The following is a 128,217-nucleotide window of genomic DNA, read 5'->3' on the forward strand; positions in this document are numbered from 1 at the left end:
AACCCGCATTGCAGAGTAGGCCCCAAATGGCTCTGTCTTGGATGGGGACCCTGGGCATCTCCTCAGCAGTAAGAATCCCAGGGAGGTTGCGGGACTTTCCCAACACCACGTGGCTGGCTGCTGGCCCAGCTTGTATTTCTGAGTTGGGGACCGTGTTCCCCACCACTCCTAAGGAAAGCAAGACCCAGCATCTGTAGCTATTGAGGCAAGAGCTTTCGAGGTTCATGACACAAAAAAGGAAAAAGGAAGACAAGGACATGAGAGTTATTCCCAAGGCCTAGACGCATGCCTCATGGGCTAGGCCCCTCTGGTTAACCTGTGTTTCACCATCCCAGCTACTCCACCATCCCAACCCTCCTTCCCCCAGCGTACACACACACACACACACACACACACACATACCCCAAAGGTGCTTGGGCACAGCCCCTGGGGAGATTGGGCAGGCCTGGCAGCAGGCTGACAGTGGAGGCCTGTGCGCATTCTTCTCCAGCTCCAAGCTCCTAGGGCCGAGGTGGGGAGGGAGGAAGTAGCACAGAAAGCACCTTCTTTAAGCTGCTGTGATTCTTAGCTGAAACTTCTCTCCCAGTCCCCAGAGGACACTCCCTGCTCAGTCCCAAACAATGCTATCAGGTTCCTATTAAGTTGCCATCTGTTTCCCCTTTTCCAGGACAATGCAGCCCAGGAGCTGATACTGGGGTTTTTACAGGTGCAGACAAAAGGGAGCATGTTTCCTTCGGCCTCTCTGTTGTGGCCTACTGCTGTGACTCAGTTCCCAGGCTTAGGGCGGTTATGTGAGCTGGGGGCCTGAGCCCTTTGCCTGCCTCTGCTGAGCATCCACTGAGGACTAGAGGTTCCTAATCCCTTGTTCCACCATCCATTGAGAATAAACTTCCCTGAAGCTCCATGGGAAGGGTCCACTGAGTCCCAGTACTGCAGAGGGCCTCCCAGCCCTCCCGTGCCCTACCGCTGTGGTCATCCGACTAGAGAGAGGTGACATTTCATGTTGTTTAAGCCCCCCAGATAAATCCAGTGTATGCAGTAGGGAACAGATAAATAAATCAGGGTACATCATCTTTATGGAATACTATGAAATACATGAATGTATGGTATTTTTATGAGATACCATGTAGGCAAAAAATAAAAAAAGAACTTCAGGAACTAGAGTTGGCCATGTCTAAGGACATGGGCGTTTCCTGCCCTTCAGCCCTTGCCCTCCCAAGTAGGAGAAATCTTCTCCCCCATGTGCAGAAGGCAGATGCAAGAGTGTTTATAGCTGCATTGATTGAAATAGCCAAAAAAGGAGAAGGAGGAATGGCTACCCAAATGCATAACAATAGACTGTATTGTTAATTATAGCATGAGGGAAATGAACTTGCCCAGGCTACTGGTTTCAGTTTGAATGAATCTGACAAAATGTTGAGTACGAATATCAGGAGGCAGAAAATACATGCAGACCACTGATATAAAATTTAGAAATATGCAAAGACTATTCAGTGGTTATAGATGTAAACCTTCAGTGGTCATAAAAAAAAACACCATATTCAAGGTAGTGGTTACCTCAGGTGGAGGGGAATTTGCTATCTTTTTTAAGTTGAGTGGTAAGTTCAAGAGTGCTCACTTTATTTTCCTTAGACCTTTCTGAAGTATTTCATCATCACTTGAATAAGCATGAGATACTGTGCACAGACCTACAAAGACACTAAAATGGTAAATAAAACATACAAACAAAAATGCACATATGATCCTGTTTTCCTGTAGGAACTATATAAGTGGATATGATTACTAAATATAGAGGGAGAAAAAACTTTGGAAGAATGTAAGCCAAGCTTGTGTTAATAGTGTGTCAATAGTGGATACTCTGGGAGAGGAGATTATGAGGTACAGGAGCAGTTTTATTTCTTACTACATATATTTCTACATTATTACCATCTATTACAAACACTTTGTGTCACTTTTGTAATTAAACTATAAACAGTTGGTGAACCACTCCACACAACACATGGGTAACCTTCTAATCCGTTATTTCAACTAATGTTTATTCAGGAACACACTATGTTCTAGGGATAACATGATGTTAAAAAAAAAAATGAATAAAGCTTCAGTTCTCAGGAGCTTATACCCTGATGGAAGAGGTAGACATTAATCAAAAAAATAATCACATGATTAAATGTAAAATGGCACAATGTGCTAAGTGCTAGACAGGCGGTGCATAGGATTTGCCTGTTCAGGGGGTCCAACAGGCCATCTCTGCAGAAGGAGGCTTAAGCTGTGTGGTCCTTGATAAAGAGCAGGAGTTAACTGGGAGAAGCATGAAGGACATTCTAGCAAAAGGAACAGTGTATGCAAAGACCCTGTGGCAGGTGGGAGGCCAGTGGAGTAAGCTAGTGTACGTTACTGGTGGTACCCTGTACCAAGATAGGAAATTCTGAAAGAAGAGCAAGTTTGCCTGGAGTGGTGACAGGAAGGTTTTTGATGCATGAACCTCTGAAAAAATGCCACATGATTCAAAATGCTCCTAACTACCCAGAGAATCAGCAAAGCAAGACAATTACTAGACAATTAAGAATAGTTGCTAGTACTTACGGAGCACTTAGACTGAGCCACGCACTGTTCTAAACACTGGCACATATGGAAAACATGGGAGGGTAGAAGTCTGAGTCATGTGCTCTCTGGATATTTAAAGCCAAAGCAACCTTTAATTATTGTAATAGAAAAAATATATATAAGTGTATTTTTTTTCCTACAAAATATTTGGAGTTCGCTGAACAGGCAAAAGAGCTGTGCATTCCTGCAGAAGCTGAGGTCACATCTGCATCCAACCATTGTTATGCCAGGGTGGCTGTCAGTGCGTGGACACTTCCTCAGTGCTTGCTGTAGTGAGCAGAGATCAAAATAAGGGGAGAGTTTTCTACTTGGTGCACGCATATGACTTCTAGTTCCCTGACAGAAAAACGTTAGAGTGAATAATTTGAGTTGTAAGCCAACTATTACTAAGGATCAATCGTAATCTTCCCTCCTGAGAAGTTTAAGAAACAACCCCTCCAAAAACAAAGGAAGAGAATAGAAACAAAACTTGGCCAAGATTGGCAAAAGGAATCACAAATGTCATCATAAATGCTCACCTTGCTTTTAGACTAGCACCTTTCCAAGGTGAGGACATATAGTCACGAACTGACCCATCTACAAATTGGCAAGGATGATGCCCATCAACCGACATAGAACCATAAATGATTTTTTAAAAAACATTTTACTAACACGTAACGTGCACCTTTAAAAATAAGCTGGAAGTGGGCACATCACGTAATTGTACATTTCAGAATGCTGTCGAAGCCGATGCTCCAACAAAAAGTCTGGTTTTAATTACCACGTAGATTACAAATAGAGATGGATTGTCTCATGGCAAGAAACCCTGCTTCCTATGCCAACCCTTAAATCATTAAAGCCGGCTCAGCATAAAGCCGACAAGTCAATCAGACCGAAACCAACGTGCCCGGGCTGGTCGGGCCGCCCTGCAGAGCGTAGCTGTGCTTCGTCAGCTGTTCCCTTCGCTAATGGGCCTCCATTCCCACTTTATATTTATATCCCAGCTGCTTCCAAAGGCCACGGCTGTGCCGACCAGACAGCAAAAATAGAAAGAAGACAGGCAAAAACCAACCATCGGCATTCATAACCAATCTTTTTAAAATACAAAGCAGGAATTTTGGTCTCTTCAGCTTTATAAAAGAACTTTCATAAGACACAAATGGAGGCTGTGGATTCTCTGACTGCCTGGTACGAATGTCTTGTGGCAGAATCTTTCTCCAAATGCGAATCATTCTGAAAGGCTTTCTAAATGTGTCGGTGGTATCTATTCTGCAGGATCACACATGAGAAAAACGGGGACAGCTCTTGGATTACATATAGCATAAATATAAACAATGCTATTGCTCAAATATACAGCTTGGAAAGCTGAGTTGGAGCACTGGAAAGAGAATTGGCCTAAGAGGGAAGACCTGAGTTGGAGTCCTAGCTGGAATGTGCAAGGTCCACCTCCCCTACTTGTTCTTGAATGGGCAGGTCAGCTTCTTCCTTTGGTCACTGTGTCATTAGTGAAATGAGCCTGTGCTGTGCGTGCCTGCCCCAGGGTGTAGACACAAGGATGCATTTCTTTTTTAGGGTAGGCAACTGTGTGCTGAATTTCAACTATTCCATTCAGTGCTTCCATATTTGTTTGTTCTCATTTTTTTTTAATCCAACCAATTCTAAGCAACCTCAGAACACATTGTTTCAAGCACATTTTAACATAAATGTATTTGGAATCTTAAGCAGGAAGGTGGGTCATTTCTATATGGGGGGAAGCCTATGCCATGTAGACCATGACTGGAAATCCCCTGTTCAGCAAAGTGAGACTCAAAGATTAAGAACAAGGGCCTCTTGACTCATGGCTCCCTGACCATTACAGAGCCTCCCCATTCACAGGAAGACAAGAGCCTGCTTGGGAGGTCCCTAATGGGAGGAGGGGAACAACAAAATGGGAAAGTTGGAACTGCCATTAACTTGATGAAGTCATCCAACTCAGCAGCTGGGTGGGGCCTTATAACTGGAGCCTGACTGTTTAGATATGAGACTGAGGAAGGTGGATGGGTTCCCTCAGGTCACCGGTTAATGATTCAATGGGAACTCGAATGCAATCATATCGGACTTTGTCCACAGATGCAGTCCAGAGCAGTTAAGTGGTGGGTACCGTTTTCTAAATATCTCAGGTAAGAGTCATGATTTTTAAATGGTAATTTCCTTTGCTGTGAATTAAGACCTATCACCACATCCCCGTGCACGTGTACTGTAAGATTCAAGGTTACTAGAGAAAAGGCTGGTACCAACTGCTATTCTGTTGTGGGATCATTCATTTCATCTGAGAACAGAATAGAGAAAAAGATCAGAGAGAACCAAATGGAAGTAAAATTTCATTACCATCTTTCCACCTAGGGTAGTCTCCTTACCAGGGAGGCACTTCATAGAGCTGGTGCAGGTGGCATACCTTATAAAGGCAACCTACGTGGAAAGATGGTCGGTTGTCTACAAACTGGATAGAGAGCCACAAAGACCCAGAAGGACATCACACTGGGCATCTGCTCTGGAAAACAGTATGGAGATTCCTCAGAAAACTCGGAATGAAACCACCATTTGACCAGCTATCCCAGTTGCGTATTACAGCAACACAGTAACATCAGTGTTTATAGTAGCTCAATTCACAATAGCCAAACTATGGAAACAACCTAGATGCCCTTCAACAGATAAATGGATAAGAAAGTGTGGTATATACACACAATGGAATATTACTCAGCCTTAAAGAAGACTGAAAGTATGGCATTTGCCTGTAAATAGATGGAGCTGGAGAATATCATGCTAAGTGAAATAAGTCAATCCCCTCCCAAAAAACCAAAGGCTGAATGATTTCTCTGATATGCAGATGTTAATTCACAATAAGGGGAGGGTGACTAGGGAAGAATAGATGTACTTTGGATTGGCTGGAAGGAGTATAGAGTGGGAAGGGGGTAGCGGGAGGAAAAATAGCAGAATGAGTTGGACATTATTACCCTATGTGCATATATGATTACATGAGCATTGTGATTCCACATCATGAACCACCAAAAGAATAAGTTATGCTCCATGTCTCTAGGATGTGTCAAAATGCATTTTACTGTCATGTATAAGTAATTAGGACAAATAAAAATAAAGAAAACTAAAGAGAAAGAAGCTATAGTTTTCAAGTGTTAATCACATGATCAGCAAAGGCCCTGCTAGTCTCCTCCTCTCCACTCATGGGTTAGGCCAGCTATGTGGTTTGGAAAGTGCATCTTTATGCCAGGTCTCGCCAAGGGACCTTTACTGAGAGCTTGTCCGGTGTGAGCCGGGCCTAGAGCAAACTACTGACTGCTGGACAGAAGGCATGTTTGCAACCGGCACCACCAAGGGTTTCCTGCAGGCACTCAGAACACCCTGCCCCTCCTGCCTCCTGTGAGCCACACATGCCCCCTCTGTCCCCACCGGAAGGATCCGCTTTAGCAGTCCACACCTGGCATTGTAAGTCAAGCCATGGCTGGCTCACGAAGCATAATTTGAGTTCTCTGCTAAGAAGAAAGTCATCATGCTGCAGGACGGTAATCATAAGTCATCTCCACGAGAGTCCCCACAGGAGGAGGTGAGTTTGGGCTGAACCATTTTCTCCCATTAACCTGGATTCTCTCATGACAGGCAGCCTCCAGCTTGAGATTGCTGGTGAAGATGAGTTGGATGATCTGTTCAGCAACAGTTGTTTTTCTGGTCTTCCTGGGGCATGCCCACCCTCTTAGGACCTTGTTCTCACCTAAAGAGCTTCCCCTGGCTGCTGTTCCCCTCTGCCATCCCTACTCATTTTATCTCTGCTTTTACAGAAAGATACTCAGACAAGTGCTTTAAAGATTCCTATAAATAGCCTAATCATACTATCAACAAACATGCTGTTTAAAAAAAAAAAAAAAAACCTCTTAGAAGTAATAGTCCATTTGCCTAGTAATTAGTTAACACCCAAGCCGCCTTCAAAGGCCAGCCCAGATTGGGATCTCTGTTAGCTGTGCAAGCCCTGGAACAACAGGAAACACAGGGAGCTGCTGCTCTGCAGATAGGCGTGTTAATGCAGAGTCTAGCTGCCCTGGGGTGACCAGGACTCCTCACCAGTGACCACGCAGGCTCTGAGGAGGCCCAAGAGGGAACTTGCAACCTAGGTGTACTGATTGGATTCCCTGTCCACAGAATAAATAATTCTGCACCAACATTCCCTACACACACACACACACACACACACGCACGCACGCAAGACATTGTTTCCTTGTTAATTCACTGTCTGGCTCCACAATCAAACCTGTGAACAATTCCTCACTGTGTTCAGTCAAGAGGATTTTGGAATTAAATACTCAAAACACAGATGGACAAGCCAAAAATATCCACTGGGCTCAGAGGAGTCATCTCCTACCCCATTAAGAACAAAAATGACGGTTTTTCCAGAAAACTTGTCAGACTGTTGGAATTCCAATTTTTCTCTTGTTGTCACATTAAAAAAAAAAAATCTTCCTTAAATGTCAGTGCTGGCTTCCACATGTAGTGTCCCAGTGGCCCGAATATGACAGGGAGTACAGCTGCAACTAGGCCGGTCACAAAGCTTGAAATCCGTTTTCAGGCTCACCACACTAGATTTTCTAGGTCTTTTGACACTGTTTCCTTTCATCTCTTTTAATCATGCCCTAAATTCTTCAAGCACCATGGGGCTAGCCAAAATATGGGTATCTATTCAAAAATTGTAATTTTCCACTGATATGAAGAAATGCTCTGCGAATTTAAACTCACCAGCCCCCTCTACTTTTCTCTCCCACTCATAGCTCAAGAAAACAGACCTGAATACTAACACCTCTCCCTAAAATAAAGAAGAAATAGATGTGCAGGAGACTTAAGATCAAACTGTCTTTGGGTAGCCATTCTTCAGGGTCATTTTTGATGCAAGACCACCCCAGAGAGAGGCCATTCCTGTACTTTAGTAAGATATCTCTTGGAACAAATCCAAGATGGGCCTGATTCACACAGATTTCAGTCTAAAGGAAGGCAGAATGCCAAAGAAGCTCTGTAATATAGAGGCAGAGAGGGAGATGCATTTGTTTTTCTGGAAAACAATCAGACCATATGTTATCAAGAGCTGTAATAATGTTAATATCGTTTGATTCTGTAATTCCCCTTCTAGGAAGCTATTCTAAGCAAATAAGAGAAGCACTTGTAGACAGAGATATTTGTTAGTTGCAAATTTGTAAAAGCTAGAAAAAAGTAGCATACATTTCAAGGAAAATAATAATAAATTGGAATGTATCCACACTCTGGGAGAATGGTAAAATAAATTCTGGCACCTATTCCTTCAAAACGGGTTTCAAATAACACCTACTAATGTAAAATTGCTTGTTTATGCTCAATTTTAAAGTGAGGATATAATATTTCATATATAGTATGTTTCTAAATTTAATAAGGAAATATTTGTAGAAAATGTCCTTTATATGATAATACAAATGTGAATAATGAGATAACTAGGTTGTTTCTTTTTGTTTTTATCTTTATGTATTTTTCAAATTTTTTAAAATTGAGAATTTACATATTTAATAAGAATAAAACATTGAGTATTTTAGATAAACTAGCCTAAATGCAGCACCTCATCTCCCTCCTTTATTCTACATGAAAATATCAAAATTAGTCCAAATAATTTCAAAGGTTATTGGTGGGAACTTAAAAAGACTTAGACCATGCTGTAGCTTCTGCAATTGGTTTTATAACAGATGGCAGAATTTCAAAGTAGACAAAACATGAAATAAAATTGTACATATCCATGAGATATATTTCTATTTTGAAGACAGAATCCTAATTGTGCAAACATATAGACATGCATGCACACCCCAACATTTTACCAATACCTTTTGTTAATTCAAGTTTTAACAGGCCTTCAAATGAAATATTCTTAAAGCTATTTTGACAATGATGTCCCCATTTTCTGGGACCCCAAAGCATATTCACTTGTTTGCACTATATATATTTATTATTTTTTAGTTATACATGGACATAATATCTTTATTTTGTTTAGTCATTTTTATGTGGTGCTGAGGATTGAACCCAGTGCCTCACATGTGCCAGGCAAGCGCTCTGCCACTGAGCCACAACCCCAGCCCTGTACTGTATTTGTGAACAAGAATACATTCATAAATAAAATAGACACAATTTGTTCATTTTCTCTTGCTCTCATTAGAATATAAGTACCAATGAATACTAAAACACCTCTTACAGACCACAAGCAGTTCTATTAAAGAGCCCAGTGGGGTCCCAGAATGTATCAGTTGTCAGGAGACTTCTGTAAAGAATGAGGAACACCTATCCCTGGGAATCGCCCTCCAGACAGATGGGACAGCATATACAAATGTCCTGGAGCAGAAAGGCATTTGTGTTGTTTTAGGAACTGCCAGGAATCCAGTGTAGCTGGGGAAGAGTAACTGGGATATGCAAATGACACTGGGTAGGACTGGAAATGAGGTTGGCAGGAGTCCACACAGTACACGATAATTTCTGCAGGCCGTGGTAAGGAGTTGGATTTGCTGTCATGGGAAGTTAATGAAGGGGTTTCTTTCTATTCAATCAGCTGTTTTAAAAACTGTTATTCTTAACTAATTATAGACTCCTATGAAATCACAAAATTAGTACATAGATTTCTATCACATAGATTTCCATCAGTCCTTCACTTACTCCCCCCAGAGGTCACACCTTATGTAAGTGTAGTACAATATCAACAGCAGGAGACTACCCTCAGTATTACGCGGTTAACTAGCTACAGACATAACTTAGATTTGACCTGTTCTCACATGCATTCGCACATCTCCACCTGTGAGTGGTTTTACCCCAGGTGAGGACAATGATGAAAGATTTTAAATGAGTAATAGAATGGGGTTTATGTTTCCGTCGCCAGCTGCTGAGAAGAGAACAGATTGGCCAGGAGACCAGTTAGAAGGCTGCTAGTGCCATGCAGAGAGAGGTAGTCATGGTTCAAGGAAGAAGAGTGAGAGAACAATGGAGATCAGCTGTTACCAGAAGAAAAGAGAGAAAGAGAATCAAGGGAAGCAGATAAGTGAGAGAAAAAAAATATATATATAAAGTAAAAATTTAAAAAATTAAAAATAAAAGAATACAAAACAAAGTCAAAATATACTAATCAAACATCCTAGTCCCCAGAATACTGATCCATAAAAAATAACTGGCTTCAAAAATACTACACATGAGAGAGGAGAAAAACAAATATGAATATGTGTAAGTTCCATGAACCATTCAGGTCACAAACAGAGAAAAGAAGAACTAAAAATTAATTAATTAATTAAGAATTTTTTTAAAATCTCAATAAAAAGTTGAAGAATTTCTTCCATTGTAGTTCAAAAGATTCTCAGCTTCCCTTCTCAGCAGTGTTAGGTGGGGTTGATGGAGTGTGAGGGGAAATCCTGCAGGGGGAGCTCCTGGAGGCGGGGTTTAGGCTTAGGTATGCTCCGGGTTCTTGATTGAATGGTGATTGGTCTGGAAACTTTAAATCTTCACACCTCCAGGGCCCAGCAGTTGCCTGTCTGCTCAGGAAGACTGCACCCCAGGAATCTCACCTGGGTTCCAATTCTTAGTCCCCTTCATCACCTGAAGACCCCATATAATCTCCAAACTTAATCACATGGGTCCTTTCCCTTTTCAAATTCCTAGCCAGGGGCGTCTCTCCCAGTCGGTTCTGCAAGCAGCCAGATTGGAGAGGGAGTGGGGGAGCCAGGTGGGTTTCCATGACCATTATTTTTCTGTGTAAACCCTTCTCCATGTTTGATTCTCCTGGTCACTTAGGCACACCATATGTCATGTCATGTAGGTTTGCCAGGTCTGTGTTTTGGGCCAAACTCGGGCTTGCTGGCAATCAGCTCCCTCAGCTGCTGGTACCTGCAGTGCGGCTGCAAAATGGTTCCTTCCTCCATTCTCCCTGGCAGCCAGGAGAGATGTGGCTTCTTTCCTGCACAAGAATGTTGTGCAGCGTACTTTTCAGTTTAGTTGAGCAGTGTCTTTGATCTCTGATCTCTCCGCACCCAGATAGGCCTCAGGCTGCCTAAAAATGGGAGTTTCTTTCATTCCCTCATCCCTCCACTTTGCTCATGGAGGGATGGCTCTGGCTGGTGCCTCTGACAGTAGAACGAGGGATTTCTTCTTATTTTATCATATCCAACCTCCTGAGTCCCTGATCTGCTTTGAATGTCCAGTATTAAATCCCAGCAAAGCGCCCCATTTTTTCACCCCCCTTGCTGAGAAGCTGCCTGTATGCTCTCTTGGTTTCCTGCCATGGAGCGGCCAGGAATGTAATCTTCTTGAAAGAAGAAGGTCACCTTCTTCTGCCATCTTGAAACTCCAACAGTAGTGATTCCAACCAGTGTGGAGATAGGTGAAATTGTTTGGGAGGTTAAAGAAGTGCAGCCTATAAAATTTGGGATAAATTGCATATGGGAGGTAAAAGAAAGGGAGAAATTAAAATGCTCTCAGGTTTCTGGCCTGGAGAGCCTGAGGGGTGGTGACAGGAAGACGGTGCTTGGTCCTGGAGGTTCGGTGAGAGACTGCAAACGTGCAAATTTGGGATGCACGTGGGAAGACTCCAGGTAGAAAACATGCATTTGAGAATCAACAGCATAAAGACTTTATATGAAGCTATTAAAAAGCCTTCGCTGACATCACCACCAAGGGAGTGAGTGCAAAGAGGGAAGACAGCCCTGGGCAGAGCAGCTCCACTCCATGAACAGCACAGGCTCGTTCTACTCCACCATCTACAGCCCTTTCACTGGTACTAACACCTCCTCAGAGAGGCCACAAACCAGAGAGCAGCAGAGATTCTACCTCCAAATCCTTCTGGTACTCCTGATGACGTTCAGCGTGGCTGTGCACACCTCAGGAATGCTTCATGAATTCAGTTCAGTAACGTTGACTAATCAGCACCTATCGCACTGGAAAGGACAAAGAGGAACGTGGGTTAATTGGTTCCAGAGTCGCTCTCAACTTCCATCTGTATTAAAATAATGGTATGAATGAAGTCAGAGTAGAATTTTCCTCTCCACTGATGCTGACTTGGCCGTACAAAAAAAGAGGCTAATTTGAAATAAAGTGTTCGTGTTTTCTTCTGTGCTGGCCCCAGCCACCTTTAACAATATTTTTAGGTATTAATTTCCTATAGTTATCATATGCCAAAATAACAGTTGTTTATGGAATTACTTTTAAGAGTTTTTGGAAACTGTTAAATACACGCTGCTGTGGCTACACCACAATTCCTAAATGATAATGGAAGGACAGCTTAATTAGTTGAATATTTCAATTACTATAGAAACAATTTCTAGTATATTGGGTTTCAAATATCATCATGGTGAAAACCCATCAAATACACCAAAAATAAGAAAAAAAACATATATTTTTTATTCCATAGAATGTCCTTTAACTCTTCCACCTAATACGATGAGCTTTGAGCCCAGCTGAATGCTTAGATTAAAACTGACCAGAAAAAAGGAACAAGGGTGTTCTGAAAGGCTCTGTGCTTTGAATCTGCAAACCTTTTGTGGGATGGCCTGGAAACTAATCACTCTTGAGAAAACTCAGGATTTCCTCCCTTTTAAAAATACTAGTAATTGGATCTCCTCCTCCTCCTCCTCCTCCTCCTCCTCCTCCTCCTCCTCCTCCTCCTCCTCCTCCTCCTCCCCCTTCTCCTTCCCCTTCTCCTTCTCTTTCTTCTGCTTCTTCTTTTTTCTTAACTTGAAAATCCATACCTTCATTCCTTCCTTTATTCAGTGACTATTTATTGGGTCCTACTGTGCGCCAGGTATTATTCTAAAGATAAAATAGACAAAAATTTGGCTTTCCCCCATCCTAGTGGGGTACTCGGAAAGCAAACAACATACATCTCACAAAGCAATTCAGGAATGAGATCTGAACACAGAAGAGATAAAGTTTCAATGATGCTGAAAACCAGACTCAAAGAATACAGCACATTTTGTGGGAGCCAGTATTCAAACCAGTTTGGTTAGTGTTGTGGACTGTCTGTGTGTGCCTCACCCCAAAAATTCTTATGGCAAAGCCCAAACTCCCAATGTGGCTGTATTTGGAGGTGAAGCCTCCAAGAAAGTAATCATAGTTCAATGAGGTCCTAAAGGTTGGGGCCCTGATTCAGTAGGATTTGTCTCTTGTAAGAAACGCCAGCCCCTCTCTCACTCTCTTTGCCACATAAGGACACAGCTGTCAGCAAGCTGGGAAGAAAGCCCTCCCCAGAAACCAACCAAGAGAGCCCTCCCCAGAAACCATTCTCTTGAATGTCCAGCCTCCAGAACCATGAGAAAATAAATTTCTGTTGTATAAGCCATCCTTTCTGGGGGTATTTTTTAATGAGCAGACTAATACAATTGGTAAAACATAAAGATGGGACCATTACTTGCCACAATGTTCCTTCATAACCACTCTCTTTATTTATGACTTTATTTGATAGGTAATATCACAGCAACCAAGCCTCATGGGGGTAGGTCAGGGATCAGCATGGTATTTACATCTTAAGCTCTTCATTCTGTTTTATTTATATTAATTTGTCCTCTGCCTGTCTCCAAACAGGCTTGGAGTGTCCCTACCATAAAACTCACAAACTGAAATAATGATGCCATAGAATAAAAGGTGAAACCAAAAACCAGAAAAAAGAGGAAATCTATTCCAAATGTTAGAAAAACTAACATAATGATTGGTATTGAGTCTTCTGGTAGCCAGAGCAAACTTTACAGAAAAGCAAAATAAAACAAAACAAAAAAAAATCAGATTAACAATCCCAGGAGCAATTGGGGGGCTCGGGTGCCATGGTGTAGAATCTGTTCGGGGACATCAAAGACAATGCTGATGGCCAATAACTGAGAATTTTTCATCCCTAAATCCCACCCCATGAAAAATAATGTCTTCATGATTATTTCCCACTTGATTTAGCTTTTGTTCATTGGAAGACCTGAATAAACCCTCCTTCCTATTGATTTTCACAAACAAATGAATGAATGGACTTCAGAGCTACCCAGCTTAGAACTCAAGAATATTACTTTTTCAGGTGCTCCTGGGAAGCAGGCCTAAGAAAATTGCAGAAGGCACCACACAAAAACATTGCACAAAGATTGCCCCTGTGACAATCTCCAGGATCCGTGGTGCATTTGGAAACCCAGGTACTATCTCCACACTCTTATTCTACAAGGGGTTCACAACCTGTCCTTCTCTCAACCAGCTGTGCAGCACCAAGTCACAATGTGTGGGTCTCACAGGAATGAAGTGCGGGCAAGAAATGTGCCCTGTGGACCCTGTCCAGGAGTGCAGGCTGGCTCTGACCCTCACTTCATCCTCACTTCCAGGCCACTTATCATTCATTCATTCTCTCTACACACATCACACATACATACTCACACTCATAAGAACATGCACATCTCTCTTTTGTCTTGAAAGAAGACAGGACCTCTCTGAATATTCTCCACATCATCACCCAGTGCCAAACAGTCAGTGTGCCAGTCAGCTCATCATCACTGTGAGCAGATTACCTGACAAAAACAACTTCAGGGAGAAAAAAGGTTATTTGGGCTCAAGGTTTCAGTGGTTAATTCTACTGTGGGGCAACTCCACTGCTCTGAGCCTGAGGGCAGAAGGGTGAAGTAGAGGAAAGCTGCTAAATTCATGGCAGCCAGGAAGCAGATAAAGAGAAAGCAAGGAGACAGGGACAATAATATAATATAATCCCCCAGGGCACAGCCCCCAATGACTTCCTTCTCCCAGCCCACCCAATCTGCCTACAGTTACCATCCAGTAGTCCATTCAAATTAGTAATCCATCAGATGGATTAATCCACTCATAATCTAATCATTTTACTTATGGACATTGCTACATTGGATACCATAATTACAACACATGAACTTTTCAGGGGATATTTCATATCCAAATCATAATAGTCACCTTGCACTTGACTGCAGGGAACACCCTGGAAAATCAGACTGAATTTTTTCAACAAGTGTCAGGCAGTACCCTGGGGGCAGGTTGAGCTTCTGCAGGAGGGAGCTCATCTGCCAAGTGTGGTGTTTATTTTATTGTTGGTCCTCTGAACTCTGGAATTGGGGGGAGATGCTGAACATGCTCTGTGATGCAAAATGGGCCGTGGTGATGCCCGGGGCTGGCTCTCCTGGGTGGTCCTAGTGTTACGCATCCTGGTCCACAGCTCTGTGTGGTATAACCAGGCTTGTTCCATCATGGCCCCAGCCCAAACTTTCTGCTCAACTTCTCTCAATCCAGTTTCCCTGGCGCAATTGTGCTGGAAGTTTCCACCTGATGTTTGTGTTCACTCTTCACCTGTATCCCCCAGGTCCATGCCCTAAGACAGGCCACTTGCCTTTGGCTTCTTATTGACTTTGGCCACTAAGGAGGTTCTGGAGGCTAGAGGCTGCAAAGGTAGGAAATTATGCCTCAGATTCCCTGGAGCCTGCTGGATCATGTCAGGCTGGCCACCTCCAAAGACTATGGCTCCGTCACCATCCCTTCCAGGATCCCACCCTTGCCCTCTTCCCTTACCCACCAGGCCTGAAAGCTACCATAGTGCCTCTTGGTTTCTTGCCCCTTGTCCTATGCTATTTCTTTTGGCTCCCCTATACCCTACTCACACCTTTAAAAATAGTCCCTTTATTAAATCACCTCACATTACTCAACTTGAACATGCTTTATTTCCTGAAGAAACATTGACCCATATGCTCCAGAGAACAACCTCAGCTTCTCGAGGTGGCCACATCTGGATTCTTCACAGCCTATTGCTGCCAGCTGATTACGTGGAACTGGACAGTTCATCCCTTTCCAACTGGTTCTCAATTGGTAAAATGTGGATAACAACAATAGTGCCCACTTCTGAACGTTGCTTCGAGGATTAACAGGTCAATCTGAGAGGCTTGGCACCACCTGGGATGCACAGGAAGTGCTCGATAAACAGCAGTCACCGAGAAGCAGCTGCCCTCCAGCTGCATCCAGCTCCTTGTCCCCATTGCTGTTCACCATCAAGCCAACGCCGATGATCAGGTAGTCACCACTTGGCCAGTGCTCCCTCCTGCCTAGGAACATTTCTACAGCGGCTCTGTCAACTTCTGCGACGGTGGGGTTGAGGTCACACTACCTCAGACTACACTTAAGATGAACAAGTTTGAGGAAACATCAGAAACAGAAAGGTCTCCCCTGAAGCAGGTCATAAGGCCCTCACTGAGAGGAGCCCTCCCTACACCCAAAGGAAAGGAATATCATTATCTCTATTGACAAAGAGAAGAATCAGAGCACGTGGCGGGCAGGGGGGCTCGCCAAGTTTCCCAGTTTACTACCATTAGATGATTCTCTTTGCCTATTATCTCTCTCCACATCTTATTAAAACTATTAAAAACACTCAGCATTAACTGTTTTTTTCAGGGCTTCATTCTCACATGTCAGAGCTCCTGTGTTGTGTAACTTAGATTAAGTAAAGGTATTTTCTTCTTTAGTTAACATGATGTTCGTTGTAGAAGCCCGAGACTCAAACCCATGACGGGAGGAAAGACCATCTCCTCCCTGCTGGCCTCCTGGTGGATCAGTCCAACACAAGAACAGCTTCCCACTCCTCACAAAGTCAGCATCATCCCAGGAGAGGGAGGTCCAGAGTTCTCAGTCCTGGATCTCCATAGGTTCCCGCTTGGCCTTCTGTCCTTCATGCTCTTCCTTTCTGCACCAGCTGGTCCACTCCCATGGCTTCCCTACTACTCATATCATCATGAGTCTAAATCCTTGTTCCTGGGGCTGGTCCACAGATCCACCCAGGCTTTTCCACTTTGGTGTCCCACAGACACCCCAGATTCATCATGTCAAACTGAGCTCACTACTCCCCACCTCTTACGGTTTGGCCATGTGGTATCCCCCAAAAGCTCATCATTAGGTTATGGGAGCTGTAATATAATCAGCGAATTAGTCCATTTAATACGCGTTGATGATTTGAAAGTACTAGTGTACTGAGGGAAGATTTTTGGCAGGTAGGGTGTGGCTGGTGACAGGGGTATGACTTTGAGGTTTTACGTTGTCCCTGTCACCTGTCTCTGCTTCCTGGATGCCGCAAGCTGGGCAGCTATCCTCTGTCACGCCCTTGCTCCATGATGCTCCGCTCACCTCAGGCCAGAGTGGTGGTCAGCCAACGTGGACTGAGACCTCTGAAACCCTGAGCCAAAATAAACTTTTCCTCCTCTAAATTGTACTTGTCAGGAATATTGGTCACAGTGACAAAATGCTGACTGACACCCCACCCCTTCCTTCCACCTCTTCTCCCCTTGTTATTATACCTCACTTCCTCAAACCCCCGAGCCAACAATCTGGGACATCACCCTTGACTGATTCCTCTCTCTCCTCACATCCTATCTGTTCATCCTATCCTTCAAGTCCTAAAGAGTTAAACTTCCAAAGATCTTTTGAATCAGTCCTTTGATTTCACCACTGACCCAAAGCTCCCTCATCTGGTGAACTTCAAACACCTTCTCATTGGCCCCTCTTCCTAAACCTTTCTCTACTGGACCACCAGAGCAAGCTTTGTGAGTTCATATCTGATGGTGTCACCAACTTCTGGACACAGAGCCAGATGCTCTACATGTGTTAAATCATTGAAGTATCCCAACAATTTCATAAAATGGATCCTATGGCCATCTCCCTGGAAGCCCAGAGCAGTTAGGTGTCTTGTTTCAAGGAGACACAACTAACAGGGAACAGCTCAACCCAGAGAGTGCCTCCCAGGCTCTGGTAGGGGCCTTTGCCTCCTGTCTTATTTGCCTCTCTGTTTCTGCTTCAACACACTCTCACCTTAATCTTCCTCTTCATTGTCACCATCCCTGTAATTAAACAGGCTTAAAACCCTTTGGGGCTCCCACTGTCTACCCTGCAGAAAAGAGCCCTAACTCCTGGGTGTGACAACCATCCTCAGGAGAACGGGTCTTCAGCTTTGCCCACCTGTTGGCAGTTATTCCAACAGGCTGCATTCTTTCTGCCTCTTCATGAGGAATCCCCTATTCCATGCCCTTGTCTGGCCCTCACGCCTATTTTGAATCTGGTGTCTCAGAGCTTCAACTCTTTCCTAGAGATTGGACACATGCCCTCTAAAGCCCTCCCCAGGCCTCTGTGGGCCTCAGGGTGTTCACCACTCGTTACCACTACCCTAAAATGTCTGTCTTCAAAGGGGAAGGGCCACAGAGCTATTCGTTTTCAGATCTCTGGCCTGTGCCTGCCACATACTTGGTCTTTCAAAGCATGGGAAGTAAATGCATGAAATGAGTGGAAGGAACTGTGAAGAGCAAACACGAGAAGCAACTGACACAGCTGCGGACACTGATTTGATGAAACGTCCACACTGTCTACACTAAGTTGTTGTTGTTGTTGCTTTAACCACAGAAAGGTTTCTAGCTTTTATAACTGCACAGCATCTTTAGTTACCACACTTTCTGAGTGTACATTTAAGTTGGACCAGGCATGTGCATCATATCGGATTAGACAAATAATGCCACTATATTGGATCGGTATTCTTTTTAAAATAAATATCATCAAATAACTCTTTTTCAAAGTTAAACTTTGTCCAATCAAATACAAATGCCACCCAGCCCTAGAACTGCTTTTATGGTTATGTATGTAAATCTGATCTTTCTGCAGGTTTCAAAAGTCTAGTGGGGAAATTTGTGTGAGAGAGAAGATTGAACTGAAATGGAAACTCAAAACAGAATGTGTGTGGACAGATATGCCTCCTTGTTATAACCAGAACCCAATAAAAGTTCACCTCCCCTATTGTTCAGGAACTTCCTCTGAGGAAGGGTGTGTGCTATGGAGACCAATCACATATTAATCAGTTATTTCCTCTTGAACCAGACAAAAGGAGGCAAAATGCACCACAATTACAATGACAAAATAGTTTCCCTTCACATGGTTGAAAGAATTTGCTAAAGTTCATAGTAAAATCACCAGGTAGATAGTACACTTTGAAAAGAGAGTCTGCCTTCAATTTTATCAAGAAAAAAAAAAGGGGGTGGGGGGAGTTATACTAAAACTACCCAACTTTGTCAACAAAGCCACCTCCCAATATCTGCACACTCAGCTTTGGCAATCAGTCATACCAGAGATGCCTGAGAAAATAACAGTCAGGAAGCCGACATATATTGGAGGGATATTCACTTGTGAAACAAAATTCAAACATGTTTCATCTACTGTAGTTACAAAAGCAAGAAATTAACATATTTTCTGAGATTTTTCCAACAAGGGCTAAAATACTTAGTCCTAAATATTCAGTTTACCAGAAAAGTTCAAGCTCCAAGAATTCACTGCTGAGAAATCTGATGGTTCAAAGCCTTCCAGAGTGTTTCTCAGCAGACAACCCATCAACTACAAAATGAGGAAGGTGCAACTCAGTGAAAGTCCTTTCTTGAATAATTCATCCAATGAATCCAGGCAGAAAAGAATTAAAATAGTTGGGGAGAGGCATATTCAAATGAGTGAGAGATAAGGAGGAAAAGTCATTTGGAGCTATAAGCACTGCCATTTTGTGTGAGATTGGTCCATCAAGTATCCAAGGGTTTGCACTGTGAATCTTTGTGACATTTTTCTCTATCCCCTGGGACCAGCCCAGTGCAAAACCACTTTATAGCAGAAAAGGGTATATAAGTGTCCTTTAACACTGAAGTCTTTTACCAGAACCACCATGGCCAATTGTTGAAAATAGTCCATGGCATAGCTGTAGGAATGTTTAAGGAGTCTAAACTCAGATTATCACCCTAGATCCAGAAGCATATTTCAGCTAAATACGAAACAAACAAACCTAACAAGTAAAAAATGCCCCCAAAATGGCAGGGCTGTTACTGGAAACTTGAGACAATTTCAAGCACGGATGTTTGTGTGTCCAACTCTGTGTGGCATATGTAATGAGCACATCTTTGGATAGATGGTCTACAAAGACAGAGGGCAACATTTCCAACCATCCTGAGGGAGAGTTCATTTCTCCTCCCCATAAATATGAGCTGACCTTATGGCTTGCTTCTGCCCATGACTGCAGAAGTAGCCCTATGTGATTAGTACATGTGGAGATTTTTTTTTTTTAAACAGGTTCTCGCTAAACTGCCCAGGGTGACCTTGAATTTACCATCCTCTTGCCTTAGCCTCCTGAGTAGCTGGGATTTCAGGTGTGCACCACTGAGGAAGTTTTTAACTTTTTATTTTTCCTCTGAAGATGTGATCATCTTTGTGTATGAAGTAAACTAACACTAGATTAACAGGAAAAAAACCCAAACATAACAAATTTTATTCTGTGCCATGGAAGCCACACATACAATATGAGACTCAAAAGTGGGCTAGATAGTTGCAGTTGTAGCATTTTAAGCTACTGAAAGAAATAGGGATGTGCACCTGCTGGGAGGTGGGGGTGGGAAGAAGCTATGGGAGCTGAATGGAAGCTTGCAAGGTGCACAAAGGGTGTCTCCCAGGTAACAGTCATCAAAGGACCATCATCTCTGCCTGGACAAGGTGTGAGACCCCAATTTCTTCTTCCTGTGAAAATATCATTCCTGGGCAGATAGGAAGACATCAAAGAGAAAAGTGTTAGCCTGCGTCTGTATTTAACATGGACAGATGTAAATTTCTTTTCACAAACAAAAAGCTTTTCAGAGGCATTCCTACATCTGCAGAGGACTGCAGTTTCTTTGAATAACCAATTCAAAATATGCCAAAGAAATATATTTGTGGTGGGATATTTTGATCTCCCTCTCAAGAAAGTCCTGTATTTGCCCTCTTAGAAGACAGCCACCATGTGAAGAAGGTTGGGCTAAACTACTGAAGGATGAGAGACCCTGGGGAGAACAGGGACAAGAGAGACACTTCCCAGGGGAAACCCAGAACCCCAGACCATGGCCATTACTGAGGCCCCAACCTGTGAGTGAGGCCATTTTGGATCCTCCAGCCCCCAATAGCTTCTCCAATGGACATCACAAGAGAGACAGTCAGATGCCTGTACTAATAAGCTGTGGGGCCCTACCTGCATCCCTGACCCACAGGATCTGAAAAAAATAAAACAGTGGTGGTTTTAAGCCCACTTAAGCTTTGGGCTAGTGTGTCTCACAAGAATAGATGATTCATCTGTAAACTGCATGCTTCACCTCACCGGTGAGGAGTTGTGAAAATGGGGGATTCTGCAGAGAAAGTGTGTAATGCTATGCCAGTACCTGCGAGGAACTGCAATTATTGTATTCAAACGGAGGCTGGATGACCAGCCAGAGAGGCTAAAAACGGAGGCTGTCCTTGCAGGTGGACAATGTTCCTCACATCCCCTGGGGCAGTTTTCTAGCCACATACTCAGGAGTTGCTGAACATTTGAGCACACTTCCTGGTCCTCCTTGCTCCTGCTCTGAGCTCATTCTCAGAATAGAAAACAGTGTCTTTGGTGGGGAAGTCCCACCTCCTTCTATGGAGGTCCCTCCTGCAGGACTGTGCTGTAGGAGCAGCTCCAGAGAGTTTGTTGTTGCCCTGCTTGGGATGGAACCCAGGGCTCACAGCTGCTAGGGAAATGCTCTGCCTCTGAGCTCTGCCCCAGCCTATCCTGGACAGTGCTTAGTACAGTCTTCCAGAGTGACTCCCCTGCCATCTGTGAGGGACAAAGCTCCTAATTTGACCTCATGGCTAAATTGGAGCAGTAGGCATTTTAAAGGGATATGAATGGGCCACACAGAGACCAGGAGGGAAGATGGCAGCAGAGGACACAGGGTGCTCCTAATAGCAGTGACTGACTGGAGCAGAATGGAGGCTCCAAGTTCCCTCCAGGGAAGACACACAGGACGACTGCTCTGCACACCGATCAGGATTCTTTTATGGCGTCTGTGGAGGGTGCTGGGTTTCTGTGGAAAGTAATGAGTCCTTATACTAAAACTCCATTGTTTTGCAGTTACTATCTGGTTAATTTTATGTGTCAACTTGCCTGGGACGCAGGATGCCCAGGTATCTGGTTAAACAATATTTCTGGGTGTGTCTCCTTAGTGTGGGTGAGCATCATCAAACCATTGAGGGACTGAATAAAACAAAAAGAAGGAGGTGCCAGTCACGGTGGCCCACACCTGTAGTCCCAGGCCTTAGGGAGGCTAAGGTGAGAGGATCAATTGAACCCAAGAGTTCAAGATCAGCCTAAGCAACAACAGAGATGCTGTCTGGAAAAACCAAAAAATCGAGATGTCTTCTTCTTTATCCTCTCTCTCCCCACCCCCAACACTGAAGCTGATCTTGCATGGCCCTTGGACTGAGGTCTACATCATTGGTACTCCTGGTTCTCAGGCCTCCCTACCATGTGAACCATTCCTTATAAGAAATCTCATTATAAGTAATCTCACTATATATACTTACATATATATATATATATATATATATATATATATATACACATATACATACATACATATATATGCTATATATCCTATATCTACTTACATCTGTTTCTCTGGAGAACCTAATTTATAGTTACCCTTTCTCCTTCCTCTCCTCAATCCAAGCAGTTGGGAGGGGCACTGCAGACACCCCATCTCCTAAATAACCACCACCCACTCCAAATCAATGTGCAATCTACAGGAAACCAAGATGTATGCCCTGCAAATGAGCTTCCAGGCAAATGCTCTTAGAGCTGGCTGCCCCAGATCACTTCCTACACTGGAAATTCTGCAGCTGCCACAAAAGACACACTGAGTTTCTTTTGAACTTTGTTATTCTTTTTTCTTATTGGTCCCCTGCGTCACACTAAATTCCCGCCCAGGGTCCAATGGCTCATTCATAGTAGCCCATTCCTTTTCTCTCCTAACCTCTTCAGCATGCTAAGGACTCTGCCCTTTAGGGATTCAGGAACTGATTCCTATCCAGCCCAAGATCTTCCATATTCCATCTCTTTTTCATCACTAGGACAGTCACAGTGATGCAACAGCCACTGTGTTGGTGACCACAGCACACTGCCCCCCCACTCTCATGTGAGAGCTTTTTTGTCCATGGTCCCTCCCAGCTGCACCCCTCCCCCCCACACTCCCACTCCAGGTCCTTTGAGATGTGCTCCAAACATCTGTCACATCCCAGTGCACTCCGTGTGTTATGTAATTGGAAAACTTTATAAATAGCATTTAGTGAGCACAGGCAAGTCTGAGCAGGTCTTTGCCTAAGAGGATTTAGTTATAAAATACCTAAAGGACTTCTTTATCATGTAAATTCAACCTTTGTCATGTAAATCCCATTATATGGTCCCTGAGAGTGGAATGAGAGCAATACTAACTTACTTACTATTTAATATGCTCCCTTTTCACCATTGACCCCTGGGATGTAAGGATTTCTGGACCAAAAAAAAAAAAAAAAAAGCTTTTACTTTATTTCTGACATTCCAAAGCACCTTTGCACCCTAGGAGGACTAGATGCTGACTTGAGAATGACAATACAAATATGAAAACATCCTAAACCAGAATAGATTTAAAAAGACAAGGAGTTCTCTGTGCAGTCCTACTAAGATCCCTATTCTGTCTTTTGTTTTGTTTTCATCCATTATAAATTTGATTACAGATGGTAACCAACTTCTTTATAAGGCAGTATGCAAATTTTTCTATTATTCTTAAATGGAACAGATCAGAACAAAGAAATGCTAATATCTGAATTTGTGAATTACTGTCAATCCGATAAAACAGGAAGTGTGACTACAAGACTTAGACACTATTATTTATGAAGTAGGATCTTTTCTCTATTATAAAAAATATTATTGAGTGCCTATTCAACCAGCAGCATAATTGCTACACAAATATTGTCATGAATAATAATTTTAGTGGTGACAATTATATTTAGGAAGAGCTGCTCCCAGTGTACACAGGACTTTATATCATCTAATTTGCCCAACAATCCTGTTTAGCAGATGAAAGCAGAATCTCTGAGTCTTCCCCTTGGGGTCACAAAGCATTAAGTCACACAGGATCTGAAGTGATTTCTTTTGACCCCAACTTCCATGTTCTCCTACAGTTGCATTGAAAGGAGAGAAGATGAAATACCCTCAGTTTACAAAACACTTTGTAGAGTTCGTCATTTAAGTCACATACATTTCCCATCTTTGGCTTGCAAGCAATTATGCAATCCATTAAAGTGATCACTGTTGGAAAGGAGTTATTCACAATTTCCTTTCTTCACTTCTTAGTTCAAATGTGTTTCAGAATCCTCCCCCGCCCCATGATCTCCAGCTTGCAGCCGTGAGGTAATGACTCCTCTACATCGTGTTTGCTTGTAGGGGACCTGCTCTGCGTGACATTTCTAGCTACCTACCCCACTCACTTGAACTTGAACTCTGTTGATTCGCAGCAAGATGTAAAGGGATAAGCTCTTCCCCAAGGATTACTTCCTACTCCTCAGAGTTGTTGAGGTTACTGGGGCAGACCACCCCCCCACCCACCTCGAACCATTATTCTCTAAGGTATTAATATGGCGAGTAAATGGCAAATTTACCATGTGAATTGTTTTCACTCTGTCGCGGGTCAGCACTACAGAGGTAGTGGACCAAGGTGGCCTCGGTAACGCACGACCAGATGGAACGCAGGTTAGAAAGGGGGAGGCGACCCTGAATGCCGACACTTGTCCTGTTCGGGCGGGGAGTCCTCCGTGTCGCCGCAGGCTCGCCACTCACCTACCTGTGGCTTCACCGGCGACCGAGACTCTCAGCCCCTCCTACCTTTCCTCTAACGTTAACGCTGGCATCACCGCTCACCTTTTAACACACAGGAGAAAAGAAAGTCACCCACAAGCGGAAAATCAGCGAGGAGACCTAAGAGCGGAGTCCCGAAATGGGGTCCGCGGAGAGGACGGGGCTCGGCGACAGCTCGGCGGGACGGCCAGCCCGCGCAGGGAGCACCCGGTCAGAACCCGGTCTCTAATCCCCCGCCAGGTCTTTCCGCGCTGGCCGGGAGGGCGTGGGGTCCGGCCGGGGTGCTGAGGAGTGAAAGGATGGAGTTCCCGTGACTTTGCCTGTGGCGCAAAGCGGCGGCTGTGCTGGGAAAATGCGGAGAAGCGGCTTCCGGCTCAGGGAAGGCGGATTCGGGGAAATTAAAAATGCGAAGCCGAAGGCAGTGGGCGCTGAGTCGTCAGGAACCCGACTACAGCGGGCCCGGAGACCACGCCAGAGACCCGGGACCCGGGCGGCGACGAGAACGCGGCCCGCGAGCCCAGCGCGCCGCCCCGCACCTGCAGGCGGACGCTGGCACCTGACGCCCCTTCCCTTCCCGAAGGAACACAGCCACTGAAGCCCGGGGACACCAGACTGGCCGAAGTGCCCCTGGGCGGAGGCAGCCGCCGCAGACGCTCTGCGATGCCCTCGGTTCCCTCGGGTCTGGAATCCGCGCCACCTCCACCGCGCTCGGGTCACTGCCGCCCCGCCGCGGTCCCCACCTGTGGCCGACAAGCCCCTCGCTCGACTGCGGAAGCCACGTCCCCTAACAGCCAAGAACGGGCTGAGCCGAGGCCGCCTGAGGTCCAGCCAGGCCTACCTGGGGCCTTTGGGGAAGGGGCGCTCTCCCGGAAGGCTTCCAGGAGGACCGCAGCACAAATAACGGAACTAAGACCCCCGCTTGTCCAAATTGAGCATTTAATTTCGGCCTCCTTTGTCCTTTCCATAATGATCCTTTTCTGACGATTCACGTGTAACTCCCCCTCTGCTATCTCATTAAGCGACACCGCTTTGGCTGTGACCCTCCTCGTCCCTAGAACAACCTGTGAGGACTCCTGAAGGACACAGCTAGGTCCAAAGCTATCGCATCTCGCACAGGTGACCTTTCTTTCAGGCTTGTCTTTCCAGCCCCTCCACCTGCCCCCAGAACTGCATACCGTCCAGACTCCTCACTGCCGCCTGAACCCAGCAGGTAGCTTGAAGACCTCAGAGAAGTTGGTGGCTGCCTGGCGTTCGCTACCCCTCCTGCTGCAAACCCAGTCGGCTCGGCTATTTTGCAGCTCACAGAATCTCCCTCCCCACCAAAACCCAAAAAGAGAATAAACATTTAAGAGTTCCAGTTTCATTTTAATGCTTTTCTATTCTTTTCTTGCTCTCCCGGCATCACGCTGCACAAAATCTTACCGGAGGCCTTTGCGGGGTCTGGCTTGTGTGCAAGTGTCCTGTTAGGCTGGTCCCTTCTTCTGTTCTCCCTCTCCACTGCAGTAGGATCTGCTCAGTGGATCATGTCAGCTCCTGCTCCCCTCCCACCCAGGACAGGAAAGGACACATGCTGATTTTCCTTAGCAGTGGAGGCAGACTGTGGTCTTCCAAAAGGATTTTGACTCTGGAAAACCATTTAAGAAAAAAATGTGAAACTTTCTTTTAAAAGTTAATCCTGGAATTTCCTTCCTCCATCTGCTCTCCTGCAGGTGCAAGTATGACTCCAAGAAGCCCTCTAATCCTTGGGTTGCTTTCTTCTTCAACAAAGCCTTTTCTCTGAGGGGTCTCAGCTAGAGCCTGGTAGGCATCATTTCTGTGAGATGATCTCCAGTCAAATGTGCGCCAAACTGGAGACGGCTAGCTTGAAGAGTTACCTGTTTTATATAGATAAGCCTTTGATATCTTCAATCTATGGAAGGCACAGCTAGGCTCCTCAGGGTTATAAATTTTCTTAGAGTGACATCATGTGGTGAGGTAAGGACCACCCCACTTGTCTTTCAAGAGCCCATGTATTTTGAAGAAGACGAAAGAGGTGGGAGGTGGAAAGGGAGATGTCAAAAGGATGAACCCAAGTCAGAATTATGCATTTCTTTCTGGCTGTACCTTTCATGTAGTTCAGAAGCCCCTGAGAAGGCTTATCCCAGCCGCCTGGGAGCCTGTGACAAGTTGGGGAGGCTCTGCCGTTCTCAGGGAGGAGCCACTCACACAAGAAGAAAGGGCACCAGATCACTAGGGCTTTCACTGCTGGCCCTTGAGAAACCAATCAGATGTTCCATTACAGATCGAATGCTTGTAAAGTTCAAGACAAATATGCATTTACAAAGGGTTGTCTGATCTCTAAGGTGCTATGTACACCGGGTTCTTAATTACTCTCTTGGACTAAAGACAGAAAGCAACCTTTTCCAAAGTGCAGCCTAGGAATCAGTAGATGTTAGGTGATTCCAAGGGTTCCATGGTCAAACAGATACAGATTAATCTTGGGATTTAGAAAACATTAAGGAAGTTCCATGAGGGCCCCCTATGGTGTTAGAATGCTCGCACTCCTTAACTGTATCAAAGTCAATATCCTGCCTGATATTGCAGTATAGCTTTGCAAGATGGTACCACTGCAAGAAACTGGGTAAAGGGTAAATGGAATGACTGTTATTATTACTTAAATTATATATAATGCACATGTATGTATTTTATATATAGTATTTTATTCATATGTGAATCTAATTATCTTAAAACTTTAAAAATTTTATTTTTTTAAATTAAAAAGTTTAAATTTAAAAGTTTTATTTATTTTTTAAAATTAAACAATTTACAGTATTTCTTTGTGTGTGTGTGTGTGTGTGTGTGTGTGTGTTTTGGGGGGGGATACCAAGGGTTGAACCTAGGGGTGCTTACCAATGAGTCACTTCCCCAGCCCTTTTTTTTTTTTTTTGAGACAGGATCTTGCTAAATTCCTTCAGCTTCACTAAGTTGCTAAGGCTGGCTTTGAACTTATGATCCTCCTGCCTTAGATCCCCAAGTCTCTGGGATACAGGCATGTGCCACCACATCCAGTTTCCAGTAGCATTTTTTAAAGAAGCTAATAAACTGTGCAGATTTTTAATTTCCAAGAGGGAGAATGTTACAGTAGTTGGAGCCAGCCTCCAGGGTAATGCAGATGGTCTTTTCCTCCTACTCGTATAGGCAACTCTCCACTGAATCAGGAATAACCAGTGTGACTAAGAGAAAACAGCGGCATCTGACCCCTGAGGACAGGTGAAAAAGATACTAAGGCAGCCATGTGGGCCTCTTGAAGACATATGATGCTGTGGGCTAGTATTTCAACTGGAGTTTTCACCTAGATCATACATGTAATTCGTCTATGACTTTTTCTTTTCATATTGTCCTGTCTTGGTCCCAACATTGTATTAGCCTTATAAACTTGGCTGGGCATCCTCCCCTTTCTTTTATACTCCAAAATGCTTTCAAATAAGATAACTGCTCTTGAAAGTTTTATAAGACCCTCTCTGTAAAATCATCTGACCTGATATCTCTTTTGAAGGGCTAAGGAATATGCCAGACTATACTGATTAATACTTGAATTTCTGTCATGGTTATTGATTTAATTTAATTAATTTTTTTATTATATATGACAGTGAAAGCATTACAATTCTTATTACACATATAGAGCACATTTTTTCATATATAAAAGTATATTCACACCAATTCGTGTCTTCATACGTGTACTTTGGATAATAATGTCCATCACATTCCACCATCATTTCTAATTCCATGCCCCCTCCCTTCCCTTCCTACCCCTCTGCCCTATCTAGAGTTTGTCTATTCCTCCCACGTTCCCCCTCCCTACCCCACTATGAATCAGCCTCCTTATATCATTCAGCATTTGTTTTTTGGGGATTGGCTAACTTTACTTGGCATTATCTTCTCTAATTCCATCCATTTACCTGCAAATGCCATGATTTTATTCTTTTTTATTGCTGAGTAATATTTCATCGTGTTTATATGCCACATTTTTTAATCCATTCATCTATTGAAAAGCATCTAGATTGGTTCCACAGTTTAGCTATTGTGAATTGTGCTGCTAAAAACATTGCTGTGGCTGTGTCCCTGTAGTATGCTGTTTTTAAGTCCTTTGGGTATAGACCAAGGAGAGGAATAGCTGGGTCAAATGGTGGCTCCATTCCCAATTTTCCAAGAAATCTTCATACTGCTTTCCATATTGGCTGCACCAATTAAAATAAAGTTGATCACACAGTGAAGATAGTAAGAAACCATGAACAGAAAATACAAGAATTATGGTTATTGATTTTATTAGAATTTCTTTGAAGTTTTGGATCAGTTTTGAAGTTCATTTTTTATGAAAAAATAAATACATTTTATCAAAGTTTAAAATGTTTACGGGTGGTTTTAAAAATCCCTACTTCATAATCAGGTGTTGTGGCTCCTAGTCATAATCCCAGTGACTTGGGTACTGGGGAGATGAGGCAAGTAACTTAGTGACAGCCTGTCCCAAAATAAAAAATAAAGAGGGCTGGGGGTTCAGTGATTCAGTACTTTCCTAGCATGCCCAAGGCCCTGGGTTCAATCCCTGTATTACAAAGAAAATAAAACAAAACAAAACCCCATCAAATCTACAGTTATTCTACAGTTATTCTCTTTTTTGTTGCTGTTGTTCCAAATAATTTTCATGTGTGAATGTCTCTATTCTCTTATTATTTTCATATCTTAGCCCCAAACCCCTCCTATTCTTTTTTTAAATTACTTTCTTCTGCTTTTTTTTAAAGTCTTATTCTTTTGGTAACTTCTTGAGTTGAATGCTTTATTTACTATTTTTCAATATTCCTTCTTCAAAACACACATTTAAGCCTATAAAAGGCATTTCTAAGCAATGTTTTTGCTGTGCCCTACAAACTTTGATATATAATACATTTATTATCATTCTGTTCTTAAATATACTGTAATTCCTATTGTGATATCTGTTAAAATCAATCCATAAATTATTCAGGAGTCCATTTTAGAATTTCCAAAGGTGTATGAATATTATTTGATTAGTACTTAATGTGCTTTGCTATTTTTTTTTCATTGTTGATTATTGAATTCGTATCTCATTTCAATGTGGCCAGAGAACGAATATGGTGTTTGTTATATTTGGTTTTTTGGCCTTTGATTTTTCAGATTTTTTCTTTTTCTTTACACAGTTCTTTTTTTTATTTAGACAGGCTCTCATAAAGTTGCCCAGGTTGACCTTAAATTTGTGATCACCCTGCCTGAGAAGTTGGGATGACAAGCATAGGCCACCATACACAGCTTTTCAGAGTTCCATCAATTTTTAAGTTTTTTTTTAATATTTAGTTTTTAGTTGTACACAATAGTTTAATTTTGTTTATTTTATGTGGTGCTGAGGATCGAACCCAGGGCCTCAAATGTGCTAGGCAAGCACTCTACCACTGAGCCACAATCCCAGCCTGAGGTTTTTTTTTAAATAATTGACATCATCTGTTAATTTTATTTCTTATCTTTATATACTTTTTTTAAAAAATCAGTATCTCGTTGAGTGTCTCCCCAGATGATTATAGGATTATCTATTTTCCCTACGTAATTTTTGTCTTCTAGATTTTAAGGCTATTTTTTGGTACATAGAAGTTCATTTGTGATAAATGTTCTTACCATTAAGTTCTTTCTTTACTGATTTAATGTTTTTTCTATAAATTGTAAAATTTTATTTTGTCTGAAATAGATGTTACTATTCTAGCTTTTTAGGATTATTATTTAATAATTATTTGCAAGGTAGGAATTCTTCTAACCCTTTAGCTTCAATTTATCTTGATGGTTTCATTTTTTATGTATCTTCTGTAAGAAGACTGTGTCTCCCCAAATTCACAAGCTGTAAATTCATCAGTGCTGTGATGGTATTAGGAGGTGGGGCCCTTTGGAAGGTGATCAGGTCATGAAGGTATAATTTCTGTCCTTAAAAATGAGGCCCCCAAAATATGCCTTAGTCCCATGAGGACCCAGCCAGAAGGCTTTATCTAGAAATCAGCAAGTGGTCCTCACACAATCTTCTGGTGTCTTGCCTTGGACTTTGCATCCTTGAAAACCATAAAAAATAGATATGCATTGTTCATAAGCTTCCAGTACTTTGTTATACTAAGCTGAATGCACTAGAACATTATGTCAAGATTTTTATTCTTTAAATTTTGATCATACAGTCTCTCCTTTTTTTCAAAGTTCAATTTATTCTATTTTAAAAATTTGAATTCCTTGTTAATTGAAAATAACTTCTTCCTCTTGGTTTTGACCTTCCACTTACCTTCATTTATCTTTGCTGCTTTTTCTCTCCCTTTCCTATAGTCTATTGACTTTCTATCTCGACCCTTTTTGTTTTAGAAGCTATTTAATAGGGTTTGTATTTTTCAACTGTTTCACCTTTAGTTATTTCATATACAGATCAAATGCTTTTCTAAATACCTAGAATGCTCTATAATTTTATTTTTGTCCTGAATGACAACAACAGGGCCGTTAACACACTTTTACTGGGCATTCACGTGTCCTCCATCGTTTATTGTTATCTAGAGCTTGTTTTGCTCTTGAAGCAAACCAGAAATGGAGATTTCTTTTTACAGCCAACAGTTTATAAACATTAGTTTTACATTCTATCACTTTCTGTGCTTCCCCTTTTTGCCTCCCTTTAGGCTCTGTTTTCATTCCAGCGAAGTATATTCTTTCACCCTTGCTTTAGTGAGGGTCTTTGTTTGGGGCTCGATTTGTAACATTGCATTTTCGATCAATTTGTGGTCCATGAAATAATTTACTTTCTTTTTGAACCAGACTCTACTTTAACAGTTGACCTTTTTTTAATGGCCAGTCTTTGCTGTGGGTTTCAGGTGAGGGGGATGAATTAAAAGGTTAACTGATGAAGTCACATTGGGTAGAAATCAGAATTGACTGCCAAGTTCCTGATCCTCAAAGGGAAGGACCAAAGCAGTGTAAAGGAAATTTGCCTGAAAGGGGATTTTTTTTTTTAAGCTATGTGCATATGCAAATTTCAGAAAGTATTTGGCCCTTTTAAGCTTTCTTAATATTTTTTTTTTTGGTTCAACTCACAGCCATATTGGGGTGATAATGCTTTTGTGTGCTGACCCCTGGTGGATTCAGCAAGTGCCTATTTATGACCATTTTTAGCGGTGGGATAGATCTTATTCCAGGAGTCACAGACTCAAATGCCTCCAGAGGCCAGGCAGGTTCTTTCAATGCATCAGGTAACCCTCGACATGATAACAAGTCATGATCTCAAGTATGGCAGCACTGGAGAACACGGGCTCTGACAAAACCATTAAAAAAAAAAAAAAAAAGCAAGCAAGAAAGAAAAATGTTGGTCAAACACACACTTACACATAGGTGAAATGAAGAGTCAGAGCCTCATTGAACCAATCAGTTTGACTCAAATTACCTTATTTAAGCTATACACAGAAAGATTAGGCTCTGACAAGGTCACACTCATAGCTTGGTTTGTAAATTAAGAAAGAGTGCTCTTCCCATGATCTGTTCTTACTTTCCAAAAATGGAACAAAAACTCATCAGTGGATCGTGGGCTATTTTAATAAAATAATTAGACATTTACCAATTATACCCAATGGGGGAAAATATTTTTTAACATCAATTCATGTATTATTTCTGCATCTTAAGTAAAAACAAAAATTTGTGCTATTTATTTTTTAAATGCTTTTTTTAGTTGCAAGTGGACACAATAACTTTATTTTTTTACTTATTTTTATGGAGTGCTGAGGATCGAACCCAGTGCCTCGCACATGCTAGGCAAGCACTCTACCTACTAAACTGAACCACAACCCTAGCCCCCATTTATGTTTTTTTTTTTTTTTATTATTTGGGATTTTGTATAGCAAAATTATCTACTTTAAAAGGAACTTTTATATTAAAATTTTTCTTGGCTTTTTCATGTAGTCAAAGTTGAAATATTTAAAACCAGAAACAAATCCAGATATTCTATATTTTTAGTTGACAAGCATAATTAAATAAAAGTGGATCACATAGAAAAAGCAAGAGCAGTGGTATTCTGAAATCAATCAAATCCTTTATTTTGTTCAGTTCTCAAAAAAATCTGAATTATATTGTTAATTAATTTTAATTGTAATTTTTGAAAGACATTTATCTTCCCTTTCCCAATTTACCCCCCAGGTTTAAACTTACCTATCCAGTTCTTTTCCCAAAACCTGTCTGATGTCTTACATCAATACTTCAGTGGGTTCTTATTATCTACCATGTTAAATCTCAAATTTTCCCAACCGGTCTCCACTATCATTCTCCATATTTTAAACACCACCATATTTCTGGTCTGCACTGTACTACTGAAGAAAATCTGTCTGCTCTTCTCTCATGTGAAGCATTGCCTGCTCCTGACCTTTGGCCTTCCCCTTGATCCATAAGCATAAGGAAGTGAGGTAAGCATCTCATCCAACCTTCAGTCCTGTGAAAATGGGGTTCTCAGATCTGTTTTCCCCTCATTCACCACCAAACTTCATTATGTGGTCCCAATCACAACTATTCAAGTTCCTGACAAAGATTTATGGTAGCACAGCATAAGAAACTTGAGGAATCCTTTTTTCCCTTTCTTTCTTCGCCTTCTCTTTTTTCTTTTCCTTCCTTCCTTTCTTTCCTTCTTCTTCTCCCTGCCCCCAAATGGTACTGGGGATTGAACCACTGAGCTATATCCCCAGTCCCTGGGTTTTGAGATCCTCCTGCCTCAGACTCTGAAGTAGCTGGGATTACAGGCATGTGCCACCATGCTGAAATCAGGAATCTTTTTTTTTTTTTAAATATATACGTGCATGTGTGCATATATATACACATATATATGCACATCATATATTTTTGATGACTTGAAATAATTAAGAGGAATTACAAAATTTCAAATACAGTAAAGAAATTCTTATATAGTTCAATGATTCAAAAGTATTTCCATTTTAAAAAAAAACATGAACATACAAACTTTCACCTGTACCAATGCCAGCTACCACTACATTTACATACAAATTTTAACTGATTTCTAAGACAGTGTTTTTAAATTTTAGTGTGAAATAGAAAACTGTGTGTCTACTGTTAATTGAAAATTACCAGGCCCACCCTATAGAGATTCTTATTCAGTAGTATGGGGAGAAGTCCAGACATTATGTTTTATTTTATCAAGTATCTTAGGCTGATTTCTGTGCTATAAGAAAATAGCTGAAGCTGAGTAATTATTTAAATAAAGAGGTTTATTTAGCTCACAGTTTTGGAAGCTGAAAGATGGGCAGCCCCATCTATTACCTCTGGAAAGGACCCCATTGACTGAATCATAACATGGTGAAGGCTTCAGAAAGGGACCAGCTGTTTGCAGCAGACCAAGTCAATGGGTGGACTTGCTCTCTTAAGAGCTACACTAATGTCATCGGAGGGTGATGCCCCAATGACATGATTACCTCCCAGTAGGCCATACCTAGGGACCAACTTTCCAGCACATGCACCACTGGGGGAAATATTAACCCATATCCAAACCACAGCAGCAAGCATCATAGTCAATTCCAAGAAAAGCAATTCAGGGATGACCCTTTGATAAACAGTACTGTGAAGAATAATTTTTCTCCAAATAATGTACCCCCTTTCCTAGTCCATTATTAATGATGTGCTTATTCCATAACTAAAATTATGAAAATATAAATACAAAAATCTTGAATCTTACCAAAAGAAAAAAAAATTCTGAGACAGGGTCTGACATGTTGTCCAGGCTCATGGGCTCAAGTGCCTCAGCCTCCCAAGTAGTTGGTACTACAGGTACATGACACCATGCCCAGCTTGAATCTTACCAATTTTTTAATTTTTAAAATATGTTTTCAGTTTTAGTTTATTTTAATTTTAGGTGTCAATTACAATTCTCTAAATAGGTTTTCATTACAGTAGACTTGTCACAGCAGGCTGAGCAAAGCTGATCTCTGGAAAAGTGGAAAGAGGTTGGAAGTCATGAATCACTGGGACTCTACTGTACTGCTTTGAGCCTAACTGACTCTGAGTGAGGCCACTATAAACATGGTTTCTTTATGCTATTGGAATGAAAGAGTTTGGAGATAGTGTTTGCAAAACACAGGTGAGCTATTGGAAAGTATGACACGTAGGGCTGTAAGATTGTACAAACCTAAGCCATCTTAAGCCCACTGCCTTCATTTTACATATTAGGCAAACAAAGCAAAACTCTAGGAACCCCAAGTTCTCTCTGTGTATGTACATGTGTGCACACATGAGGATCAAACCCAAGGTCTCATGCATGACCAAGCGTTCCACCACTGAGTTACATCTCCAGCCCCTTAAGTTTTATTCTGAAACAGGGTCTTGCTAAATAGCTCAGACTGGCCTGGAATATGCTATCCTCCTGATTCAGGTCCTGTTGAGGTTTGGATATGAGTTGTTCCCCAAATCTGTTAGTATAGTCATGTTGGAGGTGAAATGATTGGATTTCGAGAGCTGTAACCTACTGGTCCATCCTAGTTTGAATGGGCTAAATGGGTAGTAACCCCAGACAGGTGGGGTGTGGCTGCAGGAGTCAGCTCACTGGGGGTGTGCCCTGGAAGGATGCATCTTCCCTGTGGCCTCCTCCTTTTGGCCTCTGAACCACCATGAGGTGAGCCCATTCCTTCATCTCAAATTTCTGCCATGATGTTCAGTCTCATCTTGAGCCTAGAGCTGTGATATCAATGGACCATGGTCTAAACATCTGAAACTGGGAGCCAAAATGAACTTTTCCTCCTCCTAAGTTGTTCATGCGAGTTATTTTGGTCTCAGTGAGGAAAGCTGACTAACAAAGGTCCCAAGTAGCTGGGATTATAGGTGTGCACTTGTTGAAACCTAAGATCTTATTGAGTCCTATTTATCAACACAAGCCTATGCTTAATGCTTGAAACATAAGTATTAAATAAATAAGTCAGATTTGTTGTATGAATAGTAAAAACTAAGTACCAGATTTTCTAACTCCCGGATCCAATATCAGACACGGAATAACACAACCTGACCCCCGCATGACCCTTAAACTTCCTGCGGGTAAGTGGGGATAATATTATATTTTAGTTGTTACAACTGGACACTGTTTTCCTGTCTTTACCAACACTGACTCTCAATTTCTGTAATTGTTTCCATTTTATGGTCATTGCGATCCTAATTGTTCCTTTTGATTAATGACATTGAGAAATGTTTCTCATGTTTATTGGGGAATCATCTTTCTTCCTTTAATTTGGACTGTAACTCCTACTGTATTCTAGCTCCCAAGGTTGCTGTCAAGATGTACATGTCATTCTGATTTTTTTTATATGAAATTCCTGCTCTGTCTGGATACTTGTAGGCCCTTTTCTTAGTTCCTTGCAGGGTGTAGCTGGAAGAGGTGGGTCACTGGGGGTGTGCCCTGGACTACCCTGAACTGGAGCATTCATGATGATGAACTTTGTGTTGGATCTGTTTTGAGCACTTACCAGATCCAATCTGTGTGAAAATTCATGTCATTTAGTAATGACTTTTTTGAATTATTTCCTTGATAATAACCTTCCTCCCACCTCTGCTCCCTTTCTCCCATCCTGGAATTCCCTTTATGTACATATACAATCTCCCAAAGCAGTCCTCCATCCTCTTTCTCCCCACTTTCCAGCAAATTTCTCAACTTTCTAAGAACTCTTCTTTATTCTTGAAATATCCTTTCTGTAGAGCATCCTGTTCTTGCTTCATTTATATCTTGGTCTTAGTCCTCTGAAGATACTGACAGTTGTTTTGAAATTTCCTTCTCTTCTCTGTGTACTTTCCAAGTAACTTCTCCTTGTCTTGGTTTCTCATATGAAAGTTATCAGGATCAAAATGGAGTCACTTGTGTCAACCCTAACAAAATCAATAAATAAAGCCAGAGGTTATGAAAAAAGGGCTCTCATGCATGATTGCTTGGTATCAGTAACTATTACAAAAGACTCTGCGTGCGTGCGCGCACACACACACACATGCACACACATGCACACACAAATACTTCCACAAAGACATCTGCCCAACAACTATCTGTTTAATCTTGGATGGATGCCACCCTTATTGTTAACCCTTGCAGCCAAGGAATATTGTTTCAAAATATTTTATGTAATCCTCATCTTTCCTTTACAGACTTCCCTTACCTAAACCTCCTTCAATATGTACAAAGTGTACTGTGTTATATGTATTCCCATTCTAATGCTGTGCTGTTTCCAGAGAAGATTAGTTGACCTTTAGAGATGTCCTCTTTGTGTTATTTAGGTTAATGCTCAGATGCTTTCCTCTTTGTTAAGATATCTAACCAAGGAGCAGATTCCATTCTGGAAGCTCTGTTGGGAAGAGGACAATAAGCTTCATTTTAATGTGTTGACTTCCATTTATCTCCCTTTTCAGCAGAATATCTCACCCTCAACTTGTTTTGAACCCAGTTTTATTCTCTCCAAGAAAGTCCATAACTCTAGTTCAGTTTGGGGGGTGAGAAGGAGCCAAGTGAAAGGCTGTGTGGGTCTATGAAGGGGTTGTTGAAGTTCTCTCTTCTCAAAATGACTGGCAACCAATCTTCTCTGGTCTTCAACTTCACCTTTTTATCCCCCTTTAAAAAAATCTATTTATTCCAATTTGTTACACATAACAGCAGAATGCATTTCAATTTATAGTACACATAGAGAGCACATGTTTTCAATTCTCTGGTTGTACACAAAGTAGAGTCACACCATTCATGTCTTCATGTATGTACTTAGGGTAATGATGTCCATCTCATTCCACCATCTTTCCTCCCCCCTACCCCCTCTCTTCCTCTCCCTCCCCTTTGCCCTATCCAAAGTTTCTCCATTCCTCCCATGCTCCCCCCTCGTCCACTTTCATCAGTACCCGACACACTGATGGGTTCTGAGGTCCCATGTGTGGCTGCTGCTTATCTTTCTCCACTGCCAGCCGAGAAGCTGAATCTAGGAACTGCTTTGCCAATAGCAGCTTTGGCTACTGGTTTCTCCCACCATCTCTGTCCTTGAGGGTTACTTCAAAAGCACTCAAGCAAAAATTCCTTTATTTTTATTTTTGTAGGATTTTGTCATGTGTCTAATCAGACAACTTTAAAAACAACGGTCTCCATTTAATCTTTCAGATGAACTTCAGCTACACATGTGTCTGCAATCCTATTCACCTCGACCAAAGCCCAGAATCTTGGTTTTATCCATCTCTTCCACTTTTGCTTACTTATAATAATGAATAATACTGTCTTGATTTGCTTTGTGGCTTTTTTTTTTTTTTGGAGGCTTGGATTGAATGCTTAATTTTCTTCAGCATATAGTTATAACCAATTCCACAGTTTTCTAAGAAATTTCCATTGTCATTCAATGCTAAAGAGGTAGTGGTTTCGATTTTGATTTCTTTTCTGACAGGAGTTAGTTTTTCTTTTTGTTTTGTTTTGTTTTAGAAGAGCAGTCTATAAGTTTCCTAATGGAACTAGTTTTTATTATCTTTTTATCTATTAATGTATACCTTGTTTCATTTCCCAACAAGAGAAAGTAGGCCTATGAGAACTTTATTAAAATGTTTATTTTTTATATTATTCCACTTTTATTATGAAAATTTACCACCTGTCAACTTTCTAGATAACCTGATGGAAATCATTTAGACTTCACTGTAAAATTTAAGTAACATAGCACAATGTTTTTAAAAACATTGATATGCTTTTCTCTTCTGCCTTTCCACAAGAATCCAAGGTGTTCATCTGCCATCAAAGAGATGTTGGAAAATGAGACCGATTAAGATTCCTTTGTAGAAAAGAAACATAATGATGAACAAAGAGCTTTCAGTTTCTGACATTTAAATGGCATTTTACAGTAGGACAATAGGCGAATAAGCTTGAAAGTCAATTGGAAACAAAGAAATGCCTCAATTCCTTTGCTTCTACTCAGTATAGCAAGCGCTGGGCTTGAATCAAAAGGATGTAGAATTCCTGCCAGAATCCTAGTAAAGAATCTTGTCTGCCATAAGGGTTCAGCCAGAAAGGCTGGAATCCAGAGAGGCAGAGGATATCCAGCAGAGGAGCACAGGAAAAGTTTGTCCCTTTTGGTCCTGTGGAGGTGATTGGAAGAGCAAGACAAAGAGGCGGGAAATAGGAGTAAGAAGTCAAATGGGTGTCTGTTTCTCTGGGAGACTTGACCTGGTGAGGCAAACTTGTGTTAAACTGATGGCAGCGAAGCCTCTACTTAGCTGGGATCTGAAGGTGCCTGAAGGCAGCCCTATTCTAACAAGGAAGGCCCCGGTGCAACCAACATGGTGGGCAGTAAGTGTAGTCACATACCACTAAATTTGTGGCCCCATCTTTGTGCAAACCTAAGAGGTAGGAATGTTAGACTCACAAGCTGCAATAGGTTAGGGCGTGGACTACATGAGTGGCAACAGAAGGAAGCTGTGGCTGGGGCTCTGCAGGTTGAGCACCTTCAGTAAGAATGCAGGGGAGGCAGACTGAGCCCTGATAGAGCCTAGAAAAATGATCTCTGAATTTATCCCTTCCAGAGGCCAGATGCAGACACCAGCAGGATGCCAGAGTAGACTGGACCATGGTCGTTCAGCAGATTCCAGCCATTTTACACCCAAGGACCAACTTGAGATCAACACATTCCTTTTAGTCCCAAATGACCCAAGACCCTGTGGACCTCATTACCATGTTCCAGCTGTCATGCTGGTCAGAACAAGGGAGGTGGAACGAAACCCCCGGATGGCACAGTCATGTCCCATAAGCTAAGTCTAGAGACTGTATAAGTTATTGTTTTAAATCAAATTGGCATAAAACTAACCAGAGAAAAAATTTAAAAATTTCCCACAACTCAGCAGATAGGGGTTTTACATGAGTTCAGAATTAAAAACAGAACTTCTCACTTAGGAATCTTGTTAAAGATTCTGATTCAGTAGTTCTGGGATGAAGCGCAAGTTTCCTTGCTCATTATCACTGTGATATTTTGTCTTTCACTTGCTCACATTTGTAAAATTCAAATTTGGATTCAAATTTGTCTCTGGATGGAGAACTTCAGTCATACTTTTTAGAAAGTTATATGGCTGGTCTGAAGACATCTTTTTTTTGTCTTTGGCCATGACCCATAGTTTGTCTGGTATAGAATTCTTAGAAAACATTTTTTTCTTCCTCAGAATTTTGCCATCATTGCTCTATGTTGCACTTGGCATTTGGTATTGCAAATGATAATTCTGATGTCAGTCCAATTCCCTCTCCTTTGTAGGAAGACTGTGCATTGTGCTTCTTAGTTTGCAAAACACTCATTCTATCCCAAGAAATCAAATGCATGATTTTCAATTTGTTTTAACTTTTTCAATAATCTTGCCAAACATTTGTGAGGCATTGTGAGTTGGAGTTCATGTCAGTCTTAAATTTGGGGAAGTTTTGTTTGTTGCTTGTCTTTCCTGGCACTGCTATTTCATAACTGTGGGGTCTCTGATTTATTTGTTGTGCTTCATCTTTTCTTTTATGAATTCTCTTTTATAGTTGTTTGGCTCTGCACTCTGGAAGAGTTCTTTACCCTTCAAATCTTTATTTTCATTTTGTGGAATGGTCTTCCCATTCAATGTGTCTAGTGAGTAAAGATTTTTTTTGACAAAAACTTTTTCATATTTTGTAGTTACAGCTCTCTCCTGACAATATCAGTTTATTGTTACAATACTCCCCAAATCAGAGTGGAGACACACATTTAAATATTATTAAATTATCTTCTGCTTTGTATGTTAATTCTGTCTTCCTGGGCCATTAACTGTATGTACTTTGGCACCATATTTTGAAGAGGCTGATCCTGCTCAGTCCATCCTTTCCTGTTTGGATAGCTTAATTTTATTGCTGTAGATGTGGGCTCCATCACTGTTCATGTTGGCGTGACTGCAGGCAGCCCCAGCTTATGTATTATTCCAGGCCAGAAAATATGTTGGAGCAGTTTAATCTTTTGTAATTTAGAAATGAGTTGTCCTGAGTTTAGGAAGCTGGTGGACTTATTCTTTACTCATGTTGGCCTGAGGTAAATTACTTGCTAAGTGAGCTTTCCTCTGCATAATAATAATGGCAAATATCAGTACCATTCCAGTTGATGTCTTGGCATCAGGTTTGCAGTTGGTATCCATCTTTAGTTTTTAGTAGTAAGAGAGCATTTTCTATCCACATTAGCTGAAATTCCTGGGTATGAAATGAAGAGAGGAATGGAAATCGAGATGGCATGTTCTTAGAATGCACTTATGGTCCCAGATGCCTGATAATTTATGATTGGGGGTAGGAGGGGTTTAAGCTTCTACCTTCAGCATAAAAACCCACTTCATGCACATGATCATAGGTTACAAAGAGGATTACTTTGTTCTCTTTCTAGGTAATAATCTTTTCCTATTAAAGGCCACTTATAACAAATTGTTCCACCTGTGAATGAGTTGGAAAAAAGTCTCCTAGAATTTGGAACTATAACAAAATATAACAAGATGATGTTCACTATGAAGAAAAGGTGGGGTTTTAAAAAAATATTCTTTAGTTGTCAATGGACCTTTATTTTATTTATTTAAATGTGGCGCTGAGAATCAAACCCAGTACCTCACACATGCTAGGCAAGTGTTCTACCACTGAGCCACAACCCCAGCCCCTGTAGAAAAGGTTTTTAATGTTCAGGAAAAACCTTCATCTAAACCTTCATTTTTCATGGGAAAGTAGAAAGGGTGTGTTGAAAATAAGATTTTCAAGTTATAGCCCTGACACTACTTGACTTCAAGACTTATTATAAAATTATAATAATCAAGACAGCATACTATGGATAAAGAATAGACAAATACATCAACAGGACACAATAACCCAGAAATACACTCATACAAATACGCTCCATCTTTGACAAAGGAACAAAGAACAGTTCAATGGAAAGGGGGTGATCTTTTTAAGAAATGGTGTTTGAACTGGACTAACCACATGCAAAAAACAAGAAAGAAACAGAACCTAGTAGAGAGACCTTGCATCTTTCATAAAAATTAGCTCAAATGGATTATATGTGTAAGTTTAAAATGAAAAACTATAAAGCTTTTAGAAAATCATTTGGAAAAAAAAAACTATGTGGCTTTGAGTTGGGCAATGAGTTTTTAGATTCAAAACCAAAACCATGATTCATGAGGGAAATAAAAGTTGGACTTCACTCTAATTTAAAACTTCTGCTCTGTAAAATACACTGTCAAAAGAATGAAAAAATAAGCCACAGTTTGCGAGGAAATATTTGCAGATCATGTATCTTACAAACAGAACTTATATCCACAATATATGAAGCAATCTTAAAACTCAACAATAATAACCCAGTTTTTAAGTGGGCGAAGTATCTGAGCAGATAACTTACCAAAGACAACATACAGATGGCAAATAAGCACATCGCTTATAATAATATTTTATTATTATATAATAATAATATAATAATAATTATATCGCTCAATATCATATGCCAATAGGGAACTGCAGATTAAAAATGAGAGACCATTACATGCCTATAGAATGGATCAACCCACAGAACTGATAAGAAATGCTGACTAAGACATGGGGCAAGGAGAAAACTCATTCATTGTTGGTGGGAAGCCACTTGGGAAGACAGTGTGATAATTTCTTATGAAGTTGAAAACTTTTGCCCACATGAAACCTGCATACTAGTATTTATAGCAGCTTTATTCATAATGAAGCAAGTAAGATGACTTAACTGGTAAGTGGATAAACAAGCTGGTATATATCCATACACTGGGATACAGCACTATTCAGTGATGAAAAAGGACCAAGCTATGAAGCACAAAAAGACATGGAGGAGCTTAAAATGCACCTTGCTAAGTAAACAAAGCTAGACTGAGAGGCTGCAAGCTTTATGGATCTAACAATATGACTTTTGGAAAAGGCAAAACTATGGAAACCATAAACAGTAAAAAGACCAGTGGTTATTGGAAGGAAAGAGGAAAAGTATAAAAAGATGGAACACAGGGGACTTTCATATTCTGTATAACACCACAAAATACATGATATTATGCATTTGTCAAAACCCATCACAGGAGCAAGAAGGGACATATGGGAACTAAATGTAATCATGCTAACTTATCTGTAAACCTAAAACTGCTCTTAAAAATTAAGCATATTAATTAAAATTTTTGGAAAAATAAGTAATAATTAAAAGTTTTGATGGATTTATTGGTTCTTTCCTCAACAGCACCTGTACTTCCCACATTGCTGTGTACTTATATGATTTGGAAATGCAAATTACATCCCTTGTGTCAACCTTAACAAAATATTAATAAATAAAACTGGGAGGTTACTATGAAAGAAGGGTTCTTAGACCTCACTGCCTGATAATAACTATTACCAAAGACTGCAACCAAAAAATTCCATTGCAATCTTGTACAAGTACTTCACAGGGACAGACATCTGCCTAGCAACCATTGAACCTCAGTGATGGCCTGGACATTTCAACGAATTTCTAAATCTTATGACTTCTTGCCCTCATTTGCACCAGATCTCCAATAGTGGACCTGCTCAATCTTACTAATCTTCACACAGAATGCTGAGTTGCATGTACCTCTGTCCCCTTTACTTGCTATAAAAACCCTAACTTCTCTCTTTAGGTGGAAGGAACACTTGTTGGTTTTCTAACTTGACCAATGCCTCCCAATTTGTGAATCTATTCTATGTCCGAATAAAACTGCCTTTGCTTTTATTATAATCTTGTGTTTTGTGTTCCCAGGTGGTGTATTTTCTAAGATGATCTTGTATGTAGTGAATCCTGATAGCTACTAGCTACAACTTAATTCTACACCAATTCTTCAAATTATCTTTGGTATTTCAAACACAAGATAATTGTCAAATATATTATCATCATCATGAAAATAAATTAAGATATAATAAAATTACCACTGTTGATCATAACTTTACATTAGTTAGGCAGTCTTCTTCAAATGAACTGTACAACCATATCAAAGGGTTGATATAATTCGGGTACAATATTCTGTGCTATAAAGTAGCAAGAGGAAAGAAAATGGTCAATGTTAGAAAAAAACAAAAAAATTTACATGCTGATCTCAAAATGTCATCTCTTGATCTTGCACTAACCAGCTCTTATTACATTAGTATGCAGAGATTATTAAATTCTTCAGGCATCTACCCATAAAGAAAATAAATCTTAACCTAATTCTGATTTTGAAAAAAAATAAAATGTTTGCTTGGTATAGTAGGCTGAATGGTGGCTCCCCCAAGATGTCTATATGCCCATCTCCAGACACATAATATGGCAAAAAGGATTTGGCAGATGTGATTAAGTTAAAATTGAGAGCAGGGAGATTATCCTGGGTAGTCCAGGTAGGCCTGAGATAATCACAGAGTTCTTTAAAAGGGACATAGGAGGGATCAGAGAAGTAGCAGGAGACAGATTTGAAGATGCTACCCTGCTGCAGCAAGAGGCCATAAATTGAGGTGTGTGTGGACAGCCTCTTGAAGCTGGTGAAGGTAAAGACATGGATTCTGCTCTAGTGCCCACAAGAGGAGCCAACCTTGGCTTTACACCACTGAGACTGACTTTGTATTCCTAACTTCTAGAACTGTAATGGAATAAATGTAAGCTGCTAAATTTGTGATTTATTATAGCAACAATAGGAAACATTATAAACTCAGGTAAAGACATTCCATTAAACTATAGCTTCTATTCTGGGACAGATTCCAAAAATAATAATAAAATTTTTAAAAGCAACAAAATGGCTTGAGGAGTCAGGGAGCTGAAAATATGCCCGGTCAATCCAGGGACTCCAGGAAACTGAATGTCTATTTGGGAAGCAGATATCTAGGGGATTTGAATTCTACATCAGGAAATAACTCAGATCTAACCATAAGAATTTGACTTAGAATAGCTGGATTACCATTAATCAAGAAAAATGCATACGTGACTATTTGTAGGTCAGAATTTGATGTGTGTGGGGGTTAATAGGGTCTCCTTGTGTTGCACAGACTGGCCTCAAACTTGCAGTCTTCCTGCCTCAGTCTCAAATAAGTGGGATCACAGGCATGGACCATTATGGTTGGCCCTGTAGGTTCAAATTTTTAAAAGAAAATGCTATTTAGTGAATGGATGGAAATTGGCTAAGGAGTCAGGTTTTGTGGACTGGAACCAGGAGGTTGCATTTGGCAATTTTGCCCTTCAGAATGTGGGCATGTCCCAAGTTCTTTTCTATATGGTAAGACTCTGTCTTAAGTCTGTTCCAGCTGCTATAACAAAATGCCACAAACTGGGTGGCTTATAAACAATAGAAATTTATGTTTATAAGAGGTTGGGGCAAGCAAGATCAAGGCACAGGCAGATTTGGGGTCCAAAGAGGGCTTTGCTTGCTATTTCATGGATGGCACCTACATGCTCGGTCCTCACAGGGTGGAAAGAGCTGCCCAGCCCTGGAAGGAAGCTGTTTGGAAAAGTTAAAGCCAGATATATGTGTGGGAATGGGCAAAACAGGAACCTCCTCAGAGGTCCAGTTTTCTAATTAATGCAATAGGGTTAACCGTACTCCTGCTATTCCATCTTAGCTGAAACTGGAAGTGCCTCTTTTTACCTATCTTACACTTCTTTCCCAGATTTCACATCATACTTCTGTGATTTCCTCATTTTGTTCACTAAATCTACAAAACAACTCCTTTTTATTTGCCACATACTGCCTAAAACTCTTTTCCCCCCAGATTTTTTGCATCTCTCTCTCTCCAAATCTGGATCCTAGTTCCAATGTTCTCTGAGAGGTCTTTTTTAACCCCTGATGCAATTTTGATCTGCAATTCCTATTACTCAATTTTATTTTCTTCATTGCACTAATCACTCCAAAACCTCACCAGTTTATACATTTCTTTACTAGTTTATTCTCTGTTTCTCTCTCCGAACTGCATGTTTCATGACAAGCTCTTTGCTTCTCTATTTTACTTCCCTATCCCATTTCTTAGATCAATGCCTGACACAATATTCAATAAATATTAATTCATATGAAGAAATGCTGGAAGACATATCCCTAAATTCTGTTTTCTAGCTCTGTAATAACTGATGCTTATAATTGTGTAAAACCCACATAAGGCCCTAAAGTTAACAAATGACAACTAGTAATATCCCAAGCTAGTTTAGGTATTCATACAGGTGGTGGAAGATCTATTACAGGAGCCCGGGAAAGCAGTATTATTGCTTTGGGTTGGAGGTTGGTAGACAATCTCCATTTTCCTTCTAAATTCTCTTCTGCTTTTGTGAATGCTACTGATGATCTCTACATTGCTAAATATTGCATTTAATCCTCAGTTATCCTTATATTCAACTTACTAGTAGCTTTCAATATGGTTGATCACTTCCTTCTTTATAAACATGTTATTTAGTTTCTATGCTATAATGCCACATTATTTTAGCTTATCCTCCTTCACTGGCCCTATGCTTTTTAGTATCTCTTACTGGATGATCTTCCCAATTTCCTATCAGTGAGGTGCCTCAGGGTCCCCTGTCTTTTTTCTTTACTCTCAACTACTATATCAGCCTGGGTCTAATCAAGAGACAGATTAAAGCATTACTATAGTCTTTAAAATAGGAAATTATTAAGCTATTATGGGAGAATAACCATAAAAATGGCAAGAAGTCCACTGGCTATCCTAGAACTGAGACAGAGTACTCAAAAAAGAACAAACTTGGAAGGGGGTTCAGACATTAGTGAAGAAGGTATGGCTATAGTTCACTGGATGGAGGAGATCTGCTGGATACTCATCATAGGCCAGCAGGAACACTCCTCTAGGAAGCAGGTAAGCCAAGGCTGATGAGTACGTGTGTAGGAGATGGGCTGCCACTGTGTGGGCATGGCCCTGGACACACTGGTGTCCATGCTGGGAAGGTATGGGAACAAACCCTCAGGGTATGAGACAGCCGAGCCTGTGGATGAGTCAGAAGAAGGTACTGGGTATGCACAACCAGATGCCTCATTCTGCTGGACCTAATGAGTTTCTGTGCATACCCTGATCCAGGTGGTTCCAGAATATTGCAAGGTGGCTAGTTTACTTGGCCTTCAAGCCTGCTTAAGGGGAGTGAGTATTGTGGAGAGGGTGGGAGAGTAGCAATCTTGGCTGGGGCTCAGGACACACTGGGAGTCTCAGTTAAGTTACTGAATCTGGGCCAAGGGCTTAAGAAAGTCCCATGCTGGAGAGAGGTATGCTTTGCAAGCACCTAAGACTGGATGAACCACCTAAGTGGAGAACTGGATGCCAAAGAAAAGAGCACTCCACAGAAAGCTGGTGGGCAAAACACCAGAACTGGGACAGCCGGCCCCTTCCTCCTGTAGTATCTCATTAGAACCTACTATTGGCAGAGCTGAACTGTCTAAAGAAACACTTTAAATAAAAAGATCCACATCCCTTTTCCCAGAAGAGTGCTTTTGGAGTGGAGAACCAATGCTCTGATTAGCGCAATGCCCCAAGAAGTTTCTCCTCACAGCTTTAATACCACCTACATACTGACATCGCCTAAGATTGTATTTCCAGCCTATTCCCTACCTTAAACCCCAAATGTGTGTCAGTTTTGCTGTGTATTTATTTGAAGCTGCTCCAGAGAAGTCTCATAAAAAGCCCAAAACCAAAAAAGAAAAAAAAATGTAACGAAACTACTCTATTCATCATCTCCCCTTGTTAATGGCAACTCTATCTTTACAGCGTCTCAGACCAAATGCCTTTGTCTAACACTTCACATGCTATCAGAGTCTACTTTCAAAACACATGCAGGATCAAATCACTTTTCACCAATTCCACCCAGCCTTGTATCATATTTTGCTTTGGAATTGCTGCAATAACCAAATGACACATCAACAACAGTAATCTGAAAAACGAGTAAGATCATGCTGTTCTCTGCTTACCCCCCTGCAATGATTCTTCATTCCAGAGTCAAAGCAAGAGTCTTCTCCATGGCCTGCAAATCCCTGTATCCCCTGGTTCCCTCTTCTTTATGGCATTTACCACTTCTCTCTCTTCAACTTGGCATCAATGATATCATATCCCTCTCTTCCCTTGAACACTCCAAGCAGTGGTTTGGACTATCTTCTTTCGCTGTCTGGGAACATTCTTTCCCAATAAGTGGGATGGCTTACTTCCTCCCTCAAGGGCTAATTAAAAACATCACCTAAATAAGGCCTATAATGATCTAAAATTAATATATCAACTCTTTCCATCATGCCACTCACTCTCATAGCAATTTTTCATTCTGCACATAATTGAGATGATTTGGCTGCTCTCTCCAGTATATCTTCTTGTATAAGGCTTTTTGTCTATTTTGTCTATTGCTGAGTCTCCACTGCTCTGTCTGGCACATAGAGGGTGCTCAATGAATATGGTAAAATGAATCCTATGAAAAACAAAATGCTAGCCAGTATAGTTTAAAAGTATTTCATTACATTCACATTTTTAAAAATCAGGTCATGTACAATACATGAATCAGGTTACATATTGGGAATGTTCATTTTGCACAGCCTGGTTCCATCCGTGGGATGCACAGAAGTTTCACACTACCAGCACATATGGAACTTTCAAAAGTACCCATTGCATAGAGTTGTCTGCTCATCGTTTCAAGTAATTCAGAGAATGAACTTGAAATCTTTGGGGGATTTGGAAGTGACACCCAACCCTCCCTGATTCCCCTTCAACTTCTTCACTCCTTTTTAAGAGTTTTTCCTAAAAAACCTGTATTGAAACTTATCTTGAAGGATTAGAATTCAATATGAAAAGACAATTTTAAGTTGTACAGTTACATAGTTGCCAAAAACTGACATCAGAAATTATGACACATATACAAATCACATAAATCTTTGGCAGCACTGATAAGTGTAACATTTTTGTACATATGTAAACATCTTGATACATTTATAGATTCCTAGTAAAACTATTTGTTTTACCAAAGAAGGAAAGTATTCACAATATCTGATAATGAAACTTAACAATAGCTTATAAACTGAGTTTTATTTCTTAGCAAACAGAATTTCCTAACATTTTAGGAATGTGTTTATATGTATGAGTACATTTTTTGCCTAACAGAATTATATTGATATTTAATATGCTGTTTCTTTGCAAAGGTAATTAAGCAAAACTGGGATTTAAACTAATTTGATTACTATGTGACATGGCATTTGATGAACTGTATATGTAGTAATTTATAGTGAATGAATAAACATGTGCAAAAACATTTGCATGAAATGGTTTCCACAATATAATTGTTTTATAACTTTCAATAATTTGTATTTTGGTCCTACTGATTGGAAAAAATAACTGAGGGAAATTGGGTTTTCTAAGGAAGCACTACAAAAGTTCACAGTAGATAACTAGGCATATTTCAGGAAGTTATAGTACCTCAAAAAGGACAAGGAAGGGCTGGGGTTGTGGCTCAGTGGTAGAGTGCTTGCCTAGCACATGTGAGGCACAGGGTTTGAACCCCAGGACCATATTTAAAAAGAAAGAAAGAAAGAAAGAAACTAAGTAAAGGTATTATGTCTCAAAAAACTTACAATAACAAAACCAATCCAGTTTTTAAAATGGGCAAATGATCTGAATAGACACTTCTAAAAAGAAGAAGCACAAATGGCAAATCAAGCAATCAATAAATACACACACACACACACACACACACACACACACACACATATATATATATATATATATATGAAAAAATGTTTGATATCATCAGGGAAATATGAATGAAAACTACAGTGAGATACTTTCTCACCCCAGTTAGAATGGTTATTATAAATAATAATAATAAATGCTAGCAAGGATGTGAAGAAAAAGGAACACTTATACATGGCTTGTGGGAATGTAAATAAATATATGTAGCTACTATGTAAAATCATATGGAATTTCCTCAAAAAACTAAAACTAAGAAGCTGGGCATGGTGGTGTATGCCTGCAATCCCTGCGGCTTGGCAGGCTGAGGAAGGAGGATCGTGCGTTCAAAGCCAGCCTCAGCAATTTAGCAAGGCCCTAAGCAAATCAGTGAGACCCCAAAAAAGGGTTGGGGATATAGCTCAGTGATTAAGCGCTCCTGGGTTCAATCCCCAGTACCAAAATAAGTAAATAAAATAAAACCATCGTATGATCTAGCAATCCCATAATACTGGTTGTATCTATTCAAAGGAGTGAAATCAGCATACCAAAAGCATACGTGCACACACTTTGCAGAACTCGTCAACGTAGCTAAGTAATGGAATCAGCCTAGGAGCCCAACAACAGATGAATGGAAATAGAAAATATGGGGTGTGTGTGTGTGTGTGTGTGTACACACACACACATATACATATTATATATATATATACACATACACACACACACACACAATTATTCAGTCACAAAGAAGATCAAAATCCTGTCATTTGCAGTAAAATGGATGGAACTGAGGAACATTATGTTCAGTAAAATGATCCAGACACAGAAAGACATATGTAGAAACTGAAAAAGCTAAACTAAAAAAAAAAAAAAAATAGTGATTTCTAGGTACTGGGAAGTGCGCTGAATCTGAGAGGTGGGGGGATAGAAGAAACGTGAATGGATATGATCAATATGTGTTATAAGCAATAATAAAAATATCACAATGAATCCCCTCCCCAAAAAACAAAAAGTAAAGGTATTATGTCCATCTACAACTGAAAAAAAATTTTTTTAAAGGAAAGGTAAATACTTTAATCTGGTTGAGTTTGTAGATCAGAGTTTTTAGGCAGTCAGTTGAATAGAGCACTAAGACTAATGGGCAGCTTGCGTTCACATGCAGGCCATTAACTTCATAGAATTGGTGATACTCAACCCCACCTATTTAACAGCTGATGTATGAATGCTATTATCATTGACAGGTCAGAATCCAGTTAGCAGTTACTGAAAACTTACTGGTAAAGGCATGCTCAGAGCTGTTACAGTGATGGCAGCCATCAGCTGCTCCTTCAGTAAATTTATGTTCCGATCTTCCAGAAGAGGCTCCTGCGGGAAAAATCTTTCACAGGAGTGGCAACACCACCTATCAATCACCTCTGCCACTGGATTCACAGTTGAGTCCTGTGGAGAATGAAAAGTTATGTAGAATAGTAAACATTAATAGGTCGTGTATCCACACACAGGCTGAAGTTGCAATTACTGTGGCCAGGGCCATGAGAACAGCAATAATTAGTGAGCACTCTCTAAAGGGGAAGATGCATCTTAAGGGGCTACAGTACAAGCCTCAAAGTGGGGCTGAGTGTGGGGGGCTTTCCTTACTCTACCAACCCTAAGAATTAGAAGTATGATTTTGCCAATAGGTTTTGATACACATTTACACCTTATTTAACCTATGCAGCAGCAGTCTGAGGGAGTCTTTATTTCATTTTTTGTTTTCAAGAATGAAAGAAAGCTTTAAAAACAAGCATTTTGCTTAATTACTGGTTCAAGAGAACATGGACAGGTCTATGAAAGCTCATTACCAAGATGATCCAAAAATTATATCTGTGTATTAAGGAATGGAGTCTCACTTTCTCCAGGGAGTCACCACATGACAGATTAGATGTATGGTCATACCAAAGTCTTAATCTCACAAGAAAACTGTACCATCTGGATTACACAGACAGTAGCCAAGACTATGGTTTACACTTCTTAACAGAATCTTACAAAGTTGGCAGCACAAACATTCCAATTTTTGTCACCCTCACTAAATTGCTTCACAACAATGGTTCTTATGGGGTAAAATTTCAAACCTGTTCAGTAGGCACCTGCTTTTTAGTTAGAATCACTCTGAGTGTTGCTATTTAAACTTCTACTAAGGAACAAAAGTCACTGAGCTGTGAACACTTGGTAAGAAATTCTTGATTTTATTTCTCCTAGTGAAAATACCTCATTAATATAGTAAGATCACAGGTAGTCATTTAGCTATGAAGAAACTATTACTGGTTTCTCCCCCAATGAGAAATGACAATTTAATTGGTTGGATGATTAATAGTCTCATCTATGACCATCAGTAGCTAGAAATTAACTGGCTCACACGTATTCAAACTCCTTGACTTGAGCAACATGTTGCTTCAACCAGCTGAGTAAGTGCATGGAAGATACGTTTAAAAAAAAATGTACAAACTGCATCTTACCAAATGAAATGTTCTCATCTAATGAAACTGGCAACTTATACACTTCATTATAACATGATAATCTAAAACAAACATTCCCAAATTTAGCTGCCCCTAAATCATCTCAGACTATTTAAATTATAACCTCCACAAGAGGCTTTATTATTTTTTTTGGTTTGTTTTTAAAAAGCTTCCCTAGGCAATTCTGGTGTGCAATTAGGCTGGAAAATACCAAATTACTTGCTACTCTCTTCTTGGAATTGCTTTTAAGTCTGGAGCACTCTTCTACAACCTTGATGAGTATAAACCATTTCATTCTCAAATGAACTGCATTCTTTTAAAATGAGTTCAACTCAAGTGTGGTGAATATCAATGCCTTATTATAAACCTGTATGATAATAATTTGTATAACAACAATTTTGGTGGAAAAAAATATTTTCTACAGAGGATTACAAAATGGTTCTAATTAGGCAACCTAATGAGGGGAATTTCTAAAATGTGATGCATGAACAGAATATGTAATTACTTTTTGCTTAAAAGGGCAACCTCCCAAGCCTCTTCCCCTTCATTTAGATGCATAAAGATTTTTGAATCTTCCTATTTTGCAGTTAAACTCATATACTGTTTACATATGGCCAAAGATGCATTTGAACAAAAGATTTCATCTGTTTTCCCACTTGATTGTAGATTAAGTTTCTCTCTCATTAGGTCTACAATTCCATGTTAAAAAAAAAATCACCCAAGTCATTATTTTTAAGTACAGATAGCATTATATAGAAAATAAAAGTCCAGTCCTGTAAGTATTGATATCTAATACCAGTTCTATAAATTTGCAAATAGTCTGCATATACCAAATACACCAATATGTACAGCTAACATTATCTATTTTTTAATGTAGGCCTATAAAAATTTCACAGTATCAAAAACACTAATACACACAAACCTTTACTAAAATATCTGCCAAGAAAACCTTATGATTCAAATTTAATTTATAAAGTTAGTCTATCCAAACAACCAGTTATTGGGACATATCAAGAGTGATTGAGAGCATATGGTTCATATGGTTTAGAATGAGACATGGGCCCAAATTGCTGCACCCCATTATTGGTGGGATCTTGTAATGATTTTTTGTCATTATGCTTAAGTTCTTTTTACAGGACCTGGGGAGGATCAAAGAAACCAATATTGGCAAAGTGCTTATCATCACCGTGATGGCACATTGAGTGGACTTTAAAATCAGTATTCCATGCCATTTAAAAAACGCAGTGGCTGTTTTACATTTTCCACTTTTTACCTAGGTGAAAATCAAAGCCCAAATAATTTTCATTTATAAAAGCAAAAAATATAATCCTGATAGCCATGAACAGTCATAATCCCAATGATGCAGTACATATTTTATTTTTGAAGTTTTTAATAAGTTATTTTAAGACCTTCCAGACACTGATCACTAAACACATTCATCTGAGATTTACTGAGTGCCTATACCCACCACATACCAGATATTGTGCTGAGGCATTTACTCAAGAATCACAACTGCAAAAGAATCCGGAGACTTAGAATTTTAATATTTCCACACTGCAAGAATTCTTATATGCATTAAAGTTTTATATATTACATGAACGGTACTGTTATTAGAATAGTAAACTTGACAACTTCATTGTTACTAAAAATATACAACACATTTACTTTGAGCTCCTCATGTATAAATTTAAAGCTATTTTTTTCATGGCTCACTCAAGATTAACTTATAATATTGAAGATCAAATGACCTGTTTATAAATTTGCCATTTCTAAAATTATTAAATGAGGTTTCAAGACATTTTAGGTGTTCATTCTCCTGAGGGCTGGCTTCATGACCAATCACTGAATCATTAAAGTCTTGTCACTCTTAGGTTTCCTATGCCTTCTGGCTAAATAATTGATTTGGTAGAGGAAAAGCATGCAATAAGGGAAAGAAACTTTAAATTGTGTATCTGACTTTAAATTAAGCATCTCTCTATGTGACCCACTTAATTAAGTAAAACTTTCACTAAGATTGTAGGGGAAAGGGAGCATCTTTTCTTTTGAATGGTCACACTTCAGAATAGCAGCCATCACAAATCCCTGCTTTCCTCCCTGCCAAGTTATCAGCAATGTAAAGCCAATAAAAAACCATGCAAAATTCCATATTGAGGTTTTCATATATCATCTTTAACTTTAGTTTTCACATTCTTATTCATGTGAATAAGGTACAAAGTGGATTCTTAAAATGTAAAATCATCTCTATTTGCAACATGAAACGTAGTAGATAGGGTCAGGAGTCAGAATCCAGAATTAAATCTGGCTTTGCCACTTCTTGACAGTAATCTGGGGCACCATTAGTCTCATGGTTCTTACCAAATACAACTAAATGAACAGATTCAGAGTAGTGTCTGGGACATGGTAAGTGCTTAATTGCTAATATGGTCTAATGTTTCTAGTTATTTCTGCTCTTGGGACTAGAAATGATTTATAATAATTTTGCTAACCTGAAATGTTTCAACACTTTTATCAAAAAACACAAAATTCTTATTGACTGTCTATATGCCATACAGTATAATGCACCACCTAAAACTGATACGTAACAGCTTTCCTTCTAAGATTGAGACCACCTAATAGCATACATTATAATTTATGAAAAATTAGGCTATAAAAATTCTCAAGTTACAGTTAATAGTAGTCAAAATGAAGATAAATGGTGAATAAAAACAGCATTATCTGAATTAAAGATTAAAATTATTTTTCATCAAACTGTGGAACTAAATCAAATTTAGAAGTCTGAGATGATGCCCAGTGTCCTAGGCTTCTGGAAATATCAGCATTTTCTTAAGATTAGGGGCTCCTACCTAAACCTTGCCTGCAACTCGATAAAAAGAGAACAATGGGACTTCATTATAACAAGGATTATTACTGGGCAGTATCCTAAGGTTTGGGGAGTGACACATGCCTGTTTACAACGCCATACAGGTCACCCAAGTATATCTTATAGAGAAGCGTACATCCCTTCCCCCATTCCGTTAAAATTCACTGAAATAAAGAATCCTTGCAATCACAACCACCTTTTATTTTGTGAGGCTGTGTGTTCGCTCACTGCAGTGAACTCTCAACCTTTAAATATAACAATTCAAAGTAAACACTGTTCTAGATTAAAAATGATAGAAGAGTATTACAATTTTACAATTGCTGAACAGAGATTACATCATTTTTTCAGTTGAAAAACTATGTATTCACCCTTTTTAAAACTTCAAGTAAGTCACCAAAATTTATTCACACTAACATGACTGGTTAGGATGCATTATTCTTTCAAATTTAAAACATTAAGTGGAAAAAAGTACCATCAACCATCTCTTGCTGAAAATAAATATCAAAATGTATCTTAGGAACTGAAATAATACTTAGGAACTAAAACATTAACTTTTTAGGTGAGCTTTGTTTTTCAATGTAGCATCACTAATATTCCCCAACCACTTAACTCTATTGCAATTCAGAAAAGTGATTCAATGTATTAGCAAGCATTTCTAAGCATAAACATCAAACCTGTATGTCTCTAAATTCTCTACCTGGTTTGTACAGCCACACTTGAGACAATGACATAAATTTAATGATTTTTAAACAAACACTTAACATTTCCTTTTAATGTCTCAATTTAGACTTTGAATACCTAGGTTTATTAACTTAACAATCTGAGCTGTTCTATTTTTCAAGGTGTTATAGATCATCTAACTGGGAATTAAGACCAATAAAAAACACTCAAAACTTGAAATACTAATACTTTCCCGTAGACAAACAACACCTTTCCTAGAAAATTCCAAACAAATCAGGACGTGAAATTCTTCAGTGTTTGAAGGTGTACCATCTGACTCATCACTGCCCAAGTATGGTGAAAGTTGTCCTGAGGAAAATGTTCATATTTTTCATTGGCATCTTAATTGCATCATGTAAAAGTGGAAAATGTAGAGATTAAGAGCATAAGGTTTATAATTCTACAGTTCAATGGAGACAAATCTGAATGCTATAAAAACATATGAAAACCTAAAAAGAAAATTATAACCCAAGACACATGGGGAAAAATATTTATGTGTAGTTTTTAATCCATATTAGAATTCAGTTGTTGTAACTTTATCATCAATTTAAACAGAAACTGTTTTCTGAGACATATAGCCTAATACATGTATCAACAGTATGGATACTCAATGGAGGGTTGGTTATTTGAACTTACAACATTTCATTATTCTATCCATAGGAAATCTATAGTGGTTCTCCCCAATTACATATCTGAACCATTGTCTTATGAGAACAAAATTAAATAAAACTGACCATAAAAATATTCGGACGTTAAAATAAAGCAAACTATAATCCTTGGCAGATCAATTTGGTAAAAAACATTGGTGATGGTTGGAAGCACAGGATAACTGACATGAATCTTCAGCACTAAGCACACCTTTGAAAACATGAAATGATGACTCTTCAGGATAATAGCTATTAAATATCCAAGAATCATCAGGTTTTTAAAATATTGCTTAATCACTTTCCAAAACATAGCTGTAAGGAACTAAAGATTTCGTTAAAACTATCAAGGTGATATTTATTGCATCATTAGACTGCATTTCAAGACAGAAAATTAAGTGTACTACATCTTCACCAAAATATATATTTAAAGTGTGTGTATGGAGGGAACCTAAGGTATTTATAAACAAACTATAGACTGCATGTGCTTTTCAAAGGGGACGAATTAAATATAACCAGCTGCCAACTTTGTGCTCTGACATACTTGAATTAGTGGGTATGTGTATACTAAATTCATTAATTTTTATCCACAATAAATGAAAGAAAAACACCACCCTATACAATCCACTATTAGCAGTGAGTACAACAGCAAAAAAATTATTGTACAATTTATACATACTAAAATATTTTCTTTCTCTAGAAATAACTCAGAACAAAACCTAATCATTATAAGACTTTGGGAAATCTCAAATTACAATAGAGAAAAACCAAATCAGGGTATGTATTGAGCCCAAAACAAAGGTTCTTGGTCATAAGGCTATGAGATTAGTAAGTGCAAGTGGTAGGATGAAGCATGCTCAAATTCTATGCTCGGGTCTTTGTGTAGTTATCAAATCTTTAAATTAAATAAGACTAGCTAAAGAAATGTTTTAAGCAGAGCAAGATAACTGGGATTTTTGCATTTCTTTTGCCATTTTTGTTACCCAACTTACACAATGAGCAAAGTGCTAATAAGCAACACTACAGAAACACATTTACATCAACACTGAAGACCTGGGGAAGTGAAATCCAACAATTTTATTTTAATGAGCTGTATTTTCTAAAGTTTTGTTTATTTTTTCCTGTTTTCATACAGTATTGAAAACAAAACGCGGCACATTCACATTTTCCCGAGGAACTGTAAAGATGATCTCTACAGGGATAAACGTCGTAAAGCCTGAAGCTCAATCAATTTGATGTTGAAAACTCTCAAAGGGAGTAAAGGCTTGATCTGAATGGTCTAGAACACGTACTGTAATTTAATAGAAGAGATGGTCGTCTTAATATTAATGATTTAAAAGAACTTCCCAGTCCATGCGAAGAATACAGTCCAAGAATAAATCAAATTTCTGAACACATTTTATGCTACATATGTGTATACTTTGCGATCCTCAGGTGTTCGTGCCAAATATTCTCTCTCAATAAGTCCTTCAATACGTTTCTTAATAACAACTGGACTTGGTAAGAATCGTGCCTTCAACTGCTGAGTTACCTAAAAAAAAAAAAAAAAAAAAGGGATAAAGACTAATTTCTACCAGAAAAATTAACATTTTCATTTAAAAACACAAACATTTCTATCTTTGAATAGAACTGTTGTATCATTTTAAGATTTAAAAAAAAATGTTCAAAGTACAGAAAATTTCAAAAAGGTTTTATTTGAAAATGCATGATTAGAATGCAATTCTATTTGAATGTAAATGTTAAAATGGATAAGCAGTTGAATTAGTTGGATTATATTAGTATGAATATATACTACCCTACAGTTTAATCATTTTGCTGTTTACTAATGGTTGACCTTTGGGTTATACTCTCCTGTTTCATAGAACTTGGATAGCATAATATACTTAAGAGTACAAATTCTGAACCCAGACTGCCTGGTTCAAATCCCAGCTCTATCACTTACTAGCTTTGGATCCTTAAGAAGTTATATACATTAATTGAGTTAATACATGCAATGTCTTAGAAAAATGTCCATCCATACTAGGTACTACTGTTGTCATTTGTTTCTCCACGTGTGGTCAAGAACCTAAGTATTGTGTCATCAGTAAGTATAGCAGCAGCCACAACCTGCTATGCACTATTTGTCAATCATTTTGCACACATTAATGTATTTAAATGTTCTTTACACTGAAAAGGGGGCTATCTTATTTTATAAAGGAGGGAAATATGCCACAGAAAAAACTGACGTGAATAAGTAGTAAGTAACAGAGCCAGGAGAGATGAATCTAAACCTTTCTGACCTCAAAGTTGATGCTCTTTCCAAAAAGTCATCCTGCCTCTCTTGCAGATCATCCACTCATTCATAAGCCATCTTTTCTTTTACTCTTGATCAGTTCATTTCTCAAAGTCACAATGGATTGATCAATTCTTTGAAATATGAAACTTCAGTACTTCACTCTGTAACTAAAATCTGTCATACTTCCAGGATTATCACTCCAGTATCAGCAAATTTGCTCTCAACCCACCTGAGATCTCCAATTCTTTGACCCACTTTGTCTTTCAGGTTATGAATAGCTTCTTTTGACATTTCTTCCTTCCTTGCAGAGCCTGGACTACATTCAAAATCACTTCAGCTACACTATCAACAGTGCCTACAACTCTGACTGGTTCTCTGGTCCTATTCCATAAACACCCTTTGATCAAACCTACATTCTACATCTACTACTTCACTTTCCATCTACTACAGCTCCCTGCTGAGTCAAACCGCAGTTTTTATACCGTGTATACACAGGACAGGAGCCAACAAAGTGGATCACAGGCCAAATACAGACTGTTGCTTATTTGTATAAAACTTCACTGAAATATAGCCAACTTGTTTATGTATTGTCTACAGATGCTTTCATGCTACAACCGGCCATTTACAAAATGTATGCCAAAATAAATTTACAGATTCACATTCAGCAAATTCCTGAGCACCATTCTTCAAAAGAAATTTTGGACAAGTTCCTCTTTAAGTTATTCAACTAAGCACTGCACAAAAGAGACCGTTTGTTTGAAATCCCACAAATTCTCACCTCTTATATGCACATTTATCCATTCTTATGTCATGCCTTGGTTGGCACATTATCATTGCTCCTTATATGGTAAGAAAGGGGGACTACCCTATTGTTGTTTCTCTTCCTGCCCTCCATGTTATTCCTGGGAAAATCTGTGGTTTTAACTATATTCCCATATAGTGAATTCTAGTTCTTACCTTTCTTCTGACTTCCAATTGGCCTAATGATATGCCCCTAATAAAATACAATAGAGCAAACTTGTGCAAAAATAATATTAACACCTGGAACACATCAGCACATTATTCTTCATTTTTCAGTTAAAGGGAACAACCTCTATGTATTCACTCAAGCCAGAAACCTAAGAGGTTCAACTCCTCACTCTCAATCATCCTGATTCACTAGTTATTAATACTTTACCAAGGCCCTAGTCATCTTACTATTTAAATAGTCTTTCAATGGATTTCCCCTTTTTTAGTTTTCCCAATGTGTGAAATACAAACCCTCAATAAATGGCAACTGTTATTAATTTTCAGAAATACAGGTAGTTTGTTTACATAAAGATATTAAAATCGCAATAATTCTTCTTCTTGTGCCATTATTATCCTTTCATCATAAATACATTAGTTCCTCCAGTGTGTACATTTTGTCAAGTGTCTTGTTTTCAATGAGAAGTGATACACAAAGAGTTTCAATTAAACAGTACTTCCTTAATTTAAGTTGTTAATAATGTTATTCTGCTTTTCTCTATTCATCAAGTATTAAAGTATCCTTACCTCTGCTACTAAAACATTGTGCTGCATCTTCTTTCTAGATTTCATTATTCGCACTATAGCAGCTTCTATCTCATGTTTTCTGTCATCGTCTACTTTCTGCCTTGTTTCTTTCCTTTCTGGGTCTGATTCACCTTGTTTGGCAGCAACTAAAATAGAAACAGATATTTTCCATAAATGTAATGAAATATTTGGTTTACAAGCATACTTATAATTTATTTCTATCCTCAGAGAAAAATTAATTTCAACCTTCAAGTACACACACACATTTATTAACTTCAGAAAATATCAAAAAGTAAACATTCAACGTTCAATTCTAAATTATTCTTTCCATAAATTAGGAACTATACAGAGATAATAAAATCAATTTCATTTTTATAAAACACAAGTCCTTTCCTGGAAGGAAAATGGTAGCTGGCTATTCTTCAGCAGAAACAATTTTCACTGCTTGTGACTTCCAGGACTCAACTAATATTTTACCACACTATGGCTTCAAGTTATACTTCACCAAACATATTTTACACAGGCAAATACTTATTGTTTCCTCCTTAGAATATAGCAATAATCTCTTAAAAGACATTAAGGGAAGAAAAGAGTATGTGGAGTCAAGATTCTGGCAGCTAAATCATCAATTAAAAACCACCACTAAAATGTCAGTAAAAGAAACTCCTTAACAGTGAAACAACTAAAAATCTCCTATTATCTAACAATTTCTCATTATGACCTTATTACCAAACCATATTTCAGTTTTTAGGAGAATCTCACTCTGTACTTCCTACAGATCTTCAAAGCAACTGCTAAGTGGTTAAATACATCATTTTCTTTCTTGCACAACTCTGCTCTAATTGAAGCAGCAAAGAAGACAAGTCAGTTTTTGGTCATTAAAAGGATGTAGATGTAAAGTTTCTGGAAGTAGGGACTGGACAATTACACCGAAGTGCAAAGAACACTGCTGATTTGGGCATGGGCAGGAGACAGTACAATTAAGAAGATCATTCTAGAGTGCATATCCATTCAGCTGTTTCTAATTAGAATCCCTTGGTAAAGAATAGAGCATCCAGCATCATTTGCTAAGACATCATATCATCTTGGCAAAAAAAAAAGAGAGAGATCAGATAATGTAGTCTACAAAGAAAGAATAAAGTTTTTCCTGAAAAAAGTCAATGTCACATACACAAACACAAAGAGAGATTCTTTTAGGTTAAAAACAATTAAAAGAGATATGGGGGACAGAAAAGAGAAAGTCAGTATGACAAAATTTTAATTAAGGTAATTTAGGTTTGTTTAGGTAAACACAGGTTATAGACATTCTGATGTCCATTACAGTATTTTTCAATTTTTTTGTGAATCTGAAATTATTTAAAATAAAAATTAGGAAAAAAATATTTTAAAACAAGTGATTTGGTTCATGTGGATCTGGGAATACTCCTTAAATTCCTACAAAAAAAGATAAATGGGAAGACTAGGGTGATACATCCTGAATTACAATTTTTCTTCTTTTTTTTTTTTTTTTTTAAATATTAAGTACAGGAGCCACTCCCAAGAGCCTAACACTTAAGAAGAGTATAACTGAAGGTGATGCCTACACATGTATCTGTATCTTTATGTACCTACAGATGGGTAGTTGGAACAGATTGTCAATTATGGAAACTGTTGCTGATTATGAGGACTCTAAATTCTTTCCAAAATTAAAAAAATAAACAAACAAATGAATAAAATTTTTTAAATTAAAAAAAATTTTTTTTGCTAAAGTTTCTATTACTGGCTATAATAAAAACAGTATAAACAGGTTAGGCTAAAGTCTCTGAGTCCTTGATTACATTATTGAGCTTTTAACAATTTAAGAAAACTGATGTGGTCATAATATTTATCACTGAAGAAAAAATTTTCACTAAAAATATAAGAACCAAGATCACCTAAAAACCATCTCCAAATGAAAAACATTTTTACAGAATTTCATCACTGAAAAAAACTTAAAAAGAGATATCTACCAGTCAAATCCTTCCTTATAGACTACATTCCTACTTTCATTTCATCTAAAAATCCCACACAGACATGCATGCATGCGCACACTTAACACCCAAAACTAAAAAATCCATGAAGTGAAGATTATTTTTAGATAATACTATGCTGGACATCATAATCTGGGATTACAAAAGCAATTTTTATTTAGGGTAAAGTAAGATGAAGCCAGGTGATTCAGATACATATTCCTATATGTTCTCCAGATCCAGAATACAAACAAGCCCTGAAATATAAAACCTATTTCTACCCCAAATACATGTTTTGCATTTAGAGGAAAAAAGAAATTTTATTTCATGATGCTCATAATTAGACAGTTTTGTTTTTATCATACAGTATGTCACAAAGATATGGCTAATTTTGGCTAATGAAAATTACAATGATACAGTTTGTGACTATCATACATAGGAATCAAAACTTTAACCAAAATATCACTCTGCTTTACAAAAAAGTAAAAAAGGAAAAAGTTTTTGTGTCAATCTACTTTAGTAATCAACTGTATATTTAACACAAAGAATTTTATATTACCTTTATTAATGTATGATATAAATACATTTTTAAAAATTATAGTCATTTAAAAATGATATTTATCTTATTTTAAAACACTGTTTTATCCACCATAATAGATGAATTAGCAGTAGAAGGCTTATCTAAATGCTAGTTTTGAAACCAGGTAGCAAGCTGCTTTCAAATATCAGGAAGAATTAAGTGTCCTTTTTTCTGCTTAAATACATTAAAAAAAAAAAAAAAAAAAAAAACCACATCTTACATTATGTTACACATATAATATAGTATTTTCACTATCAACCTGAAAGGCTGTAAAACTTGACTGTCATAAAACATTGCATGTTTTTTAAATTAATATTGGTTTTAAGATTCTGAAATTTAAATTATACATAAACCATAAGTTAAATCATGGTTCATTTGTTGAAAAACATATAGAAAGAAGTACTTTTCAACACTACAATTACTTTTTAAAAGGTTTATTATTGTACTTGGATTCAACCATATATTGATATGAACATATTATTAATAAAACCTGCTGTTTTTCTTATGCCAAGTGTCAGTCATATAGCACTATGAACATTTGTTTAAAAAAAAAGCATTAATTTCCTTTTTTTTAAGGAAGAAATTTAGCAGATAAGAATTTTTCTAGAGGAAATATATAATTACCAGATACCTGTCTGAATCTTGACTCTGTGTAGTTTGGATGTGAACTGATCATTAACTGTAAATATGTGACCATTTTCTATTTCCTTTGACTTTGGTTCTTTCGTAAGAACCCGCTGTGTTGGTTTACCACAGGCGAGGGACTGTAGGGCTCTAACCAGCTCTCTTTCAGGGATATCTGTTTCTTGTTGAATTTCCTGAAATTTCACCAGATTGACAAAAATTAGAATTTTTGAAAGATTAAAGGAGATTAGTTAATTAAAGAAGAAAATGATCAAGCAGTGGTTAGAAAGAGGTAATTCCAATCAAGAAATAGTTTATAACAAAGAATATTATTGGCTCATCATTAAAATCTCATTTGAACAAACTAAAGGGTGATTGAAGTTATAAAATATTAAGAACACGTGTACATTTTTTGCTTCAGGAGACAGGATTACTTTAAAAATATCATTCCGCAGAGATTGTTAGGAACCTGCTTTAATGTTTAGATACAAATAAACTGTTAACCACATATAACTGCTAATCAGATTTTCTTAGCAATGTCTTTTATATAAAGAAACAAAGTAATACTGACTTCAGGCTAACAAAATCAAAATCAAATCTTAGAATCCAATTGACAACATTTACTGCCTGTGTGACAAATGAAAAGTTTAAATACCTGGAAATTAACATTAAATATAAATATTAGTAAGAAATACATTGACATTTGGAAGTTCAGATAATAACTTTTGCTACATATATATAGCATGAATAAAACAAAAATTTTTTAAAAAGCAGTTGAGGAAAAAATAAAATATTTTAAATTCATTATTCTTATGTCTTATCAGACAGCAAAGAAATTGTACACGGATATTAATTACTCCTCATAAGACAACAGGGACATTTAAGGATTCAAAGAAATGTGAATTCCTGATTCTAAATATTCCTTTGCTTCAAATAATCTTTTGCTATATATTTATCTGTTTGACTTCATTAAACATTCATTAAACTTCACACATTTCAAATATTGTACACACTTATCATTCCCCCAAATAAAATAGGTACTATTAAAATGGAGACGGTAATTATGCATATGATAAAATGAACTATTTTAGTTATTGTTTAATCAAAGAATTGGAAACAGGGGCTGGGGTTATGCTGAGAGCCACGGCCGAGTCTGTATGGTCCCTGGCATTTTGCCAACAGTATTGATTGACAGGCGAGGCATTACTATCCGCCTCTGCCGCAACTTTTGAGTTCTCGCACTATTTTGGAGTTCTCGTGGGGATTTCCCGGGATTCCCCGAGAGTTCCCATTGGTTGGGGAAGTGCAGGAGGAGGGATTTCCGAGAGAGATATTTCCGGCTGGGGGTTCCTGGAGAAGCCTCGTGGCGTTCGGGAGGATTCCCCGGGAGCTGTGTGAAGTGTTTTCCTGCAGTTTAAAAATAAAGTTTGTTCCTGCTTCAGTGGCTCGTGATTTGTGCCCAGCCAGACTGCGGCAGGGTTATGGTTCAGTGGTAGAGCGCTTGCCTAGCATGTGCAAGGCCCTGGGTTCGATCCTCAGCACCATGTAAAAATGAGTAAAATAAAGGTACTATGTCCAACTACAACTAAAAAAAATAATTAAAAAAAAAACTGGAAACAACTTCTTAGGCAATATCTTGAAATTGCAGATTATTTCCAGAAGTAACTATTACAATTCATTATGTAAAAACTGATGCCTTTTCCCATTCATCTATAAATACATGAATACAAATGCAGACATACACATGTTTGTACATGAAATTATCCACTTAACTACCAGTATTAGTGTTAAACATACATGGAACCACAACAGGATGTTTTCTGGTTTTGCTGGGGGGTGGGGGAAGTACCAGGGATTGAACCCAGGGGCACTTGGCCACTAAGCCACATCCCCAGCCTTATTTTGTATTTTAGAGACAGGGTCTCACTGAGTTGCTTAGTGCCTAAGCTTTGCTGAGGCTGGCTTTGAATTTTCGATCCTCCGTCTCAGCTTCCTGAGCTGCTGGGATTATAGGCATGCACCACTACGCCTGGCCATAATGTTTTTTTCTATTGATTTTCAGATTTCCCATGTTAAGACAGATTAAAGCCACAAGGCATTCCATTATACTGTTTTATCATCATACAGAAGGAAAATGAAACTGTAATTAAATTTTGTGATGCATTTCTAATTTTGAGCACAAATAGCCAGGTATTCTGAAGTAGACTTCTAGAAAGGTATTTGGATTCTCAAAGTGATAAATATTTTATATTTGATGGATACTGACAAACTGTCTTTCAAGTTGCTTAAAATATGAAGCCCTGTTAACAATATGCCTGAGTATCCATTCCCTCACATCTTCAACACTAATTTTCTTTTTCTTTGACAATGGTTGGACTTTAAATGTTCTCTTTTTAACCTGTATGTCTCATGATCACTGGGATAAAAAAAGTCTTTTTATATTTACAGGATATCTGTAACTTTTCTTCTGTGCTTTGTTTAGCCATATTCCTTACATGTTTTCCTACTAAATTGTATGTTTCCACATTGATTTTTGATGCTCTTTATATATTAGTTTTCAATTATGTTAATTTTGCCTAGACTTTTAACTTATGAGATTTCATCATATAGAGGTTTTTATTACTGTTTTAGAATGTTTTTATTAGTGTAGTATAGTTGTACATGATAGAGGGGTTCATTGTGACATAATTATACATGCATGGAATATAATCTGCTTCATTTCAGTCCCCAGTACCTTCCTCTTTTCCTGTCTTCCTCCTTCCCTCTGCTCTACTGATCTTCATTCTATTTACTATTTTTTATTTTTTTTTAAAGAGAGAGAGAGAGAGAGAGAGAGAGAGAGAGAGAGAGAATTTCTAATATTTATGTTTTAGTTTTCGGCAGACACAACATCTTTGTTGGTATGAGGTGCTGAGGATCGAACCCTGGCCACACGCATGCCAGGCGAGTGCGCTACCGCTTGAGCCACATTCCCAGCCCTATTTACTATTTTTTAAATTGGTGCTTTATAAATACACATACAGGTGAAATTCACTGTGGTATGTATATTCACACAGGAACAGAATTGTTTAAATGTATGAGTCTTTTCCTTTTTGTAATAGATTTTATAAAAATGTATCTCCTGCCACGGTTATTAACATACTCTATATTCTCTTATATTATTTTTACAGATTTATGCTTATGCATATATTTTCACATCTACCTTAAAATTTAACTTTGTATATGATATGATAAGTGGAATTAGGTCCCATTATTACCCCTTTCCCTTCTACCTCAAATGAACCACCAATTATTTTAAGTTAGGTTGATTTAAAATGATAAATTTATCACATCTCAAACATGCACGAATATATATCAATTTGCTTCTGGACTGTTTATTCAAACAAATGATTTATCTTGCAGAACCATTACTAGGAAGATTATCATTCTTGATAAAATACCCTTTTTCTCTCATGTCATTTCCTAATTAATGCTGGTTTACAGAAAAGGTGATTTTAACAAACAGAACTCAGAGAATGCTTTCTCTTAAGTTAATTATCACACATTGCCAAGCTGACAATCTAATGTTCAAAGATTTAAAAAATTTTAAATTCCTAATATTTATAAATTTCACTCCTTTTTCTTAGTTTATTATCTAGATCCTGCAGAGCAAGGTGTAAAGGTAGTATGAAAGGTAAGCATCCTACCTTGTTCCTAACTTCAATAGGAACGTATCTAGTATTTTATTATTACTTATTGTTGTGCTTCAATTTTCTCTTAACTACAACTTTATAATATTAAGAACATTTCACTCCATTCTTAGGTGGCTAAGGGTGCCACATTCCAGAAATAAGGAGTGTGGATGGACTTAATAGATCTTGTTTGAACACAGTGTATTAGTCCTTCAATACCTTGCTGAATACAATTTATTAATATTTAAAATTTATGCATTTATGTTAAATAACCTATTACTTTCTCTGTTTAGTATTTTCTTTGTTCAGTTTTGATAACAAGGCTATGTCAGATTTGGATATTTCCCAAGAGTGTATTTTGCTTTTTGAATCCGAAGTTCTCTGTGCTGTTCAAATTTACATCCCTCCTTTTTTCTGTTTACAAGTAAACCTGTGATTTCTACGATAGTGAAACTGTCTATCTCTCCTTATATTTTCAACCATTTTCCTTTACATATTGTGAAGTCATATCACTAATGATTGTTACCAATTCTTTTTTATGTAAATTTTTTTATTTATATATGACAGCAGAATGCAAATTCTTATTACATATATAGAGCACAATTTTTTCATATCTCTGGTTGTATACATAGTATATGCACACCAATGGGCTTCAGTTCTCTTAGCCTCACATTAATTGTAAAGAACAGAAACCCATTCCAACAAGGCAATTTATTAGAAGAAGTAACTGATAGTCTCCAAGGGAAGATGGTAAACTTGGGTCTCACAGGGGCAAGGACAAGGATTTGGAAAATTAGGAAATATAAATATATATATATATATCCTCCATTTCTCAGTCTCTTGTTTACATTTCTTTCTATTTCAATTCTGTTTCCCATTAATGTCCATAATAAGTCCTTATAACTGAAATTTATTCTTAGAAAATATTTTATAAGTATAACAGTATTAAGAAAAATATGTATTATTTTCCATACTTCTTGAAAACCAAATGCTAGTTATAAAATCCAAGGTATAAGATTACCATATATATATATCTCCATACATCCTCGTTTTAGGTATTCTAAACACAATAAATTTTTATTCATGCAAAACGTAAAAAAAGAAAAGACTACAGCATCCTACTATGGATTAAATGTGACACTGCAAATTGACACCACCTGTTGTACCTAGCTTCCAGATAAAAGTATGTTTTAACATTGTACGGTCCTCTCACTGTTCTACAAGTGGTTTGGGAAACCAAGAAAATGAGAAGGGACAGTATGCAACTTTCGCGGCTGGCTCAGTCATAAAGACACTGTATGGGCTCCTGGATTGCCCATTCTGGGAAAAGTCAGCCACCAGGATTTGAGAACAATCAGTCAAATAGAAAGGCCCATGGAGAGAAATGCTGTTTAACAGTAGCCAAAACAAACTTTCCAGCCATCTGATCCACCTTGGAAATATATTCTCCAGCCCTAATCAAACCATTAGATGACTAAAGCCCCAGATGACATCTAAATGCAAACTCATGAAAGACCTCCTCCTGAATCCCTAACCCATAGAAAATATGATAGATTATAAATTGTTAAATGTTTGTTTTAAAATCATTCAGTTTTGAGATTTGATATGCAGTATTATATAACACATCATCTTACTAAACTCAAGAATATACAAAGATAAAGATGAGTTCCCTTTAAAATTTTTAAACACTTTCAACTATCTCCTATAAGCAGCAGACTATAGAGAAACACATGGCACAAGTAAAAATAAATTTCATGTCTTCTCACTATGTACTGGATTTGAGGTGTGAGCAAGCAGGCTTTGGAGCCACAGGCAGGCACTGCATGGAATTCTAGGTACCCTAAGATCAGGTTTTAGATTTGTGACTTAGCTAAAATGGGGAATATTAGATAATTTTATCTTCTACTTAATAACTGCTCATTAGCACCAATGATCTCAACCCAACTGGAGAATGGAAAGAGTAAGCTTGAATCACTATTATAGCAATACTAATAATGGCTTCAGAAAACAAATTTATATTTTTGCTTATTCCATTATTTTTACCAGTTCTTTAAAAAACAGACCTTTGAAAAGCAAGTTATTTATCAAGCAGTATATTTTGCTACATGTAATCTATGAAAGCTGCAGATTAAAATATCTATGCAAAACATGTTAGAGATAATATAATTCCAACTGTTTGAAAAGCCTTACAATGTCTGACTAAGGTACAATGTAATTGATATTCTTAGGTCTCCCAATCACACATACTTGTGTATAAAAATTAAGATTATGCTCTAGGCAAGATCCACCTGTTAAATATATACGGGGGAAAAACCCTCTTGACTTAGCCACTTTATGACACATATATTTAAAAAATTTTAAGTGTATCACACAAAAATGGTCATCTATTATGTTTCCCACATAAATGGGAGCCATGGAGATGAATACTAAAATATTCAAACTCACACTTTTGTTCTTCCTGTGTTCACCTGTATCTGAAAACTGGCTTTCAATTAAGTACAAATATAGCAACAATTTTCAAGCCTCATAAAATAGTCATTCACTATCTCAAGTTTAAACTATATTAAGAACCATATGATCTTCATTTCAACTCCAAGAGACCCTTTTAAAGGCATAGGAAAAAATTACATGATTTTAATGTAATCAAACGATAATTTACTGCAGAGAAAGAAAGGGAAAATTAAAAAGGAATTGAAAAGCATATTATAATAATTTTCTAAAGCAAAAAAAGAAATTTGACTATGCTATCAGGATAGTGTAAAGGACAGGCAAACAAACAGATTACACAGTGAAGAAATATATAGACCCATATATGGTCAATTTTTTTTTTTTTTTTTTTGTAAAAGTGCCAAGGTAATTAAATAGGGAAAAAAAAAAAAAAGATGTGCTTTTAACAAATGATACTGGAAAGAGCAACTGTCCATGTGAGGAAGTAAATGTAAAAATTAAAGTTAAAAACTGCTTAAAAAAATGGAAGAAAATCTTTGCAATTTCAGGGTAGGTAATAATTTCTTAGGACATCAAAAACAAATTATAAAAGGAAAAATGTGATAATAAAAAACTGTTAGTATTAAAAAATTCTCTTCAAAGATTACCTTTAAAAAATGAAAAGACAAGCGACGGAATTAAGAAATATTCATAACACATTTACCAGCACTTGTACCCAGGATAAAGAACTTTTATAATTTAATAGAAAAATAGTCCTATTAGCATACAAACTATTATATAAAACTATTAAATACATATTATATTTAACATATAATATTAAATACAAACTATTATATATAGTTTGTGAACAGATACTTCACAAACTATATACATAAGGGACTTACAAACACATAAAAGATCCTCAATATCATTAGTCATCAAAGAAAAGAAAATCAAACCCAGGAGAGACAATTATATAATTGAAAAGGTTACAACTATTAAGACTGCAGAGGATGTGGAACAACGGGCTCTCTCTTTCACTGCTGGTAGGAATGTAAAATCATACAGTTTGGTGGTTTCTTAAAAACAAAAACAAAACAAAACAAAGAAAACAAACATACAATTCTATTCATGTCAACCGAAATATGGTAACAACCCAAAGAAGCCCATTAACAAATAGAAATCAAGAAAATGGAGCATGTACACATAATATCACTCATCAGCAAAAAGAAATGAACTGCTGATATTATATAATAGGTTGAATCTCAAAAATACTATGCTATGTAAGGAAGAAATGGGACACAAATAACTCATATGATGAGATTTCACTTGTATGAAAGTGTAGAAAAGGCAGAACTCATCGATAGTAATACAGAACAAATAACTGGCTGCCTGAGGCGAGGGGTGATAGGATGAAAGTGACTACAAAAGGGTTACAAAAAAATATGGAAATAATACTCAGGTCCGAGGTGGAAGTTACATAGGTGCTTGTTTAAAACTCAAAATATGAAATTTTTATATGAAACTTGTACTTCAATAATGCCGATTTAAAAAACAGCACCTTAAAAAAGCAGCCATAAAATGATCCAATAATGCATGATGTTCTTATAGTTCCATGGCCCAATTTTATGCAGTATTCTGTTAAGGTATTCAAAGAGATTCTCTTAAGGTTTCTCACATAAGAAAGACTCAGATAATAAATGGAAGAAACAATACAAGTGGTTAGAAACATATATAACAACAACTCATACCTCAAATGTGTATTTTTCTCTATTATTAAAGAGCATTAATATGGTCATCTGGAAAGTGGAAACTTGCAATATATGCTTCCGTGTATTTGAGCCAGTTACTTGTGCACCTCCAACACCAACTTCAGATCCATCTTCCTGTTTGATGTTTTAAAAAATATGAACAAAGATAATTATCTCCTAGTATCTGTAACAACATATTTTAGAAATAAGTCCTGTAATCTCCACTCCCTCACCAAAACTTATTCCCATATAAAAAGAAATCTACACACACACACACACACACACACACACACACACCGTCTTTACTTAGGACTATCCCCCACACCCCCACCACTGTGAATATTTTCAGGTAGCTACCTGAGCATATAACTAACCAAGAGTTCCCTAAATTTAAAGCTAAAGTTATTTTAACACTGTAAAATTGTAAAATTGGATGACAATACCACCCTTATAAATGACACTGCAGACACACTACCACCCAAAGTAGCAGGGTTAAATTTCTTTTCATGATGGGGCTGGGATTATGGCTCAGAGGAAGAGCGCTTGCCTCACATGTGTGAGGCACTGGATTCGATCACATAAAAACAGAATAAAGACATTGTGTCCACCTATAACTAAAAAATAAATATTAAAAAATTTCTTTTCATATGATACAATCAAAGTAAAACATTAAAATAAAACCAAAACCAGCAGAGGGGAAAACTTCCATTCACAAAATCTGAACCTGTTCTATGTCTTCAATAATTAGTATATACACTATGCTTTAAAAGTCTATTGATCTCTTTAATAAACCTTAGTAGCACTGCTCAGATAAAATATTTCTCAGCAATAAAAAGGAATGATTTACTGGCACTATACAAAAATATTATGCTATATGAAAGAAGCTGCTCTATGAAAACAAGCAATAATCAAAAGTTGTTCTGTAGTATCTTTGACCTATTCTTTTCCACTTAAATATATAATAGTGATAAATATTATCCAATGACTATTACACATTTTAATATAAAAACCAAAGTACTTACACACTAAAAAAATACTTTGGTGTTATAGTGACTCATAACACGTGGAAAATTAGAAGATTCTAATTAAAATCTGAAATAAAACATATTTACTAGGACTGGGTTATAGCTCAGTGGTGGAATGCTTGCCTAGCATGTGTGAAGCACTAGGTTCAATTCTTAGCACTGCATATATATGTATATATATATCTTATTGACAACTACAAAACCATATTTGCTGCCCAGATATATTTAAGTTGTTAAGTCTTTTATTAATTTTCAGTTTTAAGGCAAATGACCCTGATTTGATTAAAACTAATGAAAACAAATTATTACTCTTAAAACTAACGATTTTAGATATTAAAAAGTCAGCTACTTTTTTAAGAGGAAGACAAATCACTGATGCATTATTGATTTTTTAATGACTTTGCTAATGTGTGTTTCTTAAATCTCAAGTCCTAATTTTACTGGTTTTGATTAGCAATAGGGATTATAAAAGACAGAATTTTTAAAAGGGGCTCATAGCTCTGTATGCCCTCAAATCAACTTACATTTTCCCATTATTACCTCAAGTTTCTTTATATTTATTTACATTATCTCAAGTTTAATCTTATAAATGAAATTGAATATTTAAACTTTTTAATATTTAAGGCAGGTTTAACAATAAAACAAATTGTTTACCCAGGTCAGTTATATAAACAAAATTTTTAAGTTACTTAGAATGTTCAAACTGTGAACATTTACCTTTTTAACTGGACCATAAAAAGTGGCATTGAGATCTGCAGAACCCATATGATGCTGGAGTGTGAGCTGTCGACCACTGTGTTTGGCTAGGTAGAACCTTCAGCAAATCAAACTAGGTTTTAGAGAATCATACAACTTGCATATTAAATTACATACTACAGGGGAACAATCCTGAACAAATATACATGTAAGGGAGACCTTAAAAGTTAAAAGACATCTTGGAAATTACTTTTTGTTTCAATTCTTCACAGAAGAGAAAATGAAATGGGGGAATATGAGGTCTCAACAACTTAGCTAAAAATTAAATGATAAAGATAGCACACTAAATAATAATGCTACTATACACGTTGCCTCAGCTTGTTGCTGAGCTCCTGCTATTTATAAGACCAACTTTTCTCCACAGTAACCCAATAATTGATTTATCCTAGTGACAGATATCAACTGTATAAAATATACTGTACAAATGCTGAAGAAAGGAAGTGAATATTCCTTTGCAAAAAGTTTTATGCAACTAATTCTTAAATATTAAAAGGATAAAGGATAAATTCTCCTTTAGAACATGAGGTTAAAATGGAATATATTCATCCTTAACTGGGGACATCATTAATGCCAAAATTTATTTTAATTTTGGACAATTATTTGTACTTAGAAATACAAAGTCTGATTTAGGTTTACCTTCTAAATATTTCAAAAGCATGTCTTGGTGCTGGTGGGATGTTGCACTTTGGTGTGGCTGACTGAGTGGGCCAATATCCAGTCGTGAGCACCCGGACTGTGAGATCAACACCACCTAAAGATACCTGTATAAAACAGAAAATGTCTCCTAACATTATCAGTTCCATTTAGACACTCCATTACAATTATCAAAGTAGTTGTATAAAAGTAGCTATCTTTATGTCTTATCTCTGGTAAACAAAACAGATGTTCTGAAAGGTTAGGTCTGTCTAATGTTTTACAAAGTTTAACAACTGTGGCAAATAATTATAATTATTGCCTAAAATGTTAATTCTTAGCATGTAACAAAATCTTACCCATATCATTGAGAACTGTAGTTTTGGACTTAAAATTTTTTAATAAGATAAAATGTCAAGAGGTCATATCAATATCATTTTAGAGGAAACTTCTGGTATCGTTAATCTGTTTTTAAATATTTTTACCATCTTAGTGTAAATAACATGTTCCTAATTTCCTACCTACATTTCAACTACATTAATCAAAACTTTCATGATTTAACATGTAGTTTACATTCTAACAAACTTATGCATAAGACACTGTAGATATCATGCTACAGAGCAGGTACTCTCCAAATACATATATACAATGGTTAACAACTTTTACAAAATATATACATAATCGTTACCATTAGATTTTTTTTTTTCAAACAAAATTTTAAAGAATATCAATAGGTACTTTTAAGGACAAACTATTATCTTTAGTACTAATACAGCTTGTTACAAACCATTATTCCATTTTTAATCTAACCTGTATGATTTACTGATACAGATATTTAAAGGGGTGGTTGGGTTTATAAATATGAAGATGCAATACAGGCTTGGATTTTTTCAAAAGTTATTCTACTTGAAAGAAACTCAAACTAGATATCTTTGATGATGCATAGAAGATAACACCGTAGAAGAAACTGAGGATACACCAGCCCCTTATACATTTAAGATAATAAATCACTAAGCAATCTAAATTATTCCATCTTGGATAATCTCATCATTCATTTCCTGCTGACTCAGACTTTTATTTATCACAGACTTGCATTGTCTTACTGGCCTTTCTCTACGACAAACAAGATATTTAAGCCAGGAGCAGTGGCATACAACTGTAATCCCAGAAGCTTTGGAGGCTGAGGCAGGAGAATCACAAATTCAAATTTAGGCAGACCCTAAGGACCTAATGAGACCCTGTCTGGAAAACAAAAATTTTTTAAAAGTGAGGGGCTAGGGATGTGGCTTAGTTGTTAAATGCCCGGGGGTTCAATCCCTGGTACCAAAAACACCATGGAACAAACAACAACAACAAAAACATATTTATGACAAAATAAATGATATTTAACTACTTAGAATGGAGTCAGAATGTCTTCACATTCTACAGAATAAGTATTTTCATGTGATGGGACTGTGAGAGCAATGGAAGTGAAGATTTCTTATTTAAATATCAAAGGAAAAGCCTCCAAAACTGTTAATGGATGTGAGGTGTCAACTACAGAGTGGCATATAGTCACTCAAAAAAACTTTAAATCCTCAAGTAACTTAAGTGCCAGCTTAGTGTCTTTGGGAGTCACAACACAAAACACAGAACACAAGCTGGGTGTAGTTCAGTGGTACAGCGCTTGCCTAGCATGTGTGAGGCACTGAGTTCAATCCTTAGCATCACATAAAAATAATAAAATAAAGGTCTTGTGTTCATCTACAACTAAAAAAAAAGTTAAATAAAAAATAAAAAACAAAAAACACATAATACATTAAATTCTGCATTTTTATAGTTTGTTTACTCCCCCACCCCACCTTTTCTTGGAATGGGAGATTGTCTTTGAGAATGAAAATACTGAAGTAAAGGAGGTCAGGTAACTATCTGAAAGTAAAAAAAAGTCTAGGATAAAGTGAAGAATATTCAAACTCTAGTAAACTTTACTAAGCTCTGTATTTTTCTATACTCTATAATGGTTTTATAAAAAGTAATTCTATTAATTTTCAGTGCATTCCTTCAAGTGGGGAAAAAATAAAAATTAAATACATATTTTCATGGAAACACAGTTAAATTATTTTTTACATACCCACAGATAATAGAGTGTCACTAATTTAAAGAAATGAAACTGTTATGTAGATGAAAATCTACATTTATCTGTTATGTAGATGAAAATCCTCGTTATGAAAGACTTAACAAAAATATATGAAACTAGAAATCCAAGAAGAACCTTACCCCAGTTGCCTGTAGATGTTGCCTGAATTCATCCATTGTTGTGTTTGAGATGCTCATATCCCTAAACATTCCTTCCAGTTTTGAAGTAAACTGACATCCGCATTCAGTCTATGGAGGAAAAACACAAGTATATACAAATAAATGATGGATTTTTCTATGAGAAAATATAGAAACAAGTGATTCTATGTTATTGGCACTGCTGATAATCTCTGTAAATTTTTCTATGAGTTCTTATATGCCTCCTTACGAAATGTTAGGGTTTCAAGAATAACTCCAAGCATTTTGTTTTAAAAATGCAAATTTCCAGACTCTTTCAGCGATTCCTATGTACTCCATGGAATACACAGGGCCCAAAACTCTGCATTTTTGAAAAGGACCTCAGGTAATTCACTTACAGGTACTTTATGAATATCTCTTCATGAAACAGAATTACATGGTGATATTTATTATTTCCTTATTAATTAATCTTCCATAGGCCTCTGTGAATGTATCCTACCATACCATAATGTCCTACAACTTGAACAAATGTAAGGATAGACTGCCACTCTCATGAATAATCTACCTTTAACAATATCTTAAGCACACATTTAAAACCAAATAAATAATTTCCAATCACGTTACTGGTGCTCAATCACGACAAGCATTACACTTAGATATACTCCACTTCAACTAACTTATACCTTACCTTTAATTTAGATATCATATTTTTTTCAGAATCATCAGAAACACTTTTATTCGTGAGAAGTCTCCTTGCCAGGTGTTGTTTATAATAACGTTCAAATACATCTTTTTCTTGCATAAACCTAAAAAGGACCATTGCCTTATCCAATATTGTTTCTACTTCTTGTTCTGTTAGCTGCAAAATTAAATTAAAAGACAACTACTATAAAATTTGAGTTATACAAAAAATAGCACACCATAGCTCATCTACAGTTTTAAAACATTGTTTGAAAACAAACACAAATATCTAGAGGACAGAAGGGATGAAGTTTCACAAAGTGCCTTCTGCTTCATATAGCAGAACAATCATTACACTCTTATCTAATGCAGCCTTACTGAGGTCTTAGAGTAGAATTCCATTTCTGATAGGACTACCACTGAAATGGAAATGTGAGGGAACCACAAGGTTGAATTAAGGGATGACTAAGTTCAGCAGAAATAAAACTTAAAGAATATTTCAGAAACCTCTACATAATAATTAGACAGAAACTTACATACCCAAAAGATAGACCTTTTCACTTAAGCACATTCAAACCTAAATTTTGCACAGAAGGGTAAAAATTTGTTATAATCCAGATAATAAAGACTCCTTGCCCTTATCTCTAAAATAAAGGCAAGATGATACTGTGACAGACTGTATGGATTAAGCTTATATATTTTAAAATGAAAAGATACATGATTTCTGTGCATTCTTAGTAATATCATTTTCTTACTATAGTTATTGCCTGTATAAACCTGTGGCTACTTGTTACTTTTCCTTTTGGCTCAAAAATTCCAAGATGACCATTTCATCAAGTGTGATCAAACACGCTTGCTGGGCACAATGGTGCACACCTGAAATCTCAGGAGGCCCAGGTAGGAGGACCAAAAGTTCAAAGTCATCCTCAGCAACTTAGTGAGGCCCTAAAGCAACTCAGACCCTATCTCTAAATAAAATATAACAAAGGGCTGGGGGTGTGGCTTAATCCCTGGTATCAAAAAATAACAACAACAACAACAAGAACAAAAAACCCTCAAACATGCTTGATTTTACTTTCTATGTTCTCAAGAGAACTCCTAAGGCCCCAGATATATTACAAAGGCTTGAAAGTGAGTTGCAGTTAGATTTTCAAACTTACTTTCTATATGTTCCCAGAATTCAACTACTGTCTGATAATACAATCCAGAACCAGATAAAAGAAAGCAACATTGTACTACTGGAGAGTATGCCAGTTTTTAATGCCAATTGTAGAGTAAAGTAAGTGAAATGTCAAAGAAATTATGATCATGTCAAATATTTTAAACAATACTTTTTTTTTAAATTTTTTATTGTTGGTTGTTCAAAACATTACATAGTTCTTGATATATCATATTTCACACTTTGATTCAAGTGGGTTATGAACTCCCATTTTTACCCCATATACAGATTGCAGAATCACATCAGTTACACATCCATTGATTTACATATTGCCATACTAGTGTCTGTTGTGTTCTGCTGCCTTTCCTATCCTCTACTCTCCCCCCTCCCCTCCCCTCCCCTCTTCTCTCTCTACCCCCTCTACTGTCATTCATTTCTCCCCCTTGTATTATTTTTCCCTTTCCCCTCACTTCCTCTTGTATGTATTTTTGTATAACCCTGAGGATCTCCTTCCATTTCCATGCAATTTCCCTTCTCTCTCCCTTTCCCTCCCACCTCTCATCCCTGTTTAATGTTATTAAACAATACTTTTTAATAGATCACAGCACATTTAAGCACAGTGGTTTGGCTTAATTTTTCTATCTATAAAATTTATTAACTTTATACTTTATTTTCTAACCTTAAATCAACAAATACATTTTAATATAATTGTAAATGCATGACGACTTACCCCTTTGACTCCCTTTTTCAGCTTATCATCAATAAATAATGAGAGGTATTCGGGAGACCTGGAGTTGAGGTTAAGGAAATACTCAAAATCACCAGCAATAGTCTGTTTAAAGAGCCGGTCATTATTGAATGATTCCTGAAGGAAGCGATCAAATCTACTCTTCAGGTCCAATAAGCCCTTATAAATAAAAACAAATTTAGGACACATAAAAATTTTGTAAAATATACTTACGATCATTTATGTTTATCTTAACTTGGTTGGTAATAAATGTATACATTCACAGTTAAACTTATAGGATCTATATAATTTTCAAGTCTGTATGTAGCCCGTATTCAAAATGTCAGTGATGAGAAAGCATGTTATCTTCCACATACATATACTATATTAGAGATGAATCAATGATCTGCCTCACTGCTTTGACCTACCAGGTTAGCCAGAGAGAAGCTTAAAAATGCATGAAGAAGAGGGGATTATATTAAAACATGAACAATCTGGAGTATAATTTACTAAACAATTCTGCTTGCAAGCAAAACATTTTGGAACAAAAAAGTATTTAACTTAAAAAATGTTTTTCCCTCCAACACATTAAAGTGTACATAAAATAGAATTCATATTCATTATTGAGACTATTTAAACAAGGTCTTGATCAGGTTAACGAATGAAGAGTTGCATTCGAGTCTGGCTCCCTGATATAAATATGTACAACTTGCAAAATTCTAAAGTTTAGGATAATTACACATTAATAAAAGTGATCTTTTTTAGCACTTGTCAAATGACTTTATAAAAACTTGAAGAGAATCTTCTGTAACTCACTTGAATATAGTCAACTGGATTCTTTCCTTCTCCTTCCTCAGAAACAAGGGCTTTACCTTGTTCCCGTAAATAAGAACTCATACATTCACACATTGTCTTCAAACCATTTGGCACACGACTAAATAACTTGTACATGCAAGCAAGGTCTGCAATTAGAAAGAAAACACAAATTGGCTACATTAAAAATTATAGAAAAAATGTGAGTCTGTGTTTAAGAGAAGTTTATTTTTCCATTACCACCATCTGCTGACCACTAGGACTATTAAAGAACAGCAAAATCAGGGAGCTGGGGTTGTGGCTCAGTGGTAGAGCACTTGCCTCGCATGTGTGGGACCCTGGGTTCGATCCTCAGCACCACATAAAAATAAATGAGTGAAATGAAGGCATTTAAAAATAAAAATAGCAAAATCAAAAAAAATTTAAAAAGCCTAGTTGTTATTATGATTTATGAACAGCTTTTAAATGAGATGCTTTGAAAGCACCAATAAAATATATCAGGAAACTTTAATTTTAATTTACATGGAATAAAGCTGCCCTCACAGCATAGTAAAAAAAAATGTCATTAAAAATAAAAACTTTGGGGGGCCTGGGTTGTGGCTCAGTGGTAGAGCACTTGCCTGGCATGCATGAGGCACTGGGTTCAATCCCTGGCACCAGATAAAAATAAAAACAAACAAAATAAAGGTATTGTGTCCATCCTACAATTTAAAAAAATATTTTAAAAAATGAAAACTTTCAACATAATTTATCATATGTAACTCTAACACAGAATCTATAAACATGCACCAAAGGATAATTCTAATTATGGTATAGCTGGCAGATACTTCATAAAGAAAAAGCTTTAAAAACCAATTAAAAATTTATCACTCAATTGACAAGGATTACAATAAATAAAGTGAAGTGTAATAGGATTTACTTCATTACATGTTAAGTTTAAATTTATGATATAAAAATCTATTCTTTAGTATTCTTCTCACAGCTATTCTTAATATCTCCCAGTGGTATCCTAAGCAAACATCTATATTTTACACATTAGCCTGACTGTATATTTTTTTTAATTTAGAATGGAAACTCTGGTCTCCATCATTTTTCACAAACCTATAATGTAGATTTGAAATACCGTTTTTTCCATGGGTGAAGTATTTCTATGAAATAACAACTTACTGGGAGACTATGATGTCAGAAATTTATGTCCTAAGAATTTTTACTATCAGTAATGTTTCAAAATAGTTTTAGAACAGCAGTTTCTAGATCAAGGGTTGGCCAATTTTTTTTCTGTACAGCACCAGATACTAAATGTTTTAGGCCTGTAGGTCATCTAGTCTCAGATGCTACTACTCAGTTTTGCTACTGTAACAAGAAGGCAGCCACAGATACTACAACTGTTTCAAAACAAACTTTATGGGCACTGAAAATTCATATAAATTTTCATGTGTAATGAAATATTTGATGTTTCTTCAAATAGGTGTTGGGCCAGATTTGGCAGACAAGCCATAATTTGCCTCTAAAACTAAAGTTATATGTATTTTTTAAAAACTTAGAAGCAAATCTTATAAAATACCTATCTTATAGCTTTCCATATATTTGGCATAAATCATCACAAATTTCCCACATCAAAAACAGGTATTTTAAAATGTAACAGCAATTTATGTACCCAAACTATAACAAATTTAGCACATCAAATACCTCTAGCAAAATTATTCTTGACTTGTCTAATCTGTTCCTATGTTATTATAAGTTTTGCTTAGATATTTTATATATTTAATGGTATGTAAACTAATATATGTTCATTGTATTTAACTGTCTGATATAGTAGTGAATGAAAGAGTAAATGAAAAACAGTGGCATTCAAAAAATTAAATATCATTAGTTCTTCACATACCTAATAAAACAATAAAAATGAAATAACATTTAAGCAATTTCATACAGCTATGGTGCATCTAATAACCAATGAAAATTTATCCTCCATTCATAGAGAAAATTGTTTTTCACTTTCTGATGCATGAGAATTTGGCTTCATAATGGTGAATGTGACTCTGACATATTCTCAATAAACTGCTCAAGAGCAGGGCCTACCACAACTGAGACATTTTGCAATCAGGTTTCTCGTGGTAGGTCAGGAAAAACGGTAGTCAAGTGACTCAAGAGGCAGAAGCACGAGGATCGTAAGTTCAAGGGCAGCCTCGACAACCTAACAAGACCCTAGCTCAAAACTAAAAAAAAAGAAGGGCTGGGATACAGCTTAGTGGTAGAGCACCCCTGGGTTCAGTTGCCAGAATGCCCCTACAGACAGACAGACAGACACAGACACACACACACACACAAAAAAAATAATAATAATAATAATTTATAATCAACAACTTGATGAAAACATTGAAATACTTATAACAGGAAAAACTAGTAAATAACTATTCTGCTATTGCTTTAAGTCATATATTTATTAAGTACTTGTCTTGTTGGGCAAATCTAATAAATACCTTCAACACATGTCTCCATGCAGGTTACAGAAATGCTGTAATTCAAGCACATCCAGAAACTTCAAACATTTTCCAGTCCCTAATCTCCACTTTAGTCTGCAGGGGCCATTTAGATCAAGACTCAAAGATCATGGGCCAAATACATCCTGCTATCTTTTTTTTTGTCCAACTCATAAACTAAGAATAGTTTTCACACTTTTTATAAGTTGGGGGGGAGGGAGAATGAAAAAATATATATATTTAGTGATGTGAAAATTACATAAAGTTAAAATTTCAGAGTCCACAAATAAAGAACACAGGCCTTTTCCTTTGTGTTACTGTTTATGGCTACTTTCTCACTAGAACAGCAGAGATGAGCAGTTGACTATATAGCCCATAAAATATGTGCCATCTGGACCTTTACAAAAAAGTTTGCCAACCCCTGATACAGACAATTATCCAAGAGTATCTCATTTTAGAAAACATGACAAATATACTAGAAGACTATTTTTGTTATTTGGTTTTACCAAAAACAGGTTGGCCAGAAAAATACTTAAAAAAGGAAATTTCTCGGAATGAGGTTGTAGCTCAGTGGTAGAGCACTTGCCTAGCATGCATGATGCACTGGGTTCAATCCCCAGCACCACATTATAAAATAAAAGTACTAAAAAAAAAATTTTTTTAATGGGAATTTCTCTGGTTTAAAAGAACAAATTTATAATCAACTTTCCATTACCTTCTCACATAAACAGAAACCATTTCAAAACACAAAAGGAAGGATTCTATCAGATGAGGATGGACAAACCTTTCTTCCCCCTCTTCTCAAAGAGACATCCTTGTCTCTTTATAATTCTCTTTTTAAAAAAACTTTACTCATTCCTTACTCAGGGTAAAAAAGACTCAATTCACTGAAAATACCCCAAATCTTTATTTACTAAACATTGTAAAGTATTATCATTAAATCCCATTAAAACGAGAAGTGATAAATTACGTACACAAATTAAAAAATTATTAGCAATAACGTAGAAAAAGGATTTAATTATTTTTCAATTGGTAATGCTCACCTTCTGTCTTTCCATTTTTTAACATATGTACTAGCCCAGAATTCTCCATTTCTACTATAGTCTTCATGTGCTTGGAAATAAGTTCTCTCTCAACTACCTTTACAATGGGCTCTTCGGTTGATTTGTCAAGGCAGTGCATCACCCGTTCTATTTCTTCATTAATTCTAGCTTCTACTTTCTTTATATATACTGAAGCACTGTTTTCTGCTAAAAATTTCTGGCTTTCCATCTGCAATTAAAAAGCATGATATTGATATATATAGATATATATGTATATATATATATATATTTAAAATGTATTTAAATATAGAAGGAAAACATGTTTCTGCTTTTAACTTGGTTTTGACACTGTTTATAAATAAGGACCATTAACATTTCCTCATTACATATTCATATAGTCTGAATTATAGTCTTCAAAAGCATTTATTTAAGTAAACCTAAATTAATACATTATCTGTAAACACTGTTCTTTAAACTTTGCCAGTGAACTCCAAATGGAAGCCTCTCACCCTAAATGGGAATTGAAAATTCTTCTTTGATGTGTTTGTTATAAAATTATAACTACAAAGATTAATCATGTTTATCATAAGCTTTGCTGGCATACTAAAGTTCTCCTGCCACTCCATTCCCAGGTTCAAAGGAATATAAAGTTTAAGAAATAGAGCTTTTAAATCTTGACCTGCTAACATTAGCCTTACATAAGTTCCACTAAATTATAAATGGTATCCCAATTAATTTTAACTGATTTGATACTAGCATTAATGTACGTGTATCTAAGAATTACATAATAGAAGACACACTGACATAAACTTTAAGTACAAAATTTAATAACATTTCCCACTTTCTTTACAAAAAAGTAGTGCTAATCCTTAAAAACAATCAAATCCTTAGAACAAACATTAAAACACTGAACAAAAATCTTAGTAAGACTATCTCCACTTACTACTGAAAACAGTACATATTAATATTTATACACATTAACACATGTACCCCTGTAGTAAATTTTGGTAATGAAGGAAATTAAAACTATGAAAAAGTAAAAAAATACATAGAATTAGTGGACATACTACTAGAAAATAAAGACTGCTTTCTACAATTTAAGTCAATAGTTCATAAAGCATTGTCTGAGCTCACCAGTGTGGCCACAACAGTATTCCTGAAGGACTACAAATGGATTTGGAAAAAAGAAAACAGGAAGTCTATTCTTTTGTTTCTTTATGGGTAAATGACAGGAAAATTCACTCAATTCTTTTCTATGTATACATCTAATGCTCTTATAAATGAACTGCTGAATTATTAAAAGGTATTATAATTTTGTATTCATTTGCTTACTGGAGTAAAAACTTTCAATCAATATTCCACTAAGGCATCCTTTTTGGCAATATTACAAAATTTCTACAAATACTCACTTGCAGCATTTAGGCAGAATGTTTGTTAACGTTACCTTACAAATATTTTCACATTTATCAGTGCTCAATTACTGTTATTACCATGATATCATTACAAATTAGTACTAGTTTAGCTTCACCATTAACAATTTAGTTGGTTTGGGGTTGGCCTATAATTTCCTGATCAATAACCTTTAGAGCAAATATGCAGTTTAGGATTATGCATATCCCCATGTTTATTTCACTAGTAATTGATATTACTAATTACTAACAGCCCATGTGGCAAGAATCCATTGGTGATATGTAGCCTGTGAATTTACGGTACTTATAAAATCTGTAACATATAAATATGATATAAAATATTAAGGATATTTCTAAGTTTATATGTGTACAGGTTTAAATTCTTCAACTTTTTTATCCATGAACTCCTTTACTGGAATATGAGAATGTGGAGTAGTTGTGCTTTGTGGCAGTTGTTTGCACTATCCCTTTCTCCAATGGACCAAAATGTCAAAAAAAAAAAAAGTTCAAAATGTTAAAACTAATAACTACATTCAATCATGTTAAAAACATTTTAAGATCATTTATTTACATTTTCACTGATTACCTGAAAAAATTCTGCAGACATTTCCAAAAAAGGAGCTTCAAAATCTTCTTCATAGACAGATCTTCCTTCGAGACCTAAAATCATTAACATCTGGCAAGCATTCCTTATTGCGCCTCTGTCAAAAGAATTTACATCACTTGATAATCCAATTACATTAGAGATTCATAGATTCTAAACAATAGTTAGAAATATTTTCAGGAACATTTACTTTTTATCAAATTGACCAATCTCTAATAAGTTAGTCCTTTATAACAGAAATTTAGAGTAACTTTAATTGAAAAACATCCTGATTCCACAGTTACTTAAGTTGTTCTTACCTTTTTCTAACTTAAAATTTTTAAAGAAAAGATGCTTAAATATTTCCATGGTACTTAAAAACATAGGCTGTGGAAGCAGGAAGGAAGGCAGACAGGCGAGTAAGGTTATACTACCAGAGATGAATACAGCTACTCCTAGGCAAAATAGTTTTTTTTGTAGTAAATGGCACTTGGGTAATCCTAAGCAAGCATCAAAGCTGACAACTTCACAAGTTTTCAGCAAAGAGCTGCTCTTACATAATTCAAACCACTCTAGCAGTACCACCACAAAAGCGGTATTACACTCACATCAGGAAAGGGAACAGAACACATAACTTAGTAGTTCTTAGTTAATTTAGAGTATGTTAAACAGTTCTTTCAAAAATATTAAAAATGAAGGTAAGACAAAAGCCCAGCTGGGTGCAATAGTAGCATGTGCCTATAGTCCCAGCTATTCAGGAGGTTTAGACAGGAAGATCACTTGAGCCTGGAGAAGAAATAAAAATTCTAGGAAGGGAGGAGGGGAGGGAAGAAAACAGAGAGAAACAGAGACAGAGAAACAAAATGCCAGCATGAAAAATATATGAAAAACCAAAACACCAGTGGCTAATTTGTTTCAAAAAATCGTATTTGTTCTTTTTTTTTTTTTTTTCAAAGCCTAGTATGGTCTCTTTTAAAAATATAGATGTATGTTGAAATTCTAAGTAGCTGTGATAGTATTTTGAAGATTTTAATATGAAAGTGAGTCACTTCTTAAAACACAAGCACTAAAACCCCAAAGCACATGGGGTGGGGGGAGCACAAGAGGAAAAGATAAATGATATACCTGTCTACAACTTCTCCTTTCCGCTCTCTTGCAATCATATCCAATAGAGTTTGCCGAAGATGATCCCTAATACACCCATAACGTACAACTTGATCTCGAAAAATAATTAATCCCAAATTGTAGACATTCTCTACGTTATTTTGTTGTACGTATACACGGTCCTGGAGTTAAAATAAAATCATGTAAATAAAAGCACAATTCTTATAGTCATCAAAACAATTACTATGACCTACAATAAAAAATACGTAAATAAAATTCCAAAAGCAGTCATTTTTCAGGTGAGAAACATTTCAAACTAACTTAAGCATTATGCAATTTCCTCATACTTCCCAAGTTATATAAAATTGTCTTTAATTTATAATGGTTACTAAAACAAATAACGGCCATAGATGACTGCCCCTTTACTCTAAGAAAATAAAGGGGAGAAAGCAAGTATTATATCCAGAGAAGTAGGTAAGGAGAGAGTTAAGGAGAAAAGGTAGAAAGCTATACCACGCTCCAACAAAGTTCTTCCTTAAATTCTGTACTGGAAGATCATATTCTCTGAAATAAATCTGAGAACTGAATGAAACACAGACTGATATGACTTAAGTTGACTGTTACTGGTAGAAATTAAAAAGCTCCAATGCATATTAAAAAATACCATTAAGTATTACTTTGGGAAAAGAGCCCAAAGCTTTCACCAAATTCTTAGAGGCACCTGTAATTAAAAAAAACAAAAAACAAAAAAACAAAAACAGTGAAGAACTAATAAAACAAACTGAACTTTTTGAAAACCAATATAACCAGAACCAAAAGGTGAACATGAACAGAGTTTTATTATTAACAATATAAACTGAATGGTAATGTTCAACCTTCCAAACAATTTTAATTGAATTCTCTACGTGCAGCCCTCAGTTAATGTACCTTAATTCTTCCAACCTCTCCTTTTGTTTTTTTATACAATGGTAGATACCTATTAGCCAAAAGAAAACCATTTCTTTTATCAGCATATTCAGTACTCATTTTTGTATATTCTATATAATCTTATCATTAGGTCATGTTTTTCCAATCTTGACATCAACTTTAGGGAGGTCAAAATTTCACTGATAACTTCTCTAAGTTCTTGGACTTCACATTTCCATCATGGAGGTCTTAAATTCCAAGCTTCCCTCTGACTATATTCTTCCTTTCTTTTCATGGCTCCTACCCACCAAACTGGCTTCTTATTCCCTCTGTGACCTCCAGGTCCAACCCTTCCCTACTATTATCCTGATTTTGACTTGGTTTTTAGCAATAAAATAACACATGAACAGTAAAAACTGGCATAACTCTATGATTAAAAAGCAACAAGTATCCTTTTTTAAAATATTATTTTTTAGTTGCAGTTGGACACAATACCTTTATTTTACTTATTTTTATGTGGTGCTGAGGATCGAACCCAGGACCTCGCATGTGCTAGGTGAGGGCTCTACCACTGAGCCACAATCCCAGCCTGTAAATTTGATTTTCATAGTTCCAAATACAAATTTCTATGGTAGAAAAAAGCATTATACACAAGAAAATGGAGAAAATGTGTTCTACCCTATTTAATAATAATAATAAAAAAAACAGTTTAAACTAAAGACTGGTAGTAAAACTGGGAAACTATTAAACATACACACATATTTTATCTTAAACATTTTAATTAAACACATAAATGCTCATTCAGACATCAAGATTTTTTTTTCAGTCCTGGGGATCAAAACCCAAGTACTTGCATGTTAAGCACATATATTCTTCCACTGAGCTATATTCCAACCCTCTAGAGATTACGACTTTCTTTGAACACTGCCTTTCTTACATGCAATTATACGTAATAAATTGTCCAACATTTCTAGTTTTAGTTTCATAAAGGTGGAGCATAACACTAGAGGAATTCGTGAATATAAAATCCTAGATTTTTTTTTTACAATTTCTATTCCAATGTTTAAAATTATCCACACCAAATCCACATCAATATGTAGCCTTTGTCTTTATCAAGTCTTTCAAAATCATTCAATTTAGTTTGCCAAAGAAAAAAATTCCACACTGCTGCATCAATTTATATATTAAATTATGTAATAACAAGAAAAAACAGGTTTAAAAACAAATACAAGTGATATTCAGTAAAGCACAAATCTCAACTGGAAAGAGTAGAACTGAGAAACTTACAAAGTTACCTCAACAGCCATGAAAGCACTTTTTATCAGTGAGGATGTTTTATAGCTAGAAAAGAAAGAACTGAATTGTGGCAAGTCTTGTAAGTTTCAAATACACAACAGGCCTAGTGGACATTAGGTAAATCTTGTAGGGAGAAAAAAAACCTGTGTGTGTGTGTGTGTGTGTGTGTGTAAACACTATATTACCAAGTTTAATGTTTGCCTATTAAAATTACCCCTTTCTTTCTTGCAATGTCAGATGCTGTAATTTAAATTTTGTTTTAATTTGTTCTAATTAGTTACACGATAGCAGAATGTATTTTGACATGTTAAAACTTAAGAAGTATAACTTCTCCTTCTCTGGTTGCACATGATGTACAACAATTACATTGGTCATGTAATCATACATGTACATAGTGGAATGAATCAAGCATTCCTGTCCTATCTTTCCTATTCCCATCCTCTCCGTTCATTCCCCTCTGTCTAATCCAAAGTACATCTATTCTTCCCTAACCATGCCCCCTTATTGTGAATTAGCATCTGCTTTTTGGTCTTTGGTTTTTGGGTATTGGCTTATTTCATTTAGCATGATATTCTCCAGTTCTATCCATTTACTGGCAAATGCCATAATTTTGCTCTTCTTTGTGGCTGAGTAATATTCCATTGTCTAACCCCTTTCTCAAGAAAGGCTAAGAGAATCATCCAATACTTCAACCAGATTTTATTACTTTTTGGAGAAAAGAACTACCTTCAAGAATTATAGAAAAAACACCTAAACAATGCAATCTGCAGAGTGAAACAGTGTTTCTATATTTTCTTTTTATACTGTCTTATTGCTGTATAATTTATATGCCAACCTAACTGAGTGGATAGCTAAATAATTTACAGTAAATTTCTAAAGCTGTGCAACTATTTCAATTATCCAGCTACAGAATATTTCCACCACCCAAAACAATCCCTTTAGTTGTTTAGAGTCAATACTCATGCCCACTCCTAGCATCTCTGGCTTTCTGTCTTTATAAATTTCCTTCTCTGGACTTTTCACACAATTATCATATATAATCTTTGTCCCTAATCACTTTTATCACTAAGCATAAACTTTACAGTTCACTAATAATATAAGATATATCAATATTTAGTTATTTTTAGTGCTAAACAGTATTTCATTACAGGTATGGAACTTACAAATTGACAAATTTGGATATAAAAATTACAATAATGGTAAGAATAGTAGATGTGGAGTACAATTCTGACTCTATTATTAACTATTATGTTACCCTGAGTAAGTCATTTATTCGTTCTGGCCCCTAGTAAAACAAAGGGAATGGAATCTCTAAAATTTTAATAATTTCCTATAAAGCTTAGTCCTCTGACCAAAAGTTAATGTACACAGGGAAAAAGATGTATTTCGCTACTACTTTTTCCTTTTGTATTTATTTTCTGTCAACCCAGGCCTGGGTCTTCTAACACCTAAGCACAATGTAATGCTTTCACTAGTGAAGCAGATTAAATCTATAACTTTAAGGCCTACAATATTTGCTATCTCAAGCCTGAGCAAGAAGGCAGAAAGGAACAGGTACAGCTGGTGCATTCCTTCAGTACACTGTGTACACTGGGGGAGGAGGGCAAGGGAGTGCGGGTGTTACAGGGAGGATGCGTCAGTATAGAAAGTTACGCATGATGACAGCATATAGTTGGGGGTATGGACAAAACACAGAACACTTTAAGCCAAAGACTAAGGGAAATACAGATACTATAGTATCAGAGCCAAACCATTTTGTCTTCGAACTTGATATTATCATTATAACTAAATGACATATAATAAGAAAAACTGTTAAATCTGAAATGTGATCAAAGATATCAGAGCTAATAAAAGAAGGGAAAAAAATCCAGAAACTTAAGTGTGATCACATAAAATAAACATATATTTACATTAAATGTTTCATATGACTAATTACCATCAAGTCAAATAAAGGCTAAAATACGTATTAACTCAAATTTTTGTGTGAGCATGTTAAACAAAAATGTATGCACACATGTGCAGTAAATTTGTGATCTAAGTATACCTCTAATAATATACATTAAAATATTTGCTGACTGAGCATACTAAATCTGTTTATTAGTTATCTGCACTATCAAAAGGAATTCAGCCTGGAGGTATACAATAGCATTTTCAGATTTTAACACAAACCTTCCTTTGTTTTTAAAAAAAAAAACAAAAAAACAAAAAAAAAACCTTCCTTTGTTTAAAAAAAAAAAGTGGTTCATTTTATGTAATACCATATTAATTTAGCTCTAATCAATTAGAGTACCATGAGGTTTTTACTTTTGTTTTTCTGTTAATATTTAATTTTTTTTAAATCACTTTTTTAAAGTCCCAGCTCTACTTAACTTCTAACTAGCTAAGAGAATACTGTCTTAAAGTGTTGACAAGATTAAGAAATCATCTAAAAAGAAAAAATATGAAAGACTGAACTCTGAAATATTCTAATCTCAGGCTTAGACCAAAATGTAGTTTTGTGTGAGTTCAACATTAGTCCCTTATGTACTGCAGAGAGCTCAGCAGAGATACAAAGTTAGAGGTTGCTTCTATTTGCATTTTTAATGCCAAAATACAGATATTTAAAATATAAAATGTTCTGAAAAGCATTTCTGAAAGATTTACATAAAGTGATATGAGTTTTACCACCACAGAGATAAATTACATTTTAAGTCTCTATTTATAGTTCTCTCTTATTCAATCAAGCCTATAGAGGGCAAGAACCTTCACAGATAGGTGGATCCTTCACAGATAGGTAACAAGCTATGAACCAAAGATAAAGGGACCATATTATGTCCACCTTTTCCTAGAGCTGGGCAGAAATCAGAATGCTCATCTACTATCATTCATACAATTATTTTGATACACCAACTCTTAAGCACATCACATGCAACATAATATTTTACAATGTTCTTCTAGTCTTGAAAGAATAGCTCTTAAGACCAGAATAGCTCTTAAGACCAATTTCCCTGCCAAAAACAACTATAAAGTCTAGATTAAAAAACAAAAAACAAAACAAAAAACTACCTATATAAAAACAATAAGGACAGGCAGGTCTCTAAGAGTTGAGGTGGAAAGAGATACAGTCTTTCTTACAAATCAGATTAATAATTCCTCACAGTAAGAGAATTTTAACCATGTTTTCATTCATTTTTTCCCCACAAAAGGACAAGAAAAGAGGTATACAGATTAAAAAGTCTTTACAAATATAAATATCTGTCCTCCTAATGAGCTAGAAATAATCCTGAAAAGTTAAAGTCACATCAAAAACAAACAAGCAACTTTATAGCAAGCCTGCTAAAACATGTTTGAACCTGCCTTCTCAAGCTTAATCACAAGGCAATCTTTTCTATCCACAAGTAATGAAATATTTTCAAACAGGGTTTGCTTTCAAGTCACAAAATAAATATAGGTGAAGGAAGGATTAACACAAGCCAGAAACAGAGAAGCCAGAAAAGTACCAAAAAGTTTCTACTACAGAATCACACTGGAGTGGGAGTCAAATAAATGAAAGTTTAAAGAACTGTCCCAATTCCACAATGCTAGTGCCTGACTACATTTTTTTAAAGAACACCAGTAAGATATGAAACAGTAAACTGTTCAGACAGATTAAAATTTCTGGGTTTTACAATATAACTGATAAATTTAAAGGAGAAAAGCACAGAATACAATATGAAGATTTCAATTGACTTAAGCTCAGAGTCATAGTTTTACCACTATAAAACAGGCTCAAAATCTCTCAGAGCTATTAAGGTGCTTTTTAACAAACAAACAAAAAATCAGTTGTAAAAAAATTGTATTTAAAAAATAATTTCCAGCACCAAGCATGGTGGTACATTCCCCTAATCCCAGCTACTCAGGAGGCTGAAGCAGGAGGAGCACAAGTTGGAGGCCAGCCTCAGCAACTGAGCAAGACCCAGTTTCAAAATAAAATTATAACAAGGCTGGGTATGTTAGTTTAGTGCTTGCCTAGCATGTTCGAGACTCTGGGTTAAAATTCCAGTACTGAAAAAGGGGCAGGGGGATTCTATTTAAGAACCATTTACCAAGATACAAGACAAATCAAATCCCTAGACATGTTTCTCCAAAGCTGTACAAATTGTACCAAATCTTAAGATAAAAACACTGTTCTCTATTCCAAAATTTCATAATTTAAGACTGGGTGGAAAAAAAGAAACACTAGAAAATAGTCTCTATTAGAACCATAGGAGTAACTGCCCTTGAAAACTTGGAGCAGTCAACTTAGAAGACTATCTTTTAGAATACAAGACATATATATTAAAAAGCAAAATAATTCAATGATTAAGATCACTAATTCAAGACCTACCCAGCCTCCTCTATTTCAATCCTGTCTTTGCCATTTAATAGGTTTGATTTTCATAGTTGTTTCTCAGTTTCCTCATCTGTAAAATAACATCCACCTCAAAATGTTATTTCATATATTTCACTTATAGTCAAGGGAGACCTTTTGGCTAGTACACGCCTGTAATCCCAGCTACTTGGGAGGTTGAGGCAGAAGGATCACAAGTTGGAGGTCAGCCAGCAACTCAGGGAGACCCTATCTCAAAATAAAAATTAAAAACAAGCTGGAGATGTAGATCTCAGTAGCAGTGCATTGCATGGTATAGCACATGTGCAACTATTCAAGAGCCTGGCAATTCCCAGTAACACAAAAAAGAAAAGGGGGAGGCATGTTTATAAGTCTAAATGCTGTGGATAAAACAGTATGGACAGTTCCTCAAAACATTCAAGATAGAATTACCAGGACTGGGGTTGTGGTTCAGTGGTAGAGCACTCACCTAGAACATGCGAGGTCCTGGGGTCAATTCTCAGCACCACATAAAAATAAATAAATAACATAAAGGTATTGACAACTATAACTTAAAAAAAAAAAGATAGAATTACCTCATGATCTACCAATTCTACTTCAGAGTATATGCTGAAAAGAACTGAAAGCAGGGACTTGGAGAGCTATTTGTATACCCTAATTCACAGTACCATTATTCAGAACAGCCAAAAGATGGAAACACTCCAGGTGTCAACTGATGAATAAACAAATTCACTAATTGTGGTATACACATACAATGGAATATTATTCAGCCTTAAAAAGGAGAAAAATTTTGACATACTCCATAACATGAATAAGCCTATGTATGCTAAGTGAAATGAGCAAGTCTCAAAAAGAAGAGTACTCTATGATTTCACTTATGAAGTACTTACAGAGGTCGAACTCATAGACACAAGGTAGAATGGTGGCGGGCAGGGGGAAATGAGAAGTCATTGTTAAATGGGTACAGAATTTCTGTTTTCTAAGATAAAAGGTTCTAGAGATGAAAGTGGTGATAGCTGTACAACAATGTCAATGTGTTTAATAGCATTGAATTAAACAATTAAATAAAAATGATTAAGATAGTTTTGCTATGTATATTTCACCACAATTTAAAAGACAACAACAAGGCCCAAAAGCCAACTGTTTAAAGGCATCAAAAAGTAACAAAATCAACCTGGACTAGTGGGGCCAAAATTTTGAAGAAAATGTTAATACAGTATATTGAGAATAGTCCCACACTTGCCTTTGCTTATTGCCCTGAGTCAGCTGCTGTCTTTATTTGGAAGAATGAAAATAAGGCCAAGCACAAAGTCTCAGAAGGGGCTGGATATGAAGCTGGCTGGGACTTATACAAGAAAAACCAGAAATTCTACAAACAACTTTCCACTGTGAATGTTTACTAAAACATCAAAAACCAAATAAAACAAAACCCTCCCCAGCCCCCAAGATTATCATGAGGCTTATAAACTGACAAGAGATTACTGGCAGACTTACAGGAAAGAGAGAAGTAAAAATTCAAGGCACAGTACTGCAGAAAGCCACCTGGTTAACACCTTAGGCTTTCAGCTGGGGCTAGGCACCTTGCCTAAAGGTATGCTCTAGAAATAAATGTAAAGTGAAAACAGACCAACAATAAATTACAAAGCCTAAAAACAGTTTCATCTAGATCACAAAGCTCTTCCCATACTTTACATGTCTGCTAGAACAAAATTAAAATTTTATTTGGAGGAAATATTATCCAGTGCCTCCACTTTTTCACAGGTAACACTGGCACTCAACCCAAAATTCCTAGGCTTGCCTCCCTCCCCTTTAAGCAAAACAAAAACCAACTCAGGATTAAATACCTAAAAAACTTAAGAGGGGAGGGGCAAGTGGAATCCCAGAAAGTTGAAATGTTCTAAGATCCTTATGCTATCCAGACCTTGGTATTAAAAAAAAGGGAAGGGGGGTTGTTAAAAACTGATAATGTACAAGGAAGTTCATTTTAATTTCTAAGCTCTATAAAGTAACCACTAAAATAATAATATATAAATGGTTAGCCAATGAGAGGGGGATGGGAAAACAAAGGCAAAAGAAGTGGAAAAGGCAATAAAGAACGGAAAAATAGGATACTCAATTTAAACCCAAATGTATCAATAATTACATTAAATATAAACAAAATAAATGATTCAATTTTAAAAAAAAACAAAGATTGTCAGATGGGGTTTAAAAGCATATTACTGGGCTAGGGATGTGGCTCAAGGGGTAGTGCGCTTGCCTGGCATGTGGGGGGCTCTGGGTTCCATCCTCAGCACCACATAAAAATAAAATAAAGATGCTGTGTCCACCGAAAACTAAAAAAATTCTCTCTTTAAAAAAAAAGCATATTACTATGTTACACATATGACACACCTCAAATGAAATACAGAAAGTTTGAACTGAAAGGATGGGAAAAAATTTGCTATGCAAAATATCAACCAAGGAAAGCTAATATAGTAATATCAAGCAATAGACTTTATGGCAAGAAGTACTGCTAGAGATCAAGAGGGATATTCCATAAAAATAGAAGAGTCAAATTCAACAGGAAGATTAAAAAAAATACTAAGCTTATACTTTTGTATATGAGTGTGTGTGGAGTGCTGGGGATTGTGCATGTAAGGCAAGTACTCTACCAACTGAGCTATATCCCCAGCCCATATACTCATTTTAATACAACCTCAAAATACACAAATTAAAAGCAGAAACAGGTAAGTCCACATTGCAATAAGAACATTTTAATACTTCTCAATAGCTGACAGGATAAACAGACAAAAAGATTTAGTAATGATATGGATCATGTGAACAACATGCCAACCTGGTTAATATATCTGATCAAACTGACAATACTCTATCCAACAACTATAGGCTACAAAATTTAACTTCAATTAAAAACTTTTCATTAAAGATACCATTAAAAAAGAGAAAAAAGCCAGAATGAAAGACAATTTTCTTGCAATTCGTGTATTTAACAAAAAAACTTTATCTGGAATAAAGAAACTCAAAGAAATTACAAAAACAGATACATCCGATTTTTTAAAAATGGGTAAACTATGTGTGCATTTCTATGTTATACAGCAAAAGAGTTTTCCAAAACTATTAAAAGGATTTTCAAATTGGCATAGCATTAGAGGATTATCAAGTAGTATTTAAGGTTTCTGGCGAGTTTCTAAGTATTCCAACAATGGAGCTAATAACTTCTAATGACAATTATTCTAAAAAAGTCACTTCTTCAATGAGAATTACAGTATCAGGTTCAAAATCAAAAGTGAGGAAAAAACTAAGGACTTTCTATATGCTTTAAGAGCTTGAAATAGGATCATAGATAAAGTCATTATTTTCAAGTTAAATATGGGAAATCAGGTTTATCTTCCCAAAAGAATTTCTACATTATCAAATTGCCAATGAAAGAAGAATTTAGAAAATGGAATCATAGTCATTTAGAACAGTGTTTGATATACAATACATACTCAGTAAATGCTTGCTGAATAAACTTATTTACTTATGCCATTAAGGTGAATGTTAACTCTGGGTTTATCATAAATTCTATCAAACAGAGTCAATTAATTTAATTCTTCTGCACTGAGGTGGTACAACAAAGTGGTGAAGACCACAGGCTTTGAATTAAAAATTTAAGACTGGATTCAATCCCACTCTGGTTAAACAGTAACTGTATGATCTTTGGCAAGTTAGTTAATTGCTCTAACCTTAGTTGTTATTTTTCTAATCTAAATTTCTTCATCTACAAAATAGAAATTACCATGACCAACTTGAAAATCAGGTGTTTAAAACAATGCAGTGATACAGCTTTGTGATAGAGATACCTGCTGCTGCAGACTCAGAATTGTAACTTTTCAAAGAAGCACAATAATAATTTTAATTTTATCACTTTCCCACACTACTGCTTAAAGATAATAACAAAACTGATATTGTAAGGGCTAAATAAATTCATACACTAAAAGTGCTTAAAGTAGTGTCTCGCACACAATAAGGAGTTAAGTGTTACCTGCTATTATAATAGTTCTGCATAGACTCATAGTCAATCAAGGATGTATCAACCCATTTGAAGAGTTCTCAAAGAAACTGTGAAATCACATCTAGCTATTCACTTTCAATGTTAAAATGGTTTAAAGCTTTAGAGCCGCTAGACATGGTGGCACATGCCTGAATTCACAGCAACTCAAGAGGCTGAGGCAGGAGGATCACAGTTCAAAGCCAGCCTAAGCAACTTAGAAAAACCCGTCTCAAAATAAAAAAAATAAAAAGAGCTGAAGATGTGGCTCAGTGGTTAAGCGCCCTAGATTCAACCCCTAGTACCAAAAAACCAAAACAAACAAAAAGCTTTAAAGCTGAAAGGGCGCTAAAGATCTAATCAACAAATCCTTAAATACCCCCAAATCCTCTTGAAACTGAAAATCAAAGTATGGTTGGGTGATATGTAGATGTAAAAATACCTACTAGAGTCAACATATTCTGACCACTCATCAAGACATCTATGACTCTCAAAAAGATAACAACTTGAGTTCTTAACCAATGAATTTGCTTTATTGCTAAGGAAAGCAAGAATCTTAACCAGGGAGGTTAAATGACTTCAGCAAATTAATGACAAAATAGGAACTAAAGCCATGAGTCTCTTAATTCATTATTAAAGATTTTTATCACTACTCCAAATTTCCCATATATATTGGTAGCAATCCACTTTATGTACAAAAGTATCATTCCATTTATTCCATCAAGACATGTGCGCTCTATTTCTGACTATGTAAGAGGGTCTACTTCATGCTGGACAGTGTAAACACCGAACACTTGTCTCCCTAAACTTAACATTATGAACTGTTCGACTATCACTGCACACGCAAGAAACTAGTTCACAGACCACAGGGAATGTGGTGTTTATGGTTCCATTAATTTATTTCATACAGGAGCTAAAAAATATCCAGTAACAATTAACAAATGGGAAAAAGAATAAAATAACTATGCATAACAAAACCAAAATAAAACCAAAAGGAAACATTGTCCTGGTTTTATTTCACATAAAGGCAAGTAATCAAAATCGAAGTTTTTGACTTAACTATAAAAAAATGCTATGGTCTTGGATATCATCAGTCACAGAAAAATTAGAGCATTTATAAGAAAAGCCTGTGTTAAAACAGATCCTTCCTGCAAAAGGCAAGTTGGCAAAAATGCTCAACATGCTTGAAGCTTAGTAGTCCAAAAAAATTTAGTGGATACTGCTTTCTTCTAAGATGTCATTTTGAATGCAAAAAAGGTGCCAGGAAAGTCTCTATAGCTATTATCAAACTTCTCCAAAATGTGCAATCTGAATATTATGAAAAAAGGTTTTTTTTGGGGAGCTAAAAGCACCAAAATCTACAGGAGAAAATACAGACCCACAGTTTCATCATTTCCACGTTCTCATCCTATGTTTTGACCTTATTCCTCCTTGGTAGCTTCAACAACAGCCTACAGTTCAGGTCCTTGCTATGTACTATCTTTCGTAATTACAACATTCATACTAACAAGCAATCTCACTCACTCCTAAATTTTCATCCCCCATCTTATCAAGACTCCTTTCAGTCATTCATGTAGTAAGCAAACCCTGAATCTTACCCCCAGAAGATATCAAATAACTCTGGCACAGAAGATCATCTTTTTTCTTCCCACTCCTGCTACTTAGTTACATTTAAATGAATGTTCTCACCCTCAATGGATCTAATATTTCTATTTCCTGGAACCTTATGATTCACTTGCCTCCTTAAACATCATGAATTCATGATCACCATTTCGACTATGCTATCTTAGAATTCTCCCCCAACCCCAATATGGAAAAATCTATCAACTGGTTTTCCTTATTTTGAGCATTCTTCTGAGGCTGCTACATACTCCTAAAAAAAGTACAGACTACTGATTGGGTCCACTCTACAAAATATGTGCCAAACACACCTGATTATACCCTCACAACTACAGATAATCCATTTATTTACATGTAGTTGACCCTGGACAGCAGGTCTTCCAAACTCTGTTCTTTTATTAAATTCCTACTGCTGCTATAAAAATTTATCACAAATGTATTTGCTTATTACTCTCTTAAAATCCTAGAGTTCAGAAAACTGAAATCAGATCAGTAGGCTAAAGCAAGGTGCTGGCAGGGATGGTTCTTTCAGGAGAATCCAAAGGGGAAATCTACTTCCATGCCTTTTTCAGTTTCTAGTGGCCATTTGTTGTATTCCCTGGCTAGAGACCCATTGCCCATCTTCAAAGAGGTTATCTCTCCACTCATGATACTACCTTTACCTTCAACTATTGATTCCTCCTGCATCCCTCTTGTGAGGACCACTATGATTACATCAGGCCTAAGAGAATGGTTATGAATAATCTCATCTCAAGATCCTGAAATATGCCTGCAAAATTTCTTTTGATATATAAGATTATCACTCCCAGGTTCCAGAGATTAGTCATGGACATATTAGTGGTGGAGGACATTATTCAACTTACTACCTTCTGCAGTCTCCCAACAACTCACATGCTCTGTCTCTCTAAACTAACACTCTCATCTTCTTCTTTATAAGCAGGCTAAGGATCAGTAGAGAGTTCCTCCGCTTATCTCCTCTTTACTTCTTTAGCCATCCTTGGTAACTTCCAAACAGGCCAAATAAGAAGTGGCCCTCCTTTCCTATGTTACTCTCTTCCCTGTGAATTTATCCCCTCTAAATTTTCTTTAAGGATGACGGGCAGTACCACTCCTACTTTTGTTGTTTGTAAAAACACTGGAAATATAAAGTCAAGTAAAAGCACACAAAAAAAAAACCTTTGAAATTCACAAGAAAATTTTATGTAGAAAATGTCTCTATTATATTAAGTCTTTTATTAACCCTATATGCCAAGATAAAAAATCATATTTCTTCTCCTTTGGCATTAATTCTAGTTGCTCAAGTTGGCCTACAGAGTACTATCCATAAACTTAATTTTCCTTTAATATTGTATTCATTTTCACAATTTAAGGGCAAAATAAATAAATACAAATTATATCAATAACTAATGTTATTATGACCCTGTCTCTACAAAATACTCAAAAATCTTTTCCTAATCATTAGTATTTTGAAAAATTAAAACTGACAATGAAACTTTTAATAACTAAACCCAAACTATCTTAAAAGCTGAACATGTAATCATTTCTTTAAGAAATCAATGATTTTTTTCCTTTAAATTAAGTAAAGCAGAAATTACAAACTTAACGCCTTCAGGGTCTAAACAAGTGGTTCAAGTCTCAAACATTAGGAAGGGTAGAGTGGCAGAAACTAGGTCACATGTTCCATCCAGAGACGTGTATATTTTTCTTTCTGAAAATAATGAGCTTGCCAAATAACAAAGTCACATGGGATAAATTCTGACCCATGCCTGCTTCCATTTAATTCCCAGAGTTAATATATCCATTGGTATATGATACATACACTGAGGTTCATGTATGACATTTTAGATACACCTCCTTGGTAAGAGTAAAAAAGTCAGCTGAGTGGGTAACAGGGAGATAGATAGTAAAACTTCACCTTCTTCTCCTCTCAGCTTGAGATCTAAAATTCCAAAAGGCAGAGCAGGGGATTCACAGAAGAAAATGATATGGGTTCTACGTGGGTATAACTTGAAATACTTGGCTAGGAAACATGACCTGAGATGTTTAGTATGAGGTAAAAATCTTCAAAGAAAATAATGCAAACACCAACAGAAAAATATTTTTTGATTTTTGGGAAACGAAAAGTCATGTTACTTATCTTGACTGAGGTACTGGTTACAGAAGAGCACACATTTTTCAAAAATCATTTTGTACACCTTAGTTAATTCCAATGTATATAAATTTTTCCTTTGGTTGAAACATTGACTTTTGGATATATCATAATTAAGATCAAAACAATATACATTAAAAAGGCAAAATAAGAGAACTGAGGATATGAAATGTTTTAAATTTTATCTTATGGAGTGTGAAGATATCATTTTTTTTCTTTCTGAATCTAAAATAGCATGTTTACACAACCATTCTGAAAAAGTATGGTTTACTAAAAAAACACACACACACACACACACAATATATAACACCTGTATCAATTCACACAAGATAGTTCCTACAAGGAGCTGTGCTACAATTATGGTTCAAAAGTAACATGTGAAGATTATCAATTTTTTCTTTCTGAATCTAAAATAGTTAAGTTTAAACAAGCATTCTGAAAAAGTATGGTCTATTAAAAAAGAACACACAATAAATATATAACACCTGTATCAATTCACACAAGATAGTTCCTACAAGGAGCTGTGCTACAATTATGGTCCAAAAATAACAGAAAATGTCAGAAATAAACAATTCATAAGTTTAAAATTATATACTGTTCTAAGTAGCAAGATGAAGTCTTGTACAGTCCCCCACTCTGACATGCCTGATGTGAATCAACCCTTTGTCCAGCATTTCAATGCTGTGTTAATCCCACCCAATCCCGTCATTAGTAGTTGTCTCGGTTATGAGATCAAGAGATCACATTACTACAGTGCTTGTGTTCAAGTAATCCTTATTTTACTTAATGGCCCCAAACTGCAAGAGTAGTGATAAAGGGGAAGAGGGAACAACTTTAACAATTGTTACAAATGCTGAAAAGGAATAGTACCAGGCACAATGAAAGCTAGTGCAGTCAGTGAGGAGTCTGTGGTCAGTGAAAGCTGACAAGAAATTTAAGATTTATAGGACAAAAGCGAGCAAGTGAGATGAAGAAAGGAAAACATTTTAGGAACATTTTAAAACAAATGACATGTGTGAGGATTCCAAGATGAGAAATAAGATTTAAGCAGGGCAAACAAGGATTTAAGCAGGGTAGTTACGTGATCACATTTGTGCTTTAAAATAATAACTGGGGTGCTGGGGTTGTGGCTCAGTGGTAGAGTGCTTGCCTGGCATGTGTGAGGCACTGAGTTCTATCCTTGGCATCACATAAAATAAACAAATAAATAAATAAGTGTGCCATGTCCATCTGCCAAGAAAAAAAATCTTAATAAAAATAACTGAGATAAATATGGAAAACTATAGAGTCTAATGAATGTTAAGACTATTTATACTGAAAACTCCAACAAGACAGAAATGAAGGTAAATTGGTCTTAGCTAATAGACTTATGAAACCAAGGAAAAATTGTAGATCCTAGCAAGAGATGATATAGATATAGAGGCTGAAGTAACTGATAAGAAAATAATTCCTGGGTTCAGTAATGAACAATTGAAATGATAGTAATTATGATTTGGACATGCCAAGTCCAAAGTAACCTAGAAAACAATGAAGGGAATTATCAACTAGATAGATGAATTTATGAATCTGAATCTCAGAAAGTGAGACTATAAAAATAATTTGGGAATCATCTGCAGAGGCACAAGGATCTACGGTAGCGAATGAGGTGAAGACTGTGCACTGTAAGAAGAAAATCTAGGATTAAGTCTGAAGAATCCAGCTGTTTAGAGGCTGGGGCTGAGGCTCAGTGGTAACGTGCTCACCTAGCATGTGTGAGGGCCTGGATTCGATCCTTAGCACCACATATAAAAAAGTAAAGGTATCGTGTCCACTTACAACTAAAAAAAAAAAAAAAAGAATCCAGCTGCTTAAGGAATGGATGAAGAAGAAGAAGCAGAGAAAGACCAGGAGAAGAGGCTAAGAAGAAATAGGCAGAAGGTAAGAAGCATTCCGAGTGTTTTGTCACAATAATCAAGAATCCCACATGGAGAAGAAAAATATGGTCAACTTTGTCAAATGCTATTGGGGGAAAAAAATCAAGAATGAAGATTAGCAGTGATATTTGCATTCAGAGATGTACAGATTTCATGGTGATCCTAGTAAGGGCAAAACTGAATAGAATATTTGAGGTAGATGCTTAACTGGAAGATATACAAAGTGAATGAAAGACGAAAAAAGAAAGATAGCCAAGTGTCAACATTTGTCATGAAACATTAAGCTGTGAATGATAGATGAATGTCCTTGGGAGATGGCAGTTCATCTGAAAATTAAGCGGAATTTTATTCTGAGGGTATGAATGGCTTAATTATGTCCAATGCTGACGAATAAGATCCAATAAAAAAGGCAGAATCCCCCAATACTTAAAAGATTCCAAATGACACAAAAACAGGTAAACAACTGACCTTTGACAGGAAAGGAGAAAACATCCTGTACTAACACAGGAAGAAAAAGAGAAACACAAGAGGGGAGAAAATACATGTAAAGTTGTAGATTTAGTATCATGAAATAAACAAAGAACTCTGTTTTCTCTTAGAGGCCGAAGGCAAGATCATTGAGGGGAGCTAGAGGTTTGCAGAAAAATAATTGGTATAGCAAGGTAAGCAGAGAAAATGTGAAACTGCTGGGCAGTGTGGAGGGTTCACTGCAGGTCTGTACAATGGACCAACAGTAGCACTGGCCTATATTCCAGAAGAAACATAGGCAAGTCACTAGGTTTATCCAGTGCTATGGAATTACCACAATGGTTTGATTAAAAATGATGGAACAAAAAATATTGCCATTAGTTAATTTGTATTGAGCTTGTTACCATAGGCCAATCCTTTTAAGTGCTTTACACGAATGGCTTATTTAAGACCCATCATTACCCTATCCCCAATTGGCACAATTTTTTTTTTTTCATTTTATAAATGAGAAAGCTAATGAATTGTTTAACCATGGTCAAAAAGAGGTAGAACCAGGACTTAAGGTTTTGAGGTTTCACTGCACAAAAAGGAACTGAAAAGAGATTTTCAAAACCATGAATATATATAATAAAAATCTTAAAATTCTTCATCAATATCAATAGAGCAATAGACCATGAAATCACAAATAGTTTTTTTATCTTAGTGTTTGATGGTTGGTATGGAATTTAAAGACTTACCAAATCAAAAATTTCAAGATGAAAACAGCAGCAAGTCAACTTATTTATTTCACATTTATATGCCAGTCAGTATGTTTTCACATGCTATCTCATTTATCCTCGAAATGATAACAAAGTGAAACCATAACTTGACAAGCAAAGAAATCCTCAGAAAAGATAAGTAATTTGTTATACCTTTTATTACATTCCTGAAAAATACAGTGGCCTCTCACTGACCCCTTGCCACTAAGCCCTTACTAAACCACTGGTAAATGGCTTGAGTGAATTCACTCAGCAGACCAAAAAATGTCACAGCTACTGATTCTCATTAGAAATTCTTTCCAAAACATTGCTTTATTTTATTAAGTAAAAGAAACTAGAGCAAGCACTTATTTCTACACTGCAACTAAAAATCAAAATTAAAAAAGAAACTGAAAATAAAAAGAGAGTAAAACCTTAGAAGAACGTCATTGTGTTCAAATTCCAAATATAAACACTGAATAATCAGAAAAGTTATTGGACTTATTAATTCTGCAGTAATATAATAATTAAACTAAAAGAATCTAGATTTATTCTGAAAAATATTTACATTAATATGACATTTGTGTCACTGAAGACATATACTTGAGTTTTAAAAACTTATAGAAGAATATTCATCATTTAACCTTTCTTAAGAGATGTTATATTTTTTGTTTTGTTTTTCACAAGTGCTAAATATTATGAAAAAAAGTTTAAGTCATTCTCCTTCAGTTTTCCATTTTAACAATTCAGTAACTATGTGAAAATTTAAGATTTTTCACTCACATAGGCTAAGGTTGGTCCTTACAAAAGAAATACTAATTAAGAAACAAACAACAACAACAAAAAACACCTTCTACACTGAGATGCACCATTCAAACTAAAATTTAACAAAATCACTGTTCTGAAATGTTTTCTTAAAGAATAACAAAAAAGCTGTCCTTACCATATACATTAGTATGTCTCTAATCATCACCATAGCTGTTTGATGATCATTCCAAGCTTGATTTAGTGTTTGAAGAAAGTTGTTATTCAATGAATTTAGTACATCTTCTCGCACCTATTAACAGAATAGTTCATCAGTTTGTTTATGTACACACATACAGATTCTCATAAACATGCACATATATTTGTTAATAATGGAATATAATTCTTAATTTTAAACCAAAGAAATATGTTATAGGCCAGTAGAAATATTTTATACTATCACCTATACAGAGATGATTATCAAGTGTGTATGTAGACTCCCACTTTCTCTCTTGACTTCCAGAATCATAAAGCAACCTCTGGGAATTTCTCAATTCACAAAGGCTTACATGGTCAGAATAAAATCCTAAATTCTTATCATGAACTACAATACAAGGCCCTAGAGCTGGTTCCAACTAAATTTCCTACTATACTTTCTCGTCCCCCACCTCTGAATAATAGCTAAGCGTACTGATTTTGGAATCAAACCATCTGACTTCTAATTTTAGCTCTGACAAGTTGTGTAATTTTGGATAAATTATTTAATCCCTGGACCTTGGTTTCCTTATATGTGAAATAGTATCCTTTTTGTAGGTTTGTTATATGGATTTAATTGATGCTAGTAATGTATTCAGCACAGTTCTAGCATTCAGTAAACAATCAATAAACATAAACTACAAATAGCAACTGTGTGGTTTGACATTTTTTTCTGCCTCAATTTGCATGGCTATCTCTCAGGATGGTCTCATCCCTGGATGCTCTTTTTCAAATAACCCCTATATACTTCTTTATCCTACACTTCATTTCTCTTCACAGTACACATCATTAACTACTATACTATGTAATGCTGATTCCTGATTATTTTTAAGCCATTGATAACATTCATCCACTAAAATTTGCTTTAGGAGAATAATACCTAGTTGTATCATATTTTCAAAGCACCATAACAATTCAAAGACAACGGTTATGTTATAGTGAAAAAAACAAATCATCTAAAAATTTTAAGCAACTGCCAACCTGACTAGAAAAGCATGATTTGTAAAATAAACTGGTGACATAGACTATCAAAAATCAAAAACTTTTGGTCTACAGACACTGTCAACACAGAAAAAGTAAAGCTACAGATGGGATAAACTGGACTTCAGCAAAACTACAATCTTTTGTTCAACAGACAATGTGTATACTTAAAAAGAGAAGCTACAGACTGGGTGAAAAATCAACTCACTTGTATTCAGAGTTTTTTTTTTTTTTTAAGTCTTAAAACTCAGTAAAAAAAAGGAAACAATTAAAAATGGGTAAAGATTTGAACAGACACTTCACCAAAGAGGATATAGAAAAAGGCAATTTTGTACATGAACAGATGGTTCAAAAACATTAGCCATCAGGAAAATGCAAATTAAAAACATGATGAGACACTACTATACACCCATTAGAAAGGCTACAATAAAGTAAGCTAAACAACATGAAGTGTTGGCAATGATTTGATGCAAAAAAAAAAAAAAAAAAACCATCCTGTGTTGCTGATGTAAGCACAAATTGGTACAGTCTTATGAGAAAAGTTTGACAGTTCTTATGATATTAAATATATACACTTAACCTATGACCCAACATTCTACTTCTATGTATTTACTCTGTAGAAACAACTTATATTCACACAAAAACATGTAAACAAATATTTATATCAGATCTATCCACAATCACAAAAAGCTACATATATAAAAAATGATAAGAAAACTGTGGTACGTTCATACAACAGAATGTCATTCAGCCATAAAAAGAAACAAACTAGTGATACAACTTAATCTCAAGGTAATTACGCTGAATGAAAGAAGCCAGTCTCTAACGGTTTAAAAACTATGATTCTACTTATATGATGTTCTGGAAAACACAAAACTTTTATGACAAAGAATAGAGCAGAAGCTGCCAGGAACAATGGAAAGATATCACAGGGAAGTGAGATGAAGGAAATGATCCATATTCAGTGTCATTGTAGTTACATGAATCAATACACAAGCTAAAACTCAAAAGAACTATTCATGAAAATAAAGGATTAATTTTTTTAAAACTTTCAGTAATTATGATTCTCAAGTTGGGCCCTGCTTTGTTATTATCATAATCATTAAACTACAATGCCACATGATTTGTTCATAAAAGAAACTTGAATGTCAATGACAGAATTAAGTAATTTAAGAGTATCAACTCTATGAACTACTCTGCAACAGTTCAAATTTGCATACTACATTCTTCACTTCTGTGAATATAGCTTTTCTTGCATTTTCAAAATTAGGTGCTTAGCAAACATTAAAGTGAAATTATTAAATCAAAAGAAAATTTTTATTTTTTATGGCATAATAAAATCTTGTCCACTGATACATTAAAGCCCAAGCTATAAGACCCACATCCTCAAAACAAACTACTGGTAAAGGGAAGAGAATGAGGGTTAGCAAGAAGGATGAAAGTAGAGGGAGGACAGCAGGCATGAGCATGACCTGGAACTATAGGTTCCCACTTGAGTTTTCACATCCAAGTGTATCCATAGACTGAAGCTGACCCTGCACCTGCAGCCTTAGGATAGTTGCAAAGCTGAAGGACATAATAACATGCACCATACATCCTACCTTCCAAAACAACTTTAACCATTAATAGAAACATTTTAACACTTTAAGTTTCAGTGCCTAGAGCAAAATCTCAGTGAATTCTAATAAAATGTTGAGGTAAGATGAAAACTAATTACCTAAAATGAATTATAAAGACTTTTATTCTAAAGTTTACTAAAACTAGAAGAGTCATAAAACCAATGATGATGTGGAATACTGAAAACTGAGGAATTTCTCCTTAAAAAGACTCAAAACTGAAGACAATAGTTAGTGAAAATATAGATCCATCATCAGGCACTAAAATACAGTACTTCATACTTATCATAATGTTGCACTGAAAAATATAAACCATGTATTAAAAACATAAAATGGGGCATTAATAACATAAAACACGTGCTCATTATACAAAGAACATCATTAGAAAGTACAACAGGGGTTGGGAGATACTTAGTGGTAGAATGCTTGGTTAGCATACCCAAGGCCCTGTGTTTCATCCCCAGCATTAAAAAAAAAAAAAAAAAAAAAAAAGTCATAAAGAAAAAAAGTATAAAGAGTTACCATAATTCCAAGAGATGTGTCCTTCTAGAAACATACAATGTTTTAACATTCACCTAAAAGCTAGAATAATCAATATCAGTATCTGCAGAAAACTGCAACCAGGGCAATTACTAACCAAGACAAAGTCACTTAAACCTATCTATCTGTAGTAATTTTTACCTGTAATATGATTGTGTTTGATTAGATCAATGATGTTCATTTCACATCACGTTCCACTGAGATGCCTCTTTTAACAGACCACAGGGAAGGCTGTTTCTCCTGATTAAATGACTTATATTGGTTTTGTAATAGGAAATTTAAAAGGGGGGTTTCTGCCGTTTTAAAATAACTGAGAGACACTGGATGCCTGTTAAGTACCTTTCTGGACCTGTCTTCTAAAACATGTTGCCTGTTTCACATATGAAGTCAATTTAAAACACAAATATGCCATCTTTTTAAGAAGAAAAATTTAGTTACAGACTGACTTGATACCTTTATATTTTACTTATTTTTATGTGGTGCTAAGGATCAAACCCAGTGCCTCACATGTGCTAGGCAAGTACTCCACCATTGGGCTATAACCCCAGCCCCAAATATGCAACATTTACCATGATCTTTCAAAAGAGTATTTGTTTCTACTTACATTTACATTTGAGTCCTGTGTTAATTATGTGGTACATAATTTTGTCACCTTCACAAGTTCTGCTAGCTATGCAAATCTTATTTTTTCAAGGAATGCTATTAAATAATTCTAAAAGATCTCAAAAAGTTATTCACTTTATCACTCCAGGGTGGTATGACACCAACCTAACAATTAAAATGACTTACTATAGAAGTGAATCTTAATGGGAGTCAAGTCATGGAGTATAGAGGCCATCTCTTCCAATCTGACACAGTTTGAAAACAGGTCCACAGCCCTTCCCCTCTCTCTAAGAATTCTTGATTTAAAAAGTTGAAAATAGTGTTGTAATGTTTTGCTACTTATAGAAGATAGCATATATGTTTCTATATCAATATTCATAAATTGTGAATAATGGCAACACAGGATAATGAATGCTTGTAAAATGTTAAAGAACAGAAATTTATACATGACTGGAAGGAACACTTCTACTTCATACTCTGAAAGTTCTTAACGTAGCCAACTTTCAATTATTTGTATATTCAATATAAATGTGGTAAATACTGTCGCTCTCATACTACATTACTACTTTTAGATTTCTGTATTACAAAGCAAGTTTCTTCCTGTGTTTTGTTAATATTTTTAAACTTTCCAAGTATTTACTAATGGCGAGACTCATGAATGATATAAATTTTACTGGTATTTGCTAGATTAACAATATTATTCCCATTATTTTTCACTAGCTTTAAGAATAGGGTGGGGACTGAGGTTGTGGCTCAGAAGTAGAGCAGTCGCCTAGCATGTGTGAAGCCCTGGGTTCAATCCTCAGCACCACATAAAAATGAATAAATTAAATAAAGATATTGTGTCCAACTAAAAAAATAAAAAAAAAAAGAATAAGGGTGGTAATCAAAGAAATCATACTAGTATCCATAATAAAACAGTAAGAGCTACTACAAGGAAAAATATTTTTTTCCTAACTGCTGTCAGAAGTTTTTTTTTATTTAAGTAATTTCACAGATGTACACAGCAATATAATTTTTAAGGACTTTTACCAAAAGTACACTATTTTGAATTTCAAAAACAAATATTCCCCACTTTCACTGTTTGCTCTAAGTGTCCAATTTAATTGCTTCCAACAAGCAAAGCAAGGTGCTAGGCACTATGGAGGATACAAGAGGCATTTAACCACTTTATCTCCTTTACCGGGAATAGGGGGATCCTAGTATTAGCATTCATATGACCTCAAAAATAGCATGAGATTGAAAACAGAGGCACAAAAATGGTGTTAGGATAACACATTTTCATAATTCACTACATATGAGGACAAGGAGGAATCAACTAATTTTGATATCATTTTTAAAAATGCATTCTTCCCAGGGTGTGGTGGCACACACCTGTAATACCAGTTACTTCTGGGAGGCTGAGGCAGGAGGATTTCAAGTTTGAGATCACCCTCTGCAACTCAGCAAGTACCAGTCACAAACTAAAAAATAAAAAGAAAGGGCTGGTGATGTTGCTCAGTGGTAGAAGTTTTCTTAAACATAATATTCTTTTATACTTTTAAAAATAACATACCTTAGAAAATGAGGATTTCTCTGAGTACAAAATAATCATCACACACACAAAAAATGTAGCTTTTTATTTACTAGGTGGAAAGGAATGAACCTAGAACAAAAGGTATTTTACACCAGAGAAAGATTCCACTATGAATTATCCATTTCCAATGGTTAAGATAAAAAAAAAAAAACATCATTTCACAAAATCACAATCTGATTTCCAATAAACTAATATACTGATTTCAAACAAACAGATGTATACAGCCAAATCACACTATGTTTAAAATGATGGTTAGATTTAATAAATAACTTAGGCAGGTACAGGAAGAAGATAAAATACAAAAGACAAAAATAGATCTCAGCAATCTGTGGCTATATACTATGATGGTTTCCATTTTTATTGCCCCAGATGCTAGAGACTCAATCTAGAAGAAAAATGAATGCAAACCACAAACAAGCAACAAGAGACACAAAGATGAATGAAAGGCCCTAGCTCATTCCTTCACATATTTAATAATATGAAAAGAATATCATCAAAAAAATATAAAAACAAGTAAGAGAAGATAACTGCCCTCATAGAGCTTGCAATCTACTTAACAACTTACTTAACAGCTAGTATTCAATATCTGTAAACATTTGAAACCCTGGCTCTCCTGGCAACATCATCTCTCTCCAATCCTTCCAAAGTAGAAGTCATCATCTTCCTAGTCTCTCATATCTCATGGTTACTATCTTCCTGACTTTCTAATAATTCCTTTTCCTTATCTTATCCCAAGTCTCTACTTTTGGGATTATCCTTTTCACATTTAGGACAATCACCCCATATTCAGCCTTTCTTTCTCTGCTTTCTGACTCCTATCATCATACGAAGCAACTGCAATATTCAACATAATACATTCCCACTATCTTCCAATTACTTTAAGTTAGGAAAAAAGCACAAGACAAAATAGCAGAATTAAATCATCAATTAAACACTGAAAATGGCACTTATATTAAATATTTTACTCCATTTTCTCCATCACAGTCAGCCTCTTTTTATAGATTAAAAGCAATGGCTTCCCCCACCAACAGAATAAGACCACCCACAGAAAACTTTTCAAAATCTAATCCAACTCACTTTACCATTTCCGTTTCCTACCCAGGTACCTGAAGATCCTTTATGTCCCAACTGCACCGGATCCACCTCACTGAAAACATACTAACATAGCCTTTTTTCTCATGCAATTTTCCCTATTAACACTCTATCTTGCCTTTGTTCACATGATGAATCTTTAAAAATCCATTAAAGGTCTTGAGAGTGACCTCTTCTTTGTACCTCACCCTGAAATGCTCAGGCAAAAATAATGTCCTTTCAAATCTGATTATCTCCCTAAAGCTATGAGTTTCCTGCTGGCAGGTATCATGCCTTACTTATTCTGGGGTGGCTGAAACACAGGAGAAACTTGGTACCTATGGGCCTCTGAACAGAATCTGTCTTTGCTAACAAAAGTCTTATTCTTAACTGCTTCCCTTAATATTCTTAATTTACAGCTACCATTTACTTTTATTTTATGCATACAAGCCATTAAAATACCTCTCTACATTCACCACATTTGCCTAGGAAAAAGGGAAAAAGCACTCAAAAAACTTTAATATAAAAGTCAAATCTGCTTAAGTACCTAGTACAGAACTTACCTTATCAACTTCAATCTCATAGGCAACTAATATATTCAGCCTTTATAGTACCCTCACATAAAGGTCTTAATTTACCTACAAATAAATATAAAATTTAAAACACTGGCTCTTCTCCTTCCCCATCCAAAGAATAAACAGAAAAACAGTATACTGAAAAAGTAGTTTACATAGAGACTTCATTTGCAGCAAATGACACCCTACATACACAAAATAAACAGAAAGGTGTAGTTATATAAATAAAGTTTTTCCAGTTTAAAAAAAAGAAAGAAAGAAAGTCACTTAAAAATTGAAACTATGCTATATCTCCTTCAAAAGTTTCAATTTCTCTATCTGTAAACCAAACACTTACATCAGGATTACAAAGCACAGATCTGGGGAGGTAAGTTAAAAAACTAAAGTTCCACAAAGATAGTGATCTTCAATATACTGCAAATGCCTGTCCAGTGCCTGGCATGAAATATCCTCAACAGGAAGCATTCTGAATGAATAGAAAGTGAGCAGGATAAAGCTCCTCTTATTCTGCCACCTTCTAAAAATAAAATATTACTTGCATAACAGAATATATAGATGACTTTGTAAACCACTGAAATAAACCATCTTCTAAGTAACACTGAGTTGTTTCTAGATTTTAAAAGTTAACATCTTTTGTTCAGTTATTTTTCTAAGAGGAAAACAAAATTTCCAAGTACAAGGCTCATTTATAAGACTACCATGCTATTCAATCATTACTAAGAATATGAATTTGAATGAGAAATTAAGTGTAAGGAAAATGTAAGAAACCTCTGAGACATTAGCAAATTGAGTTAATAAAGCTCTTGCTACATTAAAAGTTTCTCCTCTGACTTAAAACAATGTAAAATTGAAATGGTTTTATTCTAAACACATATTATGTCACATTAATGGTAAAGTTCAAAACACTAGAACATTATTAAGTCTAAATAACCCAAATGTATCATATTATTACTATATAATGTTAAAATTCTTTTTTAAAAAAAATCTAATTTTTATTGATTAATAATCTGAAAAATCCAGAAAGGCCTAGTAATTTGTTCAAGACTGATAGTGGAAGAATTACCCTTAAAGTTCAGTTCTTATTTTCTACTAGTACTTTTCCCACTGAAGTGTCATCTTTTGCTTACTTTTAAATATGGAGTGTCTAACATGAGGGAGAAGACAAGACAAAGCTTTGATTACTGTAAGATGACTGCAGACACTTGTCTGTCTACCTATGCTCACATCCCCCAAGTAAGAATCTTATGAAAGAAGAATGAAGAGAGATGGCTCTACCTTTACCCTGCGTATAAGAAAACTGTCTTTTAACATTCAAAAGATATATATGAGCATGCGTGCGCGTGCGCGCGCGCACACACACACACACAAGCACACCAGCTATGAAAAACCAAAATTCTGGCTAAATAAATGTCCAAATTATTTGATAATTAAGGTTAGAGCTAATTCTTAAAGTACTACCAACTCTCTGGTAATTTTTAGTTTCCAATACAATCTTGAATCTGTCAGGAACACTAAATGTTTAAATTTCTCAGGGTTTGATATTAGACCCCCTTCTCTCTGTGATTTCATCTACTTCTAGTACTTTAAATATAATCTACCTATGCTCATATCCCCCAAATTACATTTCTAGTCCAAATTTTTCAGACAACTAGATTTATATATCATATTCAATTTCAGAGGTATCTAGAAATTAACCGTTCAAATGGCGCACCATACCATTTCCTACTTAAAATCTACATCATGAAGTCAAACAACAAGTGCTGGTGAGGATGTGGGGAAAAGGGTACACTTGTACATTGCTGGTGGGACTGCAAATTGGTGCGGCCAATTTGGAAAGCAGTATGGAGATTCCTGGGAAAGCTGGGAATGGAACCACCATTTGACCCAGCTATTGCCCTTCTCGGACTATTCCCTGAAGACCTTAAAAGAGCATACTACAGGGATACTGCCACATCGATGTTCATAGCAGCACAATTCACAATAGCTAGACTGTGGAACCAACTTAGATGCCCTTCAATAGATGAATGGATTAAAAAAATGTGGCATTTATACACAATGGAGTATTACTCAGCACTAAAAAATGACAAAATCATGGAATTTGCAGGGAAATGGATGGCATTAGAGCAGATTATGCTAAGCGAAGCTAGCCAATCCCTAAAAAACAAATGCCAAATGTCTTCTTTGATATAAGGAGAGCAACTAAAAACAGAGCAGGGAGGAAGAGCATGAGAAAAAGATTAACATTAAACAGGGACGAGAGGTGGGAGGGAAAGGGAGAGAGAAGGGAAACTGCATGGAAATGGAAGGAGACCCTCATTGTTACACAAAATTACATATAAGGAGATGTGAGGGGAAAGGGAAAAAAAATGGGAGAGAAATGAATTACAGTAGATGGGGTAGAGAGAGAAGATGGGAGGGGAGGGGAGGGGGGATAGTAGAGGATAGGAAAGGTAGCAGAATATAACAGTCACTAGTATGGCAATATGTGAAAACGTGGATGTGTAACCGATGTGATTCTGCAATCTGTATACGGGGTAAAAATGGGAGTTCATAATCCACTTGAATCAAATGTATGAAATATGATATGTCAAGAGCTTTGTAATGTTTTGAACAACCAATAAAAAAAAAATTTAAAAAAATCTACATCAGAAAATAGAATCACCTCAATTATCTTTCAAAAGCCAAAAACCTAGAAATGACCTTAATTTTTCTTTTATTCCCTATAATCAGTCAGCAGGCAACATTCTTTGTACATATGAAATGAATCTTGAATATGAAAACTCTTCTCAATTACCAATGTCACTAAACCAGTATAAATCATTATTACCACCCATTACTGGATTACTTCTTTCCAGTCCCCTCAACACTTAAGCCCTCTAATTTATTTTCCACACAGCAGACAAAGTCATATTTTAAACCTATACCGCAGTTTGTCATTGTCATGCTTCAAATCATTGAGTGGCTTCCGAATATACATACAACTAAGTACAGAACCCTCTGTCATGACTTTGAAAGTTGGGCTCAATGGCTTCTGGTTCTTTCTCCAATCTTACTTTGTCCCATTCCTCCCCATTACCAACTGAATTTTCCATTCACAACAGGCTTTATGTCAATGTCTCTATTCCAGGAATTGGCAAAGGATGGCTTGCTGCCTTTGTAAAATAAGGTTTTACTGGAATCCTGCCATGTTCATTTACGTACGGGTTACTACTGCTTCTATGCTGTGGCAGCAGAGCTGAGGAGGTACAATACAAAGTTAAAAAAAAAAAAAAAAATAGTGAGTATCCATCTGATCCTTTACAGAGAAATATGTTGTATAGCCATTCCCTCTGTCTGAAATGGCCCTTCAACCCTTTTATTAGCAACCTCTCATTCCTAAGACCCAGTATAAGCATCAACACCTCTCAAATGCGAGGTTCTTGACCTATGTAGTTACTTCCCATCATTCCTTTCTCTATTATTGTCTCCTATTTTCATTATATTTTATAACTAAACATTTACTATCTGTTTCACAAGTGCAGGGATCAGATGTGCTCTATTTACTAATACATTCCTTTACCCTAACTCAAATCCTGAAAAATACTTCTGAATGCTGAACTCTGTGATGAGAAGCCTTATAACAACAGCCTTGAGACTGACAAAATTTTATGAGTCCTTACCTTAAATCTAAAGGGTTGCAGAACGTTTTTCTTCTAGTATTAACTTAGATGCTTCCTCTGTTATTTATTTATTTTTTTAAGACAAAAGTTATGGGAGGGAAACATTTCTATGAAAACTGCAATATTTTCATACTTACTAAACAAGACACGATTTGTTCATGGAAAGGTACAAAGGTCATATCACATCCTATATTTTGCTCTGTGGTCTTGAGAATTTCACTGAATTCCTTTGAACCTAAGTTTCCTCAAAGGAGACATTCTTCTAGAGATAGAAAAAAAATTGCACTACCAAAAGTGAACCAGAGGACTAGCACATTTTCTGTCCTGATTCAATTTGGGGAACTTATTTCCAAAGCCAAAAATAAGCTCTTTTCATCCTCAAGAAGTATCCTCTCTGTAACTTCCCCTCATTTGCCTTTTGGTCATTTGTACTGCTCTATTTTACCAAAAACATTTGTCAAAATATTCACTATTCTCTCCTTGAAATCAAAGTAACAACAAACTCCATTTTAAAAAAACACCTCAGGAGCTAGGATTATGGTTCAGTGGTAGAGTCCTTGCCTACCATGTGTGAGGCACTGGGTTCAATTCTTAGCACTGCATATGTAAATAAAATTAAGGTCCAGTGACAACTAAAAAGTATTAAAAACAAAAACACCAGCTCAGGATTGGGGTTGTGGCTCAGGGGTTGGGGCTGAGCAGTAAATCGCATGCGAGACACTGGGTTTGATCCTCATTACCACATAAAAATAAATAAATAAGTGCCCAACTACAACTAAAATAACACACACACACACACACACACACACACCAGCCCTATGTAATATCATGCAAAAACTGTATTTCCCTTCAATTCTTCAATGTAAAAGGATGGGTCATAGCTATCTATAGATAGAACTAAAAAATTATATATGTGGATATAAAAAAAAACATGTAGCTCAACTCCTTCCATTTACCTGCAAATGCCATAATTTTATTCTCTTTTAATGCCGAGTAATATTCCACCATGTATATATACCACAGTTTCTTTATCCATTCATTTAATAAAGGGCATCTACATTGATTCCACAGTTTAGCTATTGTGAATTGAACTTCTATAAACATTGATGTGACTGTGTCACTATAGTATGCTGATTTTAAGTCCTTTAGGTATAGACCAAGTATAAAATTATGGCATTTGTAGGTAAATGGATGGAGATGGAGAATATCATACTAAGCGAAGTAAGTCAATGCCAAAAAAACAAAGGCTGAATGGTATGGTAAACAGATGCTGATCAATAATGGGGGGAGGGGACATGGGAAGAATGGAGACACTTTGGATTAGGCAAAGGGCAGGGGGAAGGGTACGGGGTAAGAAAGATGGTGGAATGAGATGGATACCCTAGCTAGATACATGTATGATTGTACAAACGGTACAACTCTACATTATGTACAACCAGAGGAATGAAAAGTTGTGTTTCATTTGTGTACAACAAAACAAAATGCATCCTGCTATCATGTATAACTAATTAGGAAAAAATTTTAAATGTTAATATAAAAATGTAGCTCAGCTAATTGCTAAAAACATAATGAACAAAAAAGTGACAAAACAGTAATGCTGCAGAACTACAAAAATGGGTACCTACTGTGACATTAAAGATAGGTAATTTATACCACAGAACCCTAAGCCATTCCCTTACCTTCAAATCAAAATGGGAAATGCAGGAGGTAATATGGATGTTCACGCAAACTATATTTTTGCTCATTATATTATACTTGGCATCCCCAAGTTTATTTAGTAAAACACTGACATTTTCTATATTAGGAGGCAAACATTTAGAGCTGCTTTATATTGGCCCTATCAGTTAACAGTTCTCTTTTGGTACCAGAACTATATTTGTATGGCTATTACAAGTTTTTCATAAAATAAGGTGAAGTAAGAAAAATGGAAAAGAAGCTGGGTGTGGTGGCACATGTCTGTAATCCCAGTGGCTTGGGAGCTGAGGCAGGAGGATCACAAGTTCAAAACTAGTCTCCACACTTAGAGAGGTCCAAAGAAACTCAGTGAGACCCTGTCTCTAAATAAAATACAAAAAAGGGCTGGGAATGAGGCTCAGTGGTTAAGTGCCCCTGGGTTCAAGTCTCAGTACGCCTCCCTCAAAAAAAGATAAAAATGAAAGTATGGATACAGGCAGAAGTTTCAAGAACTTAATTACCATACGTCTATCAACAATCAGATATGCTGAAATTGATATATTTCCTAGACAAAAACTGGTCCAATGGTTTTTGTGGGAAAAAAAGGAAAAAAAAATTAAAGACATATTATTAATGATCATGCATAAGAGAAAAAAATTCATTCAGCATATATGCTTTTTCATTTATTTAGTATAATCAACTTGAATACACATTTAGGAAATGTATTAGAAGAAACAGCTTTATATTTTGAAACAACAGTTGCTGTGGACTGAACATTTATATCACCCTTGAATTCATATGTGGAAGTTCTAATTCTCAATGAAAGTAGAGTTTTTACCATCTGACCATGTTTTAAAGTCCAAAAATCATTCACTTAAAACACTTGACTTCACATTATGGCCTCCCCTTGCTCCTCACTTTTCTAAGAGCCGATTCTCAACCACAACACGTGAGTATAAAGATGCTTTTCCTGCATCTATGCCCAAGCTACAAAACACTGCTTTAAAAAAAAAAAAAAAAAAAAATCACATTCAGATCAACCCCTACTAAACCATCATTTTCTTCACTTGTCAATTCCTTAGTATATACCGTACAAGGGCTACTCCAAGTTTCTTCATCTCACTTTCAGAAGATGGATGGTTTGATTACTAGATTCATAATGGTTTTAAAAATAAAGAATTTCAGATATTACATCCAACTCCCTCCTTTTACATAAGTGGAATTTATAACTGAAAGAACTGTAGCTGTATGAAGTGACTCAACTAATTTGAAGCTTCTTAATCACCTCAATTTTAGCATATTTAGTACATTCTGATCAATCCTTTCTGCCTCAAAAGCAGATCTACAGAGAAGTTAAGGGGTCAGCCTGAAGCCAGACTGCCTGAATTCAGTTCCAGCTAGACTGATTACTCACTACATGTATATGAGCAAATTATCAATTCTCTGTGCCTCAGTTTCTTCCTTTGTAAAACAGATATTATCTGATCCATTGACTTGAGACCATCAGTTAAATTAATAAACATAATAGCACTAGAATTGAGATTAACATACAGTAAATGTTAGTTATCATCAATATTAACATTCCCTATAGAATTTCTGGCAAATGTGAGCATGCCTGTAATTTGATTTTCCATTATTCTTTTTATTTATCTATATGGCATTACTGGGGGTTGAATGCAGGGTACATACCAGGCAAACACTCTATCCCTAAGCTATATACCCAACCCTTTTTATTTTGAGACATTGTCTGGCTAAGTTGCCCTAGCTGGATTCAAACTTGTGATCCTTCTGATTCAGCCTCCCTAGTGGCTGGGATTACAGATAGGTGCTACCATGCTACTTCTTTATTCTTAATCTCATACTCTTAACCATATCAAACACTCCAATCTTCCACCCTTCAGTAGTTTTATTAAAAAAGTCTTCCACTCTCCTTTCCTTCTTTGTTTTGATGCCAAACTTCTTAGATTAATCTTCTTTTTTTACCCACAACAACTTAACTATAGTTTGCTACTGAACATTTATCCCTTGGCTCTTCACTCTCTAAATCTAACACTTACTCACCAGTATATGCTATCAAATGCCAAATCCCCTTATCTAGTTTTAAGTTCTTGCCTTAGTTCTAAACATATCTACAAATATACTTTTTTTTTACTTGAGCAATTTATGACGTCACACTGATTCTTAAGGTACTTACCAACTATAAAAATTGTCAATTTAATCTAAAACAAAACCTACCCTTTCCTCATTCCAAGTCAGATTTCCACTATAACTTCATAACATTCCTATTTGTGGCACCGTAAGTCCTCCCAATAAGCAAATTATGCCTAATCTTACTTAAAAATTTCTGGCCTAGGAAATACAGTAATTTCCAGTCTATGATTTTACCCAGACTTTTCCAGGTCATCTCCTGATTGTAGTGAAAGTCCTCAAAATTCTACATTTACATCTTTCTTATACTAACCTTCAAACAGTTTATCACCTTATCACCCATTTTTAAAACTACCTAAACTCTGAACTGTTTGGTCCAAATCCCTTAGTCTCACATTCAAATTTTTCTATAATCAGTTCCTAAATAAACTTTCAAACACTGTAATTAAACTAATTCCCACAACTATTATAAATCTCAATCAAACTTCACTTGCCACCTAAATGTAATCAGATCAACTCTTTAAAATCACATGCTATTTTGCCACCCTGCAGTGCATTCCACATTTTCATATGTATCTCTGATTTTTTAAAGTCTCAGTTAAATTTCACCCTTTCCCATGAAATCTTATAGTCCAGGATAATCTCTTCTTCATTTTCGTTCCTAAGCTATTTATCACTCACTTGCCACTCAATTATCTAGGGCTTCATATTGTTATTTAAATGTATTTCATTTCTCATATCAGAGTAAAAACAACCCCTAAAAGGGACAATATAATGTCTCTTCACATTTACTATATCTTCATTGAAAGCTGTGCACAGGAGGAACCTAAACAAAAACTGTTGATTGTATGAAGAACACGATCACCTTCATGAAATAATAAACTACCCACTCGTGTAATCTTCTTCAAAGTAAGTATAAAAGGAAGAACAGAGATAGAAAGGTGCTAATTTGCCACCACCATAGTAATTAATGATTCACTCAAGAATCATGAATGAATGCAAAAACCATCACATGGACGTTTCTGGTGAAACAGATATTTACACAGTCTCAAAATATAACTGAACAGATTACTTACGAATTACAAAGGGAAAAAATGGTACCTTCACAGTGGAGAAATCTGGCGGACACCAAGGGATCAAAGTTAACATCACCAATAATGGGTTAAACTGACATCATGTGCCTCCTGAAGTGATGAACTGAGGACACAACATCACTTATGTATTATTCCTGCCAAAAATGCATAACCTGAAACTAGTCATGAGGAAACAATCAGAAAAATCAAAAACTGTGGGGAAGTCTAAAAAACAACTGACCTATACTCTTCAAAAACGTCAATGTGTCAAAAGATAAGTACAAGGTGAGGAACTTGAATATATGATCCTAGATTGGATCTTCGATCATAAAACAAATTATTTAGAGGACATCACTTGTACACAGGACAATTGGTGATATATCAGTATGAACTGTATAACATATTTTGTTGATATTAAACTGCCTAATTTTGATCAAAGTTCTTTGGTTACGTAAGAGAATTTCCTCATTCTTGGAAGAAACATTACTAGGTATTTTAGGGTAAATAAAATCTAAAACCTATTTTCTAATTGTTCAGTAATAAAAATATTGATAATAATAGCAGTAAATAACAAGTATCAATAGAAAGATTTACAAAATGCTAACAACTGGTAAAGGGTACACAGGAATTCATTGTACCACATTTATGAAATTTTTATGGCTTTTTTTCCCAAAGTAAAATTTTAAAAATGAATACCTTCGTGCCATACAAAAAAATATGGAAAGTGTTTTATGAATCTGTGATATTTTATGTTTTGTTGAACAATCTTAAAGCAAGACATTGTGGTGAAGTTATTTCACAAAGGAGATTACATTTTATTTGCAGTGTGTTTCTGTTAAAACACTTGTTCTAAAACATATATAGCTTTTTGGAATCACAGAACCATTTTATATTGTTAGCACACCATTATTTTTAAAAAATTCATGTTTACCACACAACTCAATTAAAATGTGTAAGATTAATTACAATTAGTGAAAAGTCTTGGAGAATATTTTTAAACAATATAATTTTATTATTTTCAAATATACAGGAAAAAGGAAAAAGCTAAAATGGGGTGATTAAAGCATTTTCAGAAAAAAATATTATCTCTAATAGTAAATAAATATTTGCCAACTACTAAGTCTTTGTTTCATTAATTACGATTATAGAGAACATACTTATAAGTTCACAAACTTGAACTTCTCTCAATTATCAAAAATCCTGAGTTAGCTGATTATAACTTTTGAATGAGGTTTTTGTAATATATGAATTAAAAATTTCTATAGGCTTTCTGGAGCCTTTAAAAAGAATACTTCTGATCAAAGTACAATATGGTATAAAAGATTCTCTACATTCAATACTGCATTAGCAACACTCCTTTAAAGTCGGATACCTTATTTATGAGATGTTCGGTAACAACTTCTCTTAGTCCAGTGTAGAGCTTTTCTCCATGTTTATGCAAAACCATTGTATATGCATTTCTATAGAGCTCCTCAAAACTAAGACCACTGTTATTCTTACGCTGGATTTCTTGAATTGCATTTTTCAGAAGGTCCCAAATGCTGTTTACGTATTTTTCATCCATGGTCATCTGTAATATCCAAGAAAGAGAAGAGACAAAAAAAAAACCAATGGTTGAAAATCTTTCTTCTGTGTTTGTCCATACAGTAAATTATTTTATTATATGACTATGATTATAAATCTGCATGATTTACAAGGATGCTAACCTGTCTTAACAGAAATAAAGGAATACATTTTTAAAAAGTCTCTGGAACTGAAAAAAGTAATTTTTTTTTAATCCTTTAAGACATGCCTCTACATTCTTAACCTATGGCAGAATTCTCCACTTTAAATAAAACCATAATGATTTATATATCCAGAAATCACTCAACCCTCCCCTCTCCCCCCCTTCTTCCAAAACACTTGTCATGGAGTATCCCAACAGCCAGCCTATTCCTGACAAGAACCTATGTAGTTTGAAAATAAATGGAGGATAACATACACCAACCAACACTGATTCACCTCCATTTAGGTTCTTAGCCATAAACTACAAGTGTACCCCCCTCCTGCAACACCACAACCCTTCTTTTTTCTAGTCTGATTTTACTCTCCTAGATGATTTTAAATCACCTCCTATATCCTCAATCTAAAATGACTATTTCTTGTTCCACTCAGAAAACAGAAACAATCTGAAGAGATACTGCGTTAACTGACCGTATCCACTGCACTTTATGCAAATACAATCTGCTAGTTCTTGTGCTCAAAGTACTGAGTTCTTTCACTCACAATTACAGGAATCAGAAACACACAAATCATATAAGAACTTGTTGGAAACATAGAATTTCAGACAAAAACAAGAGCCTACATTTGAATAAAAACTCTAGGTGATACATAATATACAATAAAATCTGATGAAGTACTTCCATCCCAAATCACCTATTCGAAGACCCCTTTTTTGGAAATCACCCTTAATACCATCAATTTTTTTCTCTACCAAAGAATTCACATTCACATGTCAGCAGTTTCATGTCTTAAAAAAAAAAAAAAGCCTCACAATCCCTCTATTACTCAAGTACCACCTAATTTCTTACCAGGTACAGTGAAATCACAGGCAGGGAGAGAGAGATTTCTACCTTTACTGTTCCCAAGTCCTATTTTTTCCATTTATATCTTGAACCCACTCCAATAAAGCTTTCATCTTTACCATTTCACTTAAAACTACTCCCCACTGATTTCTACATTGCTATATCTAATGGTTAACATCTTAGATCTCCTCTTACTTGACTAATCTGACAGCACTGAACAGACCTACTTCTTGAAACTGATTTTTCTTGTACCTTCCAAGCACCATAATCTCATCTTGCTTCCTATTTTACTGGTTCCTAGCTGTCAGTCTTCTTTACTTGCTTACTCATCACCAAATCTCCGTACCAAAAGGCTCTGGTTCTAGACTGCTTGTCTATCCACATTAAGTTTCTGAGTGTTAATCATCTATTCTCCTCACTCCCAATCAATCTCGGAATTTATATATCCTATTTAGCCCTCTCCCTTGCAGACCCAAGTCATTTATCTGACTACTTGAATGCCTATGAGGCATCTAAGCCTAGCAGGCATCTTCAAAGTCTCAACCTTCTAAGCCCCCACCCCCAGCTTCCCTGCAGTCTTTGATCTGATAACCTCTCAACTTCATCTTTTTCTATATTGCTCACTCTACTCCATGCAGACTAGCCTCATTAGCTGGAATACATAAATCAGCTCATTTCAATGTCTTTGTATTTGCTACTTTCTGTCTATAATGTTCTTCCCTCAGATATCTATCTGCACAGCTCAAACCTCTGCTCAACTGTCAACAATGGAGTTTTAAATGGTCATTCTATTTATAGTAACAGACTCCCCTAACTACTGACCCTAAATTTAACCCCACATTCTTTATTTCTTGCTTTGATTTCTCATCCCTCAGCTAAATGTCAGCTCCATGAAGGCAGGGATTTTTGTTGTTGTTGTTAATGATTTTGTACAATTATTTAATTAAGGAACCATCTTTATGCCACAAAAATCTACCCAGTTCTGCACTTTTACAACCTAGGTAACATGAGTCACTGTCACACATACTTTTGACCTGAACTAGATAAAAATTAGTTAGTGGAATCCTTTCCTTTCCAAGTCACATATGATGGATGTAAGTATGAAAAAGGAAAGAGTAGGCAAGACAGATCATTCAGTCAGCCTAGCTGTAAAATACAAGTTCAACCCTATATCAAGATGCTCCTTAAGCAGATGACTCAAAATGAATCTTACTTCAATCTTTTTTGGAGAGTTTAAAAAAGGAATATTTTAACAGAGCCATTTTCTTTGCTTTTACCCAAATTCTATTCAAATCTTAGGTCTATCAGAGACTTCTATCAAATGACTTTAAGAGAATCTATCCCTATGCCTACACTGCTTTCTAGTTTTATCAAATATCTTGATACATAAAATGTCATCCATAGGAAAAAAGTTACATGGATAATATATTCTAAATAAGTTTTTACACATAAAAGATATCAGCCCAAGTCATAAATGATGGCCTCAACTCCTTTGTGTGCAATGTAGTTTTAGTTTGATGAAGCATATGTTGAGGTTATAGCAAACAAAAACATTGTCTTGTGACATCATATAACGCTAAATATTCGATATAATTTCAATGAAAGACTAAAGTGAATGTGGAGCATCAACTCCGGAGACAATGTGTGTTGCTAACAGTTGAGCAAGACATTAAATAATCTTTTCAAAATTATTGAAAAGATCCAATATTAGCCAGAAAAAGCATTTAAATGTCTCTACCAATTTCTATCAGAAAATAAAGAATTTTAAATATATAAGCCAAGAGGCTTCAAATATTATACAATTATATTATAATACAAGAACTATTTTTCACCTATAAGAGGTGCTTTATAATTTAAGACTTACGTAGTATTTTTTGCACTGTTTATGCCTTACAAATAGAACACTAATGGGGCCAGAAGACAACTTATGTTCCTGCTGTGATTGCTAAGGTAAAAATATATTCAAATGAATGAGAAGAAAATAGATCCAAAGAGATTAAATGACTTACTCAAAATTAGAGCTAGATCTAAAATTCAAGTATCCCAAAATCTAAACCACTGGACTCATATTTCACTATGCTAATATGAAATAATAATAATAACTCATATTTCACTATGCTAATTATCAAAGTGTGAGTCACTGATTATCTGGGTAAACATAGTATGTACATTAGAGAATATACGTTTTGTCAGACAGGCATGGAAATGTATTATATGTTTCTTACAAACCAGGTGATCTTGAGCAAACTATTTAACTCCTGTAAGTCGTCTGAGTTCCTCACTTGCAAGGTGTGTTTAATAACTCTATCTCAAAATACTGTCATGGAAATTAAATGAGAATGTCAGTGAACAGCCTAGCCTAGTCCAGGGCACAATATAATCAACCCCCTTACACACAGATACAATCTCGTGAACTCAAGATAAACTCAACAAACAACATAAAGAAAGACAGGTTTTCAAGCTTTGCAAATAAACAAATATGTTAAAACAAAAGCACATCAAGAGCACAACTATGACAAATACAAATCAAAATAAGTCATTAATGTAGCTTTCTTTCAGAAATATTATTCCCCATATCTTATGTCTCCTAACTTTTCCAGAGCCATTTAAATCATTCTCAACCCAATAACTCCATGACTTTTTTCATACTACTCTGAGTCCCTGGTGTATTTTCATTCATGATCAAAGTTACAACTACTATTCATACATGTAGGATTCTACAACTTAAGAAACACTATACAGTCTGCAAGAAATTCTAGAAGTTCCTAAAACTACTCACAAATTTTTGCAAATATGTGTGTGTGTTTCTTTTCTGGAAATTTAGATTTCCCAAAAAGTTTAGCTCACATCTTAAAGAAGAAACATCATTACTGGCTTTATGTTAATGGCTTCCAAATATATATTGCCAGCCCAGATATTTGCCTAAACTCCTCTATTGAACACCCTGCTGTGTTATTTCCAAATCAATGCTCCTGACACAGATCAAACTCAACTTGTCCTCATCATTCAAACCTGCTCAAACCTTTCTCCTGTATTCTCTTATTCAGTCATGGGAATACAGATCACTTAATTTTACAAACCAAAAGCATTATCTTACATTCTTTCATCCTTGAAAAGTCTTCTAAAGGGATGGGGAGGAACACCTTAAAGGAAAACACACCCCTCAAGATGTTAGAAAAAGAACACTAATTTACAATACCAACTCTTATATTGTTGGTATTGTAAATTAGTACAACCATTATGGAAATCTGCATGCAGGTTCCTCAAAAGACTAGACATGGAAACAACATACGACCCAACTATACTACTCCTCATACTTATCCTAAAGACTTCAAGTCACCATATCCAGAGCAATACATGCATACCCATGTTCAGAGCAGCACAATTCACAAGAGCTGAACTATGGAACCAATCTAGATGTCCATCAGTGGATGAATCAAAACAGAAAATGTGGTGTGTGTATATATGTGTATACAAACACTGGAGTTTTATTCAGCCATAAAAAAGAATAAAATTATGTCATTTGCAGGACATGGATGGAACTGGAGAGAATCATGTTAAGTGAATAAGCCAGACTCAAAGTCAAGGGTCATATGTTTTTTCTCATATGTGGAAGCTAGAGAGACGAAAGAAAAAGAAAAAGGTGGGGAAGGGGATCTCATAAAAACTAAAGGGAGATCAGTAGAGGAAAGAAACCAAGGGAAAGAAAGGGGGAAATACTGGGGAATGATATTGGCAAAATTATATTGTCATATTGTATGCATGGATATGTAACAATTAATAGCAACATTAGTACAACTATAATGCACCAATTTTTAAAAATAGAAAAAATAAACAGTTAAAAAAAAAAAACTCCCTGCATTTTATAGAGACATCCCCAGCCCTATTTTGTATTTTATTTAGAGACAGGGTCTAACTTAGTTGCTTCGTGCCTTGCTTTTTGCTGAGGCTGGCTTTGAACTTGCAATCCTGCTGTCTCAGACTCCAGAGCTGCTTCGATTACAGGCAGGTGTGCACCACCATACCCAGTTTTATCCAATTCTTTACATTTCCTCTGAACATAGCTCAGGTGACATATTCTCCAGAAATGCTTACTAGACCTCCTCAAAGTTAATGTTCCTCAGCTCTTCCATAATGCTCAAGTTATAATTATTACCATGTTCTCCTACTGCTTCATAACTATTAGTTTATGTATCTTCTTCTAAGAGATCGTAAGATTCTCTCAAAGGATTATGCAGTTTTTTCAATGCCACTTAGATGGCAGAAAACAAATGTCTGTTGAATGAATACTATTTTACCTACATATACCAACATAATTTAAAATGTGAACATTTTAATAACCAGGCACGATACTGAAAAACATGTGAATGTATTGGTCTGCAATAACTAATCTAATTTTACAATAACCACATATTTTTCACATAAAATATACAAGCAAGACTCTCAAATTTTTTTATCAAGTAGTGTTTTTCAGATTTTTCTCCATTTACCTTACTAAGGAACTCAGAAGTCTGCTTAATGTGTGTGTGTGTGTGTATCTCCTTGATATAGAAACAATATTAAGCACCATGGAAACTTTATTTTAAAAGGACTAAATGTTCAACTCTCAAACTCATCAATACATTAACTATAAAACCATCAGTCAGTACATTCAGGGAGTGATAAAATCTAGAGGTTCTAAATTTATGTATATTTTTAAAAGAGTAATAACATTCTTTTAAAGTACCAATCTAAATCAAGCAGGACTTTAATCCCATTCATGACTCTGATTTACTTAGGTTGTAATAAATGCAAATGCACTAAGGAAGGAATCTGGTAAACAAGGCTTAAGCAAAACAATAAAAAATAAAATGAAATGCACATACATTCACACAAAACTTTTAATGTTTACTATGTGATATGAGATGCATACAGGATCCTTCCTAAAGAAGCATAAGCTACAAAGTGATCATCAGTAAACAAGTCATATAGCAGGAAAAAAAAACAAGAGCTCTTTCAAGACTTCTAATTTTTAGAAGTGGCCTTTGCCCCTTACCTCCCCCAATCCAAGATAGTATTAATAACAAAAATAACTCTAACACACTTTGTTCTTTCAAAAACATCTAATTGTTTATCACTTCAAATAACAACATAACCTTCAAAATGCCTGAATTTGAAAGGATAAGTATATACTTACACATCTTGAATGTTCTGTATTATTAAAAGTTGAACAGAACTACATCATGAGATAAATTAAAACTAAAACGAAGAGAACTATACGTTTCACATCCATTATATACAAAGGACAAGAAGTCTTCAGTCCCCTGTGAATAATCTACAGGAAGAAATCTGAAACAGGGTGGGTGGGGGAAAAGGGTGCGACTTTGAAATTCCAGGCAATTCAGAATGACACAGCTAGAAAAAAATAAACAAGGAAAAATGCTGGATCTTATTTTTAAACAACAGCTTCAAAATAGCTTCTGTGATGCAAACATCTGAGAAATGGCAGTATTCTAATCAAACACAACTACCAGTGATTATATTAAAAAGCTCCCTTCCAAACTATAGGCACTTCAGAATAGATAAGGTCTCTCCTTCCTTCATACAATGTAATACACAGTTGATGCATACGTTACATTCAAAATTATTATTTGAATATAATCACTTACAGTTAATAATAAGAAATCTTGATGACAAATGACTATGCAATGATGTATGTATGATATCTGCAATACTCCATTTATCTATCAGCGATTCCTTAAGCAATGTCAATCATCAAAGATATAGCCAAAGATCCAGATGATGTATGAGGCAAACAGCCCAATGGGGCACATTCAAACAAACTTTCAGTTATTAAACTTTCCAAACTTCATTTTCCTCATTTATTCATAGCCTGAAAAATGGAAGGTGTGGACTGTGTGGCAATCAAGAAAGTTTATGGAAGCATCTGGCATATATTTGCTTAGTTAATATATACTTGTTCCTTTTTTTCCACAAAAGAGCCTCTAAATGACTTAAAAGAGAATGTAAATAATACTGATGTTTGGTTAACTGGTTACGTGGAATGGAAGTATGCTGACCAAGGGGAAAAAAAATTTGTCAAGAAAAGGGAGAAAAAGATTATTAATTAGAAAAGCACAACAGTCTGGGATAATTCCATGAAATCACAAACTAAACCTGATCTACATTAACTTGACCTCTAATACCATTACAGGACAGTAACATTCCTAATAAGAAAGTGAAATCATCAACAGAAAGTTCAATTATAATCTGCATTTCAGTCCTCAACACAAGAAGAATATCCAAAAATCAATTTGTAAATTTGTAACTTTTTTCAAATACACAAAGTCAAGCTGCTAGGATAGTCTTTTAAGATCCATTTAAGACACAGAACAATTAGGAGTACTAGCAACTCTACTTCAACTATATTCTGTGAAGGATTTTTATATGAATAAAATATGAAAATAAATAAATAAATATATAT

General features: G+C 36.2%; 1 protein-coding gene across 3 annotated transcripts; it reads right to left on the reverse strand.

The window, feature by feature from the left end:
- Positions 1–56,754: 56,754 nt before the first annotated feature.
- Cul3 (cullin 3) lies at positions 56,755–120,798 on the reverse strand. 3 transcript variants are annotated; one of them, XM_048808612.1, is made up of 16 exons: positions 120,563–120,717; positions 119,219–119,345; positions 103,619–103,732; positions 85,233–85,393; positions 84,111–84,225; positions 82,116–82,344; positions 78,596–78,741; positions 77,783–77,959; positions 75,901–76,071; positions 75,216–75,323; positions 72,963–73,087; positions 72,288–72,384; positions 70,546–70,680; positions 62,704–62,890; positions 59,505–59,650; positions 56,755–57,227 (listed from the first exon to the last, which is right to left on the reverse strand). In XM_048808612.1, exons 2-16 carry the CDS (start codon positions 119,264–119,266, stop codon positions 57,096–57,098), a joined length of 2,091 nt encoding a protein of 696 aa, XP_048664569.1. In that variant the 5' UTR covers positions 119,267–119,345; positions 120,563–120,717; the 3' UTR covers positions 56,755–57,095. The 3 variants fall into 3 exon arrangements, with proteins under 3 accessions (XP_048664569.1, XP_048664570.1, XP_015336948.1); XM_048808613.1 differs by having other exon boundaries at positions 119,219–119,314; positions 120,563–120,700; XM_015481462.2 differs by lacking the exon at positions 119,219–119,345 and having other exon boundaries at positions 120,563–120,798.
- Positions 120,799–128,217: the final 7,419 nt, after the last annotated feature.

This window comes from Marmota marmota, unplaced genomic scaffold, assembly GCF_001458135.2.
Source record: "Marmota marmota marmota unplaced genomic scaffold, marMar, whole genome shotgun sequence".
Lineage (NCBI taxonomy): Eukaryota > Metazoa > Chordata > Mammalia > Rodentia > Sciuridae > Marmota > Marmota marmota.

Bases quoted from the DNA above. Each gene is read 5' to 3' on its own strand.
- Cul3 (XM_015481462.2), bottom strand. From the start codon at position 120,760: ATGACCATGGATGAAAAATACGTAAACAGCATTTGGGACCTTCTGAAA. The intron at 84,226-85,232 runs GTATATCATTTA...TTCTTTTGACAG, and splicing joins AAAGGAGAAGTTGTAGACAG to AGGCGCAATAAGGAATGCTT. The intron at 70,681-72,287 runs GTAAATGTTCAC...AACATCAAACAG, and splicing joins TTTATGGTCCAGTTAAAAAG to GAAGATGGATCTGAAGTTGG.